The sequence below is a fragment of the Penicillium canescens genome, assembly GCF_028828765.1.
Source record: "Penicillium canescens strain IBT 15451 chromosome Unknown utg000004l_segment0_segment0, whole genome shotgun sequence".
Classification (NCBI taxonomy): Eukaryota; Fungi; Ascomycota; class Eurotiomycetes; order Eurotiales; family Aspergillaceae; genus Penicillium; species Penicillium canescens.
The window spans coordinates 6,142,224-6,284,496 of NW_026703966.1; the positions used below are offsets into that span (position 1 = coordinate 6,142,224).

Here is a 142,273-nt window from a genome sequence, read left to right on the forward strand (position 1 = left end):
GACTTGCTCTCGAGCGCGGAAGGAAAGCAAAATGTTACCACGAACCATTAATTGAAGACCTCAGTTCTTCCGCAACGCCATAAAGTTGAGATAAAGGTAGAAAGTTGAGTATGCGATCCGTCGAGAAGATTTTGGAACCTGATGAAGAGCTCCTGGGATCTATACATTCATGACTAGGCAATTGTTGGTTTGGCTATATAAACCTCCATCTCTAATCCCAAGATGTGTCTGCTGCTAAGAAATTATAGCCATGATTTCAGAAGACATTATCAAATCTGTTTTAGTGACTATTCTTCTACTTCTGAACGTTGGAAGACTGTCTCTTTTGTACTGTATTCCATCCAAGTGGCGGTGGCACAAATTCGACTTGAGTTTGTGTGCCTTCTCATGTGTTCCCTTTGCTATTCTTACGGGGCTGTTCTGGAGTAAAAGATTTCCAAGATGGAGCCAAGTTCTCTTTTGGGTTACCCCGTTATTCCCACCGCTACAAGCGGTAGGTCTTCATTGCATGGAATGAGTGAGACTTACTGTCGGCTAACGGACCACAGTATCTTCATGTAATTTTTCAACAGCGTGAAAACATATTCACACCCCGATTTCTACGCATCGTGTACCCTACTTTCGCCGTTCTTTCCGCACTGGCTAAGGTAGCATTGTCACTTGCTGGAACCTTCCTCCTGAGCTCCGTCCATCCGGGTGGCCTCTTTGTTCTCTTTGTGGACTATGTGGGCGTAGCTGCATGGTTCTGGTTGATGGTTCGACATTCAACCTTAGCCAGACCTAAGCTGCAGTACATCTCATGCTATCTCTCTGTAATGGCACTTCTTTTACTTGTGGTTGCCATCATAGGTATGCTAGGCAAATCATGGATGGTTGCACTCGAGGTAATTACAATTTCCCACATTATGTCAACAGTACTGACACTCAAGAGATCGAGCTTTTCATAATCGCCATCTCGACTTCTTCCTTGCAGTCAGCCGCGTGGGCCGCATAAATGTACCCTTGGGTACCTCCAAACCCCCTACTATATGTGGATGGCATGTGAAAAGAAACTCTAGAATCTGTACTGTCTATAACAGTAGAAAACGTTTACAACGGAGACGCGGCAGATTGTCGGAAAGCTCACTCTGGTCATTAGTTAGAAAATATAATTCAGTCGTTCGTGAGCTCGGAGGCTACTCTAGGGTGCCAACTGGTCGAAGTCTACTAATTACATGTAGCATAAAATGCTGTATCTTGGATTGGGGGAAGGCTTTGGTTTAGGCCGTTCTCAATCCACCTTCCAATATTTCAAAGGTCGTTAGACATAGTACATATATCCTGCAATTAAGCCGCTACCAAATCGCAACCAACCTCTGTTACTAGATTCCAGAACTTTCCAGTTCCCAATACCCTACCGTTCTCATGTCCTACAAGAGATGCGTAGATGTGCTTTTTTATAAAGCATTGACTGCAAAAGCAGAGAAACAATCCTGTTACATACTGGCCGTTTTGCGTATATCAGAACCTTACATTGCTTCTCAAAACATCCTATCTTCTATGTAGAAACTCAATATCTAGGCTGTGTCTCTCGAACTTTGGAAATCCGCATTCTCATACCTAGTTGCCTGTGAAAGATTTCCATCTATTCAACGATACAAGAAAGAGAGTAGATATTGCGATATGCCACCTGCTGAGCCTCCATGGTCGACTTGAAATTGTCCGACCTAGTAACGTCTATGGGGCTTAGGGCGAAGTCGTCGCATCCAATCCAGTCGTGTTGCCTCTTGCTCGGAAATCGCTCGTGTCTTGCGCGTGTTCTTGTGGCTGCCTTTTCTTGGGAGTCTGCTCCATTCGACCGTGGAAGTAGCGAGACAGGTGGAACATGATATCCACAATGAACGCTCGTTCGCATTGCCTTTGCTCGTGAAGATGTCAAGCTCGGCGAGTCCGTGCAAACGTGGCGACCGGCATAGGTACCATGGCGAGTGGTCATCTTTGTGAGTGGAGGCTTGGAGTCACACTGTAGTTGCGCCATGTTGCGATAGGTCGCTAGCCTTGGGCGGAGAGACCGCCGAGTTGTTGGAGCCATTTCTATCAGGACGATCGCGTGCCGAACGGGACATTCTGGTGGCTTGACTTGACCCTTTTTATATGTTTTTCTAGACGAAAATGAAATCTCCGTGGAATATGCGATCAAGCCCGACTCTCTGCTCATTTCGTCATTTTTTGACCCTCTATCAAGCCATTCCGGCTTTCACAGCCCATATCGAAGGGCAGAAATGTGCAGCATCGTGAGCTCCTACCAAACAGAGTCCTGTGTTTTGCCAACAAGTGTTATAATTGAAGGTATTTTACGCGTAAATTGAGGGTCGCAGTATTTGTGCGCCACTCACGCACCCAGCACTATATATGAGGGCTCGGGGAGTGGAAGTTTTCCGGGACTTTCAACTGTTTCTCAACGCTGAAATCATCACAAGATGTATCTCATCCAATGAAAATCCACACTCCGAAAGTGGGCCACCAGTAGGGAAATGGGCACCACCTTCTACCTGAGCAAAGAACGAATCATCGATCCTACATTAACTTGGTATCTAATGCAAGAGATATTTCTTTTTTTTTTTTTTTTTTTTTTAATAATAAAATCCTGCGGAATTTTTCCTTTGCTCCTTTGAATGACCAAAGTACACTACAATGTCTAAAAGCAGCAACCAAAAACGCTTCCAACTGAGAAACCAATGTCGAGAAGCCTTAGCGGCTCATATATGTATTTACCAACCCCTTCTGCTGCCCACACAAGCTAATACACCTAGATAACCGACTTCACCTCGTCGTCGCTCCCGAACGAGTCCGTCTCCAACCGCGACCTGAAGATGGATACGCTTGGTCGGTGACGAGAACGAATGCTGCTTTGCTCAAATCAAACCTAAGTAGCGGCACGATAAACCTTTACCGGAAAATATTGAAGGAACTCGGTTTTTCACTCGAAGCTGTCAGCTCGCAGTCCTTAGAAACCTCGCAGTCCAATACTGGCGGCTTTCCAAAGGAGGTGAGTCGTCCCTTGCCGGATGTCCTCATTAATATGGCCTTGCTGACGGAGCATAAAGACACAACGTTTCAGCGAAGGAATGGTGGATGGTTCTTTCACCGCAGAGATCTGCGAGCTTAAGGCTGTCAAAGGCCGAATAGAAGTAGAATTGGAACGCACTCGTTCTCGGCTAGATGATTGTCTTCGTGAAAGTCATACGCTCCGGGCTGAAGCCAACCACCTCAGCCACGATATGCAGATTCTCGAGTCGAAAAACGAGATGCTGCGTGATAAGCTGATAGAGACGAGAAGGGGCATCGCAGGAGCAATGCAGACACTGAGTTCGTTGCAATCAGAGGGAATGGAAACCACACTTGATGACACGAACGACAGCCAATCATCAGCCATTGACAGCCATGCAGTATTATGCAAGATCTAAAATTGGGAGAAAGCACAAGGTTGAAGCAGCTGAAGTACGCTGAGAGCCCACCGAATATTCAAGTTCTCATGTTGCGGATCGCAAAGGGTGTATACGGCCCGTGATATGCGCCAATAATTGATAGCCAGATTTCCAGATTGAAGCTGGCGCAAAACTTCTAGCAATGCACATGTATGAAAAGGTTCGGAGCGAGAGATACTAGCAAAGTGGGCACAAAGAGCTTGAGCAGGGTGGTTGAGAAACATAGTGTATCAAAATATTACTAAGAATTCCTGCAAATAATATTTCTGGTGGGTTGTGGGGGGCAGTAGGTAATTTACTGCGTTCCAACTTCAAAGTGACTCTTTCTTCTGCACTAGATGGGCTGGATCCCCTACATGAACACACATACCACAAGCGAAGCATAACAGTTCAGAGACGTCGCGAGCCACCTAAACTAGGAATTATGGTTATGATAGAATTTAAAATACGCAAGCGTATTAGGAATCGGTCTATACCGGTTGAAAACTTCTATTTCGTCCAAAGATTCACTGACTTTAGATGTATCAATGGTAGTAAATCCTCCAGGCCTAGCAAACAGACTTCAGCCACACGTACGATCCCTCGTGACACCATGGAAAGTGGTCTAGTGATCACCGAACATGTACGGCACATCGCTTAGTCGTTGTCGGGGCTCCGTTGTACTCTTGGTTCCTGCTGAGCCTGTTGCTTGAACTGAATTTATTCAGTAAAGTACAACGTAATTCATGTGTGATATTACTGGTAATAATATGAGGCCGGCCTGTTCATGCTGTGAAATGGTAGTGTGCATTACCATGCACCTTTGTGCGGGCCGATTGCTAGCAACTCCAGTGCAATCGAAGGGTAGATGTTAAGTGCGTTCGCGATAACGCTCCACGGAGTCTGGCATATAGAGTAGTCCTCAATCTATTGAGTCCGTAATCCTCGTCCCGACGCACTTGCTTGGTAGGAGCCCTGCTCTGTTTCAGATCTTACGCTTAGGCCTCTCCCTATTCCTATATAATGCCGGATTCTCGGCAGGTCACTGCTCATACTTTTCTCATCTCTTCTGTGCCTGGTTGATTCACTGGTGATTGAGAAAAACAAAAGTTCGAACATGGCAAAGAATCCCAAGCATCCTCAGGATGACGCAGACCTCAGGTCTGACGGCGTACGGCGGCGTGCTGCACCGTCTTATTCCCTTCGTTCTACTGGTCCTGAGACCAAGGATAGACGAAAGTCACGCAAACCAGAGACGAAATCACACAGAGATTCGGTACGCCAATGCTCACCTGTTTGGATCGTACTACGCTATGGCCAGAACAGCCCCGGCGGCATCCCTTTTATTTCAATGTACTCTTTACTGACCATGCTAGACATCCTCCATTACGAAGAAGCCCAAAAGGGAAAACGACAAAGTGACGCATAGAAAGTGTCTCCGGGTGATGAGCAATATTGAGGAGGAATTTCAAGAGGTGCTTGAGGAGAGAGATGGAGAGAACCACGATCTTTCTCAGTTGCTGGACCAGCTCAAGGCTGAAAAAGCGCAAAAGAATTCGGAATTGCAAATCGCAGCTACAACAAGGGATACTGCATTAGCCGAGCAGCAGAAGCTCCAGCGTGAGATTTGCCAATTGCAGCAGCAGGTGGAATCCATGAACACCGCTTTGCAAGATCAGGTTCCGTGGAATGATATACAGCTAGTGTTGGATCAGGCACACGCAGAGCTGGTTTCCACGACCACTCGATTCTGGAGCACGATCGACGCCTTTCAGAACAGACGATTGGCATCCTATTTGCCAGGCTCCGGAATGATCCAGGCAGAATGGCCTGATCAGGGCGGCGCGGGTACGCTTGGCCACGATATGCTCCCCAGCATCTCCCAATCGAACAATGACAATGTCCCGCTTGGTACTCAACATGAACTACCTACCACCAACTGAGATGAGCCCTTCGTCTCACAATTGGGGTGTGTTGATTGGGCAAGGTCCTACTGATGGAGTGAGCTAGCTTCTATGTATGGAAAGGACCGAAACTCTTACGAGTCATGTCTTTCCTGCAGACGACTGGCTTTTTAATGTAGCCGACGCGCAGATAGTTCATGAAGAAGCATTTCGCCACATTCTTATTATACATGTACCGTGCCAAACTGTGTGTATTGTCAATTCTGTTAATTGCCCTGAAGGGGACGGCTATGTGCTTTTGTCTAATAGATCCGAGCACGGGCGGCTCGAGGCAGTATTCGATGCAGATTAGCGGCAGAGTCCGCCACAACCTCCATGGTCGATTTACTATGCCATAAATAAATATAAGCGTAGATTGGACTCTTACTTCTGGCGAGACAGCCGTAGAGTATTTGACATCACACCGCTCCAGGCCGAGACGCCCGGATACGCTCTGGATGAGAGAAGGCCCTGCCACGCGGGCCTGTGGATTTGTTACACACTGGGCTCCCTTGCCGTAAAGTAAATGCGTTTCCAACGGTCCTATCCGAATATTACTTATACCTGTGCTATGGGTTTCTTGGAGAAATCCGCGCTTCTCTTGCGCATTATAGCCATTAGTTCTTCTCGGCGTTCAGCCAAAGCTTGCCGTAGTATCCTGGTCCAGCCCAATCACAAATAGCAATTGCTCGTTGAGTGGGATATCGCAAGTCGATAGATGTGGCACTACTGTGCGAGTATCAACTGCTAAGGATCGCACCTTGCTATATGGCGTATGATTCTAGAGCACTACTGTAGGATTAGCCTTCTTGGGAATTTCGTCACTTATACAGACCAAGTACAAGCATAGTGAGCCAGTCAATACAAATCATCTGCAATAATGGAACTAATCAAATACTTATTCTACTCGGCAACATATAGTGGCTCGTGACTATAGCCCGTCGGTTCAGGAGAGCCATCTCGGCACAGTTCATATACCAGTCATAGTTTTCCGTCTGCACAGCTAAGGGAAGCATAGGTAAAATACGAAGACCCAAATGAAACAACAAACGATACGTCGCTCGACATGGCATCAGCTTGGCAGTGAGTCTATCGACCTTGTCCAGTGACCGTCCTATCCAGCATCGATGATGAGCGTGTTCATATTCTGTTGGTTGACTGGTGATCATACCTCAAGACCAATACAGACTGATCTTGCTCTGATATACATGATGTGATACCCAAGTAAACCTCCAGTCGCATCACTGCCGACGTAGGGGTCGGCCAATCTTCTGGCCCTCTGTAGCTTTGTTTGAACCCTCCCTGGTCCCCTTCTGGATCTCACTTTCGACGATTGCCAATCGACCAAAAATGTCGGCCAGATCGTTGCGAATAGTTTCATTCCAGGTTGCTTGGCCCTGCGATGAGCGCTCAATAAACCTGCGGAGACAGTTAGCGCTTTACATTGTCACTCAAGATGGACCACAACTGACCGCATCCGGTTATCTAGTCTAGATGTTTTTAGCAGGCCAATCATGATTATGTGCTTGATGGAATTTTACTTACTCCGTCAGGCATTCCAGAGCAACCGAATTGCCATCTCCGGAAAGCTGAGTCTGCCCGCGTGGTTCCAAGTCCCTTTGGTGTCCAAACACAGTCTTTCGCTGTCGTACAGCTTCTTGCTCACTCTCATCGGCCGAGGTGCTATTGTCCTGGTCGACAAAGTCATGTTCCTCCTGAAAGGATGAATCGTCCTCTGTGGTATCGCCTGTAGCGGATCTGGATGGACTACCAGTATCGTCAGACTCAGAAGACGACAAGGACAATGCACGTTGCAATCGGCTTCGAAAGTTGTGTCGTCGAGGAGTGTGCGAGACTTTCCGAATTCCGCCCATACTTGGGTCTGAGTTACGCTGGGGTGAGGAGTGGTCCTAGTTCTGGTTTTCTGTGATAGGAGGAGGCGCTCGGGTTTTATAGCATGTTGTATCGCGGGATCAGGATTGGCTGCTTGCTCGCAATTGAGGAGGGGTTCGCAAGTGCACGCATTTTTCATTCCTACATTCTGCCCGTAGATATCTATTTCTGAATCTGCACATTTTTTAACAATGACTCACTAAGAGGCGGATCAGACAATAGAATTCAACAATGGGTGAAAAAACGGGCAATTGTCAACAAGAACGGACTCTTGTGGCCGCGTTCAACGTTGTTAATTCTCAACGATGTGCGTTGCATCAAAAATGAGGGCTCGTTTGGGTCTCATAAACACATAAAAGTCGGTTTTATCTGCCACACTTCAATCTTTTAAACTCAACAACCTACATCTACAAGTTCACTTTCTGCAGTTTTCTTCACCTGTTCTGACCACTTCTGCCAACTACCCAAGCATAACCATGTCCCCACGTAACCCATGCGGCTGGCCAGAATGGGAGGAGAAAAACCTTCTTCCATGGTTGGATGCCCATCCGGAGCTGTCGTGGAAAGCTCTCTCCGACGCATATTATGAAGAATACCAGGTGCATCGAAGCGTTGAGTCTTTACGAGGGAAAAAGTACCATATTCTGCGGAAGCAGAGTCGCACTGGCGCCAAAGCTTCCCAAAGGCCAGGCAAACCAAAGCGAGCCGTTCCCGTACGATGCTCCGTGGTCAGTAGCGCTTCACAGTCGAGTCTTTCAGCCAAGACCCCTGCCCAAAGGAACATCGACAAATGGTTCCAAACGATTCTAGCGGTCGACCCTAACCAGCCTGATGACAGCAAAAGGCCAACTCAAACGAACCCAATTCCAGGTACGAAATACTTAATCGTCTCATATTACATGCTGATCCTTTGCCACAGGCCGCTTGACGCCAGCACCGCTTCCGTGCCGGCCTAAAAGAACACGGTCGTCATCCTGGAGGTGGGACTATGTGCATCGTGTCTGTGCTGCTAGGAAGCTGAAATACCGGCGAACAGAGCGTGCACTTTAGCAGCTTTCATCTGCTGGATCGCTACATAGCGATATCCAGGGAACAGTGGTCAACTACCCCTATACACTTGTCCAAGTAAATGTTACTACATCAAAGGCTGTGATCAGCAATGAAGCCTCGGCATGAGAAATATAAGCGTGGTAGTATATCGTTCCATGTATTCCGTAGAGGAAGTAGCAATCGCCCTTCTTAGGAATGACAACAATATAGAGGATGTCCCAAAGTCAAAGGACTCGAGCACGATGGTGGTGCCCTTGGAACAGGCCCGCCTACACATTTTCATCCTTGTCATGCAGAACCAGGAGGATTTCATCGGAGTGTTATATGGCCCGGGAAGTACTGCGGACAGCGTATAAGGATTCACGATACTATGAGTGTTCCCGTAGGGAAACAGGACATGGTAGCAAGGGGGCCCTGGGAAAATGGAAATACGGCATTCTTGTCGGCTCAAGGTAATACGTCTGCTTGGATTTGATAGGATCGATGGTCAAAAGCAGGGTAATCTTTGGGTGAAGCGTACGATTTGTTTTGACCTACACCCAAGTCAGGAGGAAATTAGTTTGACAGAGACCGTGGAATCAAGAGGGCAACTGACGATCATTAGCGGAACCGCAAATCATTCGACTGCTTAGTTTGGACGACCCATGGAATCGCCTGCTCGGTGAGAGAATGCGGTCGTCATGAAGGATTCAGGCCCGGGCTTCTGCCCCACTTGCTTTCTAGTTGCTCATGATCAAGTCCCCTACAGCCCAAAATAAAACAGAACTAGGGCAGAATCAACAAAGCCTCGGTCTGCCCATATATAGGAAATTGGAAAAGACCAACACTGTACTAGAAAGATTCTCTCGCTATAGTCATAATCAAGATGCGGAGGATGATTGGAATAAAGTTTAGGGGCCGCAGCAGGGCCGGCCCACAACCTCAACCAATTTTCGGGAGCCAATCGGTTCCTCGGTTTTAGTGCAAAAACCGGAGATATGTTTACATAAGCTCATGAGATCTGTCCATGATTGGCATAGTTTCTACAAGCTATCCGCTACGGATATGGGACTGACGATTGAACTGGGCCGATGGGGGGCTGTGTCGAATTCAGAGAATACAATCTCTACGGGGAAGCTCTATGCAGGACAGAAGACATAGCTTCTAGAACGTTCGACAGACCTGATAGACAAACAGCTTGCCACTTGACAGGAGAACTTACTTTCCTGTGACAGGAACCAGGAAAGCATAACCACGGATCGGGATTTAGCCTACCATTCTGTTGCCAGAATTCCGCGCAATATTCCAAATACCTCACCTGCCTGGACCGTACCTCGGCCGTACCCTCTACGCAACAAAGTCCTTTTCGACCGGACACTGGACGGCCGTCAAGTTTGGGCTTGTGGATCGGTCTGGACCTTTGCAAATCCTTCACTTCTTCTCCGGGCCATAAATAGAACCTCCTTGATCTAGTGTCCCGTGGGTCGTCGCTGGGATCTGCATCGCAGAACCGTACCTGCGTCTGTCTAAATTCGCGCATTGTGTTTGATTGGTCCGTCGGGTGCTGTTTGTATCCAGTCTCATCAATGTGATAGTAGCGTTGCAATCTTGCGAGGGGGTGGCGATCACGCGAACCTAGCTCGTGGGCCTGGTTGCACATTTCACATGGTTGTCCTAGGCTCGGTTTCCTATGGAAACTTTCCAATAAGCTCTGGATTTTTGTTTATGCCCTCCCAAAGAAGGACAATCCTCATCCTGAGCTTGAGAGTATGTCATTATCTGTGTGCGGTAAGGGAATAGAGATTCTGGTAAAAGCAACATTAGCTGGCTGCGAGTAGACAGGGAAGAAATAACATTCAGCGGCGCGGGGCCAAGGATGAACAGGATTGATTCGAGCGAGACCAAAGGATCCTCCGGCCAACCGCAGGTACAGTCCAGCGTTTCTGTCAGCCAGAAATTTTTCAACCTATTATTTTGGCATCTGTTGAAGCACTTCAACCCTCATGAAAGAGACGGTGACCGTGGCTAAAACAGGCAGATGTAGGGTGCCACCGCGTTGAGCGATTTAATTGCGAACTCAACAATATGTAGGAATCACATTATTGCGGCGTTGCTTTCTTTCAGCAGTTGATGAAAGTGGTTCACCATACTCAACGCAAGATTTGAGAGAAATGGTCCCAGGTCGAAACATGAATCTGCGGGCCACAAGGTGTCCAGACACCGTTTCAACGTCGTTCGACTTGCTTCAACGCCAACCAAAGGACAGTGATCTCTCTACCCTCGGCGCAATGGTTCCATGGTAGAGACTTGACCGAAAAGTTATAAAAGGGGCCGGATTCCCAGCCCAAAAAACTCAGGACTTCGGTCCTCACACTTTGATCCTCACACTTTGATGCATCGTAGTGTCCCTCTCTTGCCTGCGGGCTCGAGAGTTTCCGTGACCACGGCTGTCGCTGCCACGAGCCCAGCGAGCGTAAAAAGGTGCTTCGCAGGATAGGTCTGCGTGAACAACAATCCTCGCAGGGGGTGCTGCGAAAACAAGACTACCTCGCAGGATAGGTCTGCGTCAACAATAATCCTCGCAGGGAGGTGCTGCGTCAACAAGACTACCTCGCAGGGGGGCGCTGTGATGACAAGTGAGACCCGCAGGAGACCGCTGCGTTAATAAGTTCTCTGCAGGAGACCGCTGCATTACCAAGTTCTCCGCAGCCTAGGTCCTGCGTCAACAAAGCGCCTCGCAGGATGGGCTCTGCGTCAACAAGTGTGCTTCGCAGGATGGGCTCTGCGTCAACAAGTGTGCTTCGCAGGATGGGCTCTGCGTGATCAAGTGTGCCTCGCAGGATGGGCTCTGCGTGATCAAGTGTGCCTCGCAGGATGGGCTCTGCGTTACCAAGTGTGCCTCGCAGGATGGGCTCTGCGTTACCAAGTGTGCCTCGCAGGATGGGCTCTGCGTGATCAAGTGTGCCTCGCAGGATGGGCTCTGCGTCAACAAGTGTGCTTCGCAGGATGGGCTCTGCGTGATCAAGTGTGCCTCGCAGGATGGGCTCTGCGTGATCAAGTGTGCCTCGCAGGATGGGCTCTGCGTTACCAAGTGTGCCTCGCAGGATGGGCTCTGCGTTACCAAGTGTGCCTCGCAGGATGGGCTCTGCGTGATCAAGTGTGCCTCGCAGGATGGGCTCTGCGTCAACAAGTGTGCTTCGCAGGATGGGCTCTGCGTCAACAAGTGTGCCTCGCAGGATGGGCTCTGCGTGATCAAGTGTGCTTCGCAGGATGGGCTCTGCGTCAACAAGTGTGCCTCGCAGGATGGGCTCTGCGTCAACAAGTGTGCTTCGCAGGATGGGCTCTGCGTCAACAAGTGTGCCTCGCAGGATGGGCTCTGCGTGATCAAGTGTGCTTCGCAGGATGGGCTCTGCGTCAACAAGTGTGCCTCGCAGGATGGGCTCTGCGTGATCAAGTGTGCTTCGCAGGATGGGCTCTGCGTCAACAAGTGTGCCTCGCAGGATGGGCTCTGCGTCAACAAGTGTGCCTCGCAGGATGGGCTCTGCGTCAACAAGTGTGCTTCGCAGGATGGGCTCTGCGTCAACAAGTGTGCCTCGCAGGATGGGCTCTGCGTGATCAAGTGTGCTTCGCAGGATGGGCTCTGCGTCAACAAGTGTGCCTCGCAGGATGGGCTCTGCGTGATCAAGTGTGCTTCGCAGGATGGGCTCTGCGTCAACAAGTGTGCCTCGCAGGATGGGCTCTGCGAAACCAAGTACTCCAGACCATCCGTGACCACGGCTGTCGCTGCCACGAGCCCAGCGATGTAAGATTTGCGCTCCCTCACAGCCAATGAGCCCTGTGACTGTAAAAATGTGCTCCCTCACAGCCAATGAGCCCTGTGACTGTAAAAATGTGCTCCCTCACAGCCAATGAGCCCTGTGTATGTAAAAATGTGCTCCCTCACAGCCAATGAGCCCTGTGTATGTAAAAATGTGCTCCCTCACAGCCAATGAGCCCTGTGACTGTAAAAATGTGCTCCCTCACAGCCAATGAGCCCTGTGTATGTAAAAATGTGCTCCCTCACAGCCAATGAGCCCTGTGACTGTAAAAATGTGCTCCCTCACAGCCAATGAGCCCTGTGACTGTAAAAATGTGCTCCCTCACAGCCAATGAGCCCTGTGTATGTAAAAATGTGCTCCCTCACAGCCAATGAGCCCTGTGACTGTAAAAATGTGCTCCCTCACAGCCAATGAGCCCTGTGACTGTAAAAATGTGCTCCCTCACAGCCAATGAGCCCTGTGACTGTAAAAATGTGCTCCCTCACAGCCAATGAGCCCTGTGTATGTAAAAATGTGCTCCCTCGCTGCCCTGAGCCCCGCGAGTGTAAGAGTGTGCTCCCTCGCTGCCCTGAGCCCCGCGAGTGTAAGAGTGTGCTCCCTCGTTGCCCTGAGCCCCGCGAGTGTAAGAATGTGCTCCCTCGTTGCCCTGAGCCCCGCGAGTGTAAGAATGTGCTCCCTCGTTGCCCTGAGCCCCGCGAGTGTAAAAATGTGCTCCCTCGCTGCCCTGAGCCCCGCGAGTGTAAAAATGTGCTCCCTCGCTGCCCTGAGCCCCGCGAGTGTAAGAGTGTGCTCCCTCGCTGCCCTGAGCCCCGCGAGTGTAAAAATGTGCTCCCTCGCTGCCCTGAGCCCCGCGAGTGTAAGAGTGTGCTCCCTCGCTGCCCTGAGCCCCGCGAGTGTAAAAATGTGCTTCGCAGGACGAGCTCTGCGTCAACAAACGTGCTTTGCAGGGGATTGCTGCGTTAACAAGCCCTCTAGCAATGTGCAGGCACCTCTTCGTGGTGTTAGAGACCAGTATTCGATATTCAACAGTATTCGAAGAAGCAAAGACCTGCCCAACCTCCTCATAGTCTGTTTCTGTTTCCGAAGGATCATCATTGGATAGATAGAATGGGCCCTAGATAGATCGTCCCAAATTCAATGGCCAAAATTATACGATAACAACGAAACTGTCATTTTTATCAAAGGGGAGGTTCCCAAATGTTCTGCGCTGATAGTTTGCGGTCCGATAATGCTTTCGCGTAGTGAAATTGACACCCTTCATTCAGGCGTAGAGCAAACATGTTGGTGAGAATTGGTGAGAGTGTCGATGCGTTGATGCGTTGATGTGTTGATGTGTTGATGTGTTGATGTTGATGTCTGATGTTGATGTCTGATGTTGATGTTTGATGTTGATGTTCGATGTTGATGTTCGATGTTGATGTTGATGTTGATGTTTGATGTTGATGTTTGATGTTGATGTTTGATGTTGATGTTTGATGTTGATGTGGTGAATGTTCGGGCGGTGAAGGGAGTACTGGTCACCGTCTCACAGAGGCAACGCGGTCTCTTGCCATGTCCCCCACATCATAGAAACTTTTATTGCTCTTTTTTTGATCCTGCAAAGCAATTTTGATCCCTGTTGGATACTCCTTGACTACGGCCTCCAACTCAATTGAGATGATCTAATTCAAGAATTGTGCAACTCTGATCACGCAACATACTGTACACTCAAGATCAGAACTAGGAAGTGTAGAGCCATGTGATGTATTTCGTAAATCCGAATCACGGATTCAATCCAAGATGATTATGCGATAGGCTCGGTTTCTTGCGTCGCGGAAAAAATTGCTTGAAATGACTATTGCTAGTCACTCGAACCTATTCTACACTAGAATGCCTACATCATAGAGCGACCACGAGAGTGAGAGTTTCGTTCTCTCGAGGTCAACATGTCATTGGTAGCTTTGGCTCTGGAATATCTGATCCGCTCCTTCTACATGTAGGAGCCGTCGCAACTCTGTGAATAATATCCCGCCAGTAAATTGAACCAGTCTTTCGTAGAAGTCCACTACAGCGATGAAGAAACGGTCGTTACCTTCTGTGAGGCTTATTCCCCACTACATGCGATAAATCACGCGCCGCTGCTGATATAGCATGATTAAATTCCGATCGGGGTCCAACGAGCTATCTGGAATCAGAACCGGTAAAGACACTCTCCACGATCACCGCTCAGGACCTGGTGATATCTGTACAGGGGTGTTCTAACCCACGTGTGACCCTAGCAGGCATCCGCTCCAACTGCTCCCCAAGCAAATAGCCGTGTCACGGGACGACCCCCAACCCTCCGGGTAGGGGGTGTCCCACAGCCATAATGCAATTAACAGCCATAATGCAAATTTTCAATTTCTTCAACTTCTAGCTCACTTTTTAGACGTATAAGGTCCAGAATCCATGAAATAAAGCCCATCAATAGCCTCATTAGCCAATAATGTATCAACCTCCTCATTTTCAAGTGTTTCCTCCAATTCCTTAGCCGCCAAATCGGCCGCCATTTTCTCTGCGTCTTTCCGCCAAGCACGAAGCTTCGACTCATCTTCTTTCTCACACCTTCGCTGTACTAGCCTATTGCCTGAAATCGATGAAAGGGGACTCTTTGTAGCACCCTTCACCCATCGCTTGCTTTTTGTAGGTTTTTTCCCAGGCGTTTTATGGCTAAGGGCGCGCGCAAGACTCATCTCAGCAAGTTCCGCATTGTATAGAGACGATTTTCCGGCATCAATTGCGCGCCGTAGATGCTTCCGAATTTTATGTAAATCAGGATTCGGGTTATCAAGTAGCGGGAAAACTGTCTTCTCCAATTTTTCAATACGCGCATAAGAATTGGGCGGAGAATTGGTCGCTGAACTTGGGAATTCGCGGGTAGGTGACGGCTCGTCGTATATGCGTAAGGTCTCTTCGTCCGAATATTGCCCTAAATTACCCAAAACTTGTGTCGGATCTAGTGGCCAGATACCAGTAGATTTGAACGAGGTTTGGATAGTTTTGGACCTTAAGGCGTGGCGTCGGACGGCGTCAATGTTGCGGAAAAAGTCGCGTTTTTCGTTACTTCCACCCCACGCCACAACCTCAGTATTCGCCATTTTAAACTTATGTTTTAGGCTTAAAAAAGCCTCAGCATCAAGGGGCTGACATATATGAGTCGTGTGAGGTACAAAATACCAAGGAATAATCAGGTTTTCCTTACAAAAATCGAGAAATTCGATAGTTGTATGAGACGCATGATTATCCATTAGCAAAAGCCTCGGTCGCCCGCGTCGTACGCGGTTTTTTGTGGCTTCATGAACTGAGCATAGCCATCGGTAAGCAGTCTCACTATCCGTCCAGCCACTAGACGTCAAATGGATAATTTTGTACGCCGAAGAAGAGGTTGACATATTACTATACCAGTCTTCCATGTGGACGCTGCCTTTGACTAGAAACCACGGAAACATCACCCAGCCATCAGCGGCAATACATTCAATGCCAGTAATAGTTTCACCTCGATCTCCAGTAGCAATACTAGCAGTTTGACGCGTAGAGACGACGTGTTGGTTAAGTCCTTCGCTATTTTGGAAGCCGGTTTCATCCCAATTATAGATCTCATGAGGTTCAAAACCATGCTCACGGTAGAGACACTCAAGCCTATCATACCAATGGCTAATAACTCCAGGGTCCTCAGCTTGAATTCGTAAAGACTCCTTTGATTTTTGGGTAATAAGCTTGATGTGTGGAGGTAGACGCCGTATAAGCCGATAGCTATACATTGAACTAACAACTCTCTCCGAACCCGCTATTTTCAACAGGCGATTTGCGGCAATTTCAATGTCTTTTGCAGTTGGAGGTGTATAGCAAGAATTTAGCACTTCGATCCAGCTAATTAATGCATTTTCCTGATTCGAATTCAATGCATTATTGGTGGTAGGGCGATCGGAGAGAGATGTCTGTCCGTTTTTGCGACCGCGAAGCTTCGAATAAGACACGCGATAATGGTCCGCAGCCTTACGTAGAGATGAAAATTTTCGCGTAGTATAAGCATATAATGCCTTAGCTAGCAGATCCTCTTCATCACGAGCTTTTTTAGGCATTTTTGGTGGGTAGAAATACGCGTAAAAGTTGAAAAGGTAGGAAATTTGCATTATGGAGGTTAATTGCATTATGGCTGTGGGACACCCCCTACCCGCGAGGGTGGGGGCGGTCCTGTGACACGGCTATAACATGAGCGCTTATTGGGCTAGACAATTCAGTATAGGCTGTACAGGATATTCAGAGGTCCTAGAACCCGAGGGCTCTTGTGATTCTGTTACAGACATCAAACCCACCTTCACGGTGAATTGCTCGAACAGTGATATGCCAGATATCGTCTTGGGCGCGGAGGAATACATCATAGATGGTCAAAGAACAGTGAGCTCAGAGACGTAGAGGAATCGGTGATTTGCTGGCAAGACCTGCTTGCGCCTCCAATTGCGACATGTTAGACGACGGTCTCAATGGACGAAGGAACTGGATAACTTGACTGACCTCCAGCTGCTGTGACATTCAAGGTGTATGGGCTTTGCACGTAGTGCTCGGGCTTGGATAGAAAAACACAGGCTTAGGAAGCTTCTGTCTAACAGGGACGAGACAAACAATCCTGATAGCATGCAGCTCCGTGTATGTCCGAGTGGTTCCCGCTCGCTCGAATATGTCGATAAGCTGAGCAACAAGGGGAGGAAGAGGAATCAGGGGGACTCTATCAGGCGTGGTTCTTGGGTCATGGGTCCTCTCAATCGTTTGGCCATCCTCGGTCTTGTCCATCGATTTGAAGCTGACTGGCTATTGTTAGTTGATTCGGGTAGAAATGACGGGACTTTTGCCTCACCTTCTCCATGCAAGCAGTCCCGACTAACAACCTCGCCAGCACGAAAATATGGCTCTAGCTAGACAAAGCATTGGCTTCTCCCGGTTTCTTAGGGGTTTCAGGCTCGAAAGACGCTAGATGCCGTCTGAGGACAACGATGGTCACCCACTGGACGCCAGGGATCCAAGCCGCAAGTAGGCCATTCTATGAGAGGGTTCAAATGCCGGGAGACAGACACTGCTATGCGCTCCATTGGGTCTGCATCAGGTAGGCATACCAACGCATGATCTGATGAACCAAATCGACTGGGAGAAGGTCGAGGTAGCGACTCGTCGATGCCACCAGTAGTCATGTGGAAGAAACAAAGCATAGATGGTATTGGTGTAGGGGAGGTCGAGCAGATAAGACATTTGCTCGCTTTGCATTCGGGTGATGGGAATCTGACGGCGTCTTCCTGTGGTGAGACCCGAGTCAGCAAGTGTTGATTCAGTTGGACAAGGTGTTGTGCTTTACGCCGTTCACGAAGAATCCGAGTGTATGCTTGAGACAGATAATCAACAAGATTCGTGATCATACCTGCTTACCAACTAGATCACTGCCAACTCAGTTCTGCGATGCAGTCACCAATATACCATGTTGTATCCAGGTTCGTCACACTCTCCGGCTGTCGCTTCGAGAAGTCGCGCTGGATGAACCGACAAGTTCACAACACGGCAAAGGCGCATGACGAACTCACGTGGGACAAAAATTTGTACAGTTGTATTAGGAGACAGCTTCGTGCAAACAGCGAGAGGTTGAGGCACTCCACTGTTCATGGTGTGAAGGCGGTGAGGAAGGGGAAGACGCGATGGCGCGTCGGGCCCTGGGTCTTATCTGAGTCGGCGGGAATAGGTAACTCGCCACGAGACCTTGCGCGGTTGGCGATGGGCTGGCTGCTCCTGCAATGGCATAGAGATGTCAGTGGTGTTTGTGTTTCCGGCGCAGAGTTGGCACCAATCATCGGACCCGGCGCAGCAGGAGGCGTGATATTGCACTCACCTCGTCGTGCACAACGAACGTCTGGGGCTTATGCATCCTGCTGTTTGCCCGCGGCCTTAGTTTGAAGTATTTCACATAGGACATGTTGCATGGTTTGAAGTGATAGGGCCAGAAATGGCGTGTAAGCCATGACCCTGCGCGGAGCACTGACGGAGAGCTGGTTCGGACTCGGTCTGGTGCGCTGTCAACGGTTTCCTGTCCATCGTTAGCTTGTCGATCGGCAAGGCAATGCATGACTCAGATGTTCTAAAAGACGACACGGGAAAGGGCACCGTGGCTGGTGTATATTGGATGGAATGCATGGATCTTTGTTTCGCATCGTCTTTGAAGTCAGTCTAGTCTCGGATAGGGTCGCGCTGAGACAGACTTACCTCGACCGCTCTTTTGCATCGATATATTCAGGAGCGGACAGTGGTCGGCTGCTATGGTGGACAGATGTTCGCATAGATACTTTGACTAGCTAACCCAAATCTGCTTCTTGATCGGCTGGCATGAGTGACATAATGGACCTGGCGGTCGTCGCGTCTCACAAGCACTTTCGAGCTTGTCGGTCCACGATGTAACTATAGATGTCAATACAGTGAAATTCCAGTAGGTCAAAGGGAAGAACTTATCAGGAATCGAAGACCTGCTCGACTCTGCATAGCCAAGTGATGGTAATGGAGAACAAATTGCTGGGGGCAGAGGACGTATTTATAGGTTCTCAGCTCCTGTAGCACGCGGGCTCTACTAGAGAGCAAACGTTGAACACGATGTCTATCTTAAGTGAGGCCTGTTGCAACCCATGCCTTCATTCTACCGCAACTATTAGCAGCGAAATTCGTGGTGCAATCTTAGATGCTCATCGAGAAAACATGCTAAAGTCATGTAGGGCTGTTCCCGATATCGGTTTTTACCGATAATTCCGATACAAACCTGTACCGATATTATCGGCCGTTAATTATCGGTATAGGTTTTTAGTAGCCGATAAAAAAACCGATAACTTTGAGAAGTTGTTAGTAGTAGCCGATAATTTATCGGTTTTTTATCGGCTACTAAAAACCTGCGCCGATAATATCGGTAGACCTGTAAACTAGCTTAATTAGGCTTGTTTATAACTAGTTACTGCATGCATACATGTATATATATATATCATCCATGCATGTATTGCCTCTCTTGAATAGTCCAACAATCTTAGATTCTTAATCCTACTCTGCTCCTAGCTACTGCAATAACCAACTGTAACTAATCAATTAATAAATTCATTCAACGAACTAACCAAACTAAGCAATAAATTCAACTAGTTAACTAAACAATATCTTTCATCAGCATCAACATCCTCATAGTATCTGCCCCTAAACTATGCCTTCGAACTCCCAAAAGATCTCTCCCTCCACTAAATAATCTCTCAACTGATACCTCTGAAGCTGGGATCGCAAGAAATTCCCTTGCAGCCTCTGCCATTTGAGGGTATTCGCCCTTATGGGTACGCCACCAATTGCAGAGCCAGTCTAGATCCTCTGCACCTGTGATAGTAACCCGAGGACTATCAAAGTACTGATCAATATCAGAAACAAATTGATATTCCTGAGGCTGTAGCTTTTTCAGCATCCATAACCGCATTGTTTTGCGATTGAGAGAATCTTCCTGAGTCAAGTCTAGAATTGACTGTGGATTCGAGTCTAAATTTGTCTGTGGAAGCGAGGATGGAATTGATTGTGGAAGTGGTGGATATCTCTTATGGAGCATCCGACGAGTCTCCCGTATAATCAATTGGGCAGCCTCTTGATCTACCATCTCATGAAGTATGAGATCACCTTTGAGCTGAGGATCAAGCATTAATGCCGTATAATAAGCTTCAGAGTTATCCATGAAGTCATAGTACTTTTGGTACTTCTTCATGCCTGCCCTTATTGCATTAGCAATATCATCATCATATCCCACTAAGGCATCATCCCGTAAAAGATCATGAAGCTTATAGTAAATTGGGACAGTGAGACTAATTTGTGGCCTTGATATAGATACCAAGTGCGTCAAGTCATTAAAGGTTTTGAGAGCTTTATGAATCTGACTAAGTCGTTCCCATTCTGCATTGGTAAAGGGAGGAATTTCACCCTGTACAGCACAGAATCGATTAATCTGAGGTCGAGCTTGTATCCCATCATTAAGCATTCGAAAGGTAGAATTCCACCGTGTTTCTACATCATACTCGATGAATTTATCATCGAGCTTCATCTCATCACAGATTGACTTCCAGTCTTGCCTCCGTTGAGGACTGCGAGAAATCCAAATAGCAAGAATCCGGAGTTTAGCTAATGCTGATTGAGATGAGATTGATGGAGAGGTTGATGATGAGCTCGATTGGGAATTCCTGGATTGTAGATTATCACAGATCGAATTGGCCTCTGAAACACTTCCAGCTTTCAAGGAACGAAGAATATCTTTCACAATGAGGTTCAAGATATGAGCCAGACAGCGAACATAGCTATTAGGTCCAGAAAATCGAATTGGTTGTAAAGAATTCTGATTCTGTTCCAAAAGATACCATAACTCAGAAACCATCTCTTGAACATTTGAGGCATTATCCCCAGTAATTGTCGTCAACTTTGACGTGAGATCCAATTCCACTAAGGCCTTGTGAACCACAGTAGCAATATTCGCCCCTGTATGAGGTCCAAAGATTTCACAGAACTCTAGAGTCTCTTCACGATAGTGAAAATCCTCTGTAAGCCAGTGGCCAATGATACCAAGGATAGGATAGTGATTCTGACTTGTCCATATATCAAGAGATAATGCAATTGTTTTGCATGTAGTAGCTAAGTCCTCCTTCAACATTGATCGTTGGGTTTTGAATTGCTCTTGTAATCGCCGACTCACAGTTGATCGAGATGTGAATGGTAGAGTGATTCCTGGAATATCTTCAAAGATTTGCTGAAAAGCCTGAGATTCAATGACTAGAAAAGCTTGCTTGTCTTGAATAACCCATCGAAGGATGTTGCGTTCAAGATGCTCTTGGATTGAGAGGTTCCCTTGTTTTTTGAAGACTTGGCGGATATCTTGGATTTTTTGCTTTGAATTTGAACTTTGAGGTGGAAGAACTGAGTGTTTTCTCTCAAGATGACGCTGCATATTCGAGGTTGATGACTGCCTTTGTGATTCCGAGGTTTTCCAACTACATTGTAGGCCAGTTTTTTCATCGATGACTGTACATTGGATATCCATGTCTACAGTCCTTGGTTTCCCTGTACGGAGGACTTTCCACTCACGGGATACCTCAGTTGTAGAGAAGTAATCCCAAATCCAATCGGTAGTCGGTGCTGGGCGAGGTTTCTTGATCTTCCGGGTAAAGGTTTGTGAGGCAGATTCATGAGGTGAAATCTCTGAGAAGGCTAGAGATTCTTGATCGGTAGAGGGAGAATTGAATTGCCATGGCGATTGTGAAAAAAACTGAGATATATCAGACTCAGTGATTTGGTCTGATGGTAGAAGTCCTTCAGGGGAATCAGGGCCACCATTAAGCAATTCATAGTCAACTCGTGCCTGCCTTCGTGTAGTTATTTGCAGGTCCTCATTGCCTTTGTATGCCATAATGATGAGAGTAATCAGGATGCTTGGAAGTTGGAAGTTGGAAGTAGGGGGGTAGCGGGTGTGTAGTTGGAACCTGGAAGGCAGCAGGATTTTAGAAAAATTTTCATGGTAGTACCTATTAATTATACAAGTAATATCGGTATACTACCGATAATATCGGCTGAAAACCGATATTATCGGCCGTTAATTATCGGTAGACAATTTTGTGAGCCGATACGATAACCGATAATTTTTTGAAGCTATTTGTAGTAGCCGATACGATACCCGATATGGAGAAATCCTGCCGATATCGTATCGGGAACACCCCTAAAGTCATGTTGAAAATGAGTCAAAGTGAGTCGGTTAAGAAACGTTGGGTCACCGTTGAATCTACGGTCTTAATATTGAGGCAACGGAAGCTGTGCATTCTTTGATTTTACCAAGAGCGCTCACATTTTCATCTAAGGAAGACGGAAATTTTCTGGCCTCGCTCGAGTGTTGGTTGTCTGAGCTGTGTGTGGTTCTGTTCGTCTAGGCTGCGGAAAGCGTCAGACCACGGTCGTGCGCGGGCGCGGGTACGTACTCGACCCGTCAACCCGTTGAAGCTTGGCCGTCCTTGTTGACGAGAGTCAACTTTTGAACTTGTGATCATGGTTGAGATGGATACCTTGTTTTTTCGATTTTCTTTTTCAATCCTCTAAGTTTTACTCTATTTACTTTTGGAATTTCTGAGCTCTCAAACGAATGTGGAAAATGCGTTGTGATTGAATATATATCTTTTGGACCGTTCATCACCGGAAGCCACTAATATGAGGCACATTCACCAACCATCAACATCACGAGACTGATCACCAGCACCATCATTAAACGGACTGTTAACAGAGTGCTGAGATTGAAAAGCGATTGAAAAGCTGACTACGCTGATTAACTTCCATGGTGAAATGAGACTGAGTACCTAGCCACCGATGTCTTCTAGTCTATAAAAAGCTCCAAGAATTAGTGGACATACTATTGCCCAGATACTCGACTTTCCCCTGCGATCAAGATGGATGCCCCTAACAGTACGCCAGACCAGGAAAAAAAGGAGAACAACAGCCCACTGCATTGCCAATCGTTTCTGAAAAAGAGAATTCGCAGGAGGCTTCTGATCATGTCCCTCCACTGGTAAGTAAAGCGGCTCAGCTTCCAATGCTCTTGCTGACCGTCGCAGCTCTCTCCCTCGCAAGAGGAAGCAGAAACAAGACATAGCTTGGCGACCGAGCCCTTTCAACCTATTTTGAATGTGCTAGCAGACCTTGAACGCGACGATCCCAAGTTTGCCTTTCCAGCAGGTCGAATTGTCGGACTCTATCGACGCCTATGGGAGTCGTGCGTGTCCAAACACATCGATGGCCAGAAGCTAGAGCAGAGCAATCAGATCTTGAAGGAAGCTAGCACACACCTGACTCAAGAAAGGGACGGACTTCAGCTGCGCCACGACAAGCAGCTGTCTCGGCTGCGCTTCTTTGAGCAGGCACTGGAATCATCTCGGGGTCGATTGACTAGGATCCTCGATGACTGGGATCACCCTTGCAGACTCAATCTATCAGGGTTTTTGGACAACGCAAGAGAAGAGTGAAGGGTTGCATATTCATGATTACTTCTTCAACTTGGCAATAATATGACAACATTGTAATTGAGAGAGAATTACCGCATGGAAAGTAGCTTACATCTGGAATAGCATAGGGTTCGTGGAATGTTCTGCGAATAATCCCTCATGTTCTAGTGTCGCTTTTATTACCCCAATATATTATAAACAAAAAAACTACGGATCCAGTGACAATGTGGGCAGTGTAGCTAGCGGAGAAAGTGTCGATTAACTCGGCCGTCCCGCATTGCATCACGACAGCTACCCGAAGTAGATGTCGCCAGCTCTTCCAGACCACCAAACCTTCTCCCCGGAGACCGCTTCAGCAATCTTTGCGGAGTGTTGGCATCTTCCATTCTGCTTCGAATGGCCCCCTGGATGCAATCGTTCCTGGTTAGATCCAGAGACTTTGTCAAACTGAAGTAGTTCAGTCTGGGATTGACCACAAGTGCATCAACAATCGAGGAATGCCCGCCTTTGACCGCCAACATCAATGGATCCTCAGAACATTGATTCCTGAGGTTCACATCAATCCGATTATGGCTTAGTAGTGCCTGAACCATCTCCAATTCACCACAAGCGGCGGCAATGCAGAGAGCAGTGTCGTGAGTTGCGATCGTGCTTTCATTGATGTTAAGACGTGCGTCTTGCTGCACCAAGAGTCTTACCACATCGAGATGGCCATGTGCAACCGCTCGACAAATGGGCGGATCTATTACATCCATTCCATTGATCTCCACGCCCTGCACACTTAACAGACAAGCAACCGTGTTCATGCGTCCGTGATATGCGGCCACGGAGAATGGAGAGTGGCCTCCAACACAGAGATTCAGACTGATCCCTGGCACCGCAAGCAGCCGTCGTAGGAGCACGGTATCCAACCTGGCCGCGGCGTGGTGGAGAGATGTAGACAGCGTCTCGAAACTCCCGCGGCCTCCAACAAAATTGACGTTGATGTCTTTCTCAGCCAACAGCCTTTCGGTTATCTCGTCGCATGACGAGTAAGTCGACAGCCAAAGTGGCGTATTGCCATTTTTGTCTTTGCAGTTCACGTTGGCACGGGGGTGACTTAGGAGCAAATTGACCATTTCTAGGCGATCGCTTTGAATGGCGAGATGGAGCGGCGTGTAGCCATTCCGGTTCTGGATGTCCAAATTCAGGCCCTTTTGTCCGAGAAGCCGTTTGACAACATCTACTGACCCATAGGATACTGCATGGTGAAGAGGTAGCTCAGCCTCCTGTGATGATTGGGTACCAAGAAACACCTCGGCCAACGGATCGTTTGAAAAAATCATTTCCATTACGGGTCTATTGAAGCGACATGCCCAGTCCCATGGCGAGTGGCCCGAATCATCCTGTAGATCAGGGTCGCTGCCTCTAGAAAGTAGCAGATGCACGAGCCCTATTCGGCCTGCGAAGACTGCTAGGTGGAGCGCCGTTCGGCCGTGTTTGTGCTTGATGTCCACCTGGACGTTGGGTTGTTCTAGAACGCGCTTGACGGCCAGGTGCAACAGATTGCTGTTCTGAAATTTGATATTGTATTTCCAGATGCTGGGCTGCAGTCTAAAATCGAGGTCTTTGCATGATTTTGCGAGGGCAAATAATGCACTACCGTCCAAATATGACACAATCCACAGCAAAAGCTCGTTGGGCAGGTCTCTGATATTTGGCTGTAACGTATTAGCTCATCGGTAAACCCCGTAAGAACGAATTGAACGGACCATGATTGGACAGCGGATGGAGCAAACGAAATGTAGATAGGGGTGAGGTGAGAGATGTGAAAGTAGGATATGGGAGGCCTTTATATACTCACCTCAGCCAAATTCGTGGTCAGCTAGGAGTCTAGTCTGTCACTTGGCTGAAAGGTGCGTAGCAATCACACGGCAGCATCATAGCCTTGACAACAATGTTCAGGCGGAGTTGGAGAATCTGTGGGGTCTAGCTCCTGGGAACGCCAAAACTGTTCCTGGTAGTGTGTCAATGGCCTGGGAAACCAATCTATCTCTACGTACCCACATCTTGCATCTAGCGCCATAAGAATAAATCACAACCTATCATTCACTTCGAAATTCTATAGGCAACCCAGAATTTAACCCGGTATTTGTCGACTTTGCTGATCACCGCAGTAGTCAGTCTGTTCGCTAATGCGTGGTCACCGCGATGGATAGTCAAAAGTGCAGCTGATTGCAGCAGTGGTCTGGAATGATATCCCTTCATGCAGGCCACTGACCGGCTGTATACGGCGCATACTGCGTGTGAATGCATTCTTCCACGTACCGACTGTTTCAAGGAAGTGTTCCATGCCAGCCACGCAGCCATGTAGGTAAGGAGCCACGCGATGGCATATAAAGCTGGCGAGGGAACGCCGCAGTGATTGCCCAACACCACCACAATCCGAAGCATTTTCTGCCTTTGACGACCACCTCAATAACTACCATGCTGCCTTGGAATCCGTTTCTTGTTTGTGAGATAGAGGTCAGCCCCAATGGCGGTCCTGGCTCTTGTTGCGGGACGACGAAAAAAGGCGAGCCGTGCAAAAACTCGATCAAAGTTGAAGACACCAAGATCGGCCATCAAAAGTTGACCACTCTCGCCAGAGAGCCATTTGACTTGTCATCGTTGCAGTCCAAGCTCTGTGATGTCGCCAGAGACTTCCTCTGCGCGAGATGGCACCGACAACGGCAGGCCGACCAAGTTGGCCAGCAGTGGTATGAAGCCGCCGTCCGCAACCAGGCGCGAGTACCACATGGCTCCAGAATGGCTTCTCCGTCAGTCATTGTACACCGGAGCCAGCGTCAGATATCGTCAGCCTCCAGGCGTCGCCCTGCATCAGACAACACCCGGTCATCACCACCACCGGTGCCCCTGTCAACCAACCCCGAGCCAGTGCAGCCATTCAATCCATTTGTGACTTCCACAATGCTGCGGACGAACAGCGTTCCATGGCGTGTTTCGCCGGCCCAACCGGCTATTCTGGCGTCGGTCGCTAATATCCGGGCGGGTTTCCAAGAATTGACGCTCCAGAGTCTCGCCCCGAGTGAAGAGATCGACAGCGTCCACGTCGACAGCATCTACTGTGTGTTCTGCCAGACTGAGGATGAAGACCATGCGGACGAGAGCGTGATCTTGCACTGCGGTCAGTGCACATCGCTCTGTCATCTGTCATGCGCCGAAGAATGGTTGGAAAAGCGAGATACAGGGTTTGGCACGTCATGCTGTGTGTGGTAAGTGTGGATGACCTTATTTCTAAGACGACCAAGATACTGATGACCGCAGCCGAAACGAAGGTGCCCTAGATGCCTTGATTCGCCCTTTACCAATCACCTCGTCGGATGCCGAGACACATTCCGTCCACACGGCAAGCGATCCATCTCCCACTGGTGGGCCCCGTCGCTCAGCCAGACTAGCAGGAACTCATCTACCGCGAGAACCTTCTACTTCTGCACCGCTTCGCCGGTCGGCACGACTGAATTTCACTCAGCGTAGGTGATCACAGGTTACAGCCGAGTTTGACGGAAAATGTGAAAAGCGAGTGAATCACACGTGAGTGCACGTGACCGACACTCGGCATCGTGATCAGCAACTGTGGTTGTAGAATTGATATAGATTTTTGGAGCAAGCTTAGCAAGAAATGAGATCCTGATTGTAAAAATCCAGAGTACAAGGCGACAGTTCATTTTTGCAAGTGCTGGGGCACCACTAGACCTTAGCCAAAGATACTGGCTGCTCCACTTAATTTGACAATGACATAGCGCTAAATGTGCTGGTAGATTCAGTTCCTTATTTCATCATACCTAATGGCGTGACCAGAGACACACCGATTCATCTCAGTGGAGCCGTGTCGCGTGAAGGCGGGGATTGTTGGCAGAAAAGCCACAGGCAAGAGACTGACAAAACTCTCGTGCTTGTTAACTTACTCTGGGAACCAATATGTTGGCCCTGGGAATCTCAAAAGCATTTCTAGGAGCCATTTTTACCCTAGGAAATGCTGTTTAGCTCCTGGAGTTATTTCTAATCTCTAGGAAAGCGAGGTCTACCCCCGGCATCTTCACTTTACATTCCTGACTGAATACGAAACTCGCTCTGGGAATACATTGGCTTGACCTGGGAGCTGTGGAGCCCCTGGGAGCTTACTTTAGGGTCCTAGAGTCACTATGTTGCCTTCTGAGATCGCCGACAGCCCTCACAAAAAACCTTCACCGGACCTGCGCACAATTCTGCGTCATTCGGTCACTCCTAGAGGGCCAAATTATAGCCCCAGGAATCCAAAAAATCGCCAACAGGAACGCGGCTTTGATTCCCCGGGGTGGGGATACCAGACCCCAGAAGCTACATCGGGTTTCCTGGGGGCTATGTGGCTCCTAGAAGCTGCTTCTTTGCTCCCAGAAATGTTTCAGGAGCCCCTGGGAGTAAGATAACTCCCAGGGTCAAGAGATGAGCTCCTAGCACTGATCGAATCGTCAATAGGAGCATGAGAAGTTTCTTTATAGTAACACTGGATAGTCTTACGAGCCGCGAATAAAACCCTCGTAGTTGATTCTACGTTCACACTGGCCTACGGTTTCTAAATATTACGCATCGATAGCTTCAAATGGCTTTGACTCTGAATATTCGACATGGAGTATCAGTTATGCAACACAGATCCATCGCCGAGCGGAATTCAATAACTCATAGGATATTCGTCCTACAGGATTTCATCAATCAATCATAGATAGTTCATAGCGATTTCCAGATCTCCAGAGCTCCCGGAAATCACGAAGCATAATTTGGATCACCCTGTAGGAATAGTTGGAGTGGATATGAACATTCCTTGATCAATCTATCCAGTTCATGGGCTATGGCAAGGCTTGTTTGCAACCCCGCCATCCTCATTTCTTGGTTTGAGTACGGGGACAACGGCTTTTCCAAGAGAGGTATGTACACTGTAAATAATCATGTACCTAGTAAAAGATGTGGGCCCACCGCCGCACTCTATCTCTTGTGGACAAGTCTCTAGCGTTGCATATCTCTAAGGAGCCAACAGTAAGCCGGGAAACTATCCCATATTGTTTGATTTTGCTACAGTACGTTAAGTTACTTAGTTCCTCATCTTAAATGTCGAGGGCTGGGAATGGACCGACCGATTGCATATCAACGTCTATAAATTTTCCACCTTGACTATATATTGAATCCACCTCCAGCGGAAAGAAACAGAAAACCACACTAGAATTGGCTACCTTCACATCAGTTTATAATAATGCATTGCAAAGATCTCTCACCTCAGGCTAGACATGGTTTGTATGTCCCTGTGGAATGAATACGCCTTGCTAACAGCAATCGGATTGGAAACGTGCGGAGGACTATTGCCTGGCGTTTGAATCACAATTCTTTTTGAAAAGGTGGAGAGAAGATTATCGTATGACGAAGGCGATGATGATGTCCTGCGTTCAGATGTCGTCTCACGCCTTTGATCTTAAGATCGCGCATTACAAAGATGTTTCGTGCCAGGCTAAAGGCTTCCGACGCCACGTCAAGAAGGGGCTTTTAACGGCCAAAGAGATGGAAGAGAAAAGGCAAACTGTTTACAGTCTCTATGCTGATGCTATGAATGACCTCGAGAGATGGACCGGTAAGGGTTCTAAACTGTTAGTAACGCAACATTGGGAGACTAACTTTTTGCAGAGTACCGGTTCCCACTAAATTGGACATGAGAACTTGAGCATAGACTACAGTGAACGATGGAGCCGCCATACAGTATTTTTAAAAGACCTACGCACGGCAGCGCGGTATGATCAAACAGCAAAGAAAAGAGAATCATCAAGCATCCCGCGCCATTCGCTTCCTACTCCAACTCTCCTGTTCTTCGGAAATAGAGTAATCAACACGCAAGCGGTGGAGGATCAACTAAATGTAGAGCACCACCCCCAGCAATGAAGGATTTCGGTTGAGTGATCACCATGCGTATTACCTATACTTGTCTCCACTTGCTTATAATCTACAGATTGTGGGTAATGGAATCAGAGGATTGATGATAAGACTGGCCTATGTTGGTTTGTCGACACATCTTGACAGCTAGAGCAACCGCGACACGATTTCGATCTGCAGTGTTCTCCAGACTGATACGTACCAATTGTCTGTTAGGTGAGGCCACAGTGGGACTTTCCCGGAGAGGTAAAGACAGGCAATGTGTTCTCTGCAGTGCTGATGGAAACGGTACACGATGATGGTGAGGAATACAAGATTCTAGAAAGTGTGTCAACGGTTTACTTTTATGATGCTCCTCATAAAAATAGTGTCAGCACCAAACACGGAAAACCACTAAATTGAGTGGATCCAAAAGATTCTTCAAGACCCGAGTAGCTATTAATGACCTGAAATTTATGATATATGGATGCTTTTCACCTCCGGGAGGCGTCGTGAACTCCAGTGACTAATCGTTGAGCCGTCCACTATTGAGCGTTTACTCACCAGTACACCAATCCACTTTGGAAACATAGTGAGTCTGGTATTCAAAACTCGCAGGATCAAACCAGGTCTTAAATCCTGATATGTAGGCTCTTCCCATTCTATCAAGCAAGGCAACCCTGAAAAGCCACCGCCGACCACATCACTCAGCATAGAAAGAAGAAAAGTATGTTTTATCTGATAAAACCACGTCCTCTGTTGGTAAAGCGTCCACTGGCTGGAAGCTTCGAGAACAGCGGGTCCTCAACCAGAAAATGAAGACTGTTCTCGATAGAACAACTAGTATTGGATCACCACTTTCCTGCTTTATAGACAAGCATGCTAAAAGCCGACGGCACCACATTCAATCAATATCAATAGTTGTCACAGTCATACTGTATATATACACCGAAAGAATATGATGATTGGTAACGGAAAGTCATCCTGCTGAAAGAAGTTTAATATTGATTTTGCATTGTCTCCTTCACTCAAGAGAATACCAAGGAAGCACCGGGTGGTATTGATGTGGGTTCTATATATCCATATTGATTGAATTAACCCGGTCCTACCATTCAACCAACCTGTTACATTCCCTCGGACAACGATCTTGGGACATCCATAGTTTCAATACCAACAAGCCATCTTTGAACCGTCTCGGGTGCTTGTTCTTCGAAGACCAAAGGATGCTTCGCCATATAATCTTTCACGATGCTCAGCGATTGCAGAACTTGGGACTTTTCAAGATGCGCTGCCAATCCAGTGTAGCTTGCTTCCATATGACTGTGGCTCTGGCCTATCCTAAATGACAAGCCTGGCCATCGCTGCTGATTATTTGGCTGGGTAATGTGCTGGTGTAAGCCTTGGTGATCTGTTGGCCGACCACGGACTAGCGCTCCGGATGCATCGCCGGTCAAAACTGACGATTCGATCCTCGCTACGCTTGCAGAGCCATTTGCAGGCGGTATCGGTCCAGGAGTGAAGGTAGGGACTTGGTTGCTCGAGCACAAGTCGGACTCCGTATATTGGTTGCAGGGCTCGGTACTGTATTTTGTAGTTCTCGGGTCAGACGTGAAATAGACAATATCAAATGAATGAGAATCCAAACCTCTCTCTCCCAGGCTTAGTTGGAGATACCAAGCTGGTATCGGCCTTTAGTTGGGTGGGCTTAAGCTCGCTGCTTCTCTTTGGACGTTGGCTACTTCGGCGCATTTCACCTTTCTGACGTTTGCTAGACTTGGTTCGTACAACCTTATCAACCTTCCCGGCTTTGGAACCATCGTTCTTGGGTCGAGGTTGGATGACGCAATATTTGGGGCGCAAGGGTGGAGGAGAGGGAGAGAGCGCGGGAGTTGCCCAACAGGGTGATGGAACAGGTACGTGTAACCCGTAAATAAAGTCCCGGGATTGAAAGCCAGCCCCAAAAGACCTGTTGCCAACGGCTGAGTGGTATGATGAAAGGCATTGCGGTGAGGTGTATAAGTATGGGTAACTCATCTGACCAAATGCGAACTGGTCCCCGGTGTCCATGTTGATCCGGAGTGGAGAATCTTGAAAGGGCTCGCGATTCATTCCAAGCATATAAGGAGATAACTACCTCAGCACATTTCTCAACAGTGAACGGTATATTCAACAATGATTAAGAATGAAAGAGATAGTTCCAGATCGCCGGGGAGTAGGATGGATCTCTATTAACGAGAATTGGGGAAAGGATTGGCGCTTCTTTCTCGCTCTCAGGGCATTGCACTAGCGAAATGCTCTAACCACACAACATATTATGTGACCATGCTCTCATTCCTATTGGAAGATAGCGTAAAGGCACCAAACTTTGATCTTGCCGGAAATAGTTCGTCCGAGCAAGCCGCAACTGGCGGCAAAGTCGGGTTCTGAATCATAGCCGGTTGCATGATCTGGTCTTAATGGCTGAGCCTTGCTCGCAGGGCCCCGCGGCAACTGGATGATCAGCCCGTGTTTCCAGGTCGAGTGCATAGCAATAATGCCAAGCTATACGTAGACATTACTAGAGGTAATCTAGCACTTCGGCCCATGGTCGATCCATTGCCCCTCATATTCTGACTTCTCTTCATCTTCTTATTCTAGGGTATTTATCAGGATCACACTCTTTGGTATTCCACGAAAAGACTCAACTTCCAGAATGACCTTTAAATGGCTGAAAGGCAGCTCCGAGGGTGTGTCAGCCCAAAATGGACCGGATTCAGATGAAAGCCTGACAGTGATGAATGGGCGTATTCTGCCAGACCTGCATAGAAATGCTTTGGTACCAAGCTTTCATACTAGCCCTTCTTTTCTAGATAACCTTATGGCTAATAAAATGTCAAGGCCCAACCAACGTCGGCTCCGATGCACGACAGTCAGGACCAGGTAAGTCTACCCTAAAGCCAGTCCGTACGTTCTTGTACCTTCCAACGACTGTTACTGACCATTTCTCTTTTTCGCATGAAGCGACTATCCCATGATAGACATATTGCGTCTAGTCGGCTTCTTCCCAACCCCGATGAACGGAGACAACAGGGTACCTATGGCACGCCTTCTCAGTACGTGGCTTGAGTATTGACTTGCATTACTATAGCCACCATCGACTGCCGCCGGGGACCTCAAGGTATCGGTCATGAAAACCAAAGAACGTATACCCTCAATGACTGCACATTCGATAACACAAGCATGGTAATTATTGGAAGCGCAAGCCCTAAGAACGAAACTGTGGTCCTCCGTGATGCTAAAAGTGGCCGAGGCTTTTTTGCCAATGGAGACACGGATAAAGAAACCTTCTTGAGGGAATTCTGTGGAAAGAAGTAGTTTTAGTGGAAGCCTAGGATATTATGCCGCTATTTTCTCTTTGATTTTATATGGATCAAGTAGACATGCAAAGCAGGTCGAAGCTACCGTTCAATACCTCCCAGCAAGCCTTAACTCCCCTTTGTATTCTGTGCTATTCCGCAAGGGGATGATCAAAACAGACCGAATATACTGGTTCTTATTCTATACCTCCCAAAGTCTTTTGAAGCGGGGAGTCCAAAGGAGGTGGCCGTGGGATAGTGGGTTTGGAAAGGGAGAATATTGGGGTTCTCTGGTATTCTCGACGACAAACGACTGCTGACATGCAGGTACGCAAAGAGAATTGGGGGAGCAGCTTGAGTATTGAACCGAGGAATGGACTTGGTGACTACTGAATAGCCTACATGCAGTCTGGCAGAAGGATGCGCTCAAATTGCTTGAACTTGGTGCGAAGACTGACCATGCGAATCCTTCCCCACGACGTGGACTGCATTTGCCTATCAGACAGAGCCCTAGAGCCGAGTCAAGCTTTGAAGATTTATCACCAGTTGTACCTCCTTCTGAATTGATGACAAACCCTCACTTGCATCACGATACTCTTCATGAACGACCACAAATAATGTGATTGAAACTTCAACCGCTGTAGCTTCGGCTGAGGTTTAGAGACAGTATTCTCACCACAACGGATAACGGTAGAGTAGAGTATGCGGCGGTTTGATCATACGGGTGATGTCTATCACGTTCAAACAACAAAGCGGGAGAGCTGTCTGGTGCGGTCGCAGGGCTTCTGGCTGGCGTCCGACTAGCCCTTGGAACCAGACCAGGTCTTCCACCCTGTGGCATTGAAGAATTTTCTTACTCCAACAACACAAGGCCGATCCTTCTTGCCGATATCAGCTTTATGCAGTATTCTGGTTGAACAACCTCAAACAATCATGCACGAGGATCGGCCAACGAAGAGACGGATGGGAAAGGCCAGGAGCTCGGTGGGCCTGAGGATTGTCGTTTTTGGAACTGTTATTATTCAACGCAAGTTTGAGTCCCTTGTTAGCTGAAAGATTCTTGGATATCAAGGCATTTCGGTGGCTAGACCTTCCAGTCTCAAGCCCGAAGAGCTTCGGTTGGGATGGCTTGAGAGGATTCGGTGAGATTTAACTTACTGGCAAGGGGAGCAAGAGGATCAGGATTTGTAACACGGACACGCACTTTGTTGATCAAAGAGGACGGGGGATTGGTGATGGAAAGAGAAAAGCAGGGCTGGAATACTCAGAAGTGTGAGGGTGCGGTGAAGAGCAGACAAACCAAGGGTTACTTACCTAAAACAGACAGTTAGTGTTAAGTTTCTCCTTCTCCCAAGCTTTCTGCCTCGCATTCCCAGGATCCAGCAACAGCATGCACTGCATCAAACTGGGGTCTCCTTTGAATATGAGGAGCCTTAGCTTAACGGAAAGCAGCATTCGACACTTCCCAGCAACGACTGCGCACATAGCATCCACAAAGCGGCTCCGGGGCAACTGAAGACCCCTGGAAGATCAACCTCACTGAGCTGTACGACAAGTGACAAAGAGCATGACTCAACTGTTGATGTATGTGAGTGTCCAGAACATTCCTACTAATCGAAGATTTCTCCAGGCTCAGAAGTGCCATCTCCTTCCCGTTTCTCTGAATTTCAATTTCGCGAAGCCTCTTTCCTCCTTCCATCCTCCCACATCTATCGATGTGCTACAGGTTCACTTCCGCATTCCCGAACCCTGTCGACCTTACTTTTTGGAGACGAAGAGTTGGCTTCCTGGCCAGGTGCCGTCTCAAGCAAGCACGAGGGGAACTTTCCAACCTTTGGTATACGAGATGGCCCGTGGTACAAGAAGGAAAACACGCAGCTCGGTCTATTGAGCCTCAGAGTGCTGTATTATAGTGGAAGCCTGTTGCTAATGGCGATGGGGTTCGCGCAGGTCCTGCTTTGAACGGTTCGGTCCGACAGAATGTTCCATACGAACGAGAACGTACGAATGATGGATCCGGGCCACAAATACACCCCTATCGTCATATTGGAATAGATTCTTGGGGATGCAAAGTGTACATGAGGCCGCAATCGTACCTCTGCAGCCCTTAGAGTTGAAGGCTGTCATGATCAAACCGTGATCGGTGAAAGCACAACACCGAGCATATTTTCCGGACTAAATGGTACCAATCCTATACCCGGAGCAAGGCAGAAGCACTAGAAGAGGAAATAAACGGATATTGGAAGCAGTGCCTTGGAATCTACTTTAAGGAAATAAGAGCAATGATGTCCCGGACCCAGGGAGGACGGCACTGAACCTATTGGATGTGTATTGACATGCTCCCTGATATCCAAAAGAGAGTGAAATATGCATGGAAATAACAATTCGTACAAAATGGAATGTAATAAGCAAGAGACTATTCGCAAGCTTCAGAGAGAACAGCGTCAATTGACTGCTCGTTGTGTGTGTCTGAGCTGAGCCTTTCTATCCATCTACCAATATCAAGATATAATCTCTGATTCTGGAATAGGTGGTACTCCTCCGCATAAGTATGTATATAATTCAGCAACTGGACCGCCTGATCTCTGATAATATGCTCTCGCATGGGGCCTGGAGCAGTGACGCATTTGGTGAGGATGACATTGAGGCTTTCAAAAGGAGCAAGCAATTGGAGCACGCTATTTGATACTATAGGGATCAGTGTTGCATCAACTCCGGTGATTTCTACCGTCCACTTATCAATTGTCTCAATTTCCAGGTTGTATGAGCGGAACTCCCCAGCGATCACGCCCAAAATTCTCAGTGCTTGTAAAACTTGAGTCTTTAAGGCTGACTGGAGAGCCTCAACGAGAACATGAGCAGAGCCAGTTTGGTGGTCTGGAAGGGTTTCAGAGAACCAAGAGCGTGAGCACTGCGTGACTGAACTGGGTCGCGGCACTGGCGTTGTTGTCCCTTGACTGCAATAGTCTACTTAGCATTGCAAAAAAGACAAGTTCGAAAGTACAGCAATGCAAACCTTGTTTGATCATCTCTGGCTGGTAAGTTACCCGCGCCAGTTACCTCAAATACCGTCCGGCCTGCACTTTTTGCTGTCCCCTGGGCGCGACTGGGGCTCAACTGTGTTCTTTGCTTTGAGTGTTTCCGGCCCTCTAAGTCCTGGTCCCTATTGTGTTTCCCCTTTTCCCCCGTCTCCCGTGGAGGTGATGTAGGTGTTGATTTATGCGGCAGTGTAGGACTTTTTTCTCGATGAGTCACATCAGGCCGAGAAGGTTGATACATGCTGCCACAAAAATGAATTAGCTTGCAGTCCTTTACGCCTAAGAAGACTGTGGAGGCGGTTTACCTGCAAGCAGTTTGTTGAAGCCGACTGGAATATGAGACGAGGTTGTATCCTGCCTCCTGGCCAAAATGCAGGTGCGGAGATTGGAAGGGGCGATCAGAAATCTAGGACATGACACTGATTTTACACCTGATTGGGAGCACGACACCACCAGAGGCACTAGTTACCAGTAGAAATCCTAGCAACCAGACTTGGAAGGGTGAGTGGATCAAATGATAGGCGCTCTTGCCTCAAATAGGTGTCCCGAACTGACCCTGACCGACCTCAAGTTCTTGGTCTGAACCTTCACTTTACCTACTCCTACATTCTTGGCCCGCGGCAAACGGGTCATTGGCCTGGTAGGCCATCTATAGTGTGACGAAGTTTTTTTTTTTTTTTTTTTCCTTTTGCCTCCATTACGACTGGACTCTAGCATACGCAATGAACTAGACGCTGGAAGGCCACTTCACGCTCCAGCCTCTGCCCCCTACTCCTCGTTATACCATAAAATTAGCAGAATCTGATGATCAAACCACTCATCCATTTGGGTTTAGTGGAGCATGACTTGGCAATCATTGGCCACCTTGCCCTCGATAGCCAGAGGCCCCATGGATTTTGGCCTGAATCCTCTTACGTTAACGGTCAGGTTGGCCGGCGCCAGTGGCTAGCACTTTTGCTGCAAGCCCGCAGCAATTTTACAAAACATACCATCACAAAAGTTAGTACGGTGTGTCCGTGGGTTAGGCTAGTGTTAAAATACGACACAAATAGGCAGCTAGCCTTCTTTCATCTCCACTTTCTCCATTGCATTTCAATATCTCATCAGTTTCAACTCTATCCACTAGAAATATTCTGGCCCTGTGACTAGTATTTTACACCATGATCATCAGGTACTCGAAGGGAGAGTTACCTCTTCGAAATGATTCATCTTTGGATCAGGATGTGCCGGTAGCCGGGGAAGCTATGTTGCACACAAACCAGGGCAATAAAGTATGTCTCTGCCAAAGCAAGCACTGCTGATCATATAGAGCTACGTGCTAAGCCTTAACACTAGACTTGTTCCTCTGGCTTCGAAGCTAACCAGACCGGCGAGCATAAAACGAACCCAGGTATTTCCATAACCGACCGGCGGTTTACCCCTTCCCCAAACGTGTCTCCTGATCGCAAGGTTACAGGCCACACTAGCATACATTCCATGTCAAATTCCATCCTCAACGGCGGATCATCATGAATGGCGGAATCAAAAATACTCGGCACAAATATAGAGAACAGCCGAAGCAGAATGACCGGACGCCGGCAGTCAGGAAATCTGAATCGCATGTCCAGGACGTCAGTACGGTATGAAAACATTTTCTGCGATTATTGGCTTGACTTGTCAAGTTGCTCATACTTATCGCAGGTTCGAAATATACGGTATGGTGCAGAAATCTCGGCCTCCAATCCCCGGATGAGCAATGTCAATATTAGCCGAGGAGCAAAATTTGCGAACCGAGACATGAGTAGAGACGAGTTCATGGACTACTACTGCTGGGGAATTTTAGGGGTAATCCAGACCATTAAGCTCTGTAGAAGCTCCTACCTATTGGATACTCATGGATTTCAGTGGATGGGTCAAGTTAGGATTGCTCTGTTCCCTAGGGAGTCGTCTAGAGTGGTCCTGAATGGAACACGGAGCTTGGTGCAAGTTGGCTTGAGTACTTTCGATAGCGGGTCGAGGATCACAGGTAATATGAGTCGGTTATAGTGAAATGGACCTTGTGATTGACAGGTCAATGTTGCAGCTAAGAATGCTACGTACATGAAGCGAACCACCGCATGCTCCAAAGCCCGTAAACTGTACAATACAGATCTCCCATCAACAGGTTGCCTATATCCAGGGAACCTAGGTTATCCTTCTATTTCAGCTCGTGGAAGCCATAATAAATGAATTGTGATCTGTGGGAGATGCCGGAAGAGGGACGTGCAGTTCGCAAGGGGCGGAGGATTCTGGCATTGGAGCCTTCCCTATGGGGTATGGTTCAGATTTCATACCCTCCTTAGTGTGCTAAACAAACACCGGTTATAAGGGAAATGGTTGGAATTTGGGTTCAATATGGCAATCCGCCAAATCGCAATCTGTATCCCTGGTATGAGTACGGATCGGGGTCCGCAGCGACCCTATCGTAGTCATCGCTCTTGCTAGGTACGACAGTGGCGTCTGCGGGCGAGAAGCAGGATTCTGGTTTTCGGCGTGGAGAGCTACTTCCATTTTCCAGCATGTCCGAGTCTAAAGGTACATGCAAGGGGTTTCATTTTGACTAACTACCCTGATGGCTTTCTTTGGATACCCTCGAATGGTTCTAGCTTCAAGTTTATACCAGGGAAAGGTCAGTCCAACCGTACGAATCAGTGAAGTTACATGTATCCAATTTCTGGTTTGTCGGGCAGTTCATGTAAACGTGTGTGTAATAGGCGCAAATTTTGCCACTGCATCCTCGCCTCCATCCATTGCCATCACGTCGCGATACTGCATACGCTCCACGACCGTCTCCTTTGCCCAATCGAATTTGATTTCAACCTCCAATTCATCAATAGACAGGGGTTTGACTCGGTCGTTGAAAGTGTATTTGATTGACCACACGTTGACCACATGAGACTGAGCAACATCCCCCACCCCGGCCCTGGAAAATTCCATCCTTTTTTCCAAACCTGGAGGGTCACTGACAGTGGTGCATCCACTGTATGAGATCATGGTATGTGCCCAATTTGTCTTTGGCTGGGTGCTGTCCGTCTCCTCCTCGAGGGAGGGCTCCCTTGCCTCCATGAAGGCAGTTGTGCCCTTTATATAGTTTTAGCATGTATCAGGTGGAACGGATAATTCAGTTTTCAGACCTTTGAGAGACCAAAACAATGAAAAAATCGCAAAATGTTCATGGCAAGCGAAGATTCGAATGGGGGCTGGCTAAAAGTCACTTCGATGCGTGCACGCACAGCCAACATCAATTGGAAGCATGAGCATTAAGTAGGTTTCATGGGTATGGAAGTGAGGACGGTCTCTTTCGTACTCAGGGGTAGTACAAAAGCCAGTTGTGCTGACATCGCACATTGTCTATGGTTCAGGCATAAATCCTGCGGCATGGTCTGATCTATCCTCTTTCTAGATGTGTGTGATAAATAACAGAAATTAGTGACCAACATTGTATGGGTTCTCCCACGGTAATATTAAACTCTCTGCCTAACTAAAAACTATGAACTTGACAATTTTGTAGGATATGCTGACAAAGAGTAATATGCACTTTTATGTGAGGTGTCTGATTTGATGTCGTAAGATATTCTGGGTAAATACCCAGAAATCCACACGCAGATCCACCATATTTCTGACAATAAATCCTGCTGACCCACCCCTGCCGACCTCAACCCATCTGATTCTAGGCACTCACGACCAATCCCCAACTGTCATCATGACCCCAGTCACCGCGGAAAGGCTGCTATCAGACTTATCAACGCAACTGGATACTTTTACCCGCTTTCTCAGAAACGACTTGACCCCTGTCACCTTGGAAAGGACATCGGGCCAAGTGGGTTTGCGGGCTGCGGAACTCATAGCAACAGGGAAGAATACCCATATGTGGCTACGACGACTCCAGGAAATCCATCATTGGACCAACCTAGCTTTGTGGGAGCAAGACTGGCTTCGACGGACTGGACGCAATAGGCCTATGCCATGCTCGGGGCCCCATCGACTAGGCACCATGGCCACATTCATCCAGGAAGAGAAATTATCCGACAGTCACAAGACCAAGAAAGCACTCCAGCATGGGCGCAGACTGATACGATTTGAATATGAACTTGGACCTGGAATTACGCTTCTTTTCGTACCAGTCCTTCCTGCTTTCCGCTGTTTGACCTTAGCTGAAGAAGCTAGGACGATGGAGATGCTGCGAGATGGCGACTTTGCACAGATCATGTACCAGGCGCAAGCTCTGGCTTGCCTGAGGTTCAATTATCAATGCATCCATGGAATTTATCCCGGTAAGCTAATACGGACCAGTTACCTATATTGTCTAGCTAAACTGTTCCCAATAGCAATGTCCTGCCCACCACATGCAGATCCAGCATGCCATAGCGCGGTTTCCGCTAGATCTTCATGAAAGCAAAAGCTTCACGTGCTGATGATGTATCCAGCCCCCACGGGTGCTCAGAAAACCCTTGCCAAACAAAGGATCCTCCAGCAGGCAGTGAAATTACCATCTTGACTGCGCCTCGCACGAACAGTACTTCATTTGATCGTAAATCGAAAGACCTCGGTGTTCTTCTTTCCTGTGCGAATTCGGTGCTCGTCAAGTGGTGGGAGATCGGATAGAGCTTCAAGGTTGTCACTCTATCCTCTATGGTATCTGAGAGGGTCCGGAAGACGGAAAGCCCATTTCGGCAAGGATGGGCGGCATTGATTCCCCAGTTTAGGCGATCCGACGAGTGGACGATGACCGGGCCCTGGTGGAGAAGGAAGGCAGGCCTCCCGGTCACTTCTTCGACCTTCCTGGTGAACTGTCATTATGTTTAGTTTTGTACAATGACCACTGAATTGAAGGACACACATCATTACCCTGGATTCCAAATCTCAGGAAGCTCTCGCATGCATCATGATCCCCTCTCCCATACATGACGGGCCCCGACGCTTCCTTTGGTCGTGTTCGAAGAGATTTCTTCACCTCCGTGACCATAGACTGGGGTGGCAAGTCGGCTGGAAGTATGCTATATCCCATAACCTCCATGGTCGAGGACCCTCTGTTGTCGTCACGGAAAATGGCTTGGTTGGACGTCATGTCTGCGGAGTAATACAGTCTAGCCAAATGAGGCTTGGTTCCGTTTGGCGAAATTTGTAGGACTTGTCCCACTATAAAAGAAAGAAATGATTATTTCTTGTACCAATGTGTAACCTGCGGGGAATATGACTTTTTATATTGCTTCGACTTAGCGATTAGACAAATGCGTAGGTGCTTCTAGCCTTCAACGGGAAGACGGAACTATTAGGACGATGGGTAACATGTCATTCTCCGCGCGTACTATCGCACCAAAACGTATCTGTTGGGAAACTAAGGCCGAGGAGTTTGTTGGTCTTCTAATATGCATTGTAACCATTCAGCTATGGCCATTATGAATCCATCCACTGGACTCATTGCAAGGCTTACGGTTCCACTCTCAAAGTTCTGTCTATCTACAATTCGAGGATTACAATTCTTCCAGAAAGAATAATATGACGATTTAATGTACAGACTTAATGGACGGGGGCTTGTTAACTTCATCAGAAGGAATACAAAAGCGTACATAAGGATATGGCATTTAATACAGGAATGAATAGCTGTCGTCTAAAACACTAACCCATACAATGTTTCAAGCGGCTCAAGGCGAAGACATGCCTGTCCAGTATCGATGATCATGCTCAGAACAGGTATCTTTCCCCTCTTCCGAAGAGCCTCACATCCGATCCTGGAACGAAGTTAGATAATAACACCCGGAGAATAGCGTTTGGGTGGCTGACGCATACATCGGTATTCGAGAATAAACGCTCCTCTTGCAGAGAATATGCTGCGTGCCGATAACTTAGAAAATATTTCCAGCGTACGGTTTAGTAAAGGCTCGACCTCTTGGTCTTCCTTTCCTCCCTGGAGCCCTGCGGCGCCTCTGATGAGAGTATATGCTGATTGTTCAGCGTAGTAGCTTCCGAGACCTCGCATATACCAAGCATATGATTTGGACTGCATGCTCCCAGCCAAAAGATTGAATACTCGCAACGTAGCCTTTGCAAAAGCAATACACTTCAATGCAGATACAGTGGATGGATGGATGGATGGATGGATGGATTTCATTTACCCTGACCCCTCGCAAAAAGGCGATATGCAGGCTACAACTACTGCGTAAATACATGCATTTGTGTTCCACGGAGATTGTTCCAAACTTCCTGAGCGGTGAACTTTGAGCCTCACCTGATAAGGCCTGTCGTGGCCAGCTTGCCGTTCATGGTGTTAGGCTGCCTTCATGGCGCGGCTATAATGAGTTACTCGATAAGGCCGCCAACAATCGTCTGCGGCTGGCTGCATCTCGGCTAGGAGCCTTGAGAATGCTGGTAAAGCTGAGATTAAAAACCTAGCGAGAGACTGTGAAGCAGATGCTTTTTGGTTGCGAGTTCGACTAGCTGAGCTCTTTCTGGTTTTCTTGTTGAGTTGGAATGGCGATGGTTTGTTGTGGAAACGGCGATAAAGGTCTTCGATTGTGAGTGTGCGTTTAGGAGAAGGTACGGATTGATAGGTATTGGAAGTTGGGTGCGATAGACAAGGTTTGGGGCGTTGCAAAACTGAGGCATAGGTAGGTTGTTGGTCTGGTGTGGAGGTAACGGGGGGTGTTGAGTAGAGAGGTTGAGGAGGCTGAGAGACTTTAGAGGAGTAGGTCGGTTGAGGTTGTTGCGGTCCTGGTTCAGGTATCGTAGTGGGCTGTACGGGGGCTGTATCGATGTTCATGGTTGAAGGTTTATCTGGCAGAATGGATGCTGGCGCTGATTCGGGAGGTGGTCGTTGAGATGGAGATGCGGTGTCTGAGGGGGTGACCATGTTGGGCATTTCAAATGTAGGCTTCAAATCGCGACAGATGATCTGCCATATGCAGTCTGCCAAATGGAGTTGTTGCATCTCTTCAATGGGATTATCCTGGAGTGTGTACAAGAGGATAGTCGATCCGCAGGCAAAACAGCACGCTGATCCTCCAGATCTTGAGGGCTTGCAATACAGGCCATTCTGAGCAAGTTGGAGAGGAGTGACGTCGGTAAGCACTTGTCTATGAAACGAGAGAGCTCTAGCTGCGATGGTGGAGTAGGTGATCGGGATTTGGTGGAGAGGTTCGTCGTTGGGATGTGGGGTAGTTCGGTTGGGTGGAGCAGAGGGGTTAGCGGATTTGAGGAGCGAAGAAGGACGACGTAGGGCTGAGAGAGGCTTGGGCTTCCAGCCTCCTCTGGCGTCTGGATGCTGCGAGCTCATCTCTCTTACCCTTGCTTCCCCTCGTACCCCCTCGTCAGTCGATACAGTAGTGACCGGCATCGCCTTCTGCAGATACAGTGGATAGCGAAATCAGCTTCCGCCCCAAGCATTGCTTTTCTATTTTGCGGCCCCACTGCCAAGACGCTAGCATGCATTTTTTACTCTACGGTAATTTATAAATAGATTGTAATCGTGATTATGACAATACCAGAAAACATAATACAAAGCGCTTACAATACAAGACAATTTCACTGATGGTACTGTACCTATCACATCGTTTTGAGTCCACGACGTAGATGGGAACAGACAGCTGGTCCAGGCAATGACAGCGAAGGTCTTTTATTAACCGAGTTATACAAAGGCAATGTAGACTGAAAAGAACGACCAGTCTTATTTAAATTATGTGCTTGATCCGTTATTGCATGAATGGCTGGATCATGGATCATGGACAAAGTATCTCAGTACCGAGAGCAAGAATTATAGTACCACTGCCGAGAAAGAAAAAAGCATTTTGGAAGGGGGAGGATGGGAGGTCGACTGATCAACCCAATGATATCCCTGGAGAATTTGCACTATATGGTGGTATCCTCCCCGACGGGCAGCCTGGAGGACATTTCCCTAATTTCCACCTTGGGCATTGACATCGGCTCCTCGCTCTAGCAGCATCTGTGCGACCTTGTCGTGTCCTTCAGCATAAGCAGCCTGGAGGGCACTTCCTATATGTCCACCCTGGGCATTGATTTCGGCTCCTCGATCTAGCAGCATCTGTGCGATCTTGTCGTGTCCTTCAACACAAGCAGCCTGGAGGGCGGTATTTACGTGCTCTCCACCTTGAGCATGAGCATTGATATCGGCTCCGCGCTCTAACAACATCTGCGCGAGCTTGTCATATCCCTCAGCACAAGCAGCCTGGAGGGCAGTTCCGTACTCTCCACCTTGAGCATTGACATCGGCTCCGTGCTCTAGCAACATCTGCGCGAACTTGTCATATCCCTCAGCACAAGCAGCCTGGAGGGCAGTCCCGTACTTTCCACCTTGGGCATTGACATCGGCTCCGTGCTCTAGCAACATCTGCGCGAACTTGTCATATCCCTCAGCACAAGCAGCCTGGAGGGCAGTCCCGTACTTTCCACCTTGGGCATTGACATCGGCTCCGTGCTCTAGCAACATCTGCGCGAACTTGTCATATCCCCCAGCACAAGCAGCCTGGAGGGCTGTTCCGTACTTTCCACTCTGGGCATTGACATCAGCCCCATGCTCTAGCAACATCTCCACGATCTTGTCATGTCCCTCTAAATAAGCAATCTGTAGGGCATTTCCGCAGCGACCACCCTGGGCGTTAACGTCGGCTCCGTGGTCTAGTAGCATCTGCACGAACTTGTCTTTTCCTTTGAAGCAAGTAATATGTAGGGCATTCCCGTAGCGACCACCATCCCCGTAACGACCACCCTGGGCGTTGACATCGGCTCCGTGCTCTAGCAACATCTTCACGATCTTGTCATTTCCCTGCATACAAGCAGTATGGAGCGCATTTCCGTGCTCTTCACGTTGGTGGGCATTGACATCAGCTCCGTGCTCTAGCAACATCTTCACGATCTTGTCATTCCCTAGCATACAAGCAGCTAGGAGTCCGTATCCGGAACGACCATCTTGGGTGTTGACGTCGGCTCCGCGCTCTAGCAGCATTTGCGCGAGCTTGTGATGTTCTCCACTACAAGCGTACTGGAGGGCATTCCCGAACTCTCCACCCTGAGCGTTGACATCGGCTCCGTGGTCTAACAGCATTTCCGCGATTTTGTCGTACCCCTTGAGACAAGCAACCTGGAGAGCGTTTTTGCATGTTACATAGAAAAAGGGAGAATATTCACCCTGGGCATTCACATCCGCTCCGCGCGCTAGCAACATCTGCACGAGCTTGTCATATCCCTCAGCACAAGCAGCCTGGAGGGCAGTCCCGTACTTTCCACCTTGGGCATTGACATCGGCTCCGTGCTCTAGCAACATCTGCGCGAACTTGTCATATCCCCCAGCACAAGCAGCCTGGAGGGCATTCCCGTACTTTCCACCTTGGGCATTGACATCGGCTCCGTGCTCTAGCAACATCTGTATGATCTTGTCATATCCCCCAGCACAAGCAGCCTGGAGGGCAGTTCCGTACTCTCCACCTTGGGCATTGATATTAGCTCCGTGCTCTAGTAGCATCTGCCCGATCTTGTCGTGTCCATTCAGCGAGGCCCACATCAGCGGGTATGCTGTCGTATTATCTGCTGTATTGACATCTGTTTTGTTAACAGCAAGTAGAAATTGAACCTCCTGCTCATGGCCGTTAAATGCTGCTAGATGCAATGCTCTCATCTTAGGTACATATCGGTGTGGCTTCACCGCCCTCCAGAAAATGGGAAACCATAGCGAAAATCGTTTCCCACTAATATCGTATAGTTGATGCAGTCGATTCGTTACTTCTTTGTCTGACGTCCGAGTCATCTTTCGTACGTGATCAGGCCAATGTACTGCTGAATATGTCAAAAAGCTTCGAATATTAGAGCACGATTCGTCTTCATCCTCTTCCAAATCCTCCATCAACAAGTATCGCAGACATATATGGGCCATTTGGTCCTCATTGTCACTGAGGCTACACGAGAATGCGAAATCGACACTATTCGAACTGGTCTGTTCTATGAGAAATTCCCTTGCTGTCTGATGAATAAGGTAGATTTTGGAGTTGTTGATGAAAACAAAAAGGCCGCATAATCGACGGAGCTTCTTCTCCACCTGCAGTGGATCTAGTCCAGCTTGTGCCACAGTTCGCAATTGTGGGCAAATGGCTATGCCTAGAGCTATGGCCATTTCCGCGACTGTCAAAGGACGCCGTGCTGCAACAGTAATCTGTAAGACCTTTCTCACAGTGTTTACTTGGCTTGAAGGGACTCGACTAAGAATCTTTTCATATGCCTTATTCACTGAAGGAGGTATCATTCGGATTGATTCCTCAGCAGGCCGAAGGCTATTCTCGAATGTCGATTGAATATCGTCAATTGCCAAATGCAGCCAAAGATACGTCCGGTGTTCCATTTGCAAAAGTTGTTGCTCGAGTCGCTGCTGTATATCCCATGATAATGACGCTGTTTCTGCCAGCTCCTTTACTCGCATCTTCACGACCAGATCTATTTCTTTATGGATTTGATCATTTTTCTCCTCCCCCTTCAGGTTGAGATGTGGGAACGAGCCCGTGATCACCTGGAAGCGATTCTGGATGTGGGCATAGGGACGACTGGTGACCAGGAATTTCAAACAGGTATTCTGTGGTAATGAACATGGCTGGCCGTTGAAGAACTGGAGCTTTTCAATCAATCGATTCTGATCAATATCACGGCATTCATCAAGCGCATCAAATATACATATCGTCTTGGATGATACATCCACCGATGTTGCCGTTACGAAGATCCGCCATAGCTCATCAACTTCTTGTCGGATTTTCTGCCCGTTCTTTTCCCAGGGCGGTATCGCATAGCGTAAGAGGTGCGGCCGCTGGCTGAAGAGCTGATGTAGTACGGAACACAATGCTGCAGAAAGATGGTTCTGTTCATCATTGTCCTTGAAAAAAAAGTAACATATCGTCACTGCTGGAGTAGAAGCTTGCACATAGTCATCGATAATCGATCTGGCCAGTACAGACTTCCCGCAGCCTGGATCGGCTGACACCCATAGAAGGTCATTAGAATTGCTCCCCCACCAACGGATATATTCAGGGCTCTGAAGAGCCCATTGACAGGTTCCTTCCACTCTTCGCGGATTGATATTCTTTTGCTCCGTGTAATTTGATACCTTGAAAGCTTGATGACAATGTTGGTGCCGATCCATCAAAGCTCCTGTGACCTTCTCACGATGATGCTGTTCTTGTTGATTGTATGTTCTGTCTAGGCGTTTATTTGTGCCTTGAATTTCATCCTTCAATTTATCTATGTAAAGCCATATAAGCAAACCAAACTTGATTGGACACCGAGCTATTATTGATTTCACTTACTACATGCATCAACAACTAAGCTCTCTTGCGAGACATGGCCCACTGGTATATATCCCAGCAGCTCCTTAGCACACGATGCCGCTGTTAAGGCCGCATACCCTTGCCACTGCTTATTCTTATGGGAATCAGCGTAATCACAGATCCCGCGGATGACGATACAAGGAAAGTCCATCATCAACCCAGCTGCCTCCATCTCAAAACACAAGGCCCCAGTCGCTAGCCTCAGCTGCTCCCGGGTCCATCCATGTTTGATGACAGCACTCCCAGATGCAATGATCCCGTAGTGTAATTGTGGATCGTTGTTCTCGCGTTCACTTCTTCTCTCTTCCCATTCCGCCGAACACTTATCACAGCTAATTGCAGTCGCCGGATGCTCGTTTTTCGGCTTAAACAATCGATCCTGTTGTACGTCAGGTCGGCCAAAATTTTTCCGGGTTCGTGGGGTTCTTTCGGTCGCGCTAGCAACATATTCCGGAAATCGGGGATCATCCGTAAGCTCGGTAGCTCTCATTAAGTTGACTGCCGTCAACAGTGACCTGGGCGGACTGTTCAAAGACCCAGTTCGACGAAATTCCCCACCCACACCAACTTTCCCCATGTCATACTGAAGAACCCCTCCAGAAGTACCTTCTGGGCAACTGATCACAACATCACCAAGTCGTATATCATGAGCAGCCGACGGAATGCCGCCTCCAACACCAACCATCAACCCAATGCGGAGCGATTTCGAAAAAGTGCGGACCATGTTATTTGCGACCGTGGTGGCCGAGGTATTGCCATATTGCCCTGCAGGGAGGCACGCGATCGCAACGTTATGTTGCCCGACTCGGCCCAGCGTATAGGTATTTGGGTCGGATCTATCTTGCGCACCGAGAAGGCCAAAACTTTCATCCAGCATCTCTTTAGCTGCGGCAGCCTCGATCGGAAGGGCACATATCCAGCCAATTTGGAATGTTTCGAGCGGGGGTTGGGCCATGTTAGAGGTCGGGTAGTCCTAATAAGAAGCGAAGCTTTCTCGGTAATGAATAAATATTGAGATTAGCCAAAAGACTGTTAAAGATATTTCACAGATTAACTACTGTATCTGTGATATGTTGAGAAGAAAATTGGAGAGGGCATGGGAGACAAAACGGAAGGCGTTTTCAGCCGCCAGGGCCTTTGCTTCCGTGCTAACTACGGGGCGCTGGCGGCAGGAGATGAAATGTTATTGGCGAGACCTGCCGGGCACGGATGTGAAAGTCAGGGAAGACCAGATAGTTGCCAAAAGCACCCTCACAAACAAAAAACACCTAGGAAAGCCTAGTAAAATTCAAGCCGTAACACTGCTGTCAGATACCAGTCAATACCCCTAGTAGGTGATTTTTATTGGGCTCCCGTCAAATAGATTCTTGCGCTAGTCTCTTGGCAGTGGGGCCAGAAAAAAGAAGAGCAGTCTTAAGGGAGGAAGCTGTTTTCGCTCTCCACTGTATACACGGATCACATATATGTGTCAGTGCCATGATAATGCGAGTTGCTGATTTTCACAGCGCCTTTAGGTGTTTGCTACAAGATTGTTCCTGCAGTCAGTAAATTGAGGGCCGCAACTACCAGTGGGTCTCAAAAAGGCCAATTCCATAGAAAGGTACCCAGTCACGTGCATCACCCAGTACTCAAGAAGTGGACCGAAATCAAAACCCATTTCGAATGAATAGTACTGTAAATCTGGAACCGTAAGTCCGGTTTTAAATACCGGTCAATACCTCAAGCAGTCGACTTTTTATTGATATCCGTTAAATAAATATTCACACTAGTGCCTTGGCAGTGGGGCCCGAGAAAATAAAAGCTGTCTGTAGGGAGGAAGCTGATTTCGCTATCGACTGTAATCTTGTTTCTGGTGTCGTCTCCCCATCTAGGTATCGCTGAAGATAAGGCAAAAGAGAAGATGAAGCAGATAGTTGATATAGCAGTGCAGTATACCATAGCCGCCTTGATGAGAGATTGACTGCGAACCAGGTCCACCGAGCTTGGTGTTAAGCTCGCTGCAGACTTTCTCCATACGGTCTAGCTCAGTCTCAAGGACAGCGAGGGTACACTCTGACATCAAACCATGCTCTGCGCTCACACAGATCGTGTCTGATATCTTCAACAGTTGAGAATTCAACATGGCAAACGTCGTCTCCATGGGAGATAATTCTGCGGCACCTGTTGATAGGCTTGAATGTTCAGGATACTCTTTGCAGATATCAGTTAGTAGCTGTATACCTTGGGTGAGTACCGGGTTGCGGTAGTAGTCGTGCATCTGAGCGTTGAGCATAAACAGGGCTTTCAGGCTAACCAGAATACATCGGTATTCCTCGCAAATCTTGGGCTGGACAACACACTGCTCGGTATCCACATGACATTTGGTAGATATTGCCGCACGGCAGGCCAGTTGCAGGTCACTGAATACATCCTCTCCACGGTGTGTGCGACCATAGATTATGAGTACCATCGCTTTCAGTGAACTCTGTGATATTTCAAATGGTGGGTCGTTGGTCAACTGACAGTGCCAGGCAGCTTCCTCGTACCGCATCGACAAATCATCGGAGAAACAGCCTCTTCCAGAATCTTCTTCCGCACGCCAGGCTAGTGCTAAAATTGCAAAAAGTAAGGATAGCCAGGATTGCGGCGCGACATTAAAATTGCGGCAGAATGCCTCATACTCAGCTTCGAAGCTGGCGGCGTCGATGACACAACATAGCTAGCGTGGTGTTAGTGAACATATCTCGGCAGTTTGATAGGCCAACTTTACCATGGACATAGATGTAAAGTATCTTTCCATAAGATGGTCAATCACTTCACGGTTTGGGAGGACGTCGAGGAGTTTCTCATATGAAGCGCACCCTGCCAGTGAAGATGGGCCAACAGCACTGTCGGAACTGCTGACATCTGGGCTTGGAGTTCTGCCCGGCTCCGACGGGGCAGTCAAACTGCTGGTTTTGAAAAGTGGTGTGGTAACTCCCTCTGACTCATCGTGGAATGCTCGTCTCGTATCAATAGCAGCAAGAGTGGAGGTGTAGGATGACGGACTACTGTAAGACTCTTCATGGAGAGGGCTCTCAGCCGGTTGGACTGGGTCCTTCTCTAGTACTGCATTCCAGGATGACTCGGCGGGAATATCGGACTGACATAGAGGTGTATGCGGTATTGTGGGTTTCGTGTGAACTGTTTTTGCAAACTCACACGTACTTTCAATTTCACGAAGAGTACATGATACACACGGAGGTCCTTTGCCAGTGCAGCGGATTTTCTTGGCGCGGCACGGCAGGCAGGCAGATCTGGCCCTTGCCAGGTGCTTCTCGCTGCGCGAGCCAAGCTCAAACGTACATGCTCCATTTCCACGTAGAACGCATTCCTCACACGGCGGCCCTCCCCTGCAAAGTGTGCTGTTCGTGAGACACGGGCCGCATGCGTCACTTTCGATCCTTGCCTGCTGTGCAACAAGCTTCCTGCTAATTGCAGTGAGGACAAATTCACAAGACTCTTTCCCCCGTTCAAAACAGTTCTGACAAGGAGGTCCCCCAGCGCAGCGTTTCCTAGTAGTGCGACAAGTTTCGCATGCTGTACTAGTTCGAGCTGCCATAGTACACTGAGATTGCTGACTCCTCGAGCTCTTGGAATAGAAAGGTCATTCAATGAATAAAAATAAAGGTTCTTGTCATGCTGGTCTGGCGATTGGTAACTTTATAATTGACAGGAGACGTCGCGACTTTCCGACTTACCTTAATGGAGTAGGACGGCTGACCTTGAACCCAGTTATAGCCTCTCCGCTTCTTCCGTCCAACATGATCGTTGGTTAATCCGTCATCTAGAGTACGTTCTAGACATGGTGTATACTCACCCTTCTGTCGAACCGGGCAACCTATCATTATGATGTAATGATGTCTTGCCGAAAGAGGAGAGTATCTGCTTTGTAGCTGACTTCTATAAACGCCGAAAAAGGCATACTAAGTAGAGATCTATCCCGACAGAGTGTAATGCCTCGAATACCATCTCGAAAATGTTCTAAATAAGGCTGGAAATCAATGGCCAGGTTGTTGCAAACGAGTAGTAAAAGGAATGATATTGCGTCACATTGATGGGTGACTTTGAGCCCGGTAGCCCAAGTTCATAGCGAAAAGGGGGGAAAGAAAAACCTAATGCGCACAATCACTCAAGTGGCTCGAAAGAGTTCCCAGAGATCCGTTCCCAAACAGTATTTACCAGCCCCTGGGTCATGACAATGACAATCAACAACAGTCGTGACCCACAAATGGCGAAGCTGAGGATCAGGCGCCGGAAATACTTCCAATTTCCAATCAAAGCTGCTTTACAAATTTGGCGTAGTAATTGGACCTTGACTCGTAGCGTGTACTGGCTATCCGGATGCTCAGCCTGCCAAATCATTGTTCGACCAGGTGTCGTCATCTCCAGCACAGTGAATGGAACCAAAGTGGAAGTATTGCCATAGACGACAGGGCATAGAGGCAGTAGTCTTTTTTGAGTTTTGCTGCCAACTCGAAGGCCTTCGGTTCCGGATAGTGGCTTCCACTCTGGATTCCTCCAATGCCGCAGTGTGTGACAAACCATGCACCAAAAATACCCTCCGTGGTCGAGGAGAAATGCGCACCCGAATATGGAGCTTTTCATCTCGTTCAGGGAAGGCTCTAGCTTCCACCCCGCTGCTCCTATTGTCACAGCTTTTTCATCTTGCTCCCGGATGTGCAACATATCCCAGGGCTGGTCAATTGGTTAGTAATTTTCCTCAACACGGAAAGCGAAGCTCACTTCTAATTTCAAGACCATCAGGTATGTAATTGCTGCAGAGAGGCATATCTCCATTTTGAGCGCAGAATAATTCAAGTCAGATGCCAATAAATATCCTCGCCTCTTGGAACGTAATCTTCCCCAGGGAATGGAAAGCATTTATATCCTTGCGCGTCATGGTATGGAATATAGAGACACAAATCAATTGACAGCCTTCTCCTTATGCGGCACCACGAGCCGTCAGACTCCCATTCGTCGATATCAGACAATATCAAATCGCCTATTTCCTCAAATGAAAGATCAGGGCCGGCATCACAAGGTATATGGTAAGGATTTTGCTGGTGCAGCATCGTCTAAACTTACGGCATATTTGCCGAGCTTACCTGCTTTTTCATTGTTTCAGGGTATTGCTACTTAGGGAGCGGAAATTAAAAAGTGCAGAGATAAAGCAATCGACGATGAAAATGCCTTTCTCGAAAAACCGAGTATAAGCCTAGAGGATCTTGATAACCAAAGCAGTATATCTTGAATATGAAGCAATGGGGTGTGTTCCCACAACCAGGGTCGTTTTGAGCTTGGGTTTGAATTTGGATATAATGCAGTCCATTTTTTCTAATACGATCAGTCTATTTCCGTCCACTCAAAATTCTGAAATCTGGATATGCGAATAATTTTAACCCGGAACAAAAAGAAATGCTTCTCCTTGGATGATCAGTTGCGAGTAACGGACAGTGAATAGACTTTAAGGTTCGTTTCTGAGACTCGATCAGGAAATTCTAGATACAAATTGGTGAAAGAGTGTCCTCACATGTCTCTTCTAGCCATGCCAACGCCCACGACTTCAGATTAGGCGCCGGGATGAATGTTCTGCCCTGAAGCATCCCGAGGCTTAGGTCAACTTTCTCGTATGATATTCCTGTGATAGATTAGCAAAATCCAAGCTCAGCACAAAAAATACTTACACCCGAGGATTCATTCCACGTCGATCTTCAGGGCCCCAGATGATTGTAATCAAGCCTCTGATAAAAATACCGCATCTGCGAGAAGGACCTGCGGCGTGACCGTAACCCATTCGTCGTAGTTTCCCACAATGCTTGAATAGAAGTCATCCCAGTCAGACTGAGTATTTCTATCTAGAGCTAGAAGCAGTGTTGGTTTGAGCTCGGGCTTGGCCGCAATAATATGTTTCGCCAAAGACATGCAATCTTCGAGGTCTGTATCTTCAAAAGTCTTGGAGACCGATTCGACATCTTCGAACAATGACTCCTTGACAAGTTTGAAAATATGCTTTGCCTTAGCTGATGGGTCATCGGGCAGCGTAGGTTCTTCATTTGTCTTGAGGTGATCCATCGTATAGTTCTTAACGTGAATCAAGGCAAGTCTGCCACGTAAAGTATGGTTAAGTATAGTTGAAAGAGAGAAAAAATGTTGCCAGGTAGGTGGGAAATATTGGTCCGGCCATGCTTTATATATTTTCTTGCTATGTCCCATTCATGCATCCAGACAGACAGATAACTATTAATGGCGGCAAACAGAAATGGCTAAAGAAATCTATGCAGAGTCTCTGTTACATGTTACGGTAATTGCACTATTCAGCGATAAGGGGCCTATCCGTGATTTTCCATATTCGAGACCGGTCACTTGGAACCTTGCATTAGATCGCAGGGATTCCGCACATGTTCGTACTAATTGAAGGACGGTGATTGAAAGATTAACTAGCAGATTGTATTGAAGGCGTCTCATACCCCAGGGGCTAGTATTAGCGTGTTGCAAGGCGGGTTTCCCGAAACGACCAGATTTACCACACAAAAGAATACGGAGAAGCGGGTAGCCGTTGAATCAGTTGAACGAACTCTCATTTGTACTTGAGATATCTATGTGCAATTGGTTGGTTTCTCTGGGTCCTGCTGTTGAATGCTGCAGATCTCCGGACTTTTGCTTGTGTCACGACACTAGGATTGTACTTCAAGTTCTCGAATACAAAGATAAAAGAAAGTAATGTGTACCAGGATAATATTCCTACCATCAGAAGTAAACCAGCCTCAAGTTTAATCGCCGCGGGTAATTCTATGGACCAGCCGGTTGTAGGTCGGTGGACTCTAGTTTCGCCACATTCTTGACTGCCATCACCGGGTCTTCATTGCACTGCAAGAAATACTCTTGCAGTGTAGCAGGTGACAAGGCCAAATGAGAGACGACATCGGAAAATTGACTGGCCAGCTGATCAAGCGTTGTATTCGGGAACTTCGCATCGGCATCATCATTACCAAAAAAGAAAGAGAAGTAGTCGTGTATGGTCGGTGCATCAGGGTTTCGGAACTCGAATTGCTTGTCTATCCGTCCAGGTCGAGTCAGAGCCGGATCAAGTGTTGCTTTAGCATTCGTGGTGGCAACGAGTATATGGCCGTTGTGCGCTCCGATGCCATCTAAAGCATTCAGAACAGTTGCCAGCGTTATTCCTTTCTGACGAGATGCATTTTTTTCTTCGTTCACTGTATTTCCACGCTGATCAATCCCGGTGGTGTCTATATCTTCAAGTACCACCATACAGCGTGCAGGAGGGGCCGGTAGTGTGCGGAACAATTCTTGTAGGCCATAATCATCAACAGTGGCGAGGTTGAATATATATATCGGAAGCTCAAAGTGGGTGGCAATCACCTTGCAGCAGCTGCTCTTACCAGTCCCCGGTGGGCCATGGAAGAGATAGCCTCGTCGATGCGGGATGCCACGTTTCCGATAAAAATCGGTAACGGCTTTGCTGAGGAATTTTTCAATATCTTCGATCATTTCTCGCTTCATTTCTTTATCCTGTGCTAGGCTGTCCAGGCTCCGAGGAATCTCGTCGCACATGTTTTGCCAGCCCGCATCCCGCTTATCTTGGCGTGCACAGAACACGGCCAATTGTCCGCGGCGGCAGTCAACATTGAATTTTTGGATATCCACCAGAAGATTTTCAAAAACAGCCTTGTTCCAGGACATGTAATAAATAGTGATATTCTCGGCATTTCTCGAGAAGGGATCCAGAGCATTCCGGTGCGGGTCGCGGTAGAAGGCAAACCAACATTTCTGATACCGAAAGAAATGAAAACGCTCTTGTCCCGGAGTGATGCGAAGCTTCTCTATCTTTCCTCGATATGCTGGGATTTCTGTCTCCACATACTGAAGAGAGTCGTCGTTGGAATCCCAAAGAAATCCGAATGCCTCCGTAATTCCAACGATAACCGAGCTTGAGCAGCCGTGAAACCTGACACTAGATACCCATCTCATAACTTGAGGGTATAGATTATTCCGGTGTCTAATTTCTGCGGAGGCGACAAATAGTGAAATAATCGGTTCCAGAGCTCGCGAAAGTGACGGCAGTAAGAATGTCGAAATGATCGGAAGGGCAACCAACGGCAGAACAGAAGACAATATGTTAACGCCCAGTGCGGCCGAGATTAGCCGGATAAGCCATGAAAGCCCCGGGGCAAAGGAATCAAGGAGAGAATGAAGTGCCTCATCAGGTTGTTCGGACATTTTAGGTGGGAAAGCAAGAATCTCTGAGGGGTTGGTTTGGTACTTGGTGTGGAGATGAACACCGATAATCTGTTGATGATCTGTGGTGTTTTCTTCGTTGTACAAAATGGCATAGGAACAGTATTCTGGGCAGCTAGTATTTATATCATATCCCGAATGGGGCTGAAACCTCCTCTTTACTTTGGCGGTGGAGGTGGGACGCCTGGTTTCTTGACCCCTGTTGTATCGTATACAGTGCGTCTACAAAGCTTAGCCTGGTTTAAGATCACTAGTAAATAAATGAACATACCTGTATTGAATTGATCTTCGTCAGGACGAATCATGGTTGGTATTTGCACTTCGACTAGCTCTCAATTGGAACAGAGCAGCGTCAATTGGGATGTGCTCGAGGAAGACATATGAATCAAGCCTCATTCTTTGGCTGTAGGGCCCTGCTTGCTGTGGCTTGCTGTGGGCTTGAGTTGTAAATTTAAATCCTTGCGACTAAGGCAAATTACTAGCGATTGTGTGTACATTTACGTAGTACAAATTGTCATGCCCCAAAAGTAGTTCTGAACTTAAAACATAGTTGCCTGGTGCTAGTCGCTTTCCCCTTGTGAGGATTGGTCCATATTTAACTGGTTTTAGGCCTACAGACAAGTTTAGCAATGTGCATGATTCTCGGTGAACAAGTCTGCAAGTTGCGAGCCAAGGCCCGTTGCATGATTAAATTCTGATATTAAGAAGTGCGGCGCATTATACGAAGAGTAGTATAGTTGAGGTAGGAAAATCAATTCGAACGGAATCAATGCAGAAACGAAAAAGCCCAGGATAGATGTTCCAGTGTTGCATTCTATATTCGCAATTCGGGGCAGGCTTAAAAGGACACGCATTGTCTTTGGCACGGGAAAAGTGCCGCATGGATCTCTTAGTCTCTATATACCCCAATAATGGTCAACATCACCATCGCCACCCAGACCATTCTCTTCTAAGCCGTCGCTTTATACAGGTCGCTATCAGTGAGTTATCTGTCCAAGAGGGACATATGTAAGACCGAGTGTGGCCTCAAGCAATCAATCTCAGAAGAGTCGCCCGAAAGGTAATATTCCACTATCAATCCATTACAAAGCGTATGTCATATCAAATTGAGAATTCTTCAGCCGCATAAAAGCATCAAGGATCATCTCCTTCTTGCTTTCAAGCATAACAAGTCCTGTTTGATGCTGAGGATTCCTTTCGTCGTGGAGAGGTGAACCACGAATTTGTGCTTCCGTAACCCAACAGTAATCAAGATGCTCATCTTCCCTTAACCGTATGGGTCCTTCATATGTACCGATGGGATGCTGCTGGCTGTCGCACCATGTTCGTTGGAGCTTGAGTAGCTCATGAACTTCCAGAGGAAATGTGTATTTGGCCATCGGAACTCCCTTGTGCATCCACGAATCCTTGTTGACCTGACGAGAAATGTGCGAGCCGTGCAAGTTGACTTCTTCCTTCGTCTCACGTCTCGCAGTGCTCAGAATAGTTTTATCGAATTTCTCTTGGGATCCCCCAGGTGGCTCCCAGGAGAAGGGCCATGAGTTCTTCTTGTCGTTGCCATTCTCGTCTTTGCCGAGCAGTGCCCGTTGACAGAGAAGCAGGTATGGGGTGAGTGGTTCGTGGGGGTCACACAGGAAAATAAGAGTACTGGCAGAAAATCGCTCAATCTCAGGTTGTTTTGCTTGTCTGCAAAGGGGATATCGATATTTTCCACAGGGATGATGGAAAGTCCCATGATGTTGAGATAGTGATAAAGTAAAATTAGGAAGAAAGAGTATCTTGCTGTATGTTCCCTGTAGATTTTGGCGGCAGACAGCTGATATGTATAGCTTCTCAGTCCAACCGATCATCACATTGAGTGAGCTACTAGGCACAAAACGCATGGTATCTGTCGTCACACTGGTTTTCTTTTTTTTTCCTTTTTTTTTCCCAGCCCTTCCACCGTCCTCAGTTTCGGTGCATAAGCTAAGCGTAGCAAGACTAAACCTACCCCTATTGCAGCGTCTCCTACTTTTGCGACAAGACTGCCTAGCTGGAATGAGCGCGAGCTTACCTGGGGGACCGAAATTGCTGACGTCTAGGCATCAATTCAATGGAAGAAGAATCTTTTTATTTCGAGAAATCACAGTATTTAATAGATGCATCTGAATCGATGTGAAAGGTAGGCCAACGATGTCTGTGACAAGCACACATCTGTCATGGACGTAGCTATAGCCTTTTTAAAGAGCTGCCTTAGGTATCACGGCAGGGCGAGATCTGCGTAACATACGGTACGGTCTTTATTATATTCCTGGTCATTTGAACTCATTGTTATTATGGATTTAGTAACGAAATTGGGCATTTCTTATAAACTTTAAAAGAACACAAGGACTGTGAAATGATTGGACAGGAAGCCATTGTGAGATAGCGGCACTATTCCATTTCGGTCGAATTCTCTGTACACTTCGGCATGCCTATTCCATTTCGGTCGAATTCTATGACAGTGTCAGAAGATCCTACAGAAGTGGAACCTGGAAGCTCAGGTAAGGATGCCTCTTTTTCTATGAAAACGAACATTGAATACTGGGCGGGACTCGACTCCTTAAATAAAAAAATGCACTAAGTGAGCGACGTTATCCTAGCTTTCCTCCCTAGCATGGGTCACTGGGTCACTTAGCTGGAATCCTCCGGACCCTACTTTACAGCCGTACACAACAAACTCACTGATTAAACGAAGCCAATAATACCAGGTATTTCAGCTGCTAGCACTCGAGCTCCCGAATACCTGCGAATGTGCGATTGGTTTCACCCTTGTGGCACTGTGAAGGTACTCATCCCCTAGTTCCTTCACGACTCATTGCCTTGTTCCTTAACTATGCCTATTATTTTGCTCTCGTTAGTGGTTGGGAAGGGCGCAGCAGGACCCGACCAGCACTATTTATGCCAAACCTCCACTGCCTTTAGGGTCGAGAGAGAATCTCTGATGGATTGCTGGCGATGAGTCTGCTCGGGAAATCGGAATAGACTCACATGGTCATGTGATTTCGTGCCCAACTTTTGACGGTTTCCATCTGCTACCCCTCATCATCGCAACAAATTCTTCGTCGCAACAAGAAACTTCCCCTCGATCTACCTTTTAGGATAGGTAAGGGAGACTATAAAGCAGTATTGATTCTCTGGTTAACCGTCAGTCTAGTTTCTCGCTACGATCCGTTACAACCTTGCAGGCCCGAATGGAACGTACACCTCTTCCCCCGGCGGCCGAGAAGATTCGCAATGAAATTCGTGAAATGATACCAGAAACGGCCACTTTGACCGATCAACCTGTCAAGGCTCAAGCCGAACTTCTTCATAAGGATGAAAACGGGAATAAGATATACGGTGGGAACCTTTTCACGGAGAAAGCTGCTCGACTGAAACAGCACATGGAGATTGACCAAGTGGGTTCTCGCTCTATCTCACGATGCTTTACTAATGACATTCAGAACTGGACAGAGCGCTTGGTATATTGGTCAAAGCCGACGAAGCTAGTGAATCAACGAAAACAAGGATATCTCATACCATTGTCCGAAGACATAATTCTACAGCCTGGAGGGCCATTACAAGGAGGATTCGGTTTTCGGGTTACAAACGAGCCGATTCTGAGTTCCGGAGCTGCCGTTTTCATTATGCCTCGATGATATTATCTTGAGACTTCGGATTACAGGCACTACTGTTCGCAGAAATAAATGAATTTCTAAACAAAAAAGCCCAGCTGACAGAACACTCCAGTGTCTTAAATACATGCTATAGATACCTCGGCTGGACTGTCACAACCGCCTCCTCATGTGGTATCAGCTTCTTGGTCTGCGCAAGCAAAATGCTCAGGGTATACCTTGACTTTAAGTTGCACTATCGGCGACCGCAAAGGTCTTCTGTGCGTCAGTGGGACCGACGGCGATCCGTTCAGGATATATTAGGCTACTGATTGGGGGGTGATCGAGCGTTAAATGAAGTGGGAGACGGATTAGAGGGAGCAGTGAAAGCCCACATGCCCAAATCAAGGTACTGGAAGTCGAACGCTGGCGGTGGGGTAGTTTCACTAGGCGGCGGCGCGTTGATGGAGGTTGGCGGCATATCGGACGGCACATTGGATGCTGGCGGCATGGCGGATGATGTATTGAAAGCCCACATGTCCAAATCAAGGCACTGGAAGTCTATTGCTGGTGGTGGGCTAGGTTCACTAGGCGGCGGTGCGTTGATGGAGGTTGGTGGCATATCGGACGGCACATTGGATACCGGCGGCATGCCGATTGATGTATTGAAAGCCCACATGCCCAAATCAAGGTACTGGAAGTCAAATGCCGGCGGTGGGCTAGGCTCACTAGGCAGCGGTGCATTGAAAGAGGTATCGGATGGGGGCGGTGGGATGCCGGTAGGGGAGTTCGAAGAAACAGCTGGCGCTCCGTTCCTGTGTTCATTTGGCGTCCTGGGCGCATTTGTCGTGGGCTGGAAAGGTTGATGATAGGTGACCGAAGGCATGTTATTCAGTGTAGCATCAAAATTCGCTTGCTGCGCAGATTGTTCTTCTGGATGAGCCGTGCTTTGGATTTGAAAAGATTGGGTTTGCCGCAGTTTCCAGCCTGTTAAAGACACTGATAAGCCGGTCACTGAGAATGCTTCGACTCACTCACCTAAGTTAGATCTCGATATCACCCCTTCAACATGATTCCATATCGCACCAATGAGCATGTCCGTCAGTTCTTCCAACTGCTGTCTCTCGTCTTGGCCGATTCGGTCTCTGGGTTGCCTGATCCTCCGAATAAGTTCTCCCCGTTCTGTGTTTTTTTCGTTTTCTTCCATCGATACTCGCTTGATACTAGGAGGTGTTCAGTGTGCGTAGTAATTTATCGATGCGGCAAGCTTACGTGCGATCAGCAATATCGTCGAAAAAGAACAGATTGGCGAGATGACGGTACCCAGTTTGCTGTGTACTTCCAACTTCGAGACACAAACTATTGATTCTGTTCCCCTGGTCCACCCAATCGGACACCCGATCCGAAGCGTTCGAATCTCTCAATCCAGACTTAAAAAATATTTGTGTGAGGCATTTCACGTCGTCTCGACGCATTATTTTGACGCCCAATCTCTCTTTGAATCGATAATAGATCACTTGAAGGAGCCGAAAGCGCACTTCGTCTAAACCTTTTCGATCTTTCAACTTCGTCATATAATTGGTGATTTCAGTGCAAGGATCTTCTGTCAAGACAAGCTCAGACTGATTCTCCTTGAAGAATGATAGAGGGCTTCCCTTCCAAAGAGCGATTTTTTCTTGGTCCACATGATGGATGATTGCCTTAGAGGTGTGCTTTGGAACCTTCCGGCTTCGCTTTTGGGGTGATAGTCCCCTGATGGATCTTTGGGTCGATTCGGGAACATTGGTCCATAACTTCTTTAGCGAGTTGAGGAACTGGTGCTGTCAGCCAATGCCATGAAGCGTCAAGGGCGAGTATCTGACCGGTCCCTTCACCTCGAGCTCAATGTTATCCTTGCCTTGGTTCTGGGCTTCAGAGTGTGCTTTGCAAAGAGTATCTATCACGACTTTGCTTTCCTGCACACCCATAGTGATGGACTGCTGCTGCTGGAACTAATACCGACGCAGAATTCTTGGATCCCAGGAAAAGCTCTGGATTCGGTTGTAACACGGGGGGGCGGGTGCTCCCAGGCCGTGTTCGCCAAGCTGTTGTGGCGCTGCAGCAAAGTAGCAAATAACGAGCCTCCCTGATTGGCTGCCCCTTGCGCTGGCTCTTGCATAACATGGATTTGGAAGAGTTGCGTATCAGTTGGGACTATAATTGGCTCGTCATCTAGGCACGGGCCGCCCGGCAGCGCGCCATGAGGGGCTCGGATTTTTCTCCACTCCCGCACTCAAGTTGGGACAGTGGTACTGTATGGTATTTTTTCGACCAAAAGATAATCAATGGGAGCTTCGGAACTTCGTGGCTCTTGCCACCCTGTCTTTCAGTCCCGTCGGCCCTTTTACTAAGAACATTTTGAAACCCAGACCCCATAACCTGCTCTGTCTTGCAGCCTTTGCGCTGCTCCCAACAGTCCTTCTTTTCTCGGGGCCCGAATAGGCCCTGATCGGCGTTGAAACCCCCAGAAAATGGGACCACGCTAGTGGTGCGCATGATCTAGGCGCCTATAATTGTAATACACTCAGGCCATTTATCGGTCCAGTGTCTCCAAGTGGGGTCAATGCGCCCAATCACTATTAGGCCGACCGGAATATTCATCAACAGTGACGATCAGCAGGACTGGGCGAATCGCTCATGGGATGCAGTCTAATCCATGATGCGGTTGCCTTACGCCCCGCCTTTTACAGCCATTGTAAAGCGCGTGATGGTATTAAAAAGAAGCTAGACGCGATTTCAAAAGGAAACCTTCTTTTGAAAGCTGAATATATCTCTGCCAGGAGTGCTAACAATGAGCATCCCATTTTTTTTGAGTCTAAATTCTTCATTGTTCACCATATGATAGACCAGCCAGACCTCCAGTCTCCAGTCTCACAGATAATCTTAATTGCTAGTCTTTGGGAACAGCGAGCCAAATGCCCTGGAAATCCGTCCTTGCCGAGTTATCTCAAGTGGTCCGAAACAATGTCGACAAGATCACGAGGATTCTACCGGACAACCTGACCACCAGGAGCAATGCTGTTAAAACACTTGATCTTCGCATAGATGTCCATCAAGATTCAAAGGATCCAAACAAAGCAATTGCGAAAGTCCAAGCCAACGCACAGGCCAACGACAACGCCGTCAAGGACTATATAAAGTCCGGAAACAAGGGCAGCGGTCACAAGGGAACGCACAAAAATATCACTGAGATACCTTTTGATCGTACTTCATTTGATGTCGATGACTTCATTTCAAAGATAGAGAACGCTCGAAAATAGTCAGATTTCTGAAACTGAAGGTAAGATGCGCTTGTTTTTGATCAATGATCGCGTCTCATTGACTGACGAACAAGTCTCAGGAAAAATCCTTATCTGGTCACTGGTTTTAGAAAAACATGTAGCCGTGTCACAGGACCGCCCCCCACCCTCGCGGGTAGGGGGTGTCCCACAGCCATAATGCAATTAACAGCCATAATGCAAATTTTCAATTTCTTCAACTTCTAGCTCACTTTTTAGACGTATAAGGTCCAGAATCCAAGAAATAAAGCCCATCAATAGCCTCATTAGCCAATAATGTATCAACCTCCTCATTTTCAAGTGTTTCCTCCAATTCCTTAGCCGCCAAATCGGCCGCCATTTTCTCTGCGTCTTTCCGCCAAGCACGAAGCTTCGACTCATCTTCTTTCTCACACCTTCGCTGTACTAGCCTATTGCCTGAAATCGATGAAAGGGGACTCTTTGTAGCACCCTTCACCCATCGCTTGCTTTTTGTAGGTTTTTTCCCAGGCGTTTTATGGCTAAGGGCGCGCGCAAGACTCATCTCAGCAAGTTCCGCATTGTATAGAGACGATTTTCCGGCATCAATTGCGCGCCGTAGATGCTTCCGAATTTTATGTAAATCAGGATTCGGGTTATCAAGTAGCGGGAAAACTGTCTTCTCCAATTTTTCAATACGCGCATAAGAATTGGGCGGAGAATTGGTCGCTGAACTTGGGAATTCGCGGGTAGGTGACGGCTCGTCGTACATACGTAAGGTCTCTTCGTCCGAATACTGCCCTAAATTACCCAAAACTTGTGTCGGATCTAGTGGCCAGATACCAGTAGATTTAAACGAGGTTTGGATAGTTTTGGACTTTAAGGCGTGGCGTCGGACGGCGTCAATATTGCGGAAAAAATCGCGTTTTTCGTTGCTTCCACCCCACGCCACAACCTCAGTATTCGCCATTTTAAACTCATGTTTTAGGCTTAAAAAAGCCTCAGCATCAAGGGGCTGACATATATGAGTCGTGTGAGGTACAAAATACCAAGGAATAATCAGGTTTTCCTTACAAAAATCGAGAAATTCGATAGTTGTATGAGACGTATGATTATCCATTAGCAAAAGCCTCGGTCGCCCACGTCGTACGCGGTTTTTTGTGGCTTCATGAAATGAGCATAGCCATCGGTAAGCAGTCTCACTATCCGTCCAGCCACTAGACGTCAAATGGATAATTTTGTACGCCGAAGAAGAGGTTGACATATTACTATACCAGTCTTCCATGTGGACGCTGCCTTTGACTAGAAACCACGGAAACATCACCCAGCCATCAGCGGCAATACATTCAATGCCAGTAATAGTTTCACCTCGATCTCCAGTAGCAATACTAGCAGTTTGACGCGTAGAGACGACGTGTTGGTTAAGTCCTTCGCCATTTTGGAAGCCGGTTTCATCCCAATTATAGATCTCATGAGGTTCAAAACCATGCTCACGGTAGAGATACTCAAGCCTATCGTACCAATGGCTAATAACTCCAGGATCCTCGGCTTGAATTCGTAAAGACTCCTTTGATTTTTGGGTAATAAGCTTGATGTGTGGAGGTAGACGCCGTATAAGCCGATAGCTATACATTGAACTAACAACTCTCTCCGAACCCGCTATTTTCAACAGGCGATTTGCGGCAATTTCAATGTCTTTTGCAGTTGGAGGTGTATAGCAAGAATTTAGCACTTCGATCCAGCTAATTAATGCATTTTCCTGATTCAAATTCAATGCATTATTGGTGGTAGGGCGATCGGAGAGAGATGTCTGTCCGTTTTTGCGACCGCGAAGCTTCGAATAAGACACGCGATAATGGTCCGCAGCCTTACGTAGTGATGAAAATTCTCGCGTAGTATAAGCATGTAATGCCTTAGCTAGCAGATCCTCTTCATCACGAGTTTTTTTAGGCATTTTAGGTGGGTAGGAATACGCGTAAAAGTTGAAAAGGTAGGAAATTTGCATTATGGAGGTTAATTGCATTATGGCTGTGGGACACCCCCTACCCGAAGGGTGGGGGGTCGTCCCGTGACACGGCTATTGCGGAATTTGGGGTTCATTTTCTCCCGGACGCCGTTAGTGAAGCGGCATCAAGTTGCTTATCGCACAACAGCGATAGAGCCATACTGTATTCACTGGATTTCTGGGCTTCTTTGCTTTGTTGGAAACCGGTTTCAAAGAGAAGCATACCTTTGACCCGATTTTGTGTCTAAGTACGGCTTGTACTGATTAGGATAGATCATTTGTTTGTTGCCTGTCCGCAGATCGAGCGGACTGTTTAAAGAGTCCATTGATTTCGCGTCTTCCTCTGATTAGACACAGTAGATAATGTGGATACTTTTAATTGTGCATATCTCCATACTATCACAAACTGTGCGCTTTCGATTTAACATAGTCTTCTCCGCCACGTAACAAAATGGGCTTCGTTACAATGTTAGTCAGCAGGATATACAGAAGTATCTTGATTGGTGGGAATGGCCTGTGACCCGTCTTGCCCGAAAGAGGACGGAGGATGGAAATATATTGTCCCGGCTGGGACCTCCTTGCCAACACCACCCATCATCCTGCCAACGTCATACTTGTCCGAACTTGACTTTAATGATCATGAAAAAAATTCCGAGCAAGTTTTCTGGACTCAGTAATCGAAATCTAGTCATTGCACCTCGTTCCTATCGCCTTTTACGGAACATGAGACTCTTGTCTTATCTTCGGTCAGGTGGACGTGAGCCACCAGCTCGCAAACCTGATCTTTACCTAGAAAGGCTGGATGGCCTGAGTGAGTTTTTTCGGTTGTTTCTAAATGAATTTGCATAGCTGACCCCCTTTTATGGTGCATAGATGAAAGAATTTGTGAAGAAGATTTGTATCGATATACAAAGCATCGATGGCTGTAGGCATCCAAACTATCCAGGTTTGTATATTGGCTAATTCAACACCAATCGTAGGTTCAACGAAGAGAGCCAGTTTTCGCAACGTTATCTCAAATTCAATCTACAACAACTTGTGAGGGTTGCAATTGATGCATGCGATGGAGCCCATTACTGTATGTTTTGCTCTTGGGAATTTGCGAATGGAATGCGCTAAGTCCAATAGGCACCAGAGTCACCAAATGTGCGGAGGGCTTACATAACAAGGCCTTCATTTTGGAAATGGACAATGGGTCGGAGGTCTTTGCGAAACTCCCGAACCCTAACGCTGGTCCTGCTCATCTCACTGTTTCCTCGGAGGTCGCTACGCGTGAATTGGTAAGGCGTCGGGTTTCCCATGAGCCGCGACCTTATCTCTAACGCTCATAGCTTCGCCACGTGTTTGATTTCCCTGTTCCTCGGATACTTTCATGGTCTTGCAATTCTGCGAAGAACTTAGTTGGGGCCGAATACATCATTGAGGAGAAGGCACCCGGTGTACGACTTGGCTCTGTCTGGAATCAGTGGCCACGGGATCTAAAGCTTCAACTCATCACTCAAGTGGTTGACCTGGAGAATAGGTTGACGTCCATTACCTTTGACAAACACGGTTGCATTTATTTTAAAAGAGACCTGCGTTCTCTTGTTGGGCAAGCAGAAGATATACACTCCCACGCTGTTGATGACGATGCTCTAAAGGAGTTTTCAATTGGGCCGTTGACCACGAACGAATTGTGGAATGGGACTAGGAGAAATATGCAGCTGGATCGTGGTCCTTGTGAGTAGACTGACATTCGAATTCCATTCGCTGTTTCTGACATTATGTTCTTTCGCACAGGGAAGCATGCATGCGAATACACTCGTGCAATGGGCCTCAATGAAATGGTCTGGATCAAGTCACATGCACGTCCTCGAATGAACTATTACCGGTCGAACCAGAATAGAGAGCTTCCTGCAGATGGTGTCGCGCTTTTAGAGAAATACTTGGATGTATCACCTTACCTTATCCCCCACACAAACGACAAAACATCAACTTCCAACGTTCTGTGGCATCCGGACCTCCACCTGGATAACATTTTCGTGGATCCAAATACGTGCCAAATCACGCGAGTCGTAGACTGGCAATCAGCATGTGTTTCGCCCTTGTTCTACCAATCTGCTGTTCCAAGATTGTGTAGACATCCTCGACCTGTTAGGGAAGGCTGGGTCGTCCCTGGACGACCCAAGGATTTTGAGAACCTCAGTCAAGATGAACAGAAGAAAATCGATGAAGATTTAGAAAGCGAAACGATTCACAAATACTACGAGGCGCAGGTGTATAAGCGCGCCCCCCTTCACTGGTCTGTGCTCCAGCAACCTACAATTCCTGTTATCCGCAAACCTGTCTGGCTTGTGACTGGGGTATGGGAAAACCGTGATCTATTTTTTCTCCGCGAAGCGCTCATGAGTATAGCTGCGCATTGGAGCCAGTTTGTTCCAAACACTCCGTGTCCGATAGCATTCAGTGACGAGGAAATCAATCTCCACTTCAAGGAAGAGGAAAACATCAAAGGAGTTGGGCAAATGTTGTTGTTGTTCCGAGAGCAAGCTATTCTCCCTGTGGATGGGATGGTTGAAACGAAAGACTACGACGTGGCTCGTGAGAATTGCCGCAAATTCAAAGATATTTTTATCGGATTGGCGAAGGACGAAAATGAGAGGGAGTTGTTCAGAAACCTCTGGCCATACCAAGAGTCTGGAAGTACCTGAGAGTGCCGGCTTCAATAGGAGTGTGTACGAGGGGGTTTCCATGACCTCAGTGGATACATTTCCTTTTGCTTATTGCAGTTTCAGAAAACAATGGCCTCGATATATTCTTTGGCGTTTGATAGAGTATGAGCCAGCTTGGGAAGATGGCGTTCCCAAGTCTCTCGGCTGAATGCCTAAGTAGGCCACTAATTGGAATATTCTTTCAGAGACATGCATCTTACGTGAACTTCTTCGGGTCTTTCGAGCTCATCGTCGAAAGGTCATTGATCTAGTCACGCAACTCCACCTTCTATTCGATATTGAAAGGCTTTCTCTGTCCTGTGGACTAATATACGAGCCCTAGGATGCTCCTCTTCTGGCTTGATGTCAAGTATAATGGCACTAGCACTTCGTGGGATTCTTGCAGCAAGTCGCGGCAGCAGTGAACTGGCGCAGCATGCCTAACATCAGTCCCATGTCGGATTGTGCCCAGCGCTGTTGCTAACCGCAGGTGTCCCAAGGTCCTTCTTGTTCTTGCTCCTGGGGGCTTTGTACGGTTTCTGGAATTATGTGTGAGAGTCTCACGTATAAATCGAGGTGGATAGTGTTTCAAGATGAACAATCAATATTAAAAACAACAATAGTTGACTCTAGATACAAGACGAAGCACGAGGAGGCGAAAAGAGAGGTTCCTCGCTCCCGAGGGAAACCAGATGGACCAAGTTGGTCACGCAGATCATACCTCCATTTGTCCTGTATGGCTCGTGTATAACTCTGACACAAGGCATGGATGATCCCAGGAGCTACTTTTACACAAGATTCCGGAGACCTGCGCTTGTCCGGGGCCGCTGCCCAAGAAGGTGTAGTAGTCTAACTTTCAACGTATATCGCGGGGAAAATATGCGCCTAGACAGCGGGCAGTGCAAAGGGTGTTGGCGCAGCTCAGGTTCGGCTATGTTTTTCATTGAACAGGCAAGCTTCGTGTATATAGAGCACACTGCACATACGGTATGTGTCCAGAGTTATTCACCACTACATTTCTGCTTCCACTCTCTCATTACACAAGAACTTGTCTTAACAAGACTCAGCTTACCTTTCTGAAACAAAAATAAAAATTTCTATTGCCTTGCTTGATAGAATGGGAAGAGCCTACATATCAGGATTTAAGACCTGGGTTTGATCCTCCGAGTTTGAATACCAGACTCACTATGTTTTCAAAGCGGATTGGTATACTGGTGAGTAAACGCTCAATAGTGGACGGCTCAACGATTAGTCACTGGAGTTCACGACGCCTCCCGGAGGTGAAAAGCATCCCATATATCATAAATTTCAGGTCATTAATAGCTACTCGGGTCTTGAAGAATCTTTTGGATCCACTCAATTTAGTGGTTTTCCGTGTTTGGTGCTGACACTATTTTTATGAGGAGCATCATAAAAGTAAACCGTTGACACACTTTCTAGAATCTTGTATTCCTCACCATCATCGTGTACCGTTTCCATCAGCACTGCAGAGAACACATTGCCTGTCTTTACCTCTCCGGGAAAGTCCCACTGTGGCCTCACCTAACAGACAATTGGTACGTATCAGTCTGGAGAACACTGCAGATCGAAATCGTGTCGCGGTTGCTCTAGCTGTCAAGATGTGTCGACAAACCAACATAGGCCAGTCTTATCATCAATCCTCTGATTCCATTACCCACAATCTGTAGATTATAAGCAAGTGGAGACAAGTATAGGTAATACGCATGGTGATCACTCAACCGAAATCCTTCATTGCTGGGGGTGGTGCTCTACATTTAGTTGATCCTCCACCGCTTGCGTGTTGATTACTCTATTTCCGAAGAACAGGAGAGTTGGAGTAGGAAGCGAATGGCGCGGGATGCTTGATGATTCTCTTTTCTTTGCTGTTTGATCATACCGCGCTGCCGTGCGTAGGTCTTTTAAAAATACTGTATGGCGGCTCCATCGTTCACTGTAGTCTATGCTCAAGTTCTCATGTCCAATTTAGTGGGAACCGGTACTCTGCAAAAAGTTAGTCTCCCAATGTTGCGTTACTAACAGTTTAGAACCCTTACCGGTCCATCTCTCGAGGTCATTCATAGCATCAGCATAGAGACTGTAAACAGTTTGCCTTTTCTCTTCCATCTCTTTGGCCGTTAAAAGCCCCTTCTTGACGTGGCGTCGGAAGCCTTTAGCCTGGCACGAAACATCTTTGTAATGCGCGATCTTAAGATCAAAGGCGTGAGACGACATCTGAACGCAGGACATCATCATCGCCTTCGTCATACGATAATCTTCTCTCCACCTTTTCAAAAAGAATTGTGATTCAAACGCCAGGCAATAGTCCTCCGCACGTTTCCAATCCGATTGCTGTTAGCAAGGCGTATTCATTCCACAGGGACATACAAACCATGTCTAGCCTGAGGTGAGAGATCTTTGCAATGCATTATTATAAACTGATGTGAAGGTAGCCAATTCTAGTGTGGTTTTCTGTTTCTTTCCGCTGGAGGTGGATTCAATATATAGTCAAGGTGGAAAATTTATAGACGTTGATATGCAATCGGTCGGTCCATTCCCAGCCCTCGACATTTAAGATGAGGAACTAAGTAACTTAACGTACTGTAGCAAAATCAAACAATATGGGATAGTTTCCCGGCTTACTGTTGGCTCCTTAGAGATATGCAACGCTAGAGACTTGTCCACAAGAGATAGAGTGCGGCGGTGGGCCCACATCTTTTACTAGGTACATGATTATTTACAGTGTACATACCTCTCTTGGAAAAGCCGTTGTCCCCGTACTCAAACCAAGAAATGAGGATGGCGGGGTTGCAAACAAGCCTTGCCATAGCCCATGAACTGGATAGATTGATCAAGGAATGTTCATATCCACTCCAACTATTCCTACAGGGTGATCCAAATTATGCTTCGTGATTTCCGGGAGCTCTGGAGATCTGGAAATCGCTATGAACTATCTATGATTGATTGATGAAATCCTGTAGGACGAATATCCTATGAGTTATTGAATTCCGCTCGGCGATGGATCTGTGTTGCATAACTGATACTCCATGTCGAATATTCAGAGTCAAAGCCATTTGAAGCTATCGATGCGTAATATTTAGAAACCGTAGGCCAGTGTGAACGTAGAATCAACTACGAGGGTTTTATTCGCGGCTCGTAAGACTATCCAGTGTTACTATAAAGAAACTTCTCATGCTCCTATTGACGATTCGATCAGTGCTAGGAGCTCATCTCTTGACCCTGGGAGTTATCTTACTCCCAGGGGCTCCTGAAACATTTCTGGGAGCAAAGAAGCAGCTTCTAGGAGCCACATAGCCCCCAGGAAACCCGATGTAGCTTCTGGGGTCTGGTATCCCCACCCCGGGGAATCAAAGCCGCGTTCCTGTTGGCGATTTTTTGGATTCCTGGGGCTATAATTTGGCCCTCTAGGAGTGACCGAATGACGCAGAATTGTGCGCAGGTCCGGTGAAGGTTTTTTGTGAGGGCTGTCGGCGATCTCAGAAGGCAACATAGTGACTCTAGGACCCTAAAGTAAGCTCCCAGGGGCTCCACAGCTCCCAGGTCAAGCCAATGTATTCCCAGAGCGAGTTTCGTATTCAGTCAGGAATGTAAAGTGAAGATGCCGGGGGTAGACCTCGCTTTCCTAGAGATTAGAAATAACTCCAGGAGCTAAACAGCATTTCCTAGGGTAAAAATGGCTCCTAGAAATGCTTTTGAGATTCCCAGGGCCAACATATTGGTTCCCAGAGTAAGTTAACAAGCACGAGAGTTTTGTCAGTCTCTTGCCTGTGGCTTTTCTGCCAACAATCCCCGCCTTCACGCGACACGGCTCCACTGAGATGAATCGGTGTGTCTCTGGTCACGCCATTAGGTATGATGAAATAAGGAACTGAATCTACCAGCACATTTAGCGCTATGTCATTGTCAAATTAAGTGGAGCAGCCAGTATCTTTGGCTAAGGTCTAGTGGTGCCCCAGCACTTGCAAAAATGAACTGTCGCCTTGTACTCTGGATTTTTACAATCAGGATCTCATTTCTTGCTAAGCTTGCTCCAAAAATCTATATCAATTCTACAACCACAGTTGCTGATCACGATGCCGAGTGTCGGTCACGTGCACTCACGTGTGATTCACTCGCTTTTCACATTTTCCGTCAAACTCGGCTGTAACCTGTGATCACCTACGCTGAGTGAAATTCAGTCGTGCCGACCGGCGAAGCGGTGCAGAAGTAGAAGGTTCTCGCGGTAGATGAGTTCCTGCTAGTCTGGCTGAGCGACGGGGCCCACCAGTGGGAGATGGATCGCTTGCCGTGTGGACGGAATGTGTCTCGGCATCCGACGAGGTGATTGGTAAAGGGCGAATCAAGGCATCTAGGGCACCTTCGTTTCGGCTGCGGTCATCAGTATCTTGGTCGTCTTAGAAATAAGGTCATCCACACTTACCACACACAGCATGACGTGCCAAACCCTGTATCTCGCTTTTCCAACCATTCTTCGGCGCATGACAGATGACAGAGCGATGTGCACTGACCGCAGTGCAAGATCACGCTCTCGTCCGCATGGTCTTCATCCTCAGTCTGGCAGAACACACAGTAGATGCTGTCGACGTGGACGCTGTCGATCTCTTCACTCGGGGCGAGACTCTGGAGCGTCAATTCTTGGAAACCCGCCCGGATATTAGCGACCGACGCCAGAATAGCCGGTTGGGCCGGCGAAACACGCCATGGAACGCTGTTCGTCCGCAGCATTGTGGAAGTCACAAATGGATTGAATGGCTGCACTGGCTCGGGGTTGGTTGACAGGGGCACCGGTGGTGGTGATGACCGGGTGTTGTCTGATGCAGGGCGACGCCTGGAGGCTGACGATATCTGACGCTGGCTCCGGTGTACAATGACTGACGGAGAAGCCATTCTGGAGCCATGTGGTACTCGCGCCTGGTTGCGGACGGCGGCTTCATACCACTGCTGGCCAACTTGGTCGGCCTGCCGTTGTCGGTGCCATCTCGCGCAGAGGAAGTCTCTGGCGACATCACAGAGCTTGGACTGCAACGATGACAAGTCAAATGGCTCTCTGGCGAGAGTGGTCAACTTTTGATGGCCGATCTTGGTGTCTTCAACTTTGATCGAGTTTTTGCACGGCTCGCCTTTTTTCGTCGTCCCGCAACAAGAGCCAGGACCGCCATTGGGGCTGACCTCTATCTCACAAACAAGAAACGGATTCCAAGGCAGCATGGTAGTTATTGAGGTGGTCGTCAAAGGCAGAAAATGCTTCGGATTGTGGTGGTGTTGGGCAATCACTGCGGCGTTCCCTCGCCAGCTTTATATGCCATCGCGTGGCTCCTTACCTACATGGCTGCGTGGCTGGCATGGAACACTTCCTTGAAACAGTCGGTACGTGGAAGAATGCATTCACACGCAGTATGCGCCGTATACAGCCGGTCAGTGGCCTGCATGAAGGGATATCATTCCAGACCACTGCTGCAATCAGCTGCACTTTTGACTATCCATCGCGGTGACCACGCATTAGCGAACAGACTGACTACTGCGGTGATCAGCAAAGTCGACAAATACCGGGTTAAATTCTGGGTTGCCTATAGAATTTCGAAGTGAATGATAGGTTGTGATTTATTCTTATGGCGCTAGATGCAAGATGTGGGTACGTAGAGATAGATTGGTTTCCCAGGCCATTGACACACTACCAGGAACAGTTTTGGCGTTCCCAGGAGCTAGACCCCACAGATTCTCCAACTCCGCCTGAACATTGTTGTCAAGGCTATGATGCTGCCGTGTGATTGCTACGCACCTTTCAGCCAAGTGACAGACTAGACTCCTAGCTGACCACGAATTTGGCTGAGGTGAGTATATAAAGGCCTCCCATATCCTACTTTCACATCTCTCACCTCACCCCTATCTACATTTCGTTTGCTCCATCCGCTGTCCAATCATGGTCCGTTCAATTCGTTCTTACGGGGTTTACCGATGAGCTAATACGTTACAGCCAAATATCAGAGACCTGCCCAACGAGCTTTTGCTGTGGATTGTGTCATATTTGGACGGTAGTGCATTATTTGCCCTCGCAAAATCATGCAAAGACCTCGATTTTAGACTGCAGCCCAGCATCTGGAAATACAATATCAAATTTCAGAACAGCAATCTGTTGCACCTGGCCGTCAAGCGCGTTCTAGAACAACCCAACGTCCAGGTGGACATCAAGCACAAACACGGCCGAACGGCGCTCCACCTAGCAGTCTTCGCAGGCCGAATAGGGCTCGTGCATCTGCTACTTTCTAGAGGCAGCGACCCTGATCTACAGGATGATTCGGGCCACTCGCCATGGGACTGGGCATGTCGCTTCAATAGACCCGTAATGGAAATGATTTTTTCAAACGATCCGTTGGCCGAGGTGTTTCTTGGTACCCAATCATCACAGGAGGCTGAGCTACCTCTTCACCATGCAGTATCCTATGGGTCAGTAGATGTTGTCAAACGGCTTCTCGGACAAAAGGGCCTGAATTTGGACATCCAGAACCGGAATGGCTACACGCCGCTCCATCTCGCCATTCAAAGCGATCGCCTAGAAATGGTCAATTTGCTCCTAAGTCACCCCCGTGCCAACGTGAACTGCAAAGACAAAAATGGCAATACGCCACTTTGGCTGTCGACTTACTCGTCATGCGACGAGATAACCGAAAGGCTGTTGGCTGAGAAAGACATCAACGTCAATTTTGTTGGAGGCCGCGGGAGTTTCGAGACGCTGTCTACATCTCTCCACCACGCCGCGGCCAGGTTGGATACCGTGCTCCTACGACGGCTGCTTGCGGTGCCAGGGATCAGTCTGAATCTCTGTGTTGGAGGCCACTCTCCATTCTCCGTGGCCGCATATCACGGACGCATGAACACGGTTGCTTGTCTGTTAAGTGTGCAGGGCGTGGAGATCAATGGAATGGATGTAATAGATCCGCCCATTTGTCGAGCGGTTGCACATGGCCATCTCGATGTGGTAAGACTCTTGGTGCAGCAAGACGCACGTCTTAACATCAATGAAAGCACGATCGCAACTCACGACACTGCTCTCTGCATTGCCGCCGCTTGTGGTGAATTGGAGATGGTTCAGGCACTACTAAGCCATAATCGGATTGATGTGAACCTCAGGAATCAATGTTCTGAGGATCCATTGATGTTGGCGGTCAAAGGCGGGCATTCCTCGATTGTTGATGCACTTGTGGTCAATCCCAGACTGAACTACTTCAGTTTGACAAAGTCTCTGGATCTAACCAGGAACGATTGCATCCAGGGGGCCATTCGAAGCAGAATGGAAGATGCCAACACTCCGCAAAGATTGCTGAAGCGGTCTCCGGGGAGAAGGTTTGGTGGTCTGGAAGAGCTGGCGACATCTACTTCGGGTAGCTGTCGTGATGCAATGCGGGACGGCCGAGTTAATCGACACTTTCTCCGCTAGCTACACTGCCCACATTGTCACTGGATCCGTAGTTTTTTTGTTTATAATATATTGGGGTAATAAAAGCGACACTAGAACATGAGGGATTATTCGCAGAACATTCCACGAACCCTATGCTATTCCAGATGTAAGCTACTTTCCATGCGGTAATTCTCTCTCAATTACAATGTTGTCATATTATTGCCAAGTTGAAGAAGTAATCATGAATATGCAACCCTTCACTCTTCTCTTGCGTTGTCCAAAAACCCTGATAGATTGAGTCTGCAAGGGTGATCCCAGTCATCGAGGATCCTAGTCAATCGACCCCGAGATGATTCCAGTGCCTGCTCAAAGAAGCGCAGCCGAGACAGCTGCTTGTCGTGGCGCAGCTGAAGTCCGTCCCTTTCTTGAGTCAGGTGTGTGCTAGCTTCCTTCAAGATCTGATTGCTCTGCTCTAGCTTCTGGCCATCGATGTGTTTGGACACGCACGACTCCCATAGGCGTCGATAGAGTCCGACAATTCGACCTGCTGGAAAGGCAAACTTGGGATCGTCGCGTTCAAGGTCTGCTAGCACATTCAAAATAGGTTGAAAGGGCTCGGTCGCCAAGCTATGTCTTGTTTCTGCTTCCTCTTGCGAGGGAGAGAGCTGCGACGGTCAGCAAGAGCATTGGAAGCTGAGCCGCTTTACTTACCAGTGGAGGGACATGATCAGAAGCCTCCTGCGAATTCTCTTTTTCAGAAACGATTGGCAATGCAGTGGGCTGTTGTTCTCCTTTTTTTCCTGGTCTGGCGTACTGTTAGGGGCATCCATCTTGATCGCAGGGGAAAGTCGAGTATCTGGGCAATAGTATGTCCACTAATTCTTGGAGCTTTTTATAGACTAGAAGACATCGGTGGCTAGGTACTCAGTCTCATTTCACCATGGAAGTTAATCAGCGTAGTCAGCTTTTCAATCGCTTTTCAATCTCAGCACTCTGTTAACAGTCCGTTTAATGATGGTGCTGGTGATCAGTCTCGTGATGTTGATGGTTGGTGAATGTGCCTCATATTAGTGGCTTCCGGTGATGAACGGTCCAAAAGATATATATTCAATCACAACGCATTTTCCACATTCGTTTGAGAGCTCAGAAATTCCAAAAGTAAATAGAGTAAAACTTAGAGGATTGAAAAAGAAAATCGAAAAAACAAGGTATCCATCTCAACCATGATCACAAGTTCAAAAGTTGACTCTCGTCAACAAGGACGGCCAAGCTTCAACGGGTTGACGGGTCGAGTACGTACCCGCGCCCGCGCACGACCGTGGTCTGACGCTTTCCGCAGCCTAGACGAACAGAACCACACACAGCTCAGACAACCAACACTCGAGCGAGGCCAGAAAATTTCCGTCTTCCTTAGATGAAAATGTGAGCGCTCTTGGTAAAATCAAAGAATGCACAGCTTCCGTTGCCTCAATATTAAGACCGTAGATTCAACGGTGACCCAACGTTTCTTAACCGACTCACTTTGACTCATTTTCAACATGACTTTAGCATGTTTTCTCGATGAGCATCTAAGATTGCACCACGAATTTCGCTGCTAATAGTTGCGGTAGAATGAAGGCATGGGTTGCAACAGGCCTCACTTAAGATAGACATCGTGTTCAACGTTTGCTCTCTAGTAGAGCCCGCGTGCTACAGGAGCTGAGAACCTATAAATACGTCCTCTGCCCCCAGCAATTTGTTCTCCATTACCATCACTTGGCTATGCAGAGTCGAGCAGGTCTTCGATTCCTGATAAGTTCTTCCCTTTGACCTACTGGAATTTCACTGTATTGACATCTATAGTTACATCGTGGACCGACAAGCTCGAAAGTGCTTGTGAGACGCGACGACCGCCAGGTCCATTATGTCACTCATGCCAGCCGATCAAGAAGCAGATTTGGGTTAGCTAGTCAAAGTATCTATGCGAACATCTGTCCACCATAGCAGCCGACCACTGTCCGCTCCTGAATATATCGATGCAAAAGAGCGGTCGAGGTAAGTCTGTCTCAGCGCGACCCTATCCGAGACTAGACTGACTTCAAAGACGATGCGAAACAAAGATCCATGCATTCCATCCAATATACACCAGCCACGGTGCCCTTTCCCGTGTCGTCTTTCAGAACATCTGAGTCATGCATTGCCTTGCCGATCGACAAGCTAACGATGGACAGGAAACCGTTGACAGCGCACCAGACCGAGTCCGAACCAGCTCTCCGTCAGTGCTCCGCGCAGGGTCATGGCTTACACGCCATTTCTGGCCCTATCACTTCAAACCATGCAACATGTCCTATGTGAAATACTTCAAACTAAGGCCGCGGGCAAACAGCAGGATGCATAAGCCCCAGACGTTCGTTGTGCACGACGAGGTGAGTGCAATATCACGCCTCCTGCTGCGCCGGGTCCGATGATTGGTGCCAACTCTGCGCCGGAAACACAAACACCACTGACATCTCTATGCCATTGCAGGAGCAGCCAGCCCATCGCCAACCGCGCAAGGTCTCGTGGCGAGTTACCTATTCCCGCCGACTCAGATAAGACCCAGGGCCCGACGCGCCATCGCGTCTTCCCCTTCCTCACCGCCTTCACACCATGAACAGTGGAGTGCCTCAACCTCTCGCTGTTTGCACGAAGCTGTCTCCTAATACAACTGTACAAATTTTTGTCCCACGTGAGTTCGTCATGCGCCTTTGCCGTGTTGTGAACTTGTCGGTTCATCCAGCGCGACTTCTCGAAGCGACAGCCGGAGAGTGTGACGAACCTGGATACAACATGGTATATTGGTGACTGCATCGCAGAACTGAGTTGGCAGTGATCTAGTTGGTAAGCAGGTATGATCACGAATCTTGTTGATTATCTGTCTCAAGCATACACTCGGATTCTTCGTGAACGGCGTAAAGCACAACACCTTGTCCAACTGAATCAACACTTGCTGACTCGGGTCTCACCACAGGAAGACGCCGTCAGATTCCCATCACCCGAATGCAAAGCGAGCAAATGTCTTATCTGCTCGACCTCCCCTACACCAATACCATCTATGCTTTGTTTCTTCCACATGACTACTGGTGGCATCGACGAGTCGCTACCTCGACCTTCTCCCAGTCGATTTGGTTCATCAGATCATGCGTTGGTATGCCTACCTGATGCAGACCCAATGGAGCGCATAGCAGTGTCTGTCTCCCGGCACTTGAACCCTCTCATAGAATGGCCTACTTGCGGCTTGGATCCCTGGCGTCCGGTGGGTGACCATCGTTGTCCTCAGATGGCATCTAGCGTCTTTCGAGCCTGAAACCGCTAAGAAACCGGGAGAAGCCAATGCTTTGTCTAGCTAGAGCCATATTTTCGTACTGGTGAGGTTGTTAGTCGAGACTGCTTGCATGGAGAAGGTGAGGCAAAAATCCCGTCATTTCTAGCCAAATCAACTAACAATAGCCATGTCAGCTTCGAATCGACGGACAAGACCGCGGATGGCCAAACGATTGAGAGGACCCATGACCCAAGAACTACGTCTGATAGAGTCATCTTGATTCCTCTTCCTCTCCGGGTTGCTGAGCTTTTGGACATGTACGGGCGAGCGGGAACCACTCGGACATACACGGAGCTGCATACTATCAGGATTGTTTGCTTTTCCCTGTTAGACAGAAGCTTGGCGATTTCATTCCTAAGCCTGTGTTTTTCTATCCAAGCCCGAGCACTACGTGCAAAGCCCATACACCTTGAATGTCAGAGCAGCTGGAGGTCAGTCAAGTTATCCAGTATCCTTCGTCCATTGAGACCGTCGTCTAACATATCGCAATTGGAGGCGCAAGCAGGTCTTGCCAGCAAATCACCGATTCCTCTACGTCTCTGAGCTCACTGTTCTTTGACCATCTATGATGTATTTCTCCGCGCCCAAGACGATATCTGGCATATCACTGTTCGAGCAATTCACCGTGAAGGTGGGTTTGATGTCTGTAACAGAATCACAAGAGCCCTCGGGTTCTAGGACCTCTGAATATCCTGTACAGCCTATACTGAATTGTCTAGCCCAATAAGCGCTCACGTTATATTTGCTTGGGGAGCAGTTGGAGCGGATGCCTGCTAGGGTCACACGTGGGTTAGAACACCCCTGTACAGATATCACCAGGTCCTGAGCGGTGATCGTGGAGAGTGTCTTTACCGGTTCTGATTCCAGATAGCTCGTTGGACCCCGATCGGAATTTAATCATGCTATATCAGCAGCGGCGCGTGATTTATCGCATGTAGTGGGGAATAAGCCTCACAGAAGGTAACGACCGTTTCTTCATCGCTGTAGTGGACTTCTACGAAAGACTGGTTCAATTTACTGGCGGGATATTATTCACAGAGTTGCGACGGCTCCTACATGTAGAAGGAGCGGATCAGATATTCCAGAGCCAAAGCTACCAATGACATGTTAACCTCGAGAGAAAGAAACTCTCACTCTCGCAATCGCTCTATGATGTAGGCATTCTAGTGTAGAATAGGTTCGAGTGACTAGCAATAGTCATCTCAAGCAATTTCTTTGGCGACGCAAGAAACTGAGCCTATCACATAAGCATCTTGATTTGAACCCATGATCAGATTTTCTAGACACATCGCATGGGTCTACACTTCGTATTTCTGATCTTGAGTGTACAGTATATTGCGTGATCAGAGTTGCACAATTCTTGAATTGGATCATCTCAATTGAGTTGGAGGCCGTAGTCAAGACGTGACCAACAGGGATCAAAATTGCTTTGCAGAATCAAAAAAAAAAAGGAATTGAAATTTCTATGATGTGGGTGACATGGCAAGAAACCGCGCTGCCTCCATGAGACGTTGACCACCCCTCCCTTCACCGCCCGACCGTTCACAACAGTGATGTTTCGGTACACACATTTCACCACATCGACATCAACACTGAGCAACAACACACCAACACCAACATCAAACATCAACATCAAACATCAACATCAACATCAACATCAACATCAACATCAACATCAAACATCAAACATCAACATCAAACATCAACATCAAACATCAACATCAAACATCAACATCAAACATCAACATCAAACATCAACATCAAACATCAACATCAAACATCAACATCAAACATCAAACATCAACATCAAACATCAACATCAAACATCAACATCAACATCAACACATCAACACATCAACGCATCAACACATCAATACATCAATACATCAACGCGCATCACCACATCAAAACACAACACATCAACACTCTCACCAATTCTCACCAGCATGTTTGCCCTACGCCTGAATGAAGGGTGTCAATTTCACTACGCGAAAGGACTATCGGACCGCAAACTATCAGCGCAGAACATTTGGGAACCTCCCCTTTGATAAAAATGACAGTTTCGTTGTTATCGTATAATTTTGGCCATTGAATTTGGGACGATCTATCTAGGGCTCATTCTATCTATCCAATGATGATCCTTCGGAAAAAGAAACAGACTATGAGGAGGTTGGGCAGGTCTTTGCTTCTTCGAATACTGTTGAATATCGAATACTGGTCTCTAACACCACGAAGAGGTGCCTGCACATTGCTAGAGGGCTTGTTAACGCAGCAATCCCCTGCAAAGCACGTTTGTTGACGCAGAGCTCGTCCTGCGAAGCACATTTTTACACTCGCGGGGCTCAGGGCAACGAGGGAGCACACTCTTACACTCGCAGGGCTCAGGGCAGCGAGGGAGCACATTTTTACACTCGCGGGGCTCATGGCAACGAGGGAGCACACTCTTACACTCGCGGGGCTCAGGGCAGCGAGGGAGCACATTTTTACATACACAGGGCTCATTGGCTGTGAGGGAGCACATTTTTACATACACAGGGCTCATTGGCTGTGAGGGAGCACATTTTTACATACACAGGGCTCATTGGCTGTGAGGGAGCACATTTTTACAGTCACAGGGCTCATTGGCTGTGAGGGAGCACATTTTTACAGTCACAGGGCTCATTGGCTGTGAGGGAGCACATTTTTACATACACAGGGCTCATTGGCTGTGAGGGAGCACATTTTTACAGTCACAGGGCTCATTGGCTGTGAGGGAGCACATTTTTACATACACAGGGCTCATTGGCTGTGAGGGAGCACATTTTTACATACACAGGGCTCATTGGCTGTGAGGGAGCACATTTTTACATACACAGGGCTCATTGGCTGTGAGGGAGCACATTTTTACAGTCACAGGGCTCATTGGCTGTGAGGGAGCGCAAATCTTACATCGCTGGGCTCGGGGCAGCGACAGCCGTGGTCACGGATGGTCTGGAGTACTTGGTTTCGCAGAGCCCATCCTGCGAGGCACACTTGTTGACGCAGAGCCCATCCTGCGGAGACTCTTGTTGTCGCAGATGTCCCTGCGAGGCGCTTTGTTGACGCAGGACCTAGGCTGCGGAGAACTTGGTAATGCAGCGGTCTCCTGCAGAGAACTTGTTAACGCAGCGGTCTCCTGCGGGTCTCACTTGTCATCACAGCGTCCCCCTGCGAGGTAGTCTTGTTGACGCAGCACCTCCCTGCGAGGATTATTGTTGACGCAGACCTATCCTGCGAGGCACACTTGTTGACGCAGAGCCCATCCTGCGAAGCACACTTGGTAACGCAGAGCCCATCCTGCGAGGCACACTTGATCACGCAGAGCCCATCCTGCGAGGCACACTTGGTAACGCAGAGCCCATCCTGCGAGGCACACTTGTTGACGCAGAGCCCATCCTGCGAAGCACACTTGTTGACGCAGAGCCCATCCTGCGAAGCACACTTGTTGACGCAGAGCCCATCCTGCGAGGCACACTTGTTGACGCAGAGCCCATCCTGCGAGGCACACTTGATCACGCAGAGCCCATCCTGCGAAGCACACTTGTTGACGCAGAGCCCATCCTGCGAGGTAGTCTTGTTTTCGCAGCGCCTCCCTGCGAGGATTGTTGTTGACGCAGACCTATCCTGCGAGGTAGTCTTGTTTTCGCAGCACCTCCCTGCGAGGATTATTGTTCACGCAGACCTATCCTGCGAAGCACCTTTCTACACTCGCGGGGCTCATGGCAGCGAGGGAGCACAGTCTTACATCGCTGGGCTCGTGGCAGCGACAGCCGTGGTCACGGAAACTCTCAAGCCCGCAGGCAAGAGAGGGACACTATGATGCATCAAAGTGTGAGGACCAAAGTGTGAGGACCGAAGTCCTGAGTTTTTTGGGCTGGGAATTCGGCCCCTTTTATAATTTTTCGGTCAAGTCTCTACCATGGAACCATTGCGCCGAGGGTAGAGAGATCACTGTCCTTTGGTTGGCGTTGAAGCAAGTCGAACGACGTTGAAACGGTTTTTGGAGGATTTGTGGCCTATAGACTGAAGTTTCGACCTGGGATCATTTTTCTCAATCTTGCGTTGAGTATGGTGAACCACTTTCATTAACTGTTGAAAGAAAGCAACGCCGCAAAAATGCGATTCCTACATATTGTTGAGCTTACAATTAAATCGCTCAAGCGGTGGCACCCTACATCTGCCCGTTTAGCCACGGTCACCGTCTCTTTCATGAGGGTTGAAGTGCTTCAACAGATGCCAAAATAATAGGTTGGAACTTTTCTGGCTGACAGAAACGCTGGACTGTACCTGCGGTTGGCTGGAGGATCCTTTGGCCTCGCTCGAATCAATCCTTTTCATCCTTGGCCCCGCGCCGCTGAATGTTGTTTGTTTCCTGACTACTCGCAGCCAGCTAATGTTGCTTTTACCAGAATCTCTACTCCCTTACCGCACAGATAATGACATACTCTCAAGCTCAGGATGAGGATTGTCCTTCTTTGGGAGGGCATAAACAAAAGTCCAGAGCTTATTGGAAAGTTTCCATAGGAAACCGAGCCTAGGACAACCATGTGAAATGTGCAACCAGGCCCACGAGCTAGGTTCGCGTGATCGCCACCCCCTCGCAAGATTGCAACGCTACTATCACATTGATGAGACTCTGGATACAAATAGCGCCCGATAGACCAATCAAACACAATGCGCGAATTTAGACAGACGCAGGTACGGTTCTGCGATGCAGATCCCAGCGACGACCCATGGGACACTAGATCAAGGAGGTTCTATTTATGGCCCGGAGAAGAAGTGAAGGATTTGCAAAGGTCCAGACCGATCCACAAGCCCAAACTTGACGGCCGTCAGTGTCCGATGGAAAAGGACTTTGTTGCGTAGAGGGTACGGCCGAGGTACGGTCCAGGCAGGTGAGGTATTTGGAATATCGGCGGAATTTTGGCAACAGAATGGTAGCCTAAATCCCGATCCGTGGTTATGCTTTCCTGGTTCCTGTCACAGGAGAATAATTCTCCTGTCAAGTGGCAAGTTGCTCTTTGTCTATCAGGTCTGTCGAATGTTCTAGAAGCTCTGTCTTCTGTCCTGCATAAAGCTTTCCCGTAGAGATTGTACTCTCTGAATCCGACACAACCCCCTCAATCGTCAGTCCCATATCCCTAGCGGATAGCTTGTGGAAACTTATCCGATCATGGACAGATCTCATGAGCTTATGTAAAAATATCTCCGGTTTTTGCACTAAAACCGAGGAACCGATTGGCTGCCGGAAATGGGTTGAGGTTGTGGGCCGGCGGCCCCTAAACTTTATCTCAATTACCCTCCACATCTTGATTACGACTGTAGCGAGAGAGAATCTTTCTAGTATACTGCTGGTCTGTTCCAATACCCCATACATGAACAGGTCGAAACTCTCGTGATTCTGCCCCAATTCTCTGGGCTGTAGGGCTTAATCACGAGCAACCTAGAAAGCAAGTGAGGCAGTAGCCGGGGCCTGAATCCTTCATGACCACCGCATTCTCTCACCGAGCAGGCGATTCCATGGGTCGTCCAGACTAAGTGGTGGACATGATTTGCGGTTCCGCTGATGATCGTCAGCTGCGCTCGTGATTCCACGGTCTCTGTCTAACTAATTTCCTCCTGACTTGGGTGTAGTTCAAAACAAATCGTACGCTTCACCCCAAAGATTACCCTGCTTTCGACCATCGACCCTATCAAACCCAAGCAGTCGTATTACCTTGAGCCAACAAGAATGCCGTATTTCCATTTTCCTAGAGCCCCCTTGCTACCATGTCCTGTCTCCCTACGGGAACACTCATAGTATCGTAAATCCTTATATGCTGTCCGCAGTATTTACCGGGCCACATAACACTCCGATGAAATCCTCCTGGTTCTGCATGACAAGGATGAAAATGTGTAGGCGGGCCTGTTCCAAGGGCACCACCATCGTGCTCAAGTCCTTTGACTTTGGGACATCCTCTATATTGTTGTCATTCCTAAGAAGGGCGATTGCTACTTCCTCTACGGAATACATGGAAAGATATATAACTACGCTTATATTCCTCATGCTCTTCATTGCTGATCACCGCCTTTGACGTAGGAACATGCACCGGGACTAGTTTATCAAGATAGTTGGCCGCTGTTCCTTCGACATCGCAATGTAGCACCCGAACCGATGAAATGCTGCCAAAGTGGACGTTCTGCTCGCCTGTATCTCAGCTTTCTGGCGGTACAGACACGATGCACATAGTCCCACCTCCAGGATGACGATCGTGTACTTTTAGACCGGTACGGAAGCGGTGCTGGCGTCAAGCGGTCTATGCGGGACACTAACAGATGATTGTGATTTCTCCTCTGGGCCAAAAATTTAACCTCCTTGATATACTGTCCCTTGGACCGACGATGAGATTCCAATCGTCGGTCCGCATTCAAGCGCAGTATTTTCGACCACTTAACGAATCATTTCACCGTCTATCCCTAGATACACGTCAACAGAACGTCGTATTTTAACATCAAGAATTTGAACCAGTGAGTAGATGTCATCTGAATTCGCATTGCAGGAACCGTTCCACTTCCAAATTGTACATAGCCTCAATCCGGTGAAGAACTCTCTGTGTGTGTTTCGGCAGCGACAGAAATCGGTCTTTGAGACCTTCGAGGCGCATTCTTGACGAAGAAGCTTGGTTTTTGAAATTTCGTCTTGGCTGCGCTCGACGGCGCTCTGACTTTGGGAGTCTATCTTCCAGGAACTTCAAGAGACGGCGAAGCTTCTCCGCACTTGGAAGTCCGCCGATACAGAGAGAGAATTCAATGGCGACGCGGTTCATTTGGAGGAGAGATTCGCGATCCTGTGAAAGACGGTGGACAGCAGCGTGGCGGATGCCAGAAACCAATCTTTGCCATTTTTGTATGGTGTTAGCGGCTTGACGGCAAGAGCTACACTGTATCTTGTCCCGATGTTTGACCAAGAATTTGAAAAGACCGTGTAGCTCCAGTTCCTCTGGGCATGTCCACCCAACCATGAGAGACTCCTCTAAAAGCCATTTGTGAACGAATTGAAATGCATCGAATTCAAGATGTCGCTGTATGGCTTGGAGAATAAGATTTTGTGCACGGAAAGGGATGCTTGTTATTGGAACTCCAAGAAGTGAGTATAGACCTTGTAGGACTGTTGTTCGAGCCCATAGATTAGTTGGCGCGCTCCTAAATTTGTAACTTGAACTTACTGAAGATGGTATCGATCTTCCCTCGGCAACATTCAATCAATTGTTTTACCAATCTGAGAGCAGTGCGTTAGTAACAACTTCCAAATTGGGAAGACTTGTCGTGAGTTCTTACCGCTTACTCACAGGATGAGATAGCCAAGAAGATCTGGTCGAAGTGCCTCCGGCCACATACCGACTTACTGTGAAAGAAACAGTGCTAGTCTCGGACTGGCCTTGTTTGTTGGTCGCTGTATCATTCTGATTCCACTGCATAGAGGCACTTGGATGCGATCGCACTTCATACGATTGGCCGCCGCGCGGAAGATCCTTGGCTGTCAAAGCCTGGTCTTCCGGCAGATTTGGCACCTGTACATGGAACGTTCCTTGTCGCTGGTGCCGACTTTGACGCCTTGGGCGTGCCATCCTGGAAAAATTGAGAAGACGATTGGTCTCCTTGGTGGGAGAGCAACTGGAATATTAATCGGACTGAGTTTTACAAACAAATTGCCCTGTGCCTGAGTGAATTTAAGGGTTATTAATTACGGGATCCATGGAATCATTGTCTGCGTGCGACCAGGGTACCAGCAGAATGTGGTAGTAGCGTTGCAGTCTCGCGAGGTGGGTGGCGATCGACGAGGAACCAGATCCTTGCCCTTGGTAGCTCAACTGGTTCACATGGTTGTCCTGAGAACTGGGCCCGGGTTCCTATCACTGGCTTTGCAGCAAGGTGCAAACTTTAATCTACTTTCTGCCTAAGAAAAACAATCATAATCTGGGATTTTGGGTTATTTTCATCGTATCTGTGCCGCCAGGTAACATAAATCCCGTTGATGGCAACATGCGTTGGCTGCAAGCAAGCATAGGGAAGGAATTTCACTCATAATGTGCGGTGCTATAGCATGGAAATAGTTGATTCGAGTGGTGATCTGAAAAGAAGCTAATCACGGGTACAATTGAAAGTGACTGTCGGTCTCAAAATCTCCCACACAGTACTTGAGCTTTCGTTGAAGCACTGCAACCTTCATTAACGAGAATGTAGGGCTTTCTGTTGCCGCAATTAAATACAGTCTCTGACCAGTCCAACAGAAAGAAGAAGCCCGAATCTAAAGCAGCCGAAGCAGTTTGACTTCTTCGCTCACTGTCTATGTGTCAGAAGTTCGAAAACAGCCCAAATCTGCCTCTGATCAACGTTGACCTTATTAACAGCTTAACGCCGTCACCTAATACGCCCAGCACTCACATAAAAGGTCATCATATCAGTTAAAAAACCATTACTCTTTGTCTTCGGGTAGCCTCGCTATCACTTTGCCTGCAAATACTCAAAGACATCCAGAAAAATTTGATAGTACTTCGGTATTGTATAAGAAAGCAAGATGCTAACCGGGCTTTATAACACTAAGGTGTCATAGAACATCGAATCTTGACTTTGATGGAAAGGGTTATTAGAAGCGTTCAATTTGGATAATGATTATTACGGCCACCTTTTCAACACCTCAACAGCTCAACACCACCTAGTGGACCAGATGCTGCGACCCTTATTACATATATAACATGGTCGACTAAATTCTCAAGTGCCTTTTATTCTGCTTCAGGTTTTCTATCGCCTGATACATAACGACCAACAGCTTTTGGTCCGTTTAGCTCAAGTAAATTGGAGAAATCCCTTCATTCATTCTATTGAGTGACAGGTCAGCCATCTATCCAAGGATCTCCCAATGTCTCTGCTCTCTCTTCCACCGGAAATGACTTTTCTCATTTCAAGCCATCTGAACTCGCCAAAAGACCTACTCAGCTTCCTCCGAACGAGCCAAAAGTTCTACCATCTCTTGATCAATGAGCTCTACCAACATAATCTACGTCTGGATGGTGGATCGGCCCTTTTATGGTACGCAAGTCGTGGGGACGAACTTGGAGTTCGGAATATGCTTCGTGCGGGTGCGAATGTTAACCTCCGATCGCCAAATCGCGCGCAGTCGACAGCTCTTCTGGAAGCAGTTTCTACGAAGCATACCAGTGTTGTACAGGCCCCTCTAGAGAATGGGGCTTTGCCAGACGTGGCCGATGCCCGATCTAGAAGACCCTTGGTTTTGGCGACAAACGGTCGTAGCGACGTGGCGATCACCAAGTTGCTCCTAGAGTACGGCGCCATAGCCAGTTCCGTTGCGTTTGACAAAAATGCTCCATTACGGGAGGCTGTCTGTTCAAACCAGGAGTCCAAAGTGGCATTGCTTTTGAAGCATGGGGCTGATACACATATCTTGGACCGCGAACTGGGATGAGCCTCGTGCACCTCGCGGCTTCCAAGAACGCTACCCCCGGAATTATCAACATCCTCATAGGCTCCGGTGTCCAATTGGAGTCTCAAGACAACATGGGCAGAACGCCACTTCAAGTAGCAGTTGACCATTCATGCACCCGCGCTGTGCGCCTGCTATTAAACCTTGGCGCCAATCCAAACTTCAAAAACAATAATCAGTACTGGAAAGGGTGGAGCGCACTTTTCTACGCTGCAAGAAATCCAAGCATTCCAGGGAATGGCGGAAAAAGCATCATTCGAGCATTATTTCTACATGCGGCTGAGCTCGATGCTAGAAATCACGCTCAGAAGACGCCTCTACTCCATGCAATCTCTAAGAGCGCCATAAAACAGGCACAAGCTCTTGTCGAATGTGGTGCCAGTATTATGGCTACAGACGCCAATGGAAAAACGGTCCTCCATGTGGCTGCTTCCTCATCGAGCTGGTGTCCCAGTATGGTGGGCTGGCTTGTTGAAAACGGCGCTGATGTAAATTGGGTCGGGGGTACACATAGTGAAACCCCAATTTTCTATGCTATCCGGAACGCTTTTAACCGACAAGGCATGGAATGTGTTCGAACGCTTCTGTTGCTTGGAGCTGATGTTCAATTTCAAAACAACAATGGGCTGACGCCTCTTTCCCTTGCTGTGCGCATGGGATCTATTGAGTCAACAAAGATTCTGCTCGAACATGGAAGCTGTGCTAATTCGAGAGACAAATATGGCAAATCCCCTCTGCATTATGCTGCCGAAGCAAGGAATGTCCACAAGATTGTCAAACTTCTCATTCAATACGGAGCTGATGTGAACTTTCAGGATATTCTTGGATTCACGCCATTGCATAGGATTGTCGCCAAAGAAGGGACGTGGGAAGCAGCGGGGGAGTTGTTAAATGCCGGGGCCGATCGATACGCCATAGCAGATGATGGAAAGTTTCCTCATGACATGGTTCCTGATGGCCCTTGGGCGGAAACGAAACGTTCTTTGATCCGTTTTTACATATCGTGACTGGCGTCACCGCAATCAGCCAGCTCTGATATAGCGCTTAAGTACTATCAACGTGACCCTTGCAGCAGGGCTTCTGAGATTGAGGATTTTCAAAGACTTTAGTCGTAATAGAAATAACATCTACGGCTAATCATGGTAAAAATGCGCTTGGTGCCTGAAACTATATTTCGGGGACCGCACATGCTTGGGCCTTTCCGAAGAAGCTTTTACTGTGGACTGTCTTTGTTTCCTCAAAGTTCCGATATGAAATCAATGTACCTTTCGCGTGGGAGACCGCACATCTCCTGGTAAGGTTATATCAGATCTGTGATACTCAGGGAGGAATATTCTGGATTGTCATCCTGTGAAAGATTCGGCGATGTTGAGATTAAAAACGTCTAGCTTTTGAGTTTTATCATGAACTGAGAGTCACTTTCCACTACTTGATTAGCGCTGAGGAATCATGCGTTTATACTCGACCGAAGAGGAGTTTAGGTAGGCTTTAGGCTTGTAAAACAGACAGAGAGAATTTGGCTCTGGAGATTTTGCATTTGAAAATACAAACAAACAAGCCGCATTCCTGGATACATGCCTAGGAGACTCCCTTCACATCTCCTCGTCGTGGGCTTCCCTTTCTCGCCTCCTGGCGGTCCGAAATATAGACCCCATGCTTCCTCTGTGTGCCAATGATTGAAGTGTGATCAATAGTCACGGGATTGAAAGGTTGGAGCAGCCTCAGGATAATTGGTTGTCGCCGTCCACTCAGTCAAACCTAGTTGATGTGTGGTACGTTATTTGGCACCGACATTTAAAATTCTCTGAGACAACATCTATCAGGGTCAGATATAGAAAAATTGAAGTTTTCAAGAACTCACTTCAATATGAAAAATCAACATCTTGTTCTGATTTCCCATTCCAGTTCGATATCATTGCACGCACTTTGCGGCTCTCCATACCACTGGCTCCAGGTTTCTCCATTTTTGAGCTTTATAGCTGTGATACTGCCTACAGAGTTTCGACCGAGTGCCAAACCCTTCAGATGCTCCTTCAGTATGCTTCAGTCCACAAGCGGCATATCCGTAAATGTAGCGGGATTGTAGGTCCATAAGTAGGGCTATCCACTCTTCCTTGCGGCTTTTGGGACCCGTATACTCAGGGCTTGACAATTTTCACGGGACTAGATTTTCTTTTAGTCCCATAGACCATGCCCACTAGTCCCACGGGTGCCTCAAACATTCCCAGTATGTCATAGCGGAAGGGCGATGCGAGGCTATAAAGCCAATGAAAGGGACAATCTATGAGGAGGATCCACCACTGAGGTTGAGTGGGTCGTGGGTCGTACTAATGCACACTAAGACACACTAATGTATGCCACAGAGTAAGAACGACATTTTGCCCCTTAAATCTGGCACCAAAGAAACTCTTAACTTATATATGGATTATGTATACAGTCAACTCTCGCTTATACCACAGCATACTATCCAAGCCAAATTACGTGGTATAATTGAGTTGTGTTTTGGTGAGAGGATGACATAATATTTGACAAGCTAACTCTAAGCCCTAATACCTATTTAGTCTTCCATCCCATCATCTGATCCAAAGTCACCTGACGTTTCTCATCAATCTGAATCCTGCCAAAGTCGCTGATTAAGCTCTCAATTTGTCTAATATGGTCCGAGGTACCCTTTTCTTTGCTACAAACCCATAGTAGGATATCCTGGAGGCTGTCCAATATAGCAGAATTAGACAGAAGCTCAGGTGGGGGCCCATCAATGTCAATATCCTGAATTTCTGAGGTTGTTGGGGCAATATATATATCTTGCTCATTGGTCTCATCTCGCCCTTCAGTCCCATCTTCTAACATGTCTTCGTCCGAAGGGTTCAAAAACTCGTCAAATGGCACAATATCTTTATCACCAAGCTTATCAATTGCTTGATTATATAGACTTTCAATCTCATCACTCAATCCGGGCTCGGAAAATAGTGCAGACTCAGGTGCGGACTCGGGCGCGGACTCAGGTATAGGTATAGACTTTGGACTAATCAAAGTACTTTGTTTAAAGCAATTGATAATCGTTTGGTCTGATACACTTGTTCTCCAAACTTGCGTTACCCAGGTAACAGTATAATAAATGCTCATTCTTTGTTTTGGGTCTATCCCACGATCAAGAAAAGCAATCATATAGCGCATCCATTTCTTCCGATAATGGTGCTTCAAGTTTTGGATAATACCTTGGTCCAAGGGTTGATAAATTGAAGTTGCGTTTGCTGGCAAAAAAACAACCGTAATCCGGGGTGGTGGTGGCGCTCGCTGGAGTCCAATAACATGTGGTGAAGCATTGTCTAAAAGGAGCAAAGCTTTCTTATCTAAGGGAATACGCCCATAGAAAGATCGCAACCAGTCCTCCATAATGTCATGACGCATCCATGCTGCCTTGTTGTGACGCCAAACACATCCCAGAGCTCGGAAATTAACCCCCGGAGTGCGCGAGGGGTTTTTGCTGTGCCAATCAACCATAAAGGGACTCGATCGGAACCATCCGCATTTGATGCAACAACAATAGTGATTCGTGTTTTATCAAGCTTTTTGCCAGCAATTTTTCCCTTTGAAAGACCACCATTTGGCATACGTCGCCAAAATAGGCCAGTTTCATCCATATTGTAGATTTCGGACGGTTTGAATTGATTGCAAATCGATTTGGTGCTTTTGATCTGATCATGTACCGAGGATGGGACTGAGGCAGCTTCTCCGTGGAAAGTATGATATTGAAGAGAGTGGCGTTGTTTGAAGCGAGTTAACCAACCCTCAGAGAATTGAGGTTTGGTCCGATCTTTGTATTCCGGTATTTGTCTCCAAAGCTCAGCTGCTTTAGTTTGGATCAAAGGGCCATTTATTGGTATTCCATTGCCAATATGGTTATCTGCCCAGTCATATAGCTTTTGGTCCAATAATGGCCAATGAGAGGATGAAGATCGTTTGTTTGCCCCTGCAGGGCCCGTATCAAGATAATTGTATTTGGATGAAAGGATCCTTGATATGGTTGACCGGTCAATCACTTGTTTGAATTGGTCCTCAAACCACTTAGCACATGCAGTCTGCGTGGGCTTTGGGCTAGTATTAGACCAAAATGCCCGTAGTGCCTGTTTCTGCGCGTCTGATATACCCAATTTGGTACGCTTTGGTCCCATTCTGACGCGCTTGGGTGGGGTCGGGAGGGTAGGAGAGCTTGTAGATTGAGGCATTCTGATTGGTTGATTGCGCTGACTAAGCAGATTTGAGAGGAAGAAAGTGTGGTAAAACAAAATGTGTTATATTCTGTCAATTTATATGGAAAAAACTGGAATGAAGGGGCCATCCAAGCAAGGGATGTGTTATTATCAAGAATGTGCAATATCCCACCGTGGTATAAGCGAGAGTTGACTGTATCTACGATTTCATTATTTTTATGTTTGTTTCAAAGTAGATAGTAGAAAGATTACATTATCAGTGGCGATAGGGGAAAGACACCAATTGGAACTGGGTGCTGGTTCCAAGAGGATCACTGGGGGAGTAAGCTGAGGATCAGATGGCCAGGTCTCCTTTCTACCGCTGAGGCTAGATGCGACAGGCGCGATGCGAGTGGACTTAGCCTCCGAAAGCAGGCGGCCCCTGTCCGAAAAGATATGGAGCTTCCCCATGAGGCGAGAATTGCATAAATTCAGGTGGCTTTCCCTTTCACTCGAGAACCCCTCTTGATAGCTCAGATCATTAGGGATCCCGTTCTTCAAGATGCTAGGTTCCATTTATCTTGTCCTCGCGGCATCTTTGGCCGTCTCACAAGCCCTCCAAGGCTCTCCCGCTACTCAGACCTGCTCGGACCCATGGGCAAGAGTCTCACCCGCAAAAGGCGCGGTGGTGGTGGACAACAGTGCCAGTCCGTACCCAGGCTCGCTCTCTACCGTGCAGGCTGGAGTTGATGCTCTAAATAGGACGACTACCATCCCGCAGACTCTCTTTGTCTTCCCCGGGACCTACGTCGAACAGGTCTATATTCCACGTCTTAAGTCCAACTTGACCGTCCAGGGGTATACATGCAACTCCAAGGGATATGAGCAAAATACGGCCACGATTACCTATAATCTGGCCCTCATCAACACCACCAGTGATGACAAGACCGCGACCTTGCGCCAATGGAACCCCAACACGAAGGTGTACAACATGAATATTGTCAACACCTTCGGCCATATTCTGAAGAATGGTCAAAATCTGGCCGTGTCTGCAGAGACCACCGGTCAGGGTTACTACGGTTGCCAGCTGATCGGGTATCAGGATACTTTGCTTGCCGAAACTGGTAAATTGAGCGCATTTGAAGTCCTGTCCATTGAGTATATGCTTATTAAATCTTCATCCAGGTTCCCAGCTCTACGCCAAAAGCCTGATCGTTGGGGCTGTCGACTTCATTTTTGGAGAGACGGCCCTGGCGTGGTTCGAAGGCATTGACATCCGCACCATTGCTACCGGATGCATCACTGCTTCGGGCCGTAGCAGCGCCAGCAACCCGTCATGGTACGTGATCAGCCGTTCGAACGTCTCTGGAATCAACGACACGATTCCGGCGGGTACCAGCAACCTCGGTCGTCCCTGGGGATCTTTTGCCCGTGTCGTCTTCCAGGAGACCTATCTGGGCAATGTCGTCGCCGCTGCAGGCTGGAAGCAATGGTCGACCAGCACCCCCAACATCGCCAACGTTACTTTTGCCGAGTACAACAACTCCGGTCCTGGATCTGTTCTAGAAGAAAGGCCCCGAGCGGATTTCAGCGAACAGTTGACTGCGCCCGTTTCGATCCAGTCCATTCTCGGTGAGAATTTCAAAGATGAGTGGTGGATCGACACCAGCTATCTTGATCCGAGTGATATGAGAGCAGTGAGAGTTGGTGAGAGTTGGTCTGACTTATCCAAGTAGGAAACGGCTGCTTGAACTCTCTACGGACTATCCCCGTTCAGGGTGCAAATACAAGTCCTGCACAATAAACTTGAAGGGGCCCCCTGATAAACTATCTAGCGATTTTTCAGAATAGAGCGCTTTGCATCGTGAAGGAAATCCGAAACCAGGGAAGAGTCGTTACCCTAAAGCCGTCAGTGTATACCATGTATGATTATCAAGCTGCGTGTCGAAATTTCGCTCTGTAAGATTACAAGGAAACAGCTACCTGACGTCGGTAAGCCTAGTTTAAGTTGTAGATTTCCATATGTGAAGCCGGTTTTAGAGGGCAAAAGTCCGTCCAAATGAGGAGGCCAAGGTTGGAACAACTCTTTCTTGGCAAAAAAGATTCCTTGACATAATTATCTCGCCAATTAGAGGTCCAACGGCCTCGTGCATTAGTTCATCGTAATCGCAACTTTAAACGCTACCGTCTGATACCTACGACATATCTGAGATGGCAGCGATAGTTGCGACGAGTGCGAAGGCACAGAGATTGCCCCCCTGACAGGAGAGGAACACCAAAAACCACGGTACCCGGTGACCTACTTCGATCGATGGAAGACATCGCAGATAGGGCCCGCCGGTTTTTTAATTACATCGAAAACATTGGCACAGAGGATCGATATGTCACAGACGGTCGGCTTGTATGCGCTCAATGCCTAACGGGGCGATAGCTAGGGGATAGTTATATGGGTCCATTCTAGTTACATAAGCTATACTGTCAGATCATCTTGTCAGCAAAAGAGGGTCACCATTTTACTAGTGTGCCCGAGGAATATTCAGCATCCCCATCTGCCTGATGATCGTCAGGCCCTCAACGACCTTCTAAGCTTATCGCGTATTTATTTTGCACTTTCTATAGTATAGAAACGACACTCTCAAGTACTCAATTTGCTATGCCCGTACTAGTCCGTACTGTACCGACCACGTTCCGACACATCTATGGACCCGGTTTCATGCAGTATTCGTACGATATTTGTGACAAAATCGGCTTGCCTGATTCACGTACTGCCACTATCCCCTCAGCAGCTGAAGATGCAAGTGGAAATGGGTGGTCTAGTAGTTTCCTAGAAAGCTTAAGTAAAAGTTTAATCAAGCAATCAATATCTTTGACCCGATCTAGCTTCCTCCACATACAGGTGCCATGTAGGTGTTTACTCACTTGCATAACCAACAGAAGACGCAGGGTAAATGCCACGTGCATGCGGGGCGCCTGACGCAGCCCGAATAGGGCAGCAGCGCGAGCCTCGGAAATCGGGCCGCAAGGGCTAACTTACTTCGTGGACGCGACTATCGTTCGCAACGTACCGGAAGACGATAAGTTGATCAAAGAGGAGATGTTTGGCCCCGTTCTTGTGGTCAATACCTTCTCGGACGAGGAGAAAGTCTTGAGGAGAGCAAATGATACCGAGTTTGGCCTGTACTCGAGTGTCTTTACGAGCGATATTTCGCGAGCTTTGAGAGTTGTCAAAGCGCTAGAGGCTGGTGCAGTTGCCGTTAACTGTACAAGTCCTTTCATGGTTGTTGATCTGCCAATGGGCGGATGGAAGCAAAGTGGTGCGGGAGGGAGGGAATTTAGCAAGGCCTGTTGGGACACTTGGACTCAGTTAAAGTGCGTATTTATTTCTTTGTAGGCATTTTCGGGAAAGAGTTGAATTATCTAGTCGTCACTCGGTTCCTCTTCTGCTATCCAAGTTTGATACTTGCTCTATTGCCAAAGCATGTCTACCATGCCATAGACCACGCAACTACAGCTGTGGGAGGCCACCCACCCCTGTCACCGAGGTGTGGTGATGTGCTGCCGCTTGCGGTCTCGAAAGCTGATCCAATTGGCCCGTGAGGACCCCCGCCCTGAGAGCCAACGCGCCCGGGTCACGTGAATCTTGCTTGCACCTCTCGGTTTCCAGGTTCTATTCACGACTTCGTCGATGGAAACTGCGCAAAAAATTCCGTTGCGATGTGCAAGGGTTACTAAATGGCAGTATAATTTCTTCGCACAATAAATAAATTGGTCATGGAACAAGCTCCCGAAAGCCAACCAGATGCCTTGTCTGCAGGCAGACGTATCTATCTAGGTTGCGACCATCTACTGATGACTCTGCTCTTCGCTAGGCTGACTTTTTGAGTACAGGTAACCTACCCTACAATACAAAACCATACGAAATCGAGGAAGTGCTCGCCACCAATGGCTTCGGCCACTTAGAAAATATCCACATCTCTATCGATCCCGTCAGCGCACGGAACCCAGGCTACTGTTTCGTCGACTTCACCGACCGATCGACTGCCGACCATGCCCTTAGTTCCTTGAGCGCAACCATTAGTGGACGGCCTATAAGGGTAGGCCCATGCGAGCCCAAGAAGCAGGGCGATCGCCATTACAACCGCCAGGACAGCTTTGCTTTCCGGCGATGGGGCGATTGGAGCGCCACTAGCGAGATTACCATTGGCCAAATCAGTGGCAAGGGGATCGAACAGGGTCCCTACTGGGCCCTGGATCACTTTGATGACATGATACAGAGCCACGAGGCGCGGAGGCTCTATGTCGGTGGGTTGGGCAAGATGATTAACCAAGCCCAACACAACCGAGAGATCACCGATCTTTTCGCTGGCTTCAGCCCGTGTGGAACCCTTCCATTACTACGCCGTATCATACCTTTACTAATTAGGATGTGTATACTAGGACGGCGATTGGCAAACGGATCACGCCACACAAGAGCACAAGATCTATGCCAGGCAACCATCACTACTGCTTCATTGATTTCGAGACCAAGGAGGAGACAAAAGCAGCGATGAAGGCACTGAACGGCAGGCCCATTGCGGAGGGCAAGCTAAAGGTAGCGCTGGCGGGGGACATACCTAGAACGCTGGTTAATCGTCATACTGATGTCAGATACGGTCGCCGTGTGTACAATGGGAATTACTTGGGTTCAAATAGCCCCTGTTCTGAAAACATGGCGGAATCGAACAAGGCCTTAGCATCCAGCGACTGGCGCAGGAGGGGTAACGAGTAATTGAACCAAAAATATCATTTGTCTTAAAGGCATATTTGCTGCCCGTCGTGGCGTCGACTCGCCCATCAACTCCCACTTCGTGAAGGCTCAGCCTCCTTCCATATTTACTGTTGCTAGTGGTCTTTGGATATCCAGAAAAGATGAAACATTTTACATCAGGCCCATACAATTAAGGCTGGTGCAGATTAGGGACCAAGCCGCATCGTCGGAAACAATTCCTGCACGATATATACGAAGAAAAGATGATTTCCAATCAGCTTAGACCTCGCATTGTGCATAGTCTCTTGTAATCCCTCAGAAGTATTAAGTTGAACTGCTCATTCCTCTGAATTACGACAATATTCAACTATCTAGCTTATCTAGGCATAGATATTTGGCCCCTTCGTTCCCCATTCCAACAATGTTTCAAAACTAGATAGAGTAATCGGATTTTCAGGTCGATTCTTTGCTTCCGCTTGGTTAAGCAATCTCGTAGCAAATTGATGGCTGCAGCATCGTGGGCTAAAGATTCCCAGGTAGAAGCGAGATTAGCCGTACTGATGAGCGTTTCTGGATGGTTCTCGCCGAGCTTCATATTACGAGTCTCTATCGCCCGTACCTCGAGCTGCTCGGCCTCCTTCCACCGGCCCTGGTTCGTATACGTCGACGCGAGGTTGGCAATATTGGTCAGCGTGGAGGGATGGTCCTCGCACGACCGGGTTGTGCTAGCACAGAGTGCAACGACCACGACGAAGACAACGAAGTTCGCTGGCCTCTCTATTTGTGGTAGCTCTAGAGGTGTACCCGGTGATGAGTACTGCCCAATACCCTGCGCAATTGGGCGGAATAGGACGAGGAAAAGGAAATCGAGGATGCTAGATCCAATCGATCCTGAACTCGGACGATCAAAGATGTATTTGGGAACTCTGTCGGATTCTATGCTCATGACCGCACTATCCTTCGCAACTCGTAGTGCCTGGCAAGAGCAATATGTTGAGATATTGGCTCAGTGCGGCTGAGGCCTCAGCATCTCTGAATTCATGCGCAACGACCATATAGGGCTTATTAGATGTTTTGTACCATGGAACTCTTGCATGTCCGTCGCACTCTCGCTTATTGTATTTTTACTACTACAAATAGCTGTAGAAGTACCTCTTCAGGGAGTTAGAATTAAAACACCTCATTTCAATGACAAAACTTCTTGCCAAGAGAACCTCCATAGTCAGATATTTCAACACAATAAACTTAATTGCTGTCTATCTATCCCAATCTTTTCTGTCATATAAACTCCACCGTTGGGATGTCTGTGATTGAAGACTGTCTCAGAGCACCTTTGCGATTGGAATATCATTTTACGCGTACGACCAGTCCAATTGTACAGTATTGACTCCGAGGGTCTCCGACATTTTCCCAGGAGGAAGGACATATTAAAAATGAAATTTGCGGGGTCTCTTGCACAAGAGATCCTTCCAAGCGTAGTTGCATGATAAAAAAATAGTCTATGCTTCCCATGGGACAATACCCTCCTGCTAAACCGGGATGATATGCTCTGTGGACGACGCTCCATGGTTCTCTTCTGACTCGAAATCTGACGGAATTTCTACCTCTCGCGAACCCAAGCTGGCACTTTTGTTCACTCCTGTAACCCTACCTAACTGATAGTTTGGGTCGGTATATGGCCGGCTGTCGGTGTGGCTTCGTGTAAAAGAAAAATAATCCGGACACATCTTTCGGGCCAATGGCCTTAAATGAGGCGCGCAAGTGCACACGATTCCCATATTTGATTCGATGCACGCCATAATCACAGCGATAACAATGTAGTCTTCTCGCGGCGCTAGTTAGTGTGTGATCCATAACTCAGATGAGGTGCCTGGAGGGACTCACGCAGATAGTTTACGTCCACGTCATTTGCTAATATTGCTACTATAAGGCGGGCAACACTTGCTGCCAAAGTGCTGAGTTCTGTGGTTAGCTTCTTCTAGAGTTTAAGACTTAAAACAGTGATACTAACAAGATTCCACAACTAAACAGGAGGATGATTACAATCCTTTGCGCTCTGAGTCGGTGGATCGACCAGATAACTGGGATCGGAAGCACGATGATTATGATTTCCTGAACTGCATTTGATGCAAGCAGACCAATCTGAAAGTCATTGAAGTGTGGCATGCAGCCTGCAGCATTCTCTTTGGTCAAATCCCACGCGTTGTGAATAGGACGACATCGAAACAGAGAGATGCCAAGTGCAGCGAGTGAAAGGAGAACATTAAAGCCGATCAAGACTTGAGCGAACCGTCGACTCCAAGCGATGTCCAATTTCAGGTAGGTCACGAGCATGGAAATCCGGCAAAGGCCAAGCGTCGATAAGTTAATGGCGTAAAAAGTATATTGGACCTGACGGATCAATTAATAAAGGTGAATAAACGTGCGCTCAAGAGGTGGTTCCAATTTCCATACTTTGCCTATTGAGGTCGGTGAATAGCTCGGAGGGAAGGCGTTGTCCCTGTATCCAAGACCATATCTCGTGGCTAGCAATGAGGCCTGGGTCAGCATGATACATCGCAGCTTCGACAATTGGGTGACAAGGGTGACAGTTACCGAGGGTATTAACAATGGTTTGGAAGAAACTGAGGATCTTTTCCTGTCAGCCACAATTCTCATACCAACCCGAAAAGCCATACCGTTGCTATCGTAACAATCCAATCGTCCACCCCCACTATCTTGACAAGTACCCTCCGAGTGTATAATCGCATTCCACAAAAGAGAATAGCCAGCGCCGTGAAGATGGACGAAACGATAATAAGTTCAACTGCTCGACTTGATGGTGCCGTGGATCTGGCGTAGATCCCCTCTGATAGTGGCGGCATCCCGACTGCTTTAAGTGAGCCGTGGAAGGAGACAGGAAGATTCACCAAGCTTTGCTATTTTTCGCAGGAAAACATGTCCTGGGAGGAGACGAAGGGGGTAGTTTGACGTACCACGCTGAAGAGGAATGTTTCTTGGCTGACAATAAATCGGGGTGGGCTGAATAGCTGTGCTTTCCAATGATATTCACAATTGTGTGATATCCTCTACTCTCTGTCGAGACTGGTGCGTTGAGAGTGACTTTGTTCAGCTCCACAGATCGAAATGACAGGATCTTGCCAGACATTCCGTGGAAGCAGGATTAAATCCCCTTTACGAATGGAAAGATCCGGGCGCATGTTTTAACTCGAAGCTTTTCCGTGGCTGGAATTGCGGCTAAAATTGCACTACAGCTAAGTGTGGCGGATCATTGTTTTTTCTCCCATGGTTTCTATCGCGGGGTGTGTTCTGTTGCGACCAAACCTTACACACGCTGTCTCTCTTGAGTGCTAAAGGTCACCACTAAAGGGCGTACCTTACTCTGTAGGGGAAAAGACATAATACCAGTCTTCCACTGAATGTCAGTAAGCATCGCCCCTGATCTACAAATCACTATAACCTCGCAAGGTTCACTCGTCCAGCAATATCTTGTCTTTTGTTTCTGTTCCCCCTTTTTGTGGTTCTGCTAAACCTTATTTCACTTATTGGCTGAGACAGGCTCCACCCCGGAACCACACGAGCGGATACTTAGATATTGTAGTCGAGTAATGATGTCAGAGGCACCGTGTTGACCAGTGAACAACAGCCCTAGCCATGCTTACTCCCTATTTTCCCAGTCTAGACGCGCCGATTATCTATTTAATGTAAAAAACCTCAAAATCTCGTCAGTCACCTGGAGCGTGCTGATCACGATTTGGGGAATTCCACTTCATGGTGTCTCGGTATGCTTTCGCTACTTCGCACTTGCCACCCAATTTTCCTATGTGTCTCTTGATTTGCATCGGTTGGTACGCTATGGTGACTGGCCTCTCTTCACGACTTCATCTGGTGGCTATCCACGCTAATATCGATCCTATCGGCTTGTCGTAACGAACCGTGATGTCCTTACTAACCCCACACTTCGGGCCCGGGGAACCCTTGGCAATAACACGCAACCTGTACTTCTCGAGCTATATATACCGCGAGAAGACCGAGCTCTCTCCGACTACAGATAAAGACTCGTTCGAATTTAGTTTCACCACTTGAATTACTGAGGAATAGTCCAGCTACCTAACTGTACGTTATTAGTAGATGCGAAGACTTGTTTATGGCATACACTGTACAGGCAGTAACAGGATATCCAGGTTCAACCTTTTCCGCTACAGCTAGCCAAATATCTTGTCGATATTTAACATATCAGTCGTTGCCATTCTGATATCTTCTACTATGGAAAAGAATTCCGAGTCGGCAATTTTACCGTCACCTAGATTACAGTACAAATTAACAAACACGGACTGGCGCAAGGTCGACTACCTTGTGCAGCTGACGATGCCATTCATTCAGTTCACGACGGCCCTCCTGGCCTCGAAAGGGGCGACAGTCCCTAAAGTCTGTTTCGTGTTCAAGATACTAATGAAGCATATCGACGAGTCAGCTGAAATATTGAGAAGCAAATCAGCTCCATGGAAACGGACACTACTTGAGGCGTCGCTTGCCATGAAGATGGAACTTGGAGAAGTCTACGAAAAGACATTTCAGGACTTTGGGGTCATGTATGGCACTGGAACTTTCGTTGCGCCCCAATATAAAGTGTCCGCATTCGATGGCGCGTCGTCATCGCAAGGCTTGGGCCATCCCGAGCGCTACATTGAATATCTGAGGATCTTTCACCTACAGTATCGGCCGCAAATGCCCACGAGCTTGTCTTGTGTGAATGGACTGTCTTGCTCTCCGCAGTTATTGGGGCTCGACCGGCTTCTGCATCCACTAGCTGGTCTGGCGGGTAGTTCAAGGAGTGGGCAAGATGAAGTCGATCAATATCTTCGCGAAGGTCTGAACAACTGCTCACTATACTTTCTGCTGACTACTGACACACAACAGGGGTTGTCAATACTTGGCCATGCGCTTACTGGAAAGACCATCAACACGAGTGGCCTGTTCTCACTCGACTGGCTCGAGATCTACTCATCATTCTGGCTACAGGTGCTGGCACGGAACGACTTTTCACCGTTGCACAAGAGATCTGCCATGCGCGTGGGGAATATTTAGATGAGTCGACCATCCAAGACCTAGTGATGTATGCGTACTCGGAGGAATTTGAAACAGGGAAGCAATTGATCAGCCGGCTAGAACGTAACGGGGCAAGTAACGAAGAATGGGAGGAGTTCGAAACAGAGGCAGAAAGGCGTGAACCGATCAGCGAGGATGAGTGGAGTCCAGCTGAAGCGAGTATTGACGAGCGCCCAGAGGACGAAGAAAACAGCGAGGCAGGCACAGTGACCCCGGAAAGCGCACCTACGGATGACCTGGGCCAGGATACGGCGGATGAAGGCGATGAGGACTCATTCCTGCCCCCGCCTGTCACGCGGCTCATCAATAGCGTTCGAAGAAGATTCTCAGGCAGAATGACAGTGATCTAGCAGGGTATCTCATCATTCTTCTCCGGTGTTTGTTTGTTGGAATTCACCCTGCCTATCCTGCAAGAACGATACTCGCATTACAACTTCATTGTGGCTGATTTATAATAAGCCGCGCCCATGGAAAGGAGAAAACGTCATATCAACAGATCCTGTGGAAAGCGCGTATGCAAGACAGTCAACGTTACAATTATCACTTTTAGCACTGCCAGTCTTGTTACGACTTCTGAGAAATGCGGTGGCCTTTAGCTTACGCCCCTCCCCATCATGGGTTCATCAAAACTACATCGTAGCAGTAGTCTAACGCCAAAATAAGCAAGTATTTCAACTTTGAAAGCAGAATACATGATACCATGCAGCTCTCAATTAGATCTTTCTTTGCGGTTTAACACACGAGATAACGCGACTATCTCAAACAGATCAGCGGACGCGTCCATATTATATTGTCGTGTTAAAATATGGTAAAAGTGACAAATCAGTTTGACGATAATCAACGTTTCTAATTAATCCCTGAACGAATGATATAAGTATCATTATATGTCTTGCTGGCGCAGTCGAACGTAGTAAGACTGAACCGTTGAAAGTATACAGCTTTTGGTCATCAAAATGACCGGTTGAGCGAATACTGGGTCTCCATTTCAGGCTTTAGCTGTGCATCAATGTTAATACAGTAGAGATGGATTAAGAGAGCAAGATAACCTGTTGAGGCCGCCAACAATCAAGCTGATGGAACTATCAGCAAAACGTGTTGACCTTTGCTTGTGCAAGTATTGTCGGGATATATCCTTCTGTCAGAACACGCGAGCGGTAACTTACCGCTAGCGACTGATAGATCACATTTCTTTGCTTGGTGTATGTAATCTTGCGCTAAGCTGCGGCTCTGGCGCTGAGACGGATTCAGGGGTAGTTGGAAAGAGAGGAGACAGAGACAGAAGAAGGATATACATGAATCAATCAACTTTCGCTTTAGGAGCATGAACACTGTTCACTTAACTGCGTACACGGTACCTAGCGTGTGATACCAACAAGTATAAAGACACTAGATGAGAGAATGGTAAGAGTTTCCAGAGTTGCCTAATCCATGTACGTCTCTGCCACTCCTACGTCATTCCTCCGTTTAATGGTGCGGCGGTTCTGTCAGCAGCAAGCCTCTTGCTTTAATATCCTGTTGTTATTACCTTGGCTGGCAAATTAGCATCGTGGTAAGATTCTACAGCAACCCAAGTATGGCATTATGAGATGAGGTTGTTAGCGTACGCGAGGCCCAGTGATCCTCTATCGTCTGCACTCGGGCAAGATTGTACAACAAACGAATAGTGCATTCTTACCATCCTAACGTTCAAACAAGCTGGGATGAATCTAACTTTCTATTTCGATATTAACAGAGGTTTTGACTAGTACAGGAACATGGGTTATAGGTGGCTGCCGCTGACAAATGTTTGTCTTGGGGACGTAACTTTGTGTAAGAAAAAGGGATAAGAATGCATAGACTCCTTTAGCAACGAAGAATCACAGCCTTCAGAAACACAACAGGCAAACTATGGACGAAACCTAAGCTGGGAAGGTGCTGGAAGATTCCCCCGTAGACACGACACTCAGAGAAGTCCAAGCTTTTGCAAAATCCAGGCTTGTTTGGCACCTTTCATGGTTGCCCCATTTTTTTTGAGATATGCTTTGGTAACTGGGAGGCCTTTGCAATCAGGATGCCCGGCGTGTTCCAGCCACGACAATGGTGTCCCGTACATATCGTCGAGAGCATTGACTTGGGCTCCGTTTTCCACCAGAATTCTCGTTGCGTTGTAAGAGCCATACTCAGCAGCCCAGGAAAGAGGGGTACGTTTGTTTTGATCGCGATCGTCAATTGGCGCACCAATATCCAGAAGTCGTAAAAGAAGCTCAGTACAGTCCCCCATAGCGGCGTAATGAATCAGAGACCTCTTGAAAGGGCCCCTTGGGTTGCATATGCCCCGGGATTGGACCGACTTCTGAGTTGCTTCGAGGAAAGCCATGATGTTCTCGTCCAGCGCATTCATCTGGATATTTTTGAGGCGCTTGAATTCACCATCCATGGTTGTGGTGGATTGAGAGGACATGGTCTTTAGACACTTCGAAAAAGCCAAAGGTCAGGGTCGCGAGAGCCCGTGACCAAGCTGGGGGATCATAGGCTATATAGTAATGGTGGGTGAGGTTGTCCCATGTCTCCCAAAGTATAAAATATGAATATGCTTTCTGCTATCCATGTGCTTTTCGGCGGGTTCTATTTCATTTTAGTGATGCAGGATGCTACTTGGAAGCACAGGAGTAAAGTTCAAGGGCATTCTGTTGTATCCGTATGTGTTTCATGGCCTCGACAAAGTGCGGCTGCCGGCCGCAACATACAGTATGCAGCGGACTGTTGGGTTGAAGAGACGAAAAGGCTAACAAAAAGCCAGAGGCAACTCACCCGCACCGTGTTGTATTGCCTCAGAAACATGAATTGGATCGTTCAACACAGCGTGTTGTGGGGACCAAGGCTGGGCCGACTTCCGGAACAAGACCGCCGACCACACACGCGGCCTGATACGCCTCGTAATTGGATACATAGGTCCTCGGTTATGAATAGCATAGCTCTATCAGAATGGACAAAGACCAAGGTCGAAATCTATGGCTGTGCATTTCGCGCCCCGCGTTATCGTAGTCGCGGCACATCACTTCGAAAATGGCCTGCTACGCCACAAGTGTCCAAGTGCATATCCAGTCCTCACTTCTTCAGCCACGACGACACGCCATAAAGCTGTAACAAGCCATTTTCCTTCGGCCGGGTTGTGAGGTGTAATCTGGTGAGATGTTGAAAGGAAGTACCTCAGAACTCCGGAGCTCATCAGTTCTGAAAAGGTCGCCCGCATGTTCTAGCCCTAGATACGTCAAGGGTTATTGGGCAAGCATCAAGTTGTCTTAGCTGGCCTAAACTGATCTAACCGATTCCTGACCGCATAGTGAGCCTCAATAACCGACCATACTTGCCAAAGTGTTAATCTCCCATGCACCTCAACTTTGGTCAGCCGACTGACATTTTTAATTCAATATGTGCCCCCTACAGGCGATCTGAAGGCTCTCAGAAATCTCCGTAATTCTATAAAAGCCTCTGTCATCCATCCTCGTTTTGCTCGACTACACACAACGCCAAATCAATCGGTTAAGAAATACAGGACACAAGACCCAACACACAATATTTTCGAATTTTAAGTTCCTGTAATTCGTCTAAGACAAGGAAAATGCGTTTCTCCATCGTTATGATTCTCGCCAGTGCCTATGCAAGCGGATCTCTCGGCGGCACCCTTGAGATCATTGATATTGATGGTCAATGCGCGATATGGTCCTATGACAACCATGGCTGCACGGGATCTTCAGCATTCTTTGGCCAGCTTGAGGGAGAAAAATGCTCAAGTAAGTGGACTTCTGGCATAAGAGTCAGCAAAAAGAGTTACTAATAAACTCGCAGCGGTGAACGAAGTCGGAGACCGCACCCATCGCTACCCTGTGCACGGGGTGGAGGCTTGTGGCACGGAAGACAATTCGTCAGCTGCATGGATTCAGGTGAAGGATACGGGGGTGGTCACCTTCTCCAATCACCAGGGAGAAATGTCGTCATGTACATTAGACAACGGACTCAAGCATGGCAGCCGATGTATTGCTTCTGACTCGGGATCTTCCACCAAGGCGTCCTCCGCTTTGACGACACCGAGGTCTTCGTCATCAGTGTCGGAGTCATCCTTGACTACCTCCCAGACCGCACCTTCTTCTGATTGTTCCGCGGATTGAGGAAATATGAAGAACAAGTGCAACTCTCGGGATGTACCAAACATACCCTTCACTACTTTGCAGGTGCATGGAATTTTTGGCTTTCTATTATTTATGTTTTTCAATGTCTGGTTTCATTTCCTTTTTGAACATTATATGTATTGAGGGCAAATTAGACGGAGACGTGGACAGCAATGCATTGAGTTAGACTGGATGGGTGTTCTGATAGATTTATGCTGATTCATAGGTTGTGATTTGATTCTGCATTTTGTCCTTTAGGTTCAGTTGGGAGAGGGGTAATAGCTTGTGCTGTAGCTATGCTTTGCTTTCCAATTTGGGCGCTTCTCTTGAAGACTTCCATCGATATGATAGTATTCGAGACCTTGTCCCAATCCGACGAAAAGCAAATAAGGGACTTCCCATTTTCGGAAATTTGGGCCATGGTGATTGAATATGCCCTTTGATGTTGCAGGTTAGTTTGTGCGTTATATTGTCGTCCCAGGGATTGAACATACATATAATATGACGCTTCTTGAGATTTCCGACGGTCTTCGAGCTCGACGACTAACAGCTCGCCAATCACGGGAGCACGGGTAATGCAAATACCAATGACAGGCTCAAGAGGTATCTTGCTACCTTGAGAATCTGCCACAATCAGTTCCGAATTCGCATGGTTTGCTTGGAGCGACTGCCTGCTTGTCCTAGCGCATTGTTTAGTCTTTCAATTTTCTTTCTTATCACCTGGACCGAGGAATCACATACAACAGATCGCCCTGTTGGGAGTAAGAAGCTATGTCGATGGAGAAACCGTGCTTGAGATTCGCAAGTTGGGGTTGGGTTGTATGCAACTCCCTGCAGTGGTATTCGACCTCTAGCACCCGCACGTAAAGTGGGTTTACGAGTGCAGCCTTGCTACTAACATCGACGGGCGTGGCGTAAGTTCTTGCTACGGTATTTTTCCGGAAGCCAACATATCCCGGACGACCGCTACGGAACGTGCTATGACTCGTGGATTGCTGATTCCGCAGTGCAAATATTTTTATCGGCAGGGACTCTCGCAGGTCGGTCTTTGGGCCGATTGGTCGGTTTTGGGGCCCTAACAAGGAGTCATCAGCTAGCTGGTAACGATCTCTCTGTTCTGGACCGTACTCAAGATCTCTTGGGATTTGTTAGGTTGAGGCTTCCCAATTGCGAATAATCGGTCGACTATTGTGAAACAATTTGTTGTATAAAGCTCCCCGCTAAGTTTTTCGAGTATTCTCGCAAGGTCCTGGTGGTCGTAGTTTCTCATAACGCATGCTAGGGCCTCGGATTTCTCTGGACATACATTAGTATTAGTGTTAAAAAGAGTGCACGACGTAAGACTGACCGGATTCTTGCATACCTGAGGCACCTTTGAAGCCCCATTCATCAGTAGTGGGCCACCACTCAGGTTCCTCTTCCAGTCTCGATTTCACAGTGGCCAAAACCCCGTCATTAATAAAATCCCAATCCACGGCGGTTGGCCACCAATGTGGTTTGTTTTCCAATCCCAGTTTCGCAGTCGCCAGAAAGTGGTTGTAGAGCACTTCTCTATCGTTAGGGCAGAGTGCTTGGAACTCTCCATAGTATTGATCGGCGTAAGTTGGAACCGAAAAGTCGACCTTTGCGTCCATTGTGTTATTCATGGATGGGTAAAGTTTGAACGTCCAAATAGTAGGAGGGCAAGGGATTGTTTTAAACACAAGAGCAACAGATCAATCGTAGGGAAAAGTCACTGCCCTGACCTAGCTGCCGAGCTAGCTTGGAGGGCATGAAAGCTGGACCATTCCTATTTGGAGAGCCGCTAGGGGCCTGAATCCCTGTTTGGGTTTCGCAGGCATAAGCAACCTATAATCAAATTGAAGGCTTCCGACTGCAATGCGGTGAATCCAATTTTTCTTGGTTCGTTTTATCGCACTTGGCTGCTAGTAATGGAGCCGTTTACCGGATTGAGAATTTTCCCCCTGCATCCTTCAACTCCTTCCTTACGAAGACTCCGGGTCCACGTATCATGGAGCCGATAATTCCATGAATTTTGATCTCAAATGCCTACTGTCAAGGCTGACTACGTTGTTTGAATCGCACCCACATGGCGCCTTGTTCACATTCCTCGTAATTATATTGAAGACTAACGCCTGGCGGGGCCCCTCACAAAAAGCGTGGCAGCTCCTAGGATCAGTTCGGCCGATTCCAACATAAATTACATTAATTGTGTCGTAAATGGAACAGGAGTGGCAGCTTCAGAACTAGATTGCAAGCAGGTCTCGCCAACCCATGGGTGTTGGAAGCCTTGGAAGGGCGGCGCCATCCTGGCCGATAGGCTGTAGCCCTCCTGAGCCAGGAAGTGTCGGTGTTCTATGTGTACGTCTAGCCCGAAACCTCGAAATTGTCTTAGCCAATACACGTCCGGCAATTGTTTACTAGCCCCACCGCCAAGGCCTTAGCGCGACTCACTCGCGTCACATCCAATGGAATAGCTCTTACGGGGCCAAAGAACAACATCAAGCGTGTATTGGTCAAGGCAACTACAAGATTGCGGGCTAGACGCCGTAATATAAGTAGCACGTACGCTCCTTTGTATATCCTATCAAAATTTCCTGCATATCATCTATCAACTGAAAGAACTGATGTTCATATCGGCTTGGCGCATGCGAACATCCCTCAAAAGCTACACCGCATGCTCTCTGCAAGCCGGCCACAATTGCCCCACCGCATCCAGACATGAAGCCAAAGGCATGGGTATACAGATTTCCAATACCCCAAAGATATCGTAACGTCATCGGGTCTATCTTTGAGTTGGTTATGACGGAGAGCGAGTATTACGAGCTAGCCGACCCCTTGTTGAGTGGACTCACCGCCACGGAAATCTCTTTAATAGCGCACCTGCTCGGAGTCACAGAACAATTCCTCTACGCCAGCAGATATCTGAATCCGCTCAGGGAGCAGGACCCTTTCATGGTCTACTTTGAGCCACTGATCAAGAAGGGACTGCAAGTCTTAATTCTTGGTAGCGATATTCTGGATTTAATGGAGAGAATCCAACGTCCGGCGACGTACTGGGGCAGTCGAATTGCGGAGGTAGAGACCAATGGCGGACTCATACATACGCCTGAAATTTGGATCGTGGCAATACGCCCCAACCAGCCCACGTACGAAGCGCCAACAGAGCTCGCGGCATCTGAGGAGCCATTTGACGCCTTAGTCCAGCCTGTGGAGAGCAAATACATGTACAGAGACCCCGATACGAGCATGCCGGTGATGTGGTTAAAGGGTACGGGCGTATACTTGAGACATCGACATCCTCAAATGGAGACTCAACGGTCGAAATACATGTGTACCGTGGAATCTTCCTCTTTTGCGATCGATTGGGATGATCTTTACCAAGACATACGGCCCAGCTCTACCCTACCCTACATCGACGCTTCAGGAGAACCCCACACGATGAAATTTTCAGAGCATGATACGGCGATGGAATTCAAGTCGGATACCCATAATGAAGATCGCTCAGTTGTTTTGTGGAAGAGAATGTACAGTCCGGAGGCGAACGCGGTATTCAATGGCAGGGTGCTAGACAGAAATGGGAGGAATATTTTGGGAGAGGTTGAGTTTGCTTTCAAGTTCCCTTTTCAGAGTAACATATAACTGGGGATGACATTGTAAGTTACAATCGAAAGTCAGGCATCGAATCCACTAAAGCCGAACTGCTTAAGTCAGTTCCTATGAATATGGTATTCAAGGTTGGAGAGTATCGTCATCATCAAAAAAGAGTGGTTATCATCCTCTCAAGGCAGAAGGTGGCACTGAGGAGCCTAATTGTGGAAAGAGTAGGATGGGAAGCATGTATTTATGAATTTCTTCACCCACGACGTCACGTCCGGGTCAAATGTTCTTCCACGAGGTGCACTAATATGGTATATGCAGCGACCAATCCAACCCCAGAATACCTGATGCAAGTTTTCAAAAAGGCAGCAGACCCTGGCCAGGGTGATTCCAGGAGCTGGGTTACTCCCAAGACATCGGACACATTTTCCGGGGCTGTCGAACAACGACTTGCTCTGTGTAAACATCGATCAAACTTGGTGTTCGTAAAGACTTCAAAACGGTGACTATGGAAATACCATAGCCCCAGCAAATCGTACGTAGCTTGTAAGACTATCCACCATCACTATCACGAAACCGGTCACGCTCCTATTGACGATTCGATCAGTGCTAGGAGCTCATCTCTTGACCCTGGGAGTTATCTTACTCCCAGGGGCTCCTGAAACATATCTGGGAGCAAAGAAGCAGCTTCTAGGAGCCACATATCCCCCAGGAAACCCGATGTAGCTTCTGGGGTCTGGTATCCCCACCTCGGGGAATCAAAGCCGCGTTCCTGTGGACGATTCTTTTGATTCCTGGGGCTATAATTTGGCCCTCTAGGAGTGACCGAATGACGCAGAATTGTGCGCAGGTCCGGTGAAGGTTTTTTGTGAGGGCTGTCGGCGACCTCGGAAGGCAAGATAGTGACTCTAGGACCCTAAAGTAAGCTCCCAGGGGCTCCACAGCTCCCAGATCTGGTCAATGTATTCCCAGAGCCAGTTCCGTATTCAGTCAGGAACGTAAGGCGAAGATCCCAGGGGTAGATCTCGTTTTCCTAGAATTAGAAACAGCCCCAGGATCTCAAGAGTATTTCCTAGGGGATAGACAGCTCCTAGAAATGCTTTTGAGGTTCCCAGGGCCAACATATTGGTTCCCAGAGTAACTTAACAAGCACGAGAGTTTGTCAGTCTCTTGCCTTTGGCTTTTCTGCCAACAATCCCCGCCTTCACGCGACACGGCTCCACTGAGATGAATCCTTCTCTGTTTCTTTGGTCACCGCCGTTAGGTATCATGAAAACAGAACTTTTATCTACCACTATAGTTTCGAGCTCAGACATTTTCGGAATCATCGAAGCAGTCAATAGCTACTGGCTATGGTGTATTGGTGTCCAGCACTTACGAGATGAAACGGTCGCGTTGTACTTCGGAGTTTAACCATCGGTATTTCATTTCTTGCTAATTTGCTTCAAAATTGTATATCACGGCTATAACGGCTGTAACCTGTGATCACCTACGCTGAGTGAAATTCAGTCGTGCCGACCGGCGAAGCGGTGCAGAAGTAGAAGGTTCTCGCGGTAGATGAGTTCCTGCTAGTCTGGCTGAGCGACGGGGCCCACCAGTGGGAGATGGATCGCTTGCCGTGTGGACGGAATGTGTCTCGGCATCCGACGAGGGGATTCGTAGGGGGCGAATGATGGCATCTAGGGCTCCTTCGTTTCGGCTGCGGTCATCAGTATCTTGGTCGTCTCAGAAATAAGGTCATCCACACTTACCACACACAGCATGACGTGCCAAACCCTGTATCTCGCTTTTCCAACCATTCTTCGGCGCATGACAGATGACAGAGCGATGTGCACTGACCGCAGTGCAAGATCACGCTCTCGTCCGCATGGTCTTCATCCTCGGTCTGGCAGAACACACAGTAGATGCTGTCGACGTGGACGCTGTCGACCTCTTCACTCGAGGTGAGACTCTGGAGCGTCAATTCTTGGAAACCAGCCCGGATATTAGTTGCCGATGAGAGGATGGCTGGTCGGGTCGGCGAAACGCGCCATGGAACATTGTTCGTCCGCAGCGTTGCAGAAGTCACAAATGGATTGAATGGCTGCACTGGCTCGGGGTTGGTTGACAGGGGCACCGGTGGTGGTGATGACCGGGTGTTGTCTGATGCAGGGCGTCGCCTAGAGGCTGAGGCTGTCTGACGCTGACCCGGATGTACAACAACTGATGGAGAGGCCATTCTGGAGCTATGTGGTACTCGCGCCTGGTTGCGGACGGCTGCTTCGTACCACTGCTGACCCAGTTGGTCGGCCTGCCGTTGCCGGTGCCATCTCGCGCAGAGGAAGTCTCTGGCGACATCACAGAGCTTTGACTGCAACGATGACAAGTGAAACGGCTGTCTGGCGAGAGTGGTCAACTTTTGATGGCCGATCTTGGTGTCTTCAACTTTGATCGAGTTCTTGCATGGGTCGCCTTTTTTCGTCATGCCGCTACAGGAGCCAGGACCGCCATTGGGGCTGAGCTCTATCTCACAAACAAGAAACGGATTCCAAGGCAGCATGGTAGTTATTGAGTGGTCGTCAAAGGCAGAAAATGCTTCGGATTGTGGTGGTGTAGGGCCATCACTGCGGCGTTCCCTCGCCAGCTTTATATGCCATCTCCGTGGGCTCCTTACCTACATGGCTGCGTGGCTGCTGGCATGGAACACTTCCTTGAAACAGTCGGTACGTCGAGGAATGCATTCGCACACAGTATACGCCACTATACGGCCAATCAGTGGCCTGCGAGAAGGGATATCATTCCAGATCACTGCTTCCCAAATCAGCTGCACTTCTGGCTGTAGACCGCGGTGACCATGCATTGGCGAACAGATTGGCTACTGCGGTAGGCAGCATAGTCGACAAATGCTGGGTGAAATTCTGGGTTGCCTATGGAATTTCAAAGTGAGTGATAGGTTGTGATTTATTCTTATGGCACTAGATGCAAGATGTGGGTACGTAGAGATAGAGTTGGTTCCCATGCCATCAACACACTACCAGGAACAGTTTTGGCGTTCCCAGGAGCTAGACTCCAGAGATTCTTCAACGCCGCCCAAACATTCTTGTCAAGGCTTTGATGCTGCCGTGTGATTGCTACGCGCATCAGCGGAGTGACGGGCTACACTTCTAGCTGACCACAGAATTTAGCTGAGGCGAGATATATAAGGCGTCCAACTTTCAGACCTCACCCTCATTTACATTTCATTTGCTTCCTAGCTCCAATCCTATCCAATCATGGTCTGTTTCAATTCGTTCTGACGGAGTTTACCGATGAGCTAATACATTACAGCCAAACATCAGAGGGCTGCCCAACGAGCTTTTGCTGTGGATTGTGTCGTATTTGGACGGTAGTGCATTATTTGCCCTCGCAAAATCATGCAAAGACCTTGATTTTAAACTGCAGCCCAGCATCCGGAAATACAACATCAAATTTCAGAACAGCAATCTGTTGCACCTGGCCGTCAAATACGACAACATTGGTCTTGCGGAGGTTTTGCTCCGGCACAACGCCAACATCAATGCATTTTACCGAGGCAAAACTCCTTTAATGAGGGCGCTGAAATTCTCTTCCGCTGCTGTGCGTGACCTCTTGCTCAATCGTCGAGATCTAGACATCAACATTCAAAATCAAGCGCGGGAGAGCGCCCTGTGGTATGCCATCCACTACGGAACTTTTTCCACCGTCAAGCGCGTTCTAGAAGAACCCAACGTCCAGGTGGACATCAAGCACAAACACGGCCGAACGGCGCTCCACCTAGCAGTCTTCGCAGGCCGAATAGGGCTCGTGCATCTGCTACTTTCTAGAGGCAGCGACCCTGATCTACGGGATGATTCGGGCCACTCGCCATGGGACTGGGCATGTCGCTTCAATAGACCCGTGATGGAAATGATTTTTTCAAACGATCCGTTGGCCGAGGTGTTTCTTGGTACCCAATCATCACAGGAGGCTGAGCTACCTCTTCACCATGCAGTATCCTATGGGTCAGTAGATGTTGTCAAACGGCTTCTCGGACAAAAGGGCCTGAATTTGGACATCCAGAACCGGAATGGCTACACGCCGCTCCATCTCGCCATTCAAAGCGATCGCCTAGAAATGGTCAATTTGCTCCTAAGTCACCCCCGTGCCAACGTAAACTGCAAAGACAAACATGGCAATACGCCACTTTGGCTTTCTACTTACTCGTCATGCGACGGGATAGCCGAAAGGCTGTTGGCCGAAAAAGACATCAACGTCAATTTTGTTGGAGGCCGCGGGGCATTCGAGATGCCGTCTACCTCTCTCCACCATGCCGCGGCGAGGTTGGATACTGTGCTCCTACGACGGCTGCTTGCGGTGCCAGGGATCAGTGTGAATATCTGTGTTGCAGGCCACTCTCCAATCTCCGTGGCTGCATATCACGGACGCATGAACACGGTTGCTTGTCTACTGAGTATGGAGGGTGTGGAGATCAATGGAAGGGATGTAATAGATCCGCCTATTTGTCGAGCGGTTGCACATGGCCATCTCGATGTGGTAAGGCTCTTAGTGCAGCAAGGCGCACGTCTGAACATCAATGAAAGTACGATCGCAACTCACGACACTGCTCTCTGCATTGCCGCCGGTGGTGGTGACTTGGAGATAGTCCAAGCAATACTAAGCCATGATCGGATTAGTGTGAACCTCAGGAATCAATGCTCTGAGGATCCGTTGATGTTGGCTGTCAAGGGCGGGCATTCCTCGATTGTTGATGCACTTGTGATCAATCCCAGACTGAACTACTTCAGTTTGACAAAATCTCCGGATCTAACCAGGAACAATTACATTCAGAGGGCCATTCGAAGCAGAATGGAAGACGCTAACACTCCACAAAGATTGTTGAAGCGGTCTCCGGGGAGACGGTTTGGTGGTCTGTACGAGCTGGCGACATCTACTTCCGGTAGCTGTCGTGATGATTTGCGGGACGGCCGAGTTAATCGACACTTTCTCCGCTAGCTACACTGGCCACATTGTCACTGGATCCGTAGTTTTTTGTTTATAATATATTAGGGTAATAAAAGCGACACTAGAACATGCGGAATTGTTCGTCAGACACATTCCACAAAACCTGTAATATGAGTTCTCGAAAAGATATAAGCTCCTTTCCCTACGGTGACCCCCCATTGCAACATCGTTGGATACTGTATATCATTGGATACTCTCCACATGGTAAAAGACATAGGACAATCAAGAATATAGAATCCTTCAACCTTCTCTTGCTATGCCTGGCAGCCCTGCCAGGTTGAGTCTGCAAGGGTGATCCCAGTCATCGAGGATTCTAGTCAATCGACCCCGAGATGATTCCAGTGCCTGGTCAAAGAAGCGCAGCCGAGACAGCTGCTTGTCGTGGCGAAGCTGAAGTCCGTCCTTCTCTTTAGTCAGGTGACTGCTAGCCTCCTTCAAGATCCGATTGCTCTGCTCTAGCTTCTGGCCATCGATGTGTTTGGACACGCACGACTCCCATAGGCGTCGATAGAGTCCGACAATTCGACCTGCTGGAAAGGCAAACTTGGGATCGTCGCGTTCGAGGTCTGTTAGCACCTTCAAAATAGGTTGAAAGGGCTCTGTCGCCAAGGTATATCTTGTTTCTGCTTCCTGTTGCGAGGGAGAGAGCTGCGACGGTCAGCAAGAGCATTGGAAGCTGAGCCGCCATACTTACCAGTGGAGGGACATGATCAGAAGCCTCCTGCGAATTCTCTTTTTCAGAAACGATTGGCAATGCACTGGGCTGTTGTTCTCCTTCTTTTTCCTGGTCTGGCGTGCTGTTAAGGGCATCCATCTTGATCGCAGGGGAAAGTCGAGTATCTGGGCAATAGTATGTCCACTAATTCTTGGAGGTTTTTATAGACTAGAAGACATCGGTGGCTAGGTACTCAGTCTCATTTCACCATGAAAGTTAATCAGCGTAGTCAGCTTTTCAATCGCTTTTCAATCTCAGCACTCGGTTAGCAGTCAGTTTAATGATGGTGCTGATGATCAGTCTCGTGGTGTTGATGGTTGGTGAATATGCTTCATATTAGTGGCTTCCGGTGATGAACGGTTCAGGAGATATATATTCAATCACAACGCATTTTCCACATTCGTTTGAGAGCTCAGAAATCCCAAACGTAAATAGAGTAAAATCTAGAGGACAGAAAAAGAAAATCGAAAAAAATATATCTATCTCAACCAAGATCACAGGTTCAAAACCCCGTCAACAAGGACGGCCAAGCTTCAACGGGTGACGGGTTGAGTACCCGTGCCCGCGCGACCACGGCCTGACGCTTTCCGCAGCCTAGACGGGCAGAACCACACACAGCTCAGACAATCAACACTCAAGCAAGGCCAGAAAATTTTCTGTTCCTTGGATGAAAATGTGAGCGCTCTTGGTGAAATCAAAGAGCGAACAGCTTCCATTGCCTCAGTATTAGGACCGTAGATTCAACAGTGAGCCAACGTTTCTTAACCGACTCACTTTGGCTAATTCTCAACATGACCTAGCATTTTTAGTCGGTGGACATCTAACATGACACCGAAAATTTCGCTGCAAATAGTTGCGGTAGAACGAAGGCATGAATTGCAACAGACCTCACTTAGGATAGCGTCGTGTCCTTGAACGTTTGCTCTATAATAGAGCACGTACGCGACGGGAGCCGAGAAACCTATAAATTCGCCCTCTCCCCCAGCAATTTGTTCTACAACACTGCCACTTGCTGCGCAAAGTCGAGCAGGCCCTCGGTTTGAGGCACCTGATAAGTTCTTCCCTTCAACCCTACTGAATTTCCAATGTACTGACATCTATACTGTAATTACGTTGTGGACTGACAAGCTAGAAAGTGCTTGTGAGAATGAGATTCCCACCAGGTCCACTATGCCACCCATGCCAGCCGGTCGAGAAGCAGATCGGGGTTAGCTGGTCAAAGTATCTATGCGAACATCTGTCCACCATAGCAACCGACCACTGTCCCGTCCCTGAATATATCGATGCAAAATAAAGACTTCCATACAGGTATGTAAATTTCAGCGCGCCCCTGTCCGAAACTAGACTTACTTCAGACAGGATGCGAAACAAGGATCTATGCATTCCGTCCAATGCACGCGCAAAGCCACGGAGCCCTTTTCCGTGTCTTTTTTCAGAACATGTGAGTTCTACATGTCTCGCCGGTCGACAAGCTAATGATGGACAGGAGACCGTTGACAGCGCCCTAATGTGAGTCCGACCCAGCGGCGCCGTCAGTGCTCCGGGCAAGGTCATGGCTTACACACCATTTCTAGCCCTGCCACATCAAACCATGCAGCATGTCCTATGTGAAATACTGCAAATCAAAGGCCAACGCGGGCCAACAACAGGACGCATAAGCTCGAGAACCTTGTTCTCTATGGTAAGGTGAGTGGATATCGCGGCTCTTGATGCGCCGGGTCCGATGATTTGTGCCAAGTCTGTGCCCCAGACACGAACACTACTGACATCTTCATGCCGTTGCAGGAGCAGCCCATCGCCAACCGCGCAAGGTCTCGTGGCGAGTTACCTATTCCCGCCGACTCAGATAAGACCAAGGAGCCAACGCGCCGTCGCGTCTTCCCCCTTCTCACCGCCTTTTCATACGACTTGAGTGCCTCAGCCTCTCGCCGCCTATGGGAAGCGGTCTCCCTTTACGACTGTACAATTTCTTGTCATGGGCGGGTTCGTCACGCGCATTTGCCGTCTTGTGAACTTGCCCGTGCATCCGGCGCGGCTTCTCGAAGCGACAGCCGGAGAGTGCGACGAACATGGATACAACATGGCGTGTTGGTGACTGCATTGCAGAACAGAATTGGCAGTGAACTAGTTGGTAAGCTGGTATGATGACGATCCTAATTGATCATCTGTCTCAACCATACACTCGGGGAAGTCTCCATGAACAACGTAAAGCACAACACCTCGTCCAACTGGATCAACACTTGCTGACTCGGGTCTCACAACAGGAGGCTCCCTCATATTCCCACACTCGAATTCGAAGCGATCAACTGTCTTGTCTGCTCAACCTCTCCTGCACCAACACCATCGCATGCTCTGTTTCTTCCTCATGACTAACGGTGGCATCAATGAGTCTCTCCCTCGACGTTCTAGTCGATTTGGTTCATCAGATCACGCGTTGGTATGCTTACCTGATGCAAGACCCCACAGAGCGCATAGCAGTGTCTGTCTCTCGGCATTTGAACACCTACATGGGATAGCCTACTTGCGGCTTGGATCCCCGGCGTCCAGTGGGTGGCCATCGTTGTTCTTGGATGGCGTCTAGCGTCTTTTGAGCATAAAACCCCTAAGAAACCGGGAGAAGCCAACGCAGCCAATGCTTTGTCTAGCTAGAGCCATATTTTCGTACTGGCGAGGTTGTTAGTCGAGACTGCTTGCATGGAGAAGGTGAGGCAAAAATCCCGTCATTCCTAGCCAAATCAACTAACAATAGCCATGTCAGCTTCGAATCGATGGACAAGACCGCGGATGGCCAAACGATTGAGAGGACCCATAACCCAAGAACTACGTCTGATAGAGTCACCTTGATTCCTCTTCTCTCCGGGTTGCTGAGCTTTTGGACATGTACGGACGAGCGGGAACCACTCGGACATACACGGAGCTGCATGTTATTAGGATTGTTTGTCTTTTCCCTGTTAGACAGAAGCTTGGTGATTTCATTCCTAAGCCTGTGTTTTTCTATCCAAGCCTGAGCACTACGTGCAAAGCCCATACACCTTGAATGTCACAGCAGCTGGAGGTCAGTCAAGTTATCCAGTATCCTTCGTCCATTGAGACCGTCGTCTAACATATCGCAATTGGAGGCGCAAGCACGTCTTGCCAGCAAATCACCGATTCCTCTCCGTCTCTGAGCTCACTGTGCTCTGACCATCTATGATGTAATTCTCCGCGCCCAAGGCGATATCTGGCATATCACTGTTGAGCAATTCACCGTGAAGGTGGGTTTGATGTCTGTAACAGCATCACAAGAGCCCTCGGGTTGTAGGACCTCTGAATGTCCCGTACAGCCTATACGAATTATCTGCCCCAATAAGCGCTCATGTTACATTTGCTTGGGGAGGATTTGAGTGGATGCCTGCTAGGGTCACACGTGGGTGGAACACCCCTGTACAAATTACCAGGTCCCGAGCAGTGATGGTGGAGAGTGTCTTTACCAGTTCTGATTTCAGATGGCTCGTTGGGCCCCGATCAGAAATCAATCATGCTATATCAGCAGCGGAGCATGTTTTATCGCATGCAGTGAGGAATAAGCCTCACAGAAGGTAACGACCGTTTCTTCATCGCTGTAGTGGACTTCTACGAGAGATTGGTTGGATTTACTGGCGGGATATTATTCACAAAGTTGTGACGGCTCCTACATGTAGAAGGAGCGGGTCAGATATTCCCGAGCCAAAGCTACCTGACATGTTAACCTCGAGAGAACGAAACTCTCACTCTCGTAGTCGCTCTATGATGTAGGCATTCTAGTGTAGAATAGGTTCGAGTGACTAGCAATAGTCATTTCAAGCAATTTTTTCGCGACGCAAGAAACTGAGCCTGTCGCATAATCATCTTGGATTGAATCCGTGATTCGGGATTTACGAAATACATCACATGGCTCTACACTTCCTAGTTCTGATATTGAGTGTACAGTATATTGCGTGATTAGAGTTGCACAGTTATTTCGAGGCCATAGTCAAGGTGTGACCAACAGGGATCAAAATTGCTTTGCAGGATCAAAAAAAAAAAAGGCAATTGAAGTTTCTATGATGTGGGGGACATGGCAAGAGACTGCGTTGCCTCTGTGAGACGGTGACCAGCACTCCCTTCACCGCCCGACCATTCACCACATCAACATCAAACATCAACATCAAACATCAACATCAAACATCAACATCAAGCATCAAGATCAAACATCAACATCAAACATCAACATCAAACATCAACACATCAGTACATCAACGCGCATCAACACATCAACTCTCAACTCTCAACATATCAACACATCAAAACATCAGTACATCAACGCGCATCAACACATAAACTCTCAACTCTCAACACATCAACACATCAACGTATCAACGCATCAACATCAACACATCAACACATCAACACATCAACACATCAACACATCATCACATCAACACTCTCACCAATTCTCACCAACATGTTTGCCCTACGCCTGAATGAAGGGTGTCAATTTCACTACGCGAAAGGACTATCGGACCGCAAACTATCAGTGCAGAACATTTGGGAACCTCCCCTTTGATAAAAATGACACTTTCGTTGTTATATAATGTTGGCCATTGAATTTGGGACGATCTATCTAGGGCTCATTCTATCTATCCAATGATGATCCTTCGGAAAAAGAAACAGACTATGAGGAGGTTGGGCAGGTCTTTGCTTCTTCGAATACTGTTGAATATCGAATACTGGTCTCTAACACCACGAAGAGGTGCCTGCACATTGCCAGAGGGCTTGTTAACGCAGCAATCCCCTGCAAAGCACGTTTGTTGACGCAGAGCTCGTCCTGCGAAGCACATTTTTACATTCGCGGGGCTCAGGGCAACGAGGGAGCACACTTTTACATTCGCGGGGCTCAGGGCAGCGAGGGAGCACACTCTTACACTCGCGGGGCTCAGGGCAGCGAGGGAGCACATTTTTACACTCGCGGGGCTCAGGGCAGCGAGGGAGCACATTTTTACACTCGCGGGGCTCAGGGCAACGAGGGAGCACATTTTTACACTCGCGGGGCTCAGGGCAACGAGGGAGCACACTCTTACACTCGCGGGGCTCAGGGCAGCGAGGGAGTACACTCTTACACTCGCGGGGCTCAGGGCAGCGAGGGAGCACATTTTTACACTCGCGGGGCTCAGGGCAGCGAGGGAGCACATTTTTACACTCGCGGGGCTCAGGGCAACGAGGGAGCACACTCTTACACTCGCGGGGCTCAGGGCAGCGAGGGAGCACATTTTTACACTCGCGGGGCTCAGGGCAGCGAGGGAGCACACTCTTACACTCGCGGGGCTCAGGGCAGCGAGGGAGCACATTTTTACACTCGCGGGGCTCAGGGCAACGAGGGAGCACATTTTTACAGTCACAGGGCTCATTGGCTGTGAGGGAGCACATTTTTACATACACAGGGCTCATTGGCTGTGAGGGAGCGCAAATCTTACATCGCTGGGCTCGTTGCAGCGACAGCCGTGGTCACGGATGGTCTGGAGTACTTGGTTTCGCAGAGCCCATCCTGCGAGGCACACTTGTTGACGCAGAGCCCATCCTGCGAAGCACACTTGTTGACGCAGAGCCCATCCTGCGAGGCACACTTGATCACGCAGAGGCCATCCTGCGAGGCACACTTGTTGACGCAGAGCCCATCCTGCGAAGCACACTTGATCACGCAGAGCCCATCCTGCGAGGCACACTTGATCACGCAGAGGCCATCCTGCGAGGCACACTTGTTGACGCAGAGCCCATCCTGCGAAGCACACTTGATCACGCAGAGCCCATCCTGCGAGGCACACTTGTTGACGCAGAGCCCATCCTGCGAAGCACACTTGATCACGCAGAGCCCATCCTGCGAGGCACACTTGTTGACGCAGAGCCCATCCTGCGAAGCACACTTGGTCACGCAGAGCCCATCCTGCGAGGCACACTTGATCACGCAGAGCCCATCCTGCGAGGCACACTTGTTGACGCAGAGCCCATCCTGCGAAGCACACTTGTTGACGCAGAGCCCATCCTGCGAAGCACACTTGATCACGCAGAGCCCATCCTGCGAGGCACACTTGTTGACGCAGAGCCCATCCTGCGAAGCACACTTGATCACGCAGAGCCCATCCTGCGAGGCACACTTGTTGACGCAGAGCCCATCCTGCGAAGCACACTTGGTCACGCAGAGCCCATCCTGCGGAGACTCTTGGTGTCGCAGATGTCCCTGCGAGGCGCTTTGTTGACGCAGGACCTAGGCTGCGGAGAACTTGGTAATGCAGCGGTCTCCTGCAGAGAACTTGGTAATGCAGCGGTCTCCTGCAGATAACTTGTTAACGCAGCGGTCTCCTGCGGGTCTCACTTGTCATCACAGCGCCCCCCTGCGAGGTAGTCTTGTTGACGCAGCACCTCCCTGCGAGGATTGTTGTTCACGCAGACCTATCCTGCGAAGCACCTTTTTACGCTCGCGGGGCTCATGGCAGCGAGGGAGCACAGTCTTACATCGCTGGGCTCGTGGCAGCGACAGCCGTGGTCACGGAAACTCTCGAGCCCGCAGGCAAGAGAGGGACACTACGATGCATCAAAGTGTGAGGATCAAAGTGTGAGGACCGAAGTCCTGAGTTTTTTGGGCTGGGAATCCGGCCCCTTTTATAATTTTTCGGTCAAGTCTCTACCATGGAACCATTGCGCCGAGGATAACGAGAATCACTGTCCTTTGGTTGGCGTTGAAGCAAGTCGAACGACGTTGAAATGGTGTTTGGAGGATTTGTGGCCTACAGACTCAAGTTTCGACCTGGGATCATTTTTCTCAAATCTTGCGTTTGAGTATGGCGAACCGCTTTCATCAACTGTTGAAAGAAAGCAACGCGGCAAAAATGTGATTCCTACATATTGTTGAGTTTGCAATTAAATCGCTCAAGCGGTGGCACCCTACATCTGCCCGTTTAGCCACGGTCACCGTCTCTTTCATGAGGGTTGAAGTGCTTCAACAGATGCCAAAATAATAGGTTGGAACTTTTCTGGCTGACAGAAACGCTGGACTGTACCTGCGGTTGGCTGGAGGATCCTTTGGCCTCGCTCGAATCAATCCTTTTCATCCTTGGCCCCGCGCCGCTGAATGTTGTTTGTTTCCTGACTACTCGCAGCCAGCTAATGGTGCTTTTACCAGAATGTCTACTCCCTTACCGCACAGATAATGACATACTCTCAAGCTCAGGATGAGGATTGTCCTTCTTTGGGAGGGCATAAACAAAAGTCCAGAGCTTATTGGAAAGTTTCCATAGGAAACCGAGCCTAGGACAACCATGTGAACTGTGCAACCAGGCCCACGAGCTAGGTTCGCGTGATCGCCACCCCCTCGCAAGATTGCAACGCTACTATCACATTGATGAGACTCTGGATACAAATAGCGCCCGACGGACCAATCAAACACAATGCGCGAATTTAGACAGACGCAGGTACGGTACTGCGATGCAGATCCCAGCGACGACCCACGGGACACTAGTTCAAGGAGGTTCTATTTATGGCCCGAAGAAGAAGTGAAGGATTTGCAAAGGTCCAGACCGATCCACAAGCCCAAACTTGACGGCCGTCAGTGTCCGATGGAAAAGGACTTTGTTGCGTAGAGGGTACGGCCGAGGTACGGTCCAGGCAGGTGAGGTATTTGGAATATCGGCGGAATTTTGGCAACAGAATGGTAGCCTAAATCCCGATCCGTGGTTATGCTTTCCTGGTTCCTGTCACAGGAGAATAATTCTCCTGTCAAGTGGCAAGTTGCTCCTTGTCTATCAGGTCTGTCGAACGTTCTAGAAGCTCTGTCTTCTGTCCTGCATAAAGCTTTCCCGTAGGGATTGTACTCTCTGAATCCGACACAACCCCCTCAATCGTCAGTCTCATATCCCTAGCGGATAGCTTGTGGAAACTATGCCGATCATGGACAGATCTCATGAGCTTATGTAAAAATATCTCCGGTTTTTGCACTAAAACCGAGGAACCGATTGGCTGCCGAAAATGGATTGAGGTTGTGGGCCGGCCCTCCTGCGGCCCCCAAACTTTATCTCAATCACCCTCCTCATCTTGATTACGACTGTAGCGAGAGAGATCTTTCTAGTACACTGCTGATCTATTCCAAAAGCCCTGCATGAGCAGGTCGAGACTGTGGTGGTTCTGCTCCAATTCTCTGGACTTCTCTTTTGGGCTGTAGGGCTGAATCACGAGCAACCTAGAAAGCATGTCCGGCAGAAGCCCGGGCCTGAATCCTACATGACCACCGCATTTTCTCACCGAGCAGGCGATTCCATGGGTCGTCCAAACTTAGCGGTCGAATGATTTGCGGTTCCGCTAATGATCGTCAGCTGCCCTCGTGATTCCACGGTCTCTGTCAAACTAATTTCCTCCTGACTTGGGCGTAGGTCAAAACAAATCGTACGCTTCACCCCAAGATTACCCTGCTTTCGACCATAGATCCTATCAAATCCAAGCAGACGTATTACCTTGAGCCAACAAGAATGCCGTATTTTCATTTTCCCAGAGCCCCTTGCTACCATGTCCTGTCTCCCTACGGGAACACTCATAGTATCGTAAATCCTTACACGCTGTCCGCAGTACTTACCGGGCCACATAACACTCCGATGAAATCCTCCTGGTTTTGCATGACAAGGATGAAAATGTGTAGGCGGGCCTGTTCCAAGGGCACCACCATCGTGCTCGAGTCCTTTGACTTTGGGACATCCTCTATATTATTGTCATTCCAACGAAGGGCGATTGCTACTACCTCTACGGAATACATGGAACGATATACAACTACGCTTATATTCCTCATGCTGAGGCTTCATTGCTGATCACCGCCTTTATTATAGTAACATTTACTTGGACTAGTGTATCGTGGTAGTTGGCCTCTGTTCCTTGGACATCGCAATGTAATGCTCCAGCCGATAAATGCTGCTAAAGTGCACGCTCTGTTCGCCGGTATCTCAGCTTCCTAGCAGCACAGACACGATGCACATAGTCCCACCTCCAGGATGACGAACGTGTTCTTTTAGGCCGGCACGGAAGCGGTGCTGGCGTCAAGCGGTCTGTGACAAAGGGTCAGTGTGTAATATGAGACGATTAAGTGTTTCGTACCTGAAATTGGGATCGTTTGAGTTGGCGTTTTGCTGTCATCGGGCTGGTTAGGGTCGGCCGCTAGAATTGTTTGGAACCATTTGTCAATGTTCCTTTGCGTAGGTGTCTTGGCCGAAAGACTCGACCGTGAAGCGCTACCGACCACGGAGCGCCGTACGGCGCCTGCTTGCTTTTGTTTGCTTGGATTTGGGGGAGATTTGGCACCAGTGCGACTCTGCTTCCGCAGGATATGGTACTTTTTTCCTCGTAAAGACTCAACGCTTCGATGCACCTGGTATTCTTCATAATATGCGTCGGAGAGAGCTTTCCACGACAGCTCCGGATGAGCATCCAACCATGGAAGAAGGTTTTTCTCCTCCCATTCTGGCCAGCCGCAAGCGTTACGTGGGGACATGGTTATGCTTGGGTAGTTGGCAGAAGTGGTCAGAACAGGTGAAGAAAACTGCAGAAAGTAAACTTGAAGATGTAGGGTTGTTGAGTTTAAAAGATTGAAGTGTGGCAGATAAAATCGACTTCTGTGTGTCTATGAGATTTGACCCAAACAAGCCCTCATTTTTTGATGCAACGCACATCGTTGAGAATCAACAACGTTGAACGCGGCCACAAGAGTCCATTCTTGTTGACAATTTCCCGTTGTTTCACCCATTTTTGAATTCTATTGTCTGATCCGCCTCTTAGTGAGTCATTGTTAAAAATGCGCAGATTCAGAAATAGATATCTACGGGCAGAATGTAGGAATGAAAAATGCGTGCACTTGCGAACCCCTCCTCAATTGCGAGCAAGCAGTCAATCCTGATCCTGCGATATAACATGCTATAAAACCCGAGCGCCTCCTCCTATCACAGAAAACCAGAACTAGGACCACTCCTCACCCCAGCGTAACTCAGACCCAAGTATGGGCGGAATTCGGAAAGTCTCGCACACTCCTCGACGACACAACTTTCGAAGCCGATTGCAACGTGCATTGTCCTTGTCGTCTTCTGAGTCTGAGGATACTGGTAGTCCATCCGCTACAGGCGATACCACAGAGGACGATTCATCCTTTCAGGAGGAACATGACTTTGTCGACCAGGACAATAGCACCTCGGCCGATGAGAGTGAGCAAGAAGCTGTACGACAGCGAAAGACTGTGTTTGGACACCAAAGGGGCTTGGAACCACGCGGGCAGACTCAGCTTTCCGGAGATGGTAGTTCGGTTGCTCTGGAATGCCTGACGGAGTAAGTACAATCCTATCAAGCACATAATCAAGACTGGCCTGCTAACAACATCTAGACTAGATAATCGGATGCGGTCAGTAGTGGTCCATCTTGAGTGACAATGTAAAGCGCTAACTGTCTTCGCAGGTCTATTGAGCGCTCATCGCAGGACCAAGCCACCTGGAATGAAACGATACGCAATGACCTGGCCGACATTTTTGGTCGATTGGCAATCGTCGAAAGTGAGATCCAAAAGGGGACACGGCAGGGTTCAAACAAAGCTACAGAGGGCCAGAAGATCGGACGATCCCTGCGTCGGCAGCAGTAATGCCATTCAAGCTTGATTTACTTGGGTATCACATCATGTATATCAGAGCAAGATCAGTCTGTATTGGTCTTGAGGTATGACCACCAGTTCAACCAACAGAATATGAACACGCTCATCATTGACGCCGGTTGGACGGTCACTGGATAAGCCTCAATTGACTCAGTGCCAAGCTAATGCCATGGCGAGCGATGGACCGTTTGTCGTTGCATGGGGTGTTTGTATTTTACCAGTGATCTTCTAAGCTCTGCAGACAGAAAAGTTTGACTGGTATATGGACTGTACCGAGATGGCTTTTTTGAACCCTCGGGCTATTGTCGCGAGCCACCACATTTTACCGAGTAGATTAAAGATTTGATTATTTCCATCATTGCAGCTGATTTGTATTGCCTGCCCCAATAAGCTCGTACTCGGTCTGCATAAGTGAGGAAACTCCCAAGAAAGCTAAACTACAGTAGTGCTCAAGAATCGCACACCATGTAACAAATGATCAAAGATTGTTTGCGGCTATTGAAGTACGATCCATAGCGGTTGATACGCACAGTAGCGCCACATTTATTGACTTGCGATATCTCGCCCAACGAGAAACTGCTATTTGTGATTGTATTGGACCAGAATACTACGGCAAGGTTTGTCTGAATGCTGAGAAGAAATAATGATCATAATGCGCAAGAGAAGCGCGGGCTTCTCCACTAAGCCCATAGCACAGATATTAGCAACATTCGGATCGGACCATTGAAAATGCGTTTCCTTTACGGCATGGGAGCCCACGTGTGTAACGAATCCACAGGCCAGCGTGGCAGGGCCTTTTCTCTGATCCAGAGCGTATCCGGGTGTCTCGGCCTGGAGCGGTGTGATGTCGAATACTCTACCGCTCTCTCGCCATAAGTACGAGTCCAATCTACCCTTACATTTATCTATGGCATAGTAAATCGACCATGGAGATTGCGGTGGACTCTGCCGCTAACCTGCACCGAATACTGCCTCGAGCTGCCCGTGTTCGGATCTATTAGACGAAAGCACATAACCCTCCCCTTCAGGCAACTAACAGAATTGAGAATACACGCAGTTTGGCATGGTACATGTATAATAAGAATGTGGCGAAATGCTTCTTCATGAACTATCTGCGCGTCGGCTACATTAAAAAGCCAGTCGTCTGCAGGAAAGACATGAATCGTAAGAGTTTCGGTCCTTTCCATACATAGAAGCTAGCTCACTCCATCAGTAGGACCTTGCCCAATCAACACACCCCAATTGTGAGACGAAGGGCTCATCTCAGTTGGTGGTAGGTAGTTCATGTTGAGTACCAAGCGGGACATTGTCATTGTTCGATTGGGAGATGCTGGGGAGCATATCGTGGCCAAGCGTACCCGCGCCGCCCTGATCAGGCCATTCTGCCTGGATCATTCCGGAGCCTGGCAAATAGGATGCCAATCGTCTGTTTTGAAAGGCGTCGATCGTACTCCAGAATCGAGTGGTCGCGGAAACCAGCTCTGCGTGTGCCTGATCCAACACCAGCTGTATATCATTCCACGGGACCTGATCTTGCAAAGCGGTGTTCGTGGATTCCACCTGCTGCTGCAATTGGCAAATCTCACGCTGGAGCTTCTGCTGCTCGGCTAATGCGGTATCCCTCGCCGTAACTGCGATTTGCAATTCCGAACTCTTTTGCGCTTTCTCAGCCTTGAGCTGGTCCAGCAACTGAGAAAGATCGTGGTTCTCTCCATCTCTCTCCTCAAGCACCTCTTGAAATTCCTCCTCAATATTGCTCATCACCCTGAGACACTTTCTATGTGTCGCTTTGTCGTTTTCCCTTTTGGGCTTCTTCGTAATGGAGGATGTCTAGCATGGTCAGTAAAGAGTACATTGAAATAAAAGGGATGCCGCCGGGGCTGTTCTGGCCATAGCGTAGTACGACCCAAACAGGTGAGCATTGGCGTACCGAATCTCTGTGTGATTTCGTCTCTGGTTTGCGTGACTTTCGTCTATCCTTGGTCTCAGGACCAGTAGAACCAAGGGAATAAGACGGTGCAGCACGCCGCCGTACGCCATCAGACCTGAGGTCTGCGTCATCCTGAGGATGCTTGGGATTCTTTGCCATGTTCGAACTTTTGTTTTTCCTCAATCAACAGTGAATCAACCAGGCACAGAAGGGATGAGAACAGTATCAGCAGTGACCTGACGAGAATCGAGCATTATATAGAAATAGGGAGAGGCCTAAGCATAAGATCGGAAAGAGAGCAGGGCTCCTGCCAAGCAAGTGCGTCGGGACGAGAATCACGAACTCAAAAGATTGAGGACTACTTTATATGCCGGACTCCGTGGAGCGTTAGCGCGAACGCACTAAACATCTGCCCTTCGATTTTACTATCGGGGATGCGAGCAATTAGCCCGCACAAAGATGCATGGGGATGCACAGTATCTTTTCACAGCATGAACAGGCCAGCCTCATATTATTACAAGTAATATCACGCATGAATTACGATGTTCTTTAGTGAATAAATTCAGTTCAAACAACAGGCTCAGCAGGAACCAACAGTACGATCGAGCCCCGACAACGCTTAAGCGATGTGTCGCCCAAATAGTGTGGTCACTAGACCGCTTTCCATGGTGTAATGAGCGACTCGGAATGTCGCTGCGAAGTCTCTCATTGAAGCCCAGAGGAATTGCTACAATTGATACATCTCAGGTCCGTGCTTTTTGCAATAGGACTCGGAATTAGGACGAAATAGAAGTTCTTCATCCGGTATAGGCCGAGTCCTAATACGTATGTGTATTTTGAAATGCTATTATAACCATAATTGCTCAGTTTGCGTGCCTCGCGTCCCACTTTACTGTTATGCTTCATTTGAAGTACGTGCGTCCATGAAAGGGATCCAGCCCGTCAAGCGCGGAAGTCACAGTCAATTTCAGCTGTTGGTTGAAGAGTTTAGACCTACCGCTTTCAAGTTGCGACGCAGCAGATCCTCCCTCTAAAAGGTTTATTTGCAGGAACTCTTAGTGTTCTTTCGATATCTTTCCTTTCTTAACCACCCTGCTCGGGACTCTTATCATCCAATTTGCTGGTATTTCTCGCTCGGAACCTATATATAGGTATGCATCGCTACAATATGTGCACCGGCTTGTATCTGGAAAGCTGGGTATAAACCATTGGCGCGTATCATTGGGCTATACAGCCATTGCAACCCGCAACACGAGGACAGAATACTCGGTGGGCCCTCAGCGTATTCTGGCTACTTCAGATTTGTAATAGTCTGTCAACCTTGAATCTGGCTTGATACCGCATGGGTGCTAATCGCTGATGACTGACTGTCGTTCGTGTCATCAATTGCGAGATCCATTCCGTCTGACCGCCACGAACCCAGTGTCTGCATTACTCCATTGATGCCCCTTCTCGTCTCTGCTAGCTTATCACGCATTATTTCATTTTGCGACTCCAGTATCTGCATATCGTAGCGCAGTTGACTGGCCTCATCCCGGAGCGTATGACTTTCGCGAAGACAGTCATCCAGTTGGGAACGAGTGCGTTCCAATTCATTTTCTATGTGGCTGTTGGTAGCCTTAAGCTCGCAGATCTCTGCGGTGAAAGAACCACCCACCATTCCTTCGCTGAAACGTTGTGTCTTCATGCTCCGTCAGCAAGGCCATATTAATGAGGACATCCGGCAAGGGACTCACCTCCTTCGGAAAGCCGTCAGTATTGGACTGCGAGGTTTCTAGGGACTGCGGGTTGACAGCTTCGAGTGAAAAACCGAGTTCCTTCAATATTTTCCGGTAAAGGTTTATCGTGCCGCTACTTAGGTTTGATTTGAGCAAAGCAGCATTCGTTCTCGTCACCGACCAAGCGTATCCATCTTCAGGTCGCGGTTGGAGACGGACTCGTTCGGGAGCGACGACGAGGTGAAGTCGGTTATCTAGGTGTATTAGCTTGTGTGGGCAGCAGAAGGGGTTGGTAAATACATATATGAGCCGCTAAGGCTTCTCGACATTGTTTTCTCAGTTGGAAGCGTTTTTGGTTGCTGCTTTTAGACATTAAAGTGTACTTTGGTCATTCAAAGGATTAAGGGAAAGATCCGCGGGATTTTATAAAACAATAAAAAAAAGGAAATAACACTTGCACTAGATACCAAGTTAATGTAGGATCGATGATACGTTCTTTGCTCAGGTAGAAAGTGGTGCCCATGGGTAGGGGTGGCCCACTTTCCGAGTGTGGATTTTCATTGGATGAGATGCATCTTGTGATGATTTCAGCGTTGAGAATCAGTTGAAAGTTCCGTAAACCTTTCACTCCCCGAGCCCTCATGTATAGTGCTGGGTGCGTGAGTCGCGCACAAATACTACGACCCTCAATTTATGCGTGAAATACCTTCAATTATAACATCTTGTTGGCAAAACACAGGACTCTGTTTGGTAGGGCTCACGATGCTGCGCATTTCTGCCCTTCGATATGAGCTGTGAAAGCCGGAATGGATTGATAGAAGGTCAAAAAAATGATGAATTGAGCAGAGAGTCAGGCTTGATCGGCTATTCCACTGAGATTTCATTTCGTCTAGAAAATATATAAAAGGGGTCAAGTCAAGCCACCTGAATGTCCCATTCGGCACGCGATCATCCTGATAGAAATGGCCCCAAGAACTCGCCGGTCCCTCTGTCCAAAACTAGCGACCTATCGCGACATGGTGCAACTGCAGTGTGACTTGTCCAAGCGTCCACCCACAAAGATGACCACTCGCCATGGTACCTATGCCGGTCGCAACGTTTGCACGGACTCGCCGAGCTTGAAATCTTCGCGAGCAAAGGCAATGCGAACGAGCGTCCATTGTCGATATCATGTTCCACCTGTCTCACTACTTCCACGGTCGTCTGGCAGGTTCCCAAGGAAAGGCAGCCACAAGAACACGCGCAAGACACGAGCGATTTCTGAGCAAGAGGCAACACGACTGGATTGGATGCGACGACTTCGACCTAAGCCCCATAGGCGTTACTAGGTCGGACAATTTCAAGTCGACCATGGAGGCTCAGCAGATGGCATATCGCAATATCTACTCTCTTCCTTGTATCGTTGAATAGATGGAAGTATTTCACAGGCAACTAGGTATGAGAATGCGGATTTCCAAAGTTCGAAAAGACACGGTCTAGATATTGAGTCTCTACATAGAAGATAGGATGTTTTGAGAAGCAATGTAAGGTTCTGATATACGCAAAACGGCCAGTATGTAACAGGATTGTTTCTCTGCTTTTGCAGTCAATGCTTTATAAAAAAGCACATCTACGCATCTCTTGTAGGACATGAGAACGGTAGGGTATTGGGAACTGGAAAATTCTGGAATCTAGTAACAGAGGTTGGTTGCGATTTGGTAGCGGCTTAATTGCAGGATATATGTACTATGTCTAACGACTTTTGAAATATTGAAAGGTGGATTGAGAACGGCCTAAACCAAAGCCTTCCCCCAATCCAAGATACTAGAACTGCGCGCATGTATCTCCAACTTGATTAAGAGCATTTTATGCTACATGTAATCAGTAGACTTGGACCAGTTGGCACCCTAGAGTAGCCTCCGAGCTCACGAACAACTAAATTATATTTTCTAACTAATGACCAGAGGGAACTTTCAGACAATCTGTCGCGTCTCCGTTGTAAACGTTTTCTACTGTTATAGACAGTACAGATTCTAGAGTTTCTTTTCACATGCCATCCACGTATAGTAGGGGGTTTGGAGGCACCCAAGGGTACATTTATGCGGCCCACGCGGCTGACTGCAAGGAAGAAGTCGAGATGGCGATGATGAAAAGCTCGATCTCTTGAGTGTCAGTACTGTTGACATACTGTGGGAAATTGTAATTACCTCGAGTGCAATCATCCATGATTTGCCTAGCGTACCTATGATGGCAACCACAAGTAAAAGAAGTGCCATTACAGAGAGATAGCATGAGATGTACTGCAGCTTAGGTCTGGCTAAGGTTGAATGTCGAACCATCAACCAGAACCATGCAGCTACCCCCACATAGTCCACGAAGAGAACAAAGAGGCCACCCGGATGGACGGAGCTCAGGAGGAAGGTTCCAGCAAGTGACAATGCTACCTTAGCCAGTGCGGAAAGAACGGCGAAAGTAGGGTACACGATGCGTAGAAATCGGGGTGTGAATATGTTTTCACGCTGTTGAAAAATTACATGAAGATACTGTGGTCCGTTAGCCGATAGTAAGCCTCACTCATTCCATGCAATGAAGACCTACCGCTTGTAGCGGTGGGAATAACGGGGTAACCCAAAAGAGAACTTGGCTCCATCTTGGAAATCTTTTACTCCAGAACAGCCCCGTAAGAATAGCAAAGGGAACACATGAGAAGGCACACAAACTCAAGTCGAATTTGTGCCACCGCCACTTGGATGGAATACAGTACAAAAGAGACAGCCTTCCAACGTTCAGAAGTAGAAGAATAGTCACTAAAACAGATTTGATAATGTCTTCTGAAATCATGGCTATAATTTCTTAGCAGCAGACACATCTTGGGATTAGAGATGGAGGTTTATATAGCCAAACCAACAATTGCCTAGTCATGAATGTATAGATCCCAGGAGCTCTTCATCAGGTTCCAAAGTCTTCTCGACGGATCGCATACTCAACTTTCTACCTTTATCTCAACTTTATGGCGTTGCGGAAGAACTGAGGTCTTCAATTAATGGTTCGCGGTAACATTTTGCTTTCCTTCCGCGCTCGAGAGCAAGTCCCGCTTGAAAGCCTGGAACATATTGCTGAGCCAATTAGTATCGCACCTGCTCATTCTCGCCCTTGTTAATATGAGATCACCTGCATGGGAAAAGCGATAAAAAGTAATGGACGTTCACATTCCACTTTACTAGAAACGGGTGCAGTCGATCATCGCTTCAAAATGGCCAATTGCAAGTGCATTTCGCCTTTTCAATGTCGACGGAATGCGATACGGTGGTGAATATATACAGGAATCTTACAAATCACGAGATCTGACCATATCGCTGGCTGCCCACGTAATTCCTTTGGGCCTGTCATCGGAACAGTAGAAACTTGGGCGTTGCGTAAAAGTGCTTGGAAATCTCGCAAGCTTGCATGGAACAACGCTCTATTTTTGGGAAGGTTTGGTAATCGTTATGTACGTATTCCCTTTTTGAAAACGACTCAAACACCGATACAGAAAGAAAGTAGATCCTAGATATTAGCTGTAGTAGCTTATTGGTATGCATTTTACCTGTCACGACTGAGTTCCTGTTGCCATGGAATCATGTCTCTTGGCTACACGTGTAATTTAGATCATGGTATGCCAGAAATAGTTTTCGATTGGAATTAGAACAACAAAGATATTTGTACTTACAGTAACCTTAGAGGGTGTTGGTATCACCAGCTAGGTACTGTGTACACAGTTAAGTGGACAGTGGTTATGCTTCCAAAGCAAAAGTCAATTTGATTCATGTAAAATAGATGTGTGTTCCAGGTCGTGGTCCAATGCCCCTGAATCCATACGGCGGGAGCCGCAGCTTAGCAAGATTACGTACAAAGTGTCTTTGCTTATTCTGACGGGAGGATATGTCCCGACAGAACCTAAAAGCCCAAGTTCCTAAAGCAGAGCTTTATTTAGTGATACGTACAGATCTCATGGGTTCCTAGATGCTACAGTTAGGGCTTTAACTAAACTTTGATAATAATAAACTTCAATCGAGAATCCGCCAGGGTTGATTCTGTGAAGGCTCCACCACCGCTCTACGTGGCAAACAGAATAAAAAGTGGGGATAAGAGGGCGAATCCCGACGTTTGGGGTTGTCTTTCGCTTATCGCTAGATTAAGAAGTCTTAATTAACCAGGGAAAGACACTTTTACTAGCAGAAGCTTCTATCAACACTAGGGAAAGACTCAATAGCGAATATATTCAGTCTACCCCGCATCTCTTCAAATCCTTCATTAAATGATTTACCGTAAAATAATACATATATGTATACATATACATACGTATATAAATAAAATAGAGGTACTTGGCCAGAGTTGTGAAAGCTTGAGCAAATAAAGACATACTCATGTCAGACGGCCATTCAACAAATGAGGATAATCCCCAGAACACATTCCATATTCTTTGATGAGGCTGCTCCGAAGCGGGTACTCTATTAGGCAGCCGTCGAAGTTTATTAAGAGGGATAATAGCGATAGGAAGGTGCCAGTTTGGCTTACCGAAATTGTAAGGGTGCAGGTCCGTGTATCAGGTATAGTAGGAGTTTCGAAAAAATTGGTGAATCTTGCAGGGGACCGGCCGTTGTCCGTTAGGCCGTGTTATCCGTTCCGTCATAGATTTCGTTACCACGGAATTGTACTCTCTTTCGTAAGCGGCGCGGAAGCGATATGAGGTTGTAACGGGAATGGCATGTATAGCTATGGAAATACACTGGATGCCAATGAGAGCAACGAATCAAAAAGGGGTCAAGCCATGTCATCGACACCATTAGGTCTGTTCGATGGAGATATCATGTACTTTCCGTCAGGGTGTCCATCGATTTTATTGGTGGATCTTCAGGTCAAATTAAGCCAAATAATCAGAAATATTCGGGCTAGTTCCCTGATGTGGGCTTGACGTGTTGAAAATAGCACCAAGCTTTAGTCAGGTCGATCCAATTCGTAGCTGCCGAGCCGATAAAGATGAGTATAAGACTTCTTCAGTCCCATCAGGACTTAGGAAAGTTTTGTTCTTTCTTTCCCGGCGTTCTTTTCTCTCTTTGTCATTCACTTATTCATTCTTTATTCATTCATTCCTTTCAAAATGCGCTGTGCGCTCTTCCTTTCTCTTGTCCCACTTGCTCTGGGATGTCATAACCCACAAAGCTATGCCTGTCCATCGGCTTATACGGCATCCCGCTCTGCTGCCGCAGAGTTCTGCGCGACCTTCACTGCTAGCATAGTGACCGCTACTACCCGCCTTCCAAGCTTTGCTTCTGCCTGTGAATTCAACACCAAGCATCTATCGAGCGCCTGTAGCTGCCTCGATACTATCTGGACTACTGAAGTATCAGGAGTAAGTTTTTCTATGGTCGAACTTACAGCTACAAGCCCTAACATATACCAGTCCGGATCGGCACAGACCACAGCTATTGCAACCAGCGCAGTTACTACCACCACTGCTGCTTCAATCGGTTCGTCTACTAGCTCGACTACTCTCGTCAAGACCACCCGCCCGGCCTTCTCTACTACCTCTTTGGTTGAAGTGCCGGCCACCACTGCGGCACTGACGACTATTCAAGCCGTGACAACCGTTACTGCGGACTCGACTGGATCCGGCACTACTTGTGTTGTGTCCGAACACGCCTCTCTCTCTTCCGCTGTCAGGTCTTGCACCAACATCGTGCTGTCTGATTTTTATGCCCCTCCCTCGAGCACCATTGATCTGCAGAGTCTCCAGACTGGTGCTGTTGTGACCTTTGCGGGCACTACTGTAAGTCAAAATACTATAGATACTACTTGAACATGTCACTGATCTTTCAAAGACTTTCGGAGATACATACGACGATGATTTCGATCCTATTGTCGTCTCTGGCCACGGTATCACCATAACTGGTGCCGAGGGCCACGTTATTGACGGCAATGGTGCTGCCTACTGGGACGGAGAAGGTTCCAACGGCGGCCAGGACAAGTCAGATTGAATGTCACACACATCTCATTTCATCGCTAACAACTATATCCAGGCCCGACCACTTCTTCGTCGTCACGAAGACCTACAACTCCAAGATCAGCAACCTGAACATCATGAACTGGCCTGTTCACTGCTTCGATATCACTGGAAGCCAGAACGTCGTCTTCTCGGGTCTTGTTTTGAACAACACGGCAGGAGATAAGCCTAACTCTGCTAGCGGCAGCATGGCCGCAGCCCACAACAGCGATGGATTCGACATTTCCTCCAGTGACTACATTACCCTGGAGGATATCGAAGTGTACAACCAGGATGACTGTGTTGCGGTTACCAGTGGAACTCACATTGTTGTTGACAATGTGTACTGCTCCGGTGGCCACGGTATCAGCATCGGATCCGTCGGTGGAAAGAGCAACAACACTGTGGATGGAATTACTTTCAAGAACTCGCAGGTTGTCAACAGCCAGAACGGCTGTCGCATCAAGAGCAATGCCGATACGACTGGCAGTGTAAGTTGATGACATGACATTCTTACACTTGGTCCGCAACCAAGGCACTAACATGACTAACAGATCAGCAACATTGTCTACCAGAACATTACTGTCTCTGGCATCTCCTGCTACGGTATCGACGTCCAGCAAGACTACCTCAATGGTGGCGCTACTGGTGAGCCAACCAATGGCGTCACCATCAGCGGCATCACTTTCGACAACGTGAAGGGCACAGCGACCGACGATGCCTACAACCACTACATCCTTTGTGGCTCGGACAGCTGCTCTGACTTCACCTTCACTGATGTCTCCATTACTGGAGGAGGTGAGACCAGCAGCTGCAACTACCCTTCCAGCGGCTGCCCTTGAGATAGTTTTCATTATCTCTTGTTGAAATGAGTTGGTGGGGAATCGAGGTATTCTATTCTATTTATACTTTTTCTTTTTTACTCCAGATGAGACTTCATTGTCGCTGTCGATAGGCGCAATTTGTTAAATGATAGGTTCTATTCGGGACTGTTGCGTGAGAGCACCTTGCGTCGGGCCCACGATATCCCGTGCTGGACATCGCACACAAATATCGCCTGGCCTTCCCCTCCCTCGAAAAGAACATCGCCGTTTCGAGGGAGAGCCGGGCTCTCTCCGCGACGGTTTCTTCCCGCCCACCGCGGAACCCCCTCATGTATATACCACGTATGCTCCCGCATAGCTATTTTTCCTCCTAGAATATACGGAGTGCCACGGGCCCGCCTGCAGCCCTCACGGCGCTGTAGCCCTCCGTCAACGAGGCCTACATCGCCAGTGTTCAGACCGCAGGTGCCCCGTGCGGGCCAAAAATATCTCATCCGTCTCCATTTGTGCCAGTGTAGCAATGGTTAGAATAGAGGGCGTGTTACAATTTATGAGCAGTCACTGTACCATCTGCTCACAGAGACTTGGGTTATGTCATTGAAATATTTAGATACACGGCCGAATATATGCGAGTAAGCGAGAATAAGTCAAGTCCCAAACCTAGACCCGCCTGATGCCCCTCAACCAAACTTCTTTCGCGCCCCACTCTCTGAGGTACAGTGGTGTATCATAAGTAACGTATTGTGTAAGCGAGTGGAACATGTAAGCGAGTGGAACACCTACGCGTTAGTTTCGCGTCATGTTCATTACATCAATTTTCAACCACCCACAATGCCACCAATTCGCTCTCAAAGCTCTCAAAAACGTATAGAGCAAGAGGGTAGGATCTTATTAGCTATTCGCTCTCTTCAGTCCGATGAAAAATGCTCAATTCGTCAATTGGCTCGCGATTTCGACGTCCCGCTGAATACGCTCCGTCGCCGTATGGCAGGTGTCAAAAGTCGCGAAGAAACCCGCGCCAACAGCCATAAATTGACTTTTTGGAAGAGGAATCCCTTGAGAATTGGATCATCTCATTAGATGAGCGTGGAGCTGCCCCTCGGCCAAATACCGTACGAGAAGTGGCCAATTTGCTACTCGCGGACCGTGGGACTGACCCGACCGAGACAGTCGGGGTGAAATGGGTCTATAACTTCGTCCAACGGCATCCTAACCTCTCCACTCGATTCTCGAGGTCTTACGATTACCGGCGAGCTCAATGCGAGGACGTGAAGATGATTACAACGTGGTTTAACTACCTTCAAAGTACGATTGCGAAATACGGTATCCTTGAGGAGGATATCTACAATTTCGACGAGACTGGCTTCGCTCTCGGCCTTACAGCCACTGCAAAAGTTGTGACGAGGACTTCGTACGGTCGGCGAGCTCTTTTACAGCCTGGAAATCGCGAATGGGTGACGACAATTGAAGCAATAAGCGCGTCGGGGTATACGTTACCGCCATGCGTCATTTTTAAGGGTAAGGTCTTTATGAAGGCCTGGTTCGGCGATACAGACCTACCGGCGACTTGGCTTTTCGTAGTTACTGAAAAAGGATGGACTACGCATTCTATAAGCCTTGAATGGCTTCAAAAGGTCTTTATCCCATCGACTGTAAGCCGTACGAAAGGAGTATATCGTCTCCTCGTCCTTGACGGACATGGCAGCCATCTTACGCCTCAATTTGACGAAATCTGCGCTCAAAATAATATCATCACGATCTGTATGCCGGCGCATTCATCGCACCTTTTACAGCCTCTCGATATCGGCTGTTTTGGGGTATTGAAACGGGCTTATAGTGAAGTGGTTGAGTCCCAGACAAGGCTTGGCATACACCGCGTCGATAAGAATGACTTCTTAGAGGCATACAAGAAGGCCCGAATCAAGGCATTTACAGAGAGCAATATTGTGAATAGCTTCGCCGGCGCTGGTATCAAGCCATTCGACCCGCAGCACGTTATTTCGAAGCTTAATGTCCGCCTTATCACCCCCCCCCACGACCTACTAGCCATAGTAGCGATTCAAGCCGCAATTTTACTCCAAAGACGCCGCGAACAGTGAAAGAAGTGAAGAGACAGGCCTCATCTATTCGGAAGCTCGCTGCCGATGATCCTAGACGTCTAGGTGATGCGATAGACCAAATGGAGAAAGGCTGTCAGCTTGCTATCCACAGCTTCACTATCGCGAGGCAGCAAATCAATGAATTGCTTGCCGCCAATGCGAAAGTGACGCGTAGAAAGCGGCGTACGAAAGCTCAAATAGCGCATGAAGGTAGTCTACTAGTTCAAGAAGCAATGACGCGTATTAGTGGACCGGGGCAGGTGGAAGAAGCTATACATGAGCAAGCCGGCGGAGCATCGCCGACACCTAATCAGACCAATGAGAGACGCCCACAGCGATGCAGTCTCTGTAAAACGCCTGGACATAAGAGAAATAGGTGCCTAGAGAGGTCTGAATAGCCTCAGTTTTAATGAATTCGTATTGTGGTTGAAAAAATTGAATAATAATAGTAGATATAGCGGGCGGGTGTTCCACTCGCTTACATGTTCCACTCGCTTACACAATACGTTATTTGACTTTGGTACTTCGGGCCTTGACCGCCTTTCATACCGCCTACTTGATTAGTTCATGAACATCCATCCTATGTACCAACACGTTCTAATACAACTCTGGCATTCTTGCGTTTAAACATGCCTTTGATACACGGGAGAAGGGGCAGTGGCTGATGTTATTAATTATGAAGGATACTCTACTAGCTATTAGACTGAAACTGAAGTTTCTGAGGTTTCTGCACGGCAGTATAAAAAGGTGGGTCTTAGGTCAAAGTACCGAAAGTTCAAATACTTATGATACACCACTGTAAGCTTTAGTAGCCAGCAAGCCATTGCTTCTAGAGTCACCCGCGTGTATCAGCCATTTCGAAAGTTACCCCATTCACTGTTCAACAGATGTAGCACCTCACGCAGATACTCAGGTTGAAACATGTGCACGGATTTAGTTGGTGCACTCTTTCTGTTCAAGCACGATGGTGTTGCCAAGGTTACCAGTAAGACTAGATACCTTAATGTATCCTTCGGCGTCTTTTGTTGCATTGCCACGCTTCAGAAGAAGCTCATTGTCGATTTGAAGGGTGAAGTTGCCGCCACACTTGGACACAAGTGTTGTATTCATGGTATTCGTAAAGACAGTGTCCAGATTCACAGGGCCAGTGAATGGCCACTTCATTTCAGTTGTACCCGGGCTGCCGGCAAAACTATACGTGTTCTTCTCGTACGCTGTCATGCCCTCCTGAAGATAGACATGGCCATGGAAGTCGCCGCTGAAGATATCATTGTCAATTAACTACTTCATACCACGAGGGAATCTTGTGCTTGCCAAGTGAGTGAGCATACCGAAGGACGTTGATTTGTCTTGAGGCAGTTGTGCGGAGACCAACTGCGATGTGGCAACGCGCATGATCGCCGCCCTTGTCCTTTTCTATGGCAGCCAACATGTGTCAGCAATGCGGAAAAATGAATAATGACAGTCAATTTACCAAGCTCAGCTTTTAGCCCTTGGACCGTAACACTGAAGGAATTAGTGGCCGGCTCAAACACTCCAGTCAAACTTCCTTGAGGACAGCCTGAACCTTTGTACGCGACACTGGTGACCTCAAGCCCGGCAACCAGAGGCTGCATCAGGCTAGCAGCAACGAAGACGCTAGGGCCAAGCCCTGCACAAAGAAGGGAAAACTTAGAAAACAGCATCTTTGCCAGTGAAAGAGTCGAAAGCTTGGAATGTTTCGCATATGAGAATGTTGGTAGTTTGACCACCAATGGCCGATGGGCGGCCTCGGAGTATTTATGGCAGAGATATGCTCGCCGAGATGTCAGAGTGAAAATTAAACAAAATGAAAAGGGGAACTACTCGGACACACCGAGACCATTAACCAAGCTTACTGTTTCAAAGCGCATTTGACCCTCCAAATATTCACTTTAGGACCCAGTACCGAGAGTTTCTATTGATACCCGGCGCGATGGCGAATAATTGGGACCTGGGGGCCTTTTTGGCCGTTCCGACCCGCTTCTCCGTGGGGCCGGTACATCGGATTCTCCGCTAGCAGGTTATTTCCGGCAAAAGCTTACCTCCTTGCTTGCTACTATAACCTTGCCAGGCACTTCAGAGTTCATTTTGTTGAGGTACTCTCATGGTAGGTTGCTCACCTGCGCTTATACTGTCATTCTCGAAATCGCCTTGACCAGTACACTCTTTGACTATCTTTCTTGGCCCCACTGCCAAGCCTTAGTGCGGATCATCTATTGGGCCCACCCCATTAAGTTGCGGTCCGGTGTGATCTCCCCGAGCTTGTACACCGACGTTCAAAACGTGGGGCCTCAATTTGATGCGTCCAGCAGCTGACGGTTCTTCCAGGGAAACATCTATGGAATCAGATAAACGGCAAGCCACTGACACTCCCGCCTCCTCTGTCGATTTTGATATGACAAACATTGATCCTCGATTGATGAGACCCGGCCCTATCACCGTCGTGAAGCCATCAGCCTGCCCCGTCAAAAACTGACATTTCCGCCTCCTCTTCTGGATGCCCAGTGATGACCACTGACCCAAATTCGGCGGAGAATTCTGCACAGCGAGTGACAAGGGGAACAGCAAAGGCGGCAAATATAGAACCTGGTCATAAGCTGGAATCTTCATCACAGCATGCGACGCGCTCGTCTCGAACATTTCGGCGCCCAGAAGAGCAGCCTGGTGGCAGCAGAAGAGTAAAGGACAGCCAGGCAAATCGAAAGCGTCTAGTGCTAGATATACGCCACGTCGGTCAAAGCGATTACGAGCCCAGTGATTTGTGGCCTTGGGGGTGATTCTTCTTGTTCGTATATTTGGATGCAGTTCAAGAGGTTGATTATAGACCTTATCTCGGAAGCATTTCTGGCTTAGCAATGATACTATTTCCAGACTATCGTTTACTTTACGAACAGTAACTTGCATTCTGACGGCGTTCAAAGATACATATTACGGAATGATAGTAAGGCGATTGGGTCGAGTCAGGCTACGTAGTAACAATGGCCTTAGGCCCTTCTATGAAGTTCTCCCTTACCCATTCATTCCTGGCTTCGGGGCAGAAAAGAACAACTTCCATCCCTCCTGGAAGGAGCACGAGCATGAGAAGTTACCCACCTTCTTTTCTCTTTCAATGATCAAACCGGTCTTGTCTCCAACATGCGCCGGAGTTAGATGGGTCGCATTTCCCTGGTCGAAGGCTTTGGCATCATGAACACTGAGAGAGCGCAAGGACGTAGCGTTAAATCGTAGAAAGCTCTCCATAAAGGCCAGCTCCATATACATTGAACACAGTGATAGCTCGCGTAAATTCAGACTTACGCAACACAGTAGTGCCAAAGCCATCTCACTTTCGACAAGCCGCAGGCATGGGGCGTATCCAACCAGCTCAGTGAGAGGAGTCGTCAAAGAGTCCCAATGGAAGCTCTGCCATGGAGAATCATTGCGAGGTTCGAGACAGGTGAGCTGAATGACCTTTAAAGTCAATTTGCGACACTTGAGGGCAGCCAATAATAGCTGAACATGGTGCTCATAAGACCTCGGTTGTGTCATAAAAAACATCTCGTGGTAATACCTCTCCCAGTCGTCGTGGCCCTTCGTGTCACGAAATACCAATACCAATTCTTTCAAGTTAAAGAGGAGATTAAAAGCAAGGTTCATCAAAGTTGAATCTCTTCCTGCTTCTATGATCTCTTGCTGCTCAGCACAGGTCCGTCGTATCGTCTTATAAACACGCGTATATGAAGGGTGATCGCCTGGAATGTATTCCAGTTCGTCCCAGTTCTCACGACCGTACACGTCATCGTAACCTTCGCATACATCGACATAATCGTCAGGAGTGAGGATCTCTATTTTGAAAACATCATAATTTCGTATCTCTAGCTCAAGATTAGTCTTTGCTTCCATAGATGATTCGTCCCGGGATCCTTACCAGGATTTAGCAACATTGGGGCGACGTATTCAAAGGAGACGATATATCGATGCAAGTTTGATTCCAGAATACTTTCCAACAAGTCGAATCCCTTATTCGAAAATTCAATGCTGATTTTGCAAAATAGGAGGGTTAAGCAGACATCCCTCATTCGCCTGCTGGTGAGTGAAAGCGGTTTGATTTCTCGATTGTCAAGACACTTCACAATGCCGAAGAGGGTTTCGGTAGGCAGCAGCTCCATACTATTGAATCCAATGAGTCTCAGTCGTACCAGATTATTTCAAGAGGGTAAGGAGGTGATGCTTGAGATGCAAACGAAGTGGGCTCCGTGGCCTTTATAAGGTAAGTACATCGTGGTCGATGATTGGCTTCCAAGGAGATGACTAATCATGCTGTTCTCAATCGGACGCGTCGGTGTGGGCATTAACGAAACCAAAAGTGTATCGCAGGACTTGTATCACCTGAAATACTTACTATACTGTAAACGCCTACCCTTGAGAACCTCTTTCATGAGACATAAATTTAATGTTGACACAACTCTACCGGCGCAATATTTGGTCCTCTTGGGACGTCTCTGATACTACGCTGTCCAATTTTGGAAATCCTACCCTGGGGTGTTTTGAGGCCCCTAAAGATATAGAAACAGTGTCTTCCGGCCTGTGTGGTTTGTGAAGAGGAAAAAGACGACCAGATAGGTCG

The 142,273-nt window shown here is 48.0% G+C and overlaps 12 protein-coding genes across 12 annotated transcripts; 8 read left to right on the plus strand and 4 right to left on the minus strand.

The window, feature by feature from the left end:
* Positions 1-43,357: 43,357 nt before the first annotated feature.
* On the minus strand, positions 43,358-47,739 carry N7446_007574 (uncharacterized protein; the record flags this gene model as incomplete). Its single annotated transcript, XM_058516319.1, has 2 exons — positions 43,358-46,698; positions 46,764-47,739. 2 exons carry the CDS (start codon positions 47,737-47,739, stop codon positions 43,358-43,360), a joined length of 4,317 nt encoding a protein of 1,438 aa, XP_058373497.1.
* Positions 47,740-58,273: 10,534 nt separating this feature from the next.
* N7446_007575 (uncharacterized protein) lies at positions 58,274-58,720 on the plus strand (the record flags this gene model as incomplete). The annotated part of the gene is made up of 2 exons (XM_058516320.1): positions 58,274-58,480; positions 58,526-58,720. The coding sequence occupies 2 exons, from the start codon at positions 58,274-58,276 to the stop codon at positions 58,718-58,720; spliced, it is 402 nt and encodes a 133-aa protein (XP_058373498.1).
* A 280-nt stretch (positions 58,721-59,000) lies between these two features.
* N7446_007576 (uncharacterized protein) lies at positions 59,001-60,642 on the minus strand (the record flags this gene model as incomplete). The annotated part of the gene is made up of 4 exons (XM_058516321.1): positions 59,001-59,662; positions 59,714-59,898; positions 59,948-60,495; positions 60,538-60,642. The coding sequence occupies 4 exons, from the start codon at positions 60,640-60,642 to the stop codon at positions 59,001-59,003; spliced, it is 1,500 nt and encodes a 499-aa protein (XP_058373499.1).
* A 987-nt stretch (positions 60,643-61,629) lies between these two features.
* Positions 61,630-61,974, plus strand: N7446_007577 (uncharacterized protein; the record flags this gene model as incomplete). The annotated part of the gene is made up of 1 exon (XM_058516322.1): positions 61,630-61,974. The coding sequence occupies one exon, from the start codon at positions 61,630-61,632 to the stop codon at positions 61,972-61,974; it is 345 nt and encodes a 114-aa protein (XP_058373500.1).
* Positions 61,975-65,139: 3,165 nt separating this feature from the next.
* Positions 65,140-66,645, plus strand: N7446_007578 (uncharacterized protein; the record flags this gene model as incomplete). The annotated part of the gene is made up of 3 exons (XM_058516323.1): positions 65,140-65,235; positions 65,287-65,674; positions 65,735-66,645. 3 exons carry the CDS (start codon positions 65,140-65,142, stop codon positions 66,643-66,645), a joined length of 1,395 nt encoding a protein of 464 aa, XP_058373501.1.
* A 25,011-nt stretch (positions 66,646-91,656) lies between these two features.
* Positions 91,657-92,830, plus strand: N7446_007579 (uncharacterized protein; the record flags this gene model as incomplete). The annotated part of the gene is made up of 2 exons (XM_058516324.1): positions 91,657-92,218; positions 92,280-92,830. 2 exons carry the CDS (start codon positions 91,657-91,659, stop codon positions 92,828-92,830), a joined length of 1,113 nt encoding a protein of 370 aa, XP_058373502.1.
* A 1,056-nt stretch (positions 92,831-93,886) lies between these two features.
* Positions 93,887-95,862, plus strand: N7446_007580 (RNA recognition motif domain-containing protein; the record flags this gene model as incomplete). Its single annotated transcript, XM_058516325.1, has 5 exons — positions 93,887-93,910; positions 93,975-93,997; positions 94,083-94,408; positions 94,983-95,469; positions 95,532-95,862. The coding sequence occupies 5 exons, from the start codon at positions 93,887-93,889 to the stop codon at positions 95,860-95,862; spliced, it is 1,191 nt and encodes a 396-aa protein (XP_058373503.1).
* Positions 95,863-97,370: 1,508 nt separating this feature from the next.
* Positions 97,371-98,175, minus strand: N7446_007581 (uncharacterized protein; the record flags this gene model as incomplete). The annotated part of the gene is made up of 3 exons (XM_058516326.1): positions 97,371-97,663; positions 97,726-97,796; positions 97,853-98,175. 3 exons carry the CDS (start codon positions 98,173-98,175, stop codon positions 97,371-97,373), a joined length of 687 nt encoding a protein of 228 aa, XP_058373504.1.
* Positions 98,176-104,551: 6,376 nt separating this feature from the next.
* Positions 104,552-105,098, plus strand: N7446_007582 (uncharacterized protein; the record flags this gene model as incomplete). Its single annotated transcript, XM_058516327.1, has 2 exons — positions 104,552-104,723; positions 104,779-105,098. The coding sequence occupies 2 exons, from the start codon at positions 104,552-104,554 to the stop codon at positions 105,096-105,098; spliced, it is 492 nt and encodes a 163-aa protein (XP_058373505.1).
* A 1,093-nt stretch (positions 105,099-106,191) lies between these two features.
* On the minus strand, positions 106,192-106,732 carry N7446_007583 (uncharacterized protein; the record flags this gene model as incomplete). The annotated part of the gene is made up of 2 exons (XM_058516328.1): positions 106,192-106,394; positions 106,447-106,732. 2 exons carry the CDS (start codon positions 106,730-106,732, stop codon positions 106,192-106,194), a joined length of 489 nt encoding a protein of 162 aa, XP_058373506.1.
* Positions 106,733-107,900: 1,168 nt separating this feature from the next.
* Positions 107,901-108,740, plus strand: N7446_007584 (uncharacterized protein; the record flags this gene model as incomplete). Its single annotated transcript, XM_058516329.1, has 1 exon — positions 107,901-108,740. The coding sequence occupies one exon, from the start codon at positions 107,901-107,903 to the stop codon at positions 108,738-108,740; it is 840 nt and encodes a 279-aa protein (XP_058373507.1).
* Positions 108,741-133,841: 25,101 nt separating this feature from the next.
* N7446_007585 (glycoside hydrolase family 28 protein) lies at positions 133,842-135,565 on the plus strand (the record flags this gene model as incomplete). Its single annotated transcript, XM_058516330.1, has 5 exons — positions 133,842-134,093; positions 134,145-134,510; positions 134,563-134,708; positions 134,761-135,214; positions 135,278-135,565. 5 exons carry the CDS (start codon positions 133,842-133,844, stop codon positions 135,563-135,565), a joined length of 1,506 nt encoding a protein of 501 aa, XP_058373508.1.
* Between the last annotated feature and the right edge of the window lie 6,708 nt (positions 135,566-142,273).